Raw genomic sequence first — 144,179 nt, 5'->3', positions numbered from 1 at the left:
TTATCTGTTTATATATACACCTAGTTTGATCAATTTAAAAGATAAAAATCCATTTAAGCTTTTTGACTGGGAGTAAAGTCTAAAATGTTACAGATATTGGTTTAAGTTTGTTTTTAATAAGGCATGTTAAAGCAGTGGAGTTATTTTATTACATCATTTTAAAGATTGCCAAAAGATGTGTGACTGGTTACGGTATGGTACTTTCCACGTTAAATTATGTAAAAACTTCCAACATACGGTACGTAAAAACTTTATGTAATTTAACATGAAAAGTAACCGCTCACACATCTTTCGACAATCTTTAAAATAATTGCTGCGCTGGTTCGACTCTCGGGGTGTGCGCTTGAGCAACGTACGTTAAGGATTCCTCTTCATTCAACGGCATCTAATGGATGGAATAATTCCCAGGCAACAAGACTTCAACAATCGGAAACTTCACTCTGTCAATCTCGGTGACCGGGCTTGTGTCAGTGATTCAAAGACTCTACAAGTATGCGAAACTGCCAAGATTAAGCTCTGCAAGAAGCTTTCCCAGTCCGAGGATAACGATTCAATCAATCAATGTGTGATTCAATTTTTCTTGCCTTTAACTGCACTGCAATATATCACTTTGTAAAATTTATTTTGTATGTTATTCACTCGGAAGATGCGCAATGCACATTGTCATGATGCCCGAACGTCAGTGAAGCAATAAATCAACCAGTTTGTTGTTGCTTCTACTTTCACTAGATGAACGTTGCAACTAGTGCTAGAAGCTGGAACACATTGTTACCGAAACTGAAGCCTACTGAATCACAATAAAATGTTAAGACTGAAACTGTGGAAATGTTTAAATTAACTAGGGTGTTGCGACCGTACCACATTTTAAACTGATTGTCCTGCATTATAATGTCTGCGTTTTGTCGCTTCTACCTTTTTCTAGACCTCTGCTATGTTTGGCACATATTTTTTGTTGTATTGGTCAGAAATAATAACAAACTGAAGTGAAATTTTCGTCTGGTAACATTGTCTCTGTGACCAGGGTTGTCAGATTAGTTGTAGCCTTCCCTTCCAGATTGCATGTCAGTTTGATTCTAAATTATTCTAAATTTATTCTAGACATTTCATTTTAAGTCTAAAACAAAATACCATTAAATATGCAGTGAATGTTGTAAATATGATATAACTTACAATAAGTAGTGGTGAGAATCTTCATGTTGAAATGAAAATATCCCTACGATAAGATGATGCCAGCACATTTTTTATCAAATTTTGTAAGACTTAGCCTTTTTTCACCTCAATTTTATACCTGTGCCTGCGTGCTTGTTGAAAAAGTTTGTCAAATGGTTGGCAGTGTAAACGATGTATGCTAACAAATGAACACAGCAAGTGAAAGAGCAACTGTTTTTTTCTTTATATCATTAGAATTCTTGAAAAATGTACGTAGGGTTGCCTCCTGCTGAGAAGCCTTGCCCAGTTTTTGCCTGTTTGTGTAAGAGCTACCTTTAATAAGTTAATCGCTGTACAGTGTACATCTGCTAAAAAATATCATACCGTACATACAAATATTAGCCTACCCTAAAAGTGTTTCCAGAAAGCACTATAATCCATTATTTGAGTGTAATTTTGCAAAAATTTTCCAGGGGGCATGCCCTCGGACCCCCTAGAATACGCGTGTCTTCGAAATGTTCTTACTCCCCATGAGTTTTATTGCTTGAACCCTTCAATCCCTTGCTCAACCCACCAGGATACGCCACTGCGTAGAGCCATATTCTTCCGACAATAAACTTCACATACGCTTGGATTTTTGAACTTCTTATCTAACTTCTTCGATGCAACAAAATATGAAAATCAATAAATACCGTACCGGTACTTAACAATAACTACGGTACTGTATTCTGTAACAACCTAAAAACATAACAGATTAAAAGCAAACTTAACATACATGGAAATATAACCCAGTGTTAAGTGTGCGGAAAGTCCTGTCAGCTAACTAGGTTGCGTCACACTTCTCACAGACAGGCTTTCGCGCCAGAGAGCGTGCAATTTAGCAACAAAGTTTCAAAGAAAGAGACGGAACTAGGACAGAAAGTTACGCGCACGCGTTGCAGCTACTAAATGCAATGAAAAAAAGACAATTACCGAAACAATCTAGACTTGTCTAAACAATCCCAATTTGCTTCTAAAAATTATTCCAGATTCCAGACATTTTTTTTCTCTACTAGACAGTTCGTTTTGATTCCAGATCTGGAATCAATTATTCCAATCTGACAACCCTGTCTGTGACTTCCTCATTTCTTTTTGGATTGGGACAAACACAGGGAAATTTTTACAGGGGATTCCCCGATGTAAAAACTTACCTTTCGGTGCTGTGTTTCCATTTTTTATTGAAAATAGAAAGCAAGATACATTTTGCAACAAACACCTGGAAACGATAACTCAGTTGGTAGCGCGTGACTTCTGGAAAGAAAAGCTTCAAGATCAAGCGGCTCTGGTTCGACTCTCGGGGTGTGCACTTGAGCAACGCACATTAAGGACTGCTCTCCATTCAGCAGCACATAATGGATCAAATATTTCCCAAGCAACAAAACTTCAACAATCGAAAACTTCACTCTGTCAATCTCGGTGACCGGGCCTACGTCAGTGATTCAAAGCCTCTACAAGTATGCGAAACTGCCAGGATTAAGCTCTGCAAGAAGCTTTCCCAGTCCGAGGATGAAGATACAATCAAACATTTTACACTTTTGATGCCGATCATATAATATCATAATAACACAAAACCTACGCTGAGTTGAATTTGCCACATTATTTCAGAAGATTAGTAATAATTTAATGCTCCATTTTTTTTATAATGGAAATTGGCAAGGTAGGCCTAGCCGCCTAGCCTAACCTTACCCAAGGTTGCAATAGCAAACGACAGCAGGAAAAGCTGAATGTATATTTTGCAGTGACGTGCGGTGAGGTTCCTAGATGGTGAGGCACTAATTTTTTCAAGTCACTTTTACAATAAAATTTTTTAACAACAAAAATCGTATCATACTAATCAAAAAAATTAGCAGCATGCTTTCACAATTATTAAAAATAAAATCCATGCGCCTATCCTTTTGGACTAAAACATTTGTGACTTTGTACCCTTCTTTAGTTCTAACATTATCACTAGATATTGAAAACAAGAGACAGGGAAAGCAGAAACGGCAATTTTTAAAGCATAGCCACATAGCCACTTCTTTTTTGAGTAGCAATCTCTTTGAAAGCTGCAAGTTATTTTTTTTTGTTCAGTCGTCTGATGCAAACCTTATAAATTTAGAACCGGTCTTCCTTTATTTATGACTTCAACTTTGGATTGAAAGTTTATTTTTTAAAAATCTCTCAGATTTGACACTAAATCTTCCTCCATTTTTTAGTTAAATTTTATAAGAAACAATCCTTTAAACTGCAAGAAGTCACATGCCACGCACTATGCGGCATTCCAGCTTGACGAAAAAGGTTTCATAGCTGTGACGTCACATTTGAGGCAAGCCTCTGGGCGACTTTGCAAAAGAAAAAGGCACGCATAATGCAGTGTATGGAAGTTTTCTGATCTGAAGTGAGGCACAGCTTGGCGTTGCCTCTCCTCGCGTAATTTAACGATTTTGACCACGTGAACGCTCGATATGAATATCGCCTCAGAAACAGAAAAAATTAAAGCACAGTTTGCGTGTAGAAACGTAAAATTTGGGGGAAAGGGGGCACGACTACAGCAATTCACACAAATAAAAGCACCTAAAAACGTGCAATATTTACTACTTTTTAACAAATAATATTTATTCTGTGATAATCATATCTTTGACATAAATTTTGCTTTGCCAGATGTTGGCAGGTGAGGCACTGCCTCACCTGCCTGCACGTCCCTGATATTTTGACACCAACACATAGATAAGTGCTCCAAGAATACTGTACAGCATAACCAGCACTTGCAAAAGCAGCCAGATTGCATATGCAGCTTTGGTGTCGTTTGGAAAGTGGATTATTGCAGGTATTTGAACGTATTTCCTTTTTACACCTTCCTTTCAACCACAAAGAAAAGCTGCTTTCATTACCTTTAAACTCGAAGTTGTCACTTGAGGTTCAATGACGCATCACACCTGTTTGCCATCCAGATTATTAGGCTAAAGACTTCAGATCGACATCGCTCGGATGATTTTTTATTAACTGGGCTGCCCAGTTGGGTAAGGACTGGATTCTACGGACAAATTTAACTGGGACCCAGTCAGACAGGCTGTCTGACTGGGTCCCAGTTAATGTGGTTTAAAATATTTCCAACTTGTGACTGAGTTGTCGACATTGCTAGCTGGGGCGTCAGTAGTTCAAAGCCTACAATAGTAAGTAGCCTATACGAAACTTTTGTAATGTAGGCTAATCTAAATAACACACTGAACCTACGTCGTATTTATTTTGTCGCTGTTAGCCGATTGGAGTGCTTTCTTCAATTTATTTTTTTGTTTTATACAGTGCATCCCGTTTCGGCTTTCGTGCCCAGCAGCCTATTTCCACAAATGTAGCCTAAACGTAAAATCCCAAATTCCCTGTTTCCTAAACCCGCAAAAAGCAAAATGAATTTGGTGTAGCCTACCGTAATGCTGTAGCAACATGATAACATCGATTTAAAGGTCAGAAATGGTTAATCACATCCCACATAAAAATAAAACTCGCTAAGAACAACTAGAACTGCTCCAATTCTACTCTCAACTGCTGGCTGGTTTTGAATCTTTATTCGCGGACTGGCAAAGCCTTGATAGGTTATTCCTGGTAGTTTCGCATATAGGTTCTTGACGTAAGGCCGGTTACCGAGATTGCGATTGGCACTAACACTTCACTATAGTCCAGAATCCAGAGTTCATTGCATAACAGTTACCAGTGTTGGGTAAAAGTTGATGTGAGAGGTTCAGGTGGGATCAATTCAAAAAAGAAGTAGCCTAGCCTACAAAATTGAGCGCATTTTAGCATATTTCACCACAAACTAAAGCCTAGGGGAAGGGCGGGACCTACGAGCCAATTTTTACAAAATCTCATATAATTTTATTTTGTGTCTAAGATTGTATATCTTCCTACCTACAGTCTCCATACTTTCATAGATTTTAAGCATGTTCCAGTGGAAGCGGAAGTCCCTAGAGCGAAAAATGTAGCGTCCTCCAAAGTGGTTCATACGACCCGCAAGTGAGGGTCCTACGACCATATGTGGAGGGTCCTCTAAGCCGCTTGAAAAAGCATGCAGTATTTTCGATTTTCCATTTATTTAACAGTTTTATGTGGTGCTGTTGTCATGCTAACTTATTGCAAGAAATGTCAAATGGGAAACACTAAATGTATGCGCTCATCGGAAAATCTCTCTGTTAAGAACACAGATGATTTTGCTATCAGCACAAAATAGTCCGTGCACAAACTTTAATTCGCAATCAGCAAATTGGAGAAACATGACTGTACTTCATCACCACAAACTTGTTTAATCAAAATTGTGCACAGAAAAGTCAACAGGTATCAATTAATTTCTTTGGATCGTGTTGTTGACCCAAAACAAAGTATTTCGCAGGTCGCTCCAATAGGGGGGTTCACAGGTCACGCACCACATGACCGGTAATTTTTTGCTCCCAGCCTAAAACCTGAACTTTTAGTCTCACTCAACATAGCTAAAAACAATGCTAATTTATCGCACATTAATCACTTGTCACTGAAACCCAAGATATCACTCAAGTTAAAAAACTAGAAAACATGTTGTACGACCTCAAAAATTTACAAAATTGTGTCAAAATCAGCAATGAGGTCTCCTGTCCACAAATCAGCTCAAAACATGACGTTACTTCCTAGGAAAACCTAACAAAGCGTATTAAAGCCAATAATATGCACATTTGGAACGAAATAGTTGTATAAAAAAAATTACGGGGGGTGGTTCGCAGGTCACCCCTGTTCACAGGTCCCGCTCTTCCCCTACTATATTCAATCAGTGCAGCAAGTGAGCCAAGACAAGAAATTTCACTAACTTGCACATTTCCCTAACTTTGTTCCTAAGTAGCCTACGGTAGGTGCGGGACCCATGGGACAGATTTTTTTTATTTATTAATAACAACTCCAATATAAATGCTAGCCTACGTCTTCCATTTTTTCATAGTTTGTAGATGCAGTGACTTACGAGGTAGCCTATCGTGCAAAAACTTTTGAAATGTTATAGGCTACTGTATTTAGTCACTGAGTTATTCGAAATTTTATCAATGTTGTTGCTTGTCCTATCTTGTTGCTGGACCAATCTTGTTGCTGGACATGTCTAAAGTTGCACAAAAGAAGTACAAAAAATGATTGTAACAACTGAAATTGGTTTATTTACAGAAAAATCAATACGAAAGGCCGGGGCGAAAGGTCAAGTTTTTTTGTGAACTTTCGTAAGCAAATGCAATATCCATTGTCTATACAGACGTAACATTCACTGAGAAACGTAAAATGCCACTTAGGTGTGTTGTTATAGAAACTGGTAAGGCAAAGGATGGCAAGGATACTTTTTTTACGGTAGGTACGGTATTTTTTGGTACTATATCTTAGAAATTGGGGCAACATCCTCATTGTTTGGAAAGACAAATTTAAAGGCCAATAAGAGACCGATGGCACAACTTTTCGCGTCGGTCCCGTAATCAGCCATTTTGAGAAATATCTTCTTCTGTTCATACTGTTGACATTTGAAACTCCATTAGTATCACAAACCTTGCTTCTCACATCACTGATTTAAAACAACTAGGTTGTATTGGCAATCAGTGTTATTTCTGATATTTTCTACAGATTCTTTTTAATCTTATACGGTAGCTAAAATTTACTTTGGGGCCTAAAAATTAATAGCCTACTATTTTGCCGCCATTGTTTACACAGTTGAGTTGATCCTTTTTCTTTCACGTGTGCAACCTGAGATGCGTATTTCGTGTCCAAAATCAATATTGCCAAAATTTCTATTTGAATAAGCTGAAGATGCTATTAATACAGCGAAATCGATTCTTAACTTAATGAATCACACTAAGAGGTTAGATTGTTGTGCAAATGCCAGCACTTGATAAATGCAAAATAGCAGTATACCATCTTGCCCAAAATTATTCATTACGGGGCAAGATATCGCGCTGTCCCTTCGATCCCCGTGTCCCATCGGTCTCGCACTTCCCCTAGGCAGAAAACTCCCAATCGTGGGACAAATTTCCGATCGTTGGCGATTTTCATTAGCGTTGGGCTACATAAAGAGCCACGAAGATGTAGCCTACCTTTGCCAAAGTGCTCAAACTGCAAGCAGTGAGCTTGGCGCAATGCAACAGCAAGGTGCTTCTAGTGAAGTGCTCAGTCGGCATATGCCAAGAGCGTCCATATAATTTTTATTATATTGTGATGTCAGCTCATTGTGTAGCCTACCGTACCCTATAGCCTACAACCTGCTTGGCAAATGAACTTATTTCTCTCTGTAGCCTATAGTAAATGGTTATGGAGCTAGTTACCTGGTCTGAAATACTTTTTAAATGTGAAATGTAACCAGCAGGCAAAGTGTGAGGAAAGATTCAGCTTTTTTAGTTACTTTTTTAGGTACCGGTACGTAGAAGGAAATATGCTAATTTTTGTTAATTGAAAGTTGACGCACTGCAGCCTCTTGAAAATAAATGCTGGCAATGAAGGTCCATGTTTTGTGACTTTTTCACTTGTCGGATTTCACCTAGAAAAGTCACACTCTACCTTTCGACAATCTGTACTCGGCAACGCCTAAAAACAACAATATACATAGGTTACAGTCAATTAAATCCCAGCCCCAGCAGTTGCATAAACTTACCATAAGCTAAGTTGTTTCCGAATGATAATTTGTAGGTTGCCTCCCCCAAAAATATATTTTTCATGGACATTTCAACCTGTTTTACAGCATCAGTTGACAGACTTTTACTGTTGATTTAAGCTACGTGTAGAAGTAAGTTACTTTCAGAATAAGAAATTTTGAGTTATTTTTATCATAATATTCTGGGAAAAGTCAGCTCGCAGGGTGATTTGCTTTCGCCGACTCATTGCCGGGCTCACTGACATGTGCAATCAGGGGCTCTATCCACTTTTAGAATTCGGGGGGGGGGGGGTGGACAGTGGGCTAAAATTGTCATAGTCATTTCAACAACAACTTTCAACTCGTCTTAGTCATTCCAACCACTCCAATGAGTGGGGGGTGATCACCCCCGTGGATAAAGTCCATGTATGCAATAGTACTGAGTTACACCCTCACTACGAAATTTTGTGCTGGCTACGACCCTGCTCACAACAACAGCACCTCAACAAACGGAAACTTCACTCTCTCAATCTCAGTGGGGCCAGCGTCATAGGTTCAATGCCTTTACAAATATGTGAAACTGCCAGGATGAAGCTTTCAGGAAAGCTTTTTCAATCCGAATAGCCTATATTTCCACAAACAATTAATGCTAAAATTTCAAACCCAAATCGATTAAACTTCCAATGCCCTAACTAAACTATCTGTCTTTTGATAAAGTGCATTTCTGTAAATTGTGGTTCGACCTAATGTCTCTTACATTGTGAAATAGTCACTGTTTTTTTTTCAATAATCTTGAAAATCACAAAATTTAGGTTTGGTTTTGAATCTTTATCCTCGGACTGACAAAGCCTTGGTAGGTTATTCCGGTAGTTTCACATACTTCTAGAGCAGCGGTTCCCAAACTGAGGTCCGCGGAGTAACTGGGGTCCGTACAGCAGTTTCAGAGGGTCCGCAACGAGATTTTTTTAATGTGATTCGATAATGAAGCTTTCTCGCGTGTAATGCTTGCTTTATTATTAGTCTTTAGTTAGCGAATGTTTTATTGTTTTAAACATTATAGCTGTACTATTATGCAGTAGTCTACTAGAAAAAAAATTATTAAAAAGTTTTTAAACATTAGGTGTTATGAATCCCCTTCAAATCTAATCGTTCTTTGCAATCGTAAAATTCTTTATCGACTGTCGTTGTCGTGACGTCATCTCGCGGTCGCTTTTGAATTGTCTTTTTGAGACCGACATCGTTAGAGTCAGGACGTATTTTGCTGTCTCTTAACTAGACAGTGGTTGTTTAAATATTCGGTAATCTTTTTCATCAACCTCGTCACTCCAATTAACTATCTTACGTTGGTTATTAGTGTTTGCATCATAGGCTTGAAGCACAATTATGCCGTATTACTGAATCCGTCAACTTTGTCAACCTGGCTTCGCAAGGAAAAGAAATGAACGCTCTTCACTCCCATGAAAAGTTGACAGCTTTTAATACGAAAATAGTGCTGTAGGGTTCCAAATTGGAAAAAAAAAACTTTGTCCCTTTTCCAGAGCTTAATCAATTTTTGGATGATAACGAACTTGAAGCAAATGATGATATTATTGAAGTGATGAAACAGCACGTGTCCATTATCAGTGAAGAAATCTCACATTATTTTCTAAATTTAGGCTACAGGAATTTGACAAATTGCACCTTTTCATTTAACACCCCATTTGCACTCAAGTTTGACGATTTACCTTCAGCATCGAATGAAATTCAAGAAGGGTTTATTGATATGATTAACGATGATGGCGCAAAACTTCTTCACTGCAGTGACTTTTAGATAGAAATGGGACACTGGGACAGTCTTATCCAAATCTTTCCAAAATGGCTCTAAAAGTGCTCATTCCTTTTGTAATCACCTATGAGTGTGAGGCAGCCTTTTCCACTCTACTCAATATGAAAAACAAATACAGAAACGGATTGGATGTAGTACACGACATGAGAGATGTGCTATCCAAAACCAAACCAAAAATTGATGACTTGTTTGTTTGTTTATCTTTATCCTGCATTGCGGGAAAGCGGACTTGAGCGCTATGCATCGGTGTACGCCTTCCGACATACACCTGACCCACGCTGCAGCCGACAGCAATGTCTGTTTCCGGTTGTCTACTTTACTTATGACTTAAATTTGGTACTACCCATTACTCGAAATCGATCATTGCAGCTTAATTGCAGCAAAACAAGTGCACCCATCCCATTAAATGCTTACCGTATTTCATAGAATTTGCTTTTTCTTTAAATGGTGTGGTTTGTGCATTTTTCCTATAGCATTCTTTGATTTTTATAGGGCCGCAAAATATCAAAATAATTGCACAGGGTCCACCAGGAATTTTTTTTAGAAAAGTTTAGGAACCGCTGTTCTAGAGGCTCTTGACGCAGGGCCGGTTACCGAGATTTACAGAGTGAAGTTTTCCGATTGTTGAAGTGTTCTTGCCGGGGAATTATTCCATTCACCAGCTGCCGCTGTATGGAGAGCAGTCCTGAAGTGCGTAGCTCAAGCGCACACTCCTAGAGTCGAACCAGCGCCGCTTGATCTTGAGCCGGGCGCGTAACCACTGAGCTAACGGGGCGTAACCACTAACCACTGAGCTAACATTTAGCTCACCACTAGCCTACTATAGCTACTACTGTAGGCTACTTTATAATATACTCTTTTGTTCCATCAACTGTTTGTCTACAATAGGCCTACAGAGAAGAACCTTACCCAAGGTTGCAATAGCAAACGACAGCAGGAAAAGCTGAATGTATATTTTGACACCAACACATAGATAAGTGCTCCAAGAATACTGTACAGCATATCCAGCACTTGCAAAAAGCAGCCAGTTTGCATATGCAGCTTTGGTGTCGTTTGGAAAGTGGATTATTGCAATTTCTAAATTAAAAAAAAAATTTTTAGTCAAAGGTCCACTTTTTCATATTTTCATTACAGATAAGTAATGATTTATACTTGTCTTAAATTAGGTAGGCTATCAAAATTTATTTCGTTAATGTAATAACCGAAATAAACTCAGAACAATTAACCTTTTCTAATTATAAATTAGTAAATGTCATGATGTAGGCCTATGGTGATAAAATTATAACCGCTACAGCGGCTACACGCATTTTATTTATGTTGCCTGTTATTTTCAACACTAGCCTATAGGCTACCGGTACGATGAATATGCTTTGGTTAAGTGTTTACTTTAGTTAATAGCGTGTTTACTTTGTATCACGATAAAAACAAGAATACCAACATGGCGTAATGGCATTTATCAAAAAGGCAAAAACTGTTAACGTTTTCAATTGATGTCAAGCCTTCATTGAGTATTAGAAAGTTATTTTATGTCATTATTATGGTAAGTCATTATACATTCTATCTCTGCATTCTATATCGATAATGTTGTTCGCAGTTTACTGGTTGACAATTCTCCACAAAAGCATTGTCTGTTAAATGCGCTACAGTGAGTTAACTTATTGTTTTGCTGTAAATAGCCTACGGACCAATTGTCCTGATGCAAATGATAATAACACAGTAGGTACAGTGGAGAGTTCATCTACGTTCAAACCTGAGCTCACAGCTTGAGAAACAGCATCACTTATTCCTGCCACAAACATCAAAGCGTACATGAATCCAACACTGGTGTTCTCATCGGAAACCCATAATAAACACGTGATATACACGACCAGGTTTGCAACACAACCAACAAAAATACAAGGCTTTCTGCAAATAAATGGTTTACCTTTTTCTGGTAAAAGCATAGACTGAGTAAAAGTTATTTTCCACTACATTGTTTTTGTGGTACGGTGCATCAACAATTCAGAAAAACGTAGTTGTTTGTTTTCACCATAAGCTTTACTTCTACTGTTGCATACTACAGAGTGAATGAAAGCCACTCTTAGCAGTATTTAACCCAGCTTTAATCATTGTTAGAGGGAGGCGTGCCAGAAAAAAGCTTAAGAACCACTGATTTAGCCCTTTCACGTTCACCATTTACTGCTAGCCGCGGTAACGCAGTCGGTTTATTTTCAATTTATATTTTTTCCTTAAATTTCCTCTTTGGAAACAGATATTAATTTCAAAGCATGGGAAAAGTTTCCTTCGTGTATTACTGTACCTCCCATATTTCGCCGACGCCTTTCCAGTGGCAGTTGAAAACAATAGAAGGCTAGCACCGTAAATTGACATTGATATCCCAACCTAAACATTGGAGCATGAACGATTAAAAAAAGCATTTATTATCTTTACATAATACGTGCACCAAGCTTTAAAGATAGCTGTCATTACGTTTGAAGAAGTTTCTTTCACTAATTTAAAGTGTTGGATGCGTTGCAATGTTCTCGAATATTGCCATTGTACAACCAGATGCAGAGCTGAGATCTTTGGTTTCAATTTTGGTATGTTTACTGTAAAATTTCCAGAGAGTTTCAGCAAGTATGATCCATGGATTTTTTAGGAATAACGAAATGCGCTAGCTTATGTAAAATGATAAGCACAAATACCCTGCCAAATAAAAGATCTTTGTTTATTGAAATACTTGTACTGAGGAAAAAATAAAGTGCATTGAAAATGTTTTCACCAAGACGATTTATGATTTTATGGGACAAATACTCAAAAGCAAAGAGAATACGTTAGTCGCGACTCATGTAGATTTGATGGCTTTACGAACGACACGCGATTGTTCCAAATTTTCTGCTTTGCTTTTACTGGAAAGACTGTAAGAACTTCGAAAGAGACGTTCAGAATCGGATAAATAAAAAAACGCAAAAATTACGATTGGAATTTTCCAAGATCCTTACTCAGATTGAGAAACTTATACTTAATTCAGTTTAACTTAGCCTATACTTGAATTTAGATATCGTATTTCAACTCAATTTCAGTTTGACGAACTGCACTTGGCACTTCAAAAAGTTGTGTCTAAGGGGTCCTTATTTAATCAATGTTTATTGCAATGATCTCACCAGTGGTGGATTCAGAGGGAGGGGGTGCAATTTTACTATTAGGGCGACCGCCCACCCAATAACAAAAAATTAACTTTATTCAAGTTGAATTTGCAAAATCGCACCTTTTAAAGCTACTTGCTGGATCACACTGGCTAACTGCATTTTCCACTAGTGTGGTTTAGTATCACGCTTGAAGCAAGAAATTTTAACCTACGGCATAATCATGGTCTTCAAACAATGCTTAGCTACTTAGATTCTATTTGAATAAGCAGCTTCTGACAAAGGCTGAAGTAAAGCAAAGGATGAACAGGCTGTAAAGGTTACTTTAATAATAGTGATTCAATTTACTTGAGCTACTCCGTAGACACAGGATATGTAGGCTCGAGTAACTTCTCCTCTCAAAAATATAACGCTACTTCCCATGTGGAATTGGTACCAAGCTATGAGAAGTTGTTGAAAACGAAACGTCACTGCGAACGTTTTCTTCACATCAGCAACAGAAGATAGAATTTTCACATAAGCTTCGCTTTTTTTTGAAGGTGTCTACAAAATGCATGTTTTAAACAATAGAAATATGTAAGACCAAACTTGTTGATACGCCACCACATTATAAATAAGTCTATGCTAGCACAGCAAATGAAAATAATCCAAATAAAATCCTCTATTCTTAAAAAAAATGCATTAAACGTCATGTACGCTATTGTTGCGATTTTTTATATTGCAAGTTGTAAAACATATAAACAACTATTGAACTTCTCGGACAACAAGCGATGCATTGTTCATTTTAGAACGGAAAAGTTTTTCAAATCAAAGAAAAAAGCTGTAAGAGCCTAGATCCACAAGTCGACACTGAAAAAAGAAATTTTGTATGCCGATTGACGACTCTGGTTTTATACTTTGTTGGCATTCACTCACAACCACTTCGAAAGAAATTGTCTTGCTGACATCCAGCTTTGAATCTTTAGATTTGGCTATTTCGTTTCCATTTGTAACATAAGCAGCGTTTTCCACCCCATTTTTTTCGCATCTGTCACAAACTGTGACGTTTGGTTTCGCTTCTGTAAAAGTCAGCAAAAAAACAGTTTACCTAATATTTTTTAGCTATATTGGCTATAGGCCTATATGTATATAATGGACTACAGTAAACTGTTGGGTAGCCTAGTGTGCCGTGTGCCAATTGATTGGTTGACAGGGATGGACCTGGTCAACTCTGATGTATCGAAATGAAGATGAGGCTTGTAGAAGTTTTGAACCACTAATGCACAGTCGGTTGCGGAGTTTGACAGAGTGAAGTTTCCGCTTGTTAAAGTTTGTTGTCCGTTACTTACTCCATCCTCTCGGTGCCGCTGAATGGAGAGCAGTCTTTAAAATACGTTGGTCAAGGGAACACCCCCAGAAACCAACCAGTACCAAGGCCTATGGGAGAGGGGTACGGCGTATCCTTGAGGGCCCAGGCCTGTGATTGCTGGGGGGCCCGAAATAGTGATTTTATAGTCTACGTGCAAAAATGTTTGTTTAAACCATTCCAAACGACTAAATTCAAGCATAAAAGTTTTTATTCTTTAGTCCTGGGGGGGGGGGCGTTATGTAACAGAAGGGCCCGGAAAGGTAATTGAGTGCATTGCGCGCAAATTAGGGGCCCAAAGTGATTATTTAATGCTTTACGTGCAAAAATGTTCTGTTCAAAGCACTCTAAATTAAATCATAAAAGTTGGTTATTCTCCTGTCTGGGGGGAAGGGGCATAGTGTAGCAAAAGCAGGGTTGAGAAAAACCCGGGATTTTTTTTAAAAGTCCAACCTGCTAGGTTTTTTTTTAAGCCCGGGTGTTTTTGGGATTTTTGTGTTTCTTAAAGACTATTTGAAAAAGGTAGTTTTACGCTTATTTCACTTCAAAATGAATTTCGGAGTTAGAGCAGGAGCCGGAGTCAATACTTTCGGAGCAGGAGCGCAGCCGGAGTAAAAAAAAAGTGACTTTGTTCACCTCTGCTAGGCATGTGATGAATGCAAAAGTTAATGAAGAAAGGTTATTGGTCAGATGATTAATTCAATTATGTTTTAACAAGATGTTATGTTTGAGCCTTGGTAGAGAGCTTGGCTTGTACCAGATGCATATAACACTCAGTAACGTTAATGGATCTAACATTTTTTGCAAAACACACAAAAAAAAACAAGAAAAAACTACTAAATGTAACGTTTCGATGCCACATAGTGTCCTCATCAGGAATAATTAGGCCTATATGCTACATCTAAGAGTAATAAATCAATGAATTGGAAAATTTTACATTAAAGCTGTACAAGCGACACCTTTCAACAGCACCATCAACAACTGACACACGAATTCAATCCAGGATACACAAATTGGCGAGGGACAGATTACATGATATGCACAACACAAAGCACTAAATAATAGTTTTATTGCAGCCTGATACTATTATTGCGCACAGATGTTCAGTTCTGCAGTAAAATGTTGTATGGTGTGCAATACGTCTAAGCAAACATCACGCGTTTTGTCCAAGACAAAGGGGGCCTGGAGTGACAGGGAGGCCCGGAGTGACTCTTCGTACCCCTAGTGAAAATTTCTCTCAAAGGCCCTGACCAGTGCTGTTTGAACTTGCCGTTATTTTGTTACAGAGCCGTATGTTCATACAACGTGCTGTCGGGGCTTACAGCCTATATAAAGCCATGACTCGTCAGAATATAAAGCCATGACTCGTCAGAAGAGGCATTTTATAACAATTTGAGGAATCATCACTGTTCTAAGTTCTAACATTGACAAAGAGTAGTTTTGCAGTCAGCCTAGTACAAATCAATGATTATTATTAACAAAGTATCAGGGTTGAACAACGTAGGCCTATCAATTATTGTCCTCTGACCAGCTTAATGGCGGAGGAGTTTCGCTTTCGGCTCTAGTGCTATAGGAGTCTGAGATCGATTCCAGATCGAATCATACAAAAGACTTAAAAAAAGAAGTTTCGATTTTATTCTTTCTTGCATAACGCAATGAAAACAAGTCGGGTAATACTGTGTTGACATCGTTAATCTGATACAAAGTTAAATACGAGCCATGTCGCTAAAAGACTTTAGCAATTGTGGAGCAAAAATAAATAAAACCATAACATTATTATTACTTCACTCCTCGTCTTTTTCAGAGCAAAATCCGGACGGTTTCAACATAGCTACACAGCTCGTAAGGGTTCGATTTTAATGTAGCCAAGACTATAATATATCTCATAATGTTTTTAAATATTATTTGCAATTATTAATATTTTTTTATTCAGATGCCTTTGATTATTCAGTTCCCGTAAAAGCAGTGCTGCGTCGAAAACATTCTAATTTGATATGTTGTTGCTATTGTTATTATTGCAATGTTGTTTTACTCATTTGATTTATTATTACCAGTTCATCAATATTCATTTCTTGACCTAGACATTTAAAGAAGACAGAGCATCGTCTGTGGTTGAATTTGCAAGAAAAAGTGCATCAAAATCTGTGCAGTAGCCAGTAGCCTACATATGCTAATACATATGCTAATGTTATGAAAAAGCAGATTTGAAAGCAGTTTTGAAAGAAAAACTCATATATCTAATGTCTTGCAGCAGAACTAAAACGACTTTTGTAAATATATTCTCTGTAGAAGATATCATTTTTCAGCTTTTGTGATATATATAAAGCTAAAAAGAAAAAATACAAACTTTGCCCAAAATGTAGTTCTCATTAAGTTACTAAAAGCATGACCAACAGTTCAGGCCATGGAAACAATGGGACAAAAGACATTGGGTGTCAAAATGGTGCCCTGATAACATTTTGACAAAAGTGGTGCAATTCTTCAATTTATCTTATGAGATACGCGGTTTGTTGCTTTGCTCGCTCACCACTATTGACCCTGCTTTGTGCTTCCTCTGTGCAGGCTATCAAATATTGTGGATTCAGTCAAAAACCTATCATAAAGTTAATCTATGTTGTAGTGGGCAGGCTGGTGTAGGCTATGCAAGTATGCATCGACTACACTATAACCATAACAGCATTAAAACTAAGATGGCGGTAGCTTATTCAACTGCAATATCGTGACTTTTGATAGTTGCATTTCTGAGAGCGGAAGCACCTATATTCTCATTGACGTAGGAGAATAAAATATTTTGAAAGTGTGAAAAACATTTGCCCGAATTTTGTTTTTTCAAATTTATTTTTGAAAACGCAACGATGTACAATTTTACCAGATAACTAGACATTTTCCCCTAAATTGGCAAGTTTTTGTTGTTTTGCAACGGGAGTGCGACTACCCCCCCCCCCCCCCCTTATCTTCATCTCCTACGGTTGTCCTTATTCTTCATGCCAAAAGTGTTCAGTTAAATGCAATTCGTAGCTTTTTGAGAATCTTGTTATGAAGTTCTGAAGTGGTTCATGTTTAATAAAATCAAGTTTCATAACCTTCAAACTTTCTTTTTATAACTCGTTATGAACTGATTTAACTCTAAGTATATCTTACCTTGAAACCGAGGAGCAAAAATGAAATGTAGGAGGGTACCAAGTAAAGAGGAGCAGGCAAGCACACCCAGCAGAAGATAGAGTGTGCTTTTATTTTTGGGTTTATACTTTGAGATCTCCTTTGCCACGGAAGAAGGTTCTTGGCAGTCATTGGCTCCACATACTTGTTGTACGGACAAACGGAAACTATTAAAAAAGTTCTCATTCAACGTCTGTTACATTATGTCGTCGTTTTGTCATTGTGATAACGTCATAAAAGCAGTTCCACTTCAATGTGTAGTTAAACAATAAAGCTTCAACATCTTGGGGTTATCACCCCCTCCCCTATGCCTCTGGGCCCCACAGTGATCAGTTCAATACTGAGACTTATACAAAATAATCATAAGAAATTTTGTCACTATAAAAATTATATCCCAGTTTTTATCGAAAACAAAATTCTGTTTTGTTAGAACATGTTTTTGTTCGGAAAATCTTTCACTTTACACACTACACATTTCTGCACACTACACATTAGACGTCAGAACATAAGACTCATCTACTTCCTGCTTTTTAAGTTGGAAAACCAGAATTTTTGTGTTTTTATTGCATTATTGCGTGGGTTGTTACCTCTCAATTGTTAATGCACTATGCGCTCTTTCATAATTACACTTTAGCTTACTTTTGTGAGGATGATGTTGTTGAAAAAAGGGATAAGTTGACAAAGGCTGATATGTTTGCTTCCAATGCGCTTGATGTATCAGCTATTTCAAATATAGCATACGGGATCAGGCTTCCGAACATCTAAAATGGTCGTGTAATGTCGCAAAATAAATGGTCGGTTATTCGACATCGCGACATCGTGAATATAACCAGTTGATATGACGCGATGACGTTTGAAAGGAGATTGATTCCACGCCAATCGAAAGAATGTGGTTCTGTCTTGCCAACATTCTTAACGTAACGTTTGAAGATGGACATGAAATTAGCATCAAAACCATGGTAGCCTATAAGTTTATTTGTCAGTCCGAGGATAAAGATTCAAACCAACCAACTAGGATTGAAAAATAAAGAAATATTAGTTGGACCTTGATACATCATTATTGAACACAATCATAACTGAAAAAAAAAGTGACTCCGATAGCGATAACTTACTATCCCAGGTTAAATCCATATCTTGCGAAACATTAGCTTGAAAAGCCTTTTCTGCAATAAGATCATTTTAGCATAGTTACGACTTCTAATTATCTGCAATACAGTATGAGCGGCAAACTGTATGTCATCCATTTTAAATGCTCTAAAAAGTATCTGATAGACGAAATTTTAACAAACTTTGTCATTCTTAGACTACGAGAAGTGAAAGTCTTTGCTTTTCTAACCTGACCGGATAAAAATGCAGCAAAAAGGTATGCATTGAGGCTACTGAAGTAATATCCGAAGCTTTTCTTTCCATATTCCATGTACTTATTTGCATAATAAACTGAAAAGAATGCAGCAGATGTCCAAAACAAAGCTCTTCCAAATCCATATACAACAGAAGCTGGGATCAGAGTGTAGGAAACTAAAAAATAAAGTATGATAAAGATTTTTCTTGATCATTTGCTATAATAGGCTACTTGGTGGTAAATAGCGGTAGCTTCATCTTCAGTAAAAAGTATTTTTGCTATAACTTGGGGTCATAGATAGGGATGGACAACACAGTCAGTCACATTATCGGAGGGATCCAGGGGGGACTTTTGGACCCCCATCTGGGATGATTTTAGGGGCCTGTAACCTTTAAATAGGGGCCCGGAAAACAAACACGGTTTACTTATAGAAGTGTCTTCATTTGTGGTCCAAAGATTTCATTGGTAGCCTACTGGGCTCAAATTATCATCTTAATAACGGCTTTGAACACAGTAGTTACAGTAAATAACGTTACTCAAACAACTGAAAAACCAAAATAAAGCAAATTTAGTGTGAGGAGAAGATGGTGCTGCGTCGACAATGTTTGAAATTTTTTCAATCCTCTGTCAGCGGTATAGAGATAAATATGTGACATCTTTGTATCTCGTTGGAAACCGGAATCAACCAGTTTGGTTCAGAAATCATCCAGAAAGATTCAACATGAAATTAACTGTTTTTATTTTGTGATGTATTTTGTCCAAATCATTCTAAGCGTGTCTTTGCTTTCTTTTTCATGTATTTTCCATTCCATTAGTGATCTTTATAATGAATTCTACCGTATTGTAGCCTATGTCTAAAACGTGTCAATTTTCTACGATTTGCTACTAAGCTGAACTTTGATAATACCTCATGATTATAGTGACAAGCTATAGTATGGATAGGCCCAGGGCCCGATTAACCATGAGGCACACGAGGCACAGGCCTCAGGCCCCTTGGTTTTGGGGCTCCCAATTTTTTTTACATTAGTAGGCTACCGTAGGCGTAGGTAGTGAAAGTTGTTGTGCCAGTGTGTGCACAGCTGCTATTTTTGAGTGGCGATTTCAAATTGCGTAACGATTTTGCTGTAAAAGTTGAGCACTGCTGCTCTGCATCGAAAGCGCTTGCCAATAGGGGCCCCTAAACTTAGCTGTGCCTCGGGCTCCCGTGAGCCCTAATCAGGCCATGATAGGTCTAATGCTAGCTGGTTCAGTTGACTGAAAACAAAGCAAAAATAGGTATGCAAATGTTAATTTGTTGGAGACACAATCTTACCTGGATAAAAATTTGTCAAGGTATAAACCAACTGCGCAAAATCAGAAATTATCAAGGCTGTTCTCGCGGTGATGAACTTCATTAGAGTCGGACAGATTATCACACCAGCTATGACAATGCATGATGAAAAGACAGCAAGAGACGTAACTCCTGTAAAATAACTCCACAATAAAGTTGTGTCTAGAGTTGCTGTCAATGTAGGTCATACAAGTCAAATTCTAGTTTGCTGCGTTGTGATGTTGACTAAGAGTCATAGCAGAAGCACCCGATTACTTGTTTCTATGATAAGCTACCGTTTCTGGCACGTCAGGAATCATCAACTTTTGGTTTGAATCAGACAGTTAGTTTGATCAGATCTGATATTTGAAAATCTAAGGCTGTTAACAGCAACACACGTGCTGGGAAATGTGTTTTGATCGCATTGAAACAAAATCCTCGGCCAAGATATTAAATTTTAAACCAAGAAAACTAACATCTCGCCCAAAAATTTTGTTTTGTTTGTAAACTATTTTTATTCTTTGTGTCCTGCAACTAAAATTTAAAGTCTTAGTTTTAAGAAACGTGGTTTACCTTGCTGCAGTGGCTCCATAGCCTATAGGCTATTATCGTACCGTAGGCTACTTTTTGCTGTTGGCCCGTAAAACTCTGTGACTACTCAGAGAGTCAGGAATCAAATGCAATGGTATTGAAACTTAGCTGCTAAGCTTCTCATGACTGTGTTGGCTATCCACACAACCTGGTAGCGTATCCTAAATCATGCAGCAGTTTTATTGAGCTGTTGTAAGCAGGCCTAACTTGCAGCTTAAACGATAACTATGCTCATTGTCGTAGGAGAATAAAACATTTTCGGGGTCCAAACAAAATTTTCACAAATTTTGTCTTTGCAAATATATTTTTGAAGACGTAACAATTTACATTGTTGCCAAAATTAGCGACGTTTTTTGTAGCGGAAGTGAGACTGCCCCCATCTCCTACGGCTATGACTAAGCTATACATTCATAGAACAAAAACAAAATATTTTTTTTTAAATATGCAGTTTAAATGTTTTCTCAAAATTGAGCTTTCATACTTCGTTGGCTTACAAACTTACCCAATCCGCCTTCAATGTTGAGGCTAGGTTGCAAGTTATTCACGGTAAAATTGGTGGAAGAATTCAAAGTTACTCCTATAAAGAAAATTGCCACCGACTTGGTAACATCTTTATGACTATTAAAAGTAATCTTCTTCATGACTTAAAATCATTGAAAAACTAAATCTGAAAGACGAAACAGCGCAAAGTAATGCCTCAGTTCAATTGACATTATGAGCTTAATACCACAGGCTCCGATCTTCATAGCAACTGTCCATACAAATCTTCAATATATCAGCTAAAGTTATGTAGGCTAATAAAGTTATAGCCTATAGGCTATATGTTTATTTGTTTTGTAACATTTTTTAGTTTTTTTGTTTTCCCTTTATATCTTAAATTTTTCTGAAGGTGTTGCGACCGTGCCAAATTTTTTTCAACTCAATAACTTACTTCGATCACAAGCACGTTTTAACGTTCGCGTTTTGTCGCTTCTACCTTTTTCTTGACCTTTGCTATGTTGATGTGTATTGTTTTGATATGATGGTCAGAAATAAAAAAACAACTGAACTGAACTGATTACTTAATGTTGGAAACATGCAATCATCTTTCGTCCTAATACGTCATTTTCCATTTTTCACCAACTAGGCCTATCCTGAAATACATGAAATCACCTCACAAAGAAAACTTGAAAACTGTGCTACAAGGCGTTGGCTGAACCAATTTCTTGCACCAGTCTCTATGCAACTCAAACGAGAAATCTGCAGCTTTTTGCATATAAATCATGATTGTAAACCAAATCTGGCAGGAGCATAGTGATAAATTACGAGATGAGGCCATTAATAAAACTTAAAAAAAAAAATTGACAGAAAAAGAAAACTTGTACAGGCGGTGATAGCCCAGACAAAAAATCCGTCAGTTTCTGCATGGATTCAACGTCTGCAGACGTTGCTGTTTGAGAGGTTTCTTTGATAGAGTGTCTAACTTAAATTGGTTGGACTATGAAACATCATTGTTTTATTGAATTTAAGTTTTGCAATTTGGATGCATGGGCTTTTCTTCAAAATTTTCATAGTAGCCTACGTAGACCTCTGCTCAGTGCTCATTGCCCGGTCAACCTGAATAAAAAGCAAAGTCGAAAAAGCAATTATTTGCAAAACCATTCAAGGCCTTAAAGGGCGGGGAAACCCAAATTAACTTTTTGCGAGTTTTTTGTTTCAGCGTGATGTCATTGTGTACAACATGCGTTTTAGCAAAAAAAAATCCAAATTTTGTTGCTCTCGTCTCGCTAAGGCCGCTTTTGTTTGATACCCGTTTGCGAGGTCTCGCGCGCATCAAGCTGTGACGCTGTTCGATGTGACGTCACAAGGTACATATGGTTGTGACCAAAAGTTTAAGACCAGACTTGATTTATGACCATTTTTGCATTACTTCAAAATACTGCATCAGATATTGTTTCAGTTGCATCATCGTTATGCATCATCTTATATCTGATGCAGTATTTTGAAGTAGTGCAAAAATGGTCATAAATCAAGTCTGGTCTTAAACTTTTGGCCACAACTATATGTACCTTGTGACGTCACAGCGAACAGCACCCACAGCTTGATGCGCAACGAGACCTCGCAAACGGGTATCAAACAAAAGCGGCCTTAGCGAGACGAGGGCAACAAAATTTGGATTTTTTTTTGCTAAAACGCATGTTGTACACAATGACATCACGCTGAAACAAAAAACTCGCAAAGTTAATTTGGGTTTCCCCACTCTTTAAGTCAGTGGTTCTCAACCGGGGTGCCATTTACGTTTCGCAAGAGTACCGCAAGTTATCAGAGTAGCCTTATGAAATATACGATAAAACTCAGCGCAAGTTTAGCACTGACTTTGTTTGAAACGAACTTCATTAAATTGTACATGATATGATACGGAGCTGTAGGCTAGTTAGTTTTGTGTTTGCGAAAACTGTTTTCAAAATTATTTTGTTTTAATGCAGAAACTTTTTGGTTTGACTGTGGGTGCCGCAAACCGAAAAAGGTTGAGCCACTGCACTAAGGTTCACAACTCACTGCTATACATTGGTCAGTCCAAGTGCTTCCTGCCTGACACGATGTCGTATCTTTTTCCAGGGCGCCGTTTTGCAGGCCACAAGTAGAAATGACCTAACTGGGGAACCGCAGCGTAATCGTCGACAAACCTTTTAGTTTGGGGACTAAAATTGAACCATACAACTACTCAGTGGAGAAAGAGTGTTTGGCCATGTAAACACTGGAATTTCTAACTGGGCTCTCTAGTAACAATAAGCCTGATAAGCAGCGATTTACCTGGCGTTAGCACAAGTCTGACCTACTCACGATAGACAAGCGGGCATTGCGCTAACCATAATATGGTCGCGCAACTATCTCGGACGGTTTTCCTGCTCCAACTAGGCTTCGAGTAAGTTTCAGACATTTGCAGTGCACGTGTTGTATTTGAAAACAAAATAGCGTTTTGTATGAGGCATAGGCCGACAACAACTAGTTCGCGTCTATTCAACGCCTTGTTACGTAAGTGATGCTGGAATAATGTGATGTGAGAACGGAATACCCAGGTAACAAAGCACAATCCCAGATGGCAAAATAAATCATTTTTGCATTGAATCAACGTCCGGAGACGTGATTCCACACAGTAAAATCAGTCATTTACTTTAATTTTGCTGTCTGGAATCACATTTGATATCGATTCAAGATATGCAGACGTTAAACCAACATACCAATGATTAATTTGAAGCTTGAATTTTAAATGGAGGAATGATGGTTTTGAAAAAAACGAATTCTATGTCAAACTTCAATGTGAATATTCGTGAGAAAGTTTCCGATTAGAGACACGGGTCGCAAATTTGGTAACATTTACATTATTGAACGTCAGCAGAGCATATGTAAAATACATAAAGCATGCTTGGTGGGTATAACGCAACACCAATTTACAAACAAAAAGCGCAAAAACTTAGCAGTAGCATAACCGTGATGAGCGATTTGCTGGCTGGGGTATGAACAAAACATAATGACAAAGCAGAGTACATGGACGCTTCATTCTTCCTTACTCTTGCTTTCCGTTCTCTGTTTCGCAATGATTTTCGACATCTGAAAACAGATTTTCGAGTTATTCATAGAAAAAAAAAACGTTGAAAACGTACCAATGCTGTGCCAGGAAAGCTACATCTTACATTCAGAATCAAGAGTCGACCACGATTTGAAGGTGAAATATCGAGCTAGATAAGCATTCAGATTCCAAACAGATTTCAAAGTGGGTAGTGTGTTCTTGAATGCAGGTGAAAAGCTACAAGAAAACGGGAAATGGCATTTCAAATGTTTTACTCTCGTGTATGCCTGGATATCTCTGATGATGAATCGACCAGTATTGAAAGTGCAATTTCCATACAAATTGCATAGCTTGTAAGTGATAACTCATTAAAGTTTCTTTTTACATCACTGCTTTTTTTACTTATGAGACTAAAGACTACGGTAGCAATAATAATTTTGTTCTTGCTAGATATGTGAGTACGTTCCACGTGGCTAAAACCTGTCCAAAAGATAGAAACTTGCTCTTTTGCAAAGCACGGTAGCAACGCATTTGAAGTGAATTTGCAAAAAGTTTACAACTGGTGCTGCTTCGGAGTAGCCCACGCACACACATATCACAAAATAACAATGCTGGTTCGTGCGTAAAAACTTGACATAAAAACGCACGATTTAGTTAAGTTGTGTTGCACTATTTGTAGCCAGCAAATTAGTCCTTTTACGTTGATTCAGCGGACGTTGAATCAATGTAAAAAAGTCTTTGCTGAATGATTATTATGCATGCTAAAGCGCACCGTCATCATTGCGCGGCCTATCGTACAATTGTGTCTCAATTTCCAACAGTTCCATTCCTCCTAGGGGATCGATATCGAAGTCCGGAACCTGCAGCCGATCAGAAGCCATCAGCAAGAGCAACGCAACAAATGACGTAATGTGAACGTTGTGTTGCATCGCTTCAACAGGTAGCAAAAGCTAACGTTTGTACAACGACTGCACACAGGCCCGGATTTAGGGGGGGGCAGAGGGGGCAGTTGCCCCGGGCCCCCCGACTTTTGAAGGGCCCCCCTATGTGGAAAAAAATGTGATTTTTTTCCTTTTAGCCTTTAAAGTTTCTGCAAAATGCTGTGCATTACTGGAGTGATGCTACTGTAGACGTAGAGATGGTTTTTCGCGCCGTAGGCGCAAAAACTTTTTTTGCGCGGGGGGCCCCCCGATCTAAAAGTGCCCCGGGCCCCCCATCAGCTAAATCCGGCCCTGACTGCACAACATAATGTGGCCAATTTTTTGTTTCTTTTTGGCACCTTGAAAACTCAACTGACTGCTCAAACCAGCAGTCGAGCTTTGTGGCATGAATTTGTGGTGCGATATTGATGAGCCCACCTCATGGGCGAAACATGTGTCTGCCGCTGTCAGTTCTTGCTGCACTCCACGGCCGAAAAACGACTATTTGTTCTTTAGATTGTTGTTGAAAAGTTAGCTTTTGCTGGCTGGGTAACCGCATCATGAGGCAATACGATTGTTCGAAACAAAAAGGTTTCACTTCGATGAAAGATCCTTTATTTTGGTTTCATTTCAGTGGAAAAGCACTTTTGTAAACTCAAGATTTACCAATCATTCAGGTTTGAGTACTCAACCAAAAAACTTTTTAAAAATACTTCCGACACAAAATTCTGCATTTAGATTTCGTTGCAAATTAAATTTTTCCAAAGGATTCCGTTCACTTTCAACCAAGCAAAAAATTGCTTCAAACATCGTGCTTAGTAGCCAAAAATCGTACGAGAAAGCATGCAGTGACAAGTAACATACTAGAAGCTCTCCCACGTGAACAGCGCAAACAAAAAGATAATGTATCTCTATTCTCTAATAATCTAAGACAGAAACCAAAAGATACTTCAAACTCCTCTCAAAATGTTTGTTGGTAACTACTGTAGAACCATCAGAAACCAACCCAATCAAAATTGAGTAATGTGGCCGTTGAAATATCACACCTTCAGAACTGGAGTGACGCGACCGTTATACTGTGTTAGATTAAAGATTTAAGAAAGCCAAATTATGGGAGATTTGAAGCCCCTTTTGCATGCAGGTATTGCCACAAAATCAGTTTAGCATGCCAGCTAATTTCAATGAAGTATATTTACCAGCCAGTCAATAGGAGATTTGTTTTGTAGGCTTTCCAGAATAGTGAGCAATTGATTTTCGATGATTTTGACTTTTGTACGAGTTGACTCTACAATGGCGGTTGGAAGTTGAGAGATAGATTTCTTGTCGGCGTAACGGCTGGCCAAATCTTCAGCTGCTTTCTTTGCAATTTTAGCCTAAAGAAAGAGTTTGTGAACACGACGATAATTGAAGCTTCACTTTAAGCCATTTTGTGTAGAGAACCTACCTGGTCAAGAAGCTTATGGAGTCTAGGATAAGTTTGCAAGTAGCCAACAGCTCTTTCACAAGACTTGTTCAGTTGTCTGATAAGGCTGCGAGCTCGTACAAGAACACGTTCCTCAACTTGCTGTAACAAAAGCACATTATGTATCAACTGACAAGTTTCGTGCTACGTTACACCTGCTAGAAAAGCTCAAAGCAAAGCTATAGAACCGGGCTAAAAAATGACGAAGCAAAACCTTTGCAAATGAAGATATTACTAAGAATTGACGTGACACAGTTAAATTCTTTTTACATAACCTTTAAAGTGTATTGGCCAAAAGCTGATTTATTTCCAGGCAGAATGTTTTGCAGAGATCACAAAAAATGAAGCATCAATAAGCATTATGCATAGTTTTAAAAGATGAAACAGATATGTACCATTCTGTGACAAATGTACACAAACCTTGTTGACTGAATCTGCAGCATCCTGAAGACCGCCAATGGTAGCCATGACTCCAGTGAATACAGCATCATTTGCAGCAGAAGATATTTTTGATTGTGATGTTTTGAAAGTGTCTTGAGCATATTGAATCTGTGAAAAATTTTTAAGACCATGAACTAAGCCAGAAATAAAAATGCACAATGCTGTTGAGCCAGTTTAAATTAAATTTAGCAAAAACAGAGCTTGATCTGTACGACCATCGTCACTCATGATGACTGAAATATTAATTAAACTGAAAGAATTCATTAAACTTGTAATGTTGAACTTGCACCACATCATATGCAAAACTGCACAAAATGTGTGAAGACAAAACAATTACTTTGTTAAAATAGGTAATATATATATATATATATTGCATATATTATATATAATTTGAAAAATATCGTGAAATGAAATTGTAGCCTTACCAAATCGACAGTGAAATGTAGTTTGTTGAGAGCCTCTGTGCTTCTAACATGTAATCCTTGCCATTTTGCCATTATTCTTTTGTATGACCGATGTCTAACCTAATAGACATTGCGTCATATTTAGTGAAGTTCTCGTGATAAGCTTGTATGAACAAAACCACAGCAAGTTATTTCTTAAGACACAGAATAAAAATAAACATGGCTATTTTCTGCCAATCCAATAACTTTCACCTTATTTTTAATGTCTTGAATCCTTTCCCTGGGGTTCATCTCTTCTTCATCTGTAATATTTAGTTATCACAGCATATTAATATTTCTATAGCAATTATAACTTCTAAAGTACCGTACAATAAACTTAATCTCATAACTTATAAATCTTGAAAGTAAATAGTTGAATACCATGAAGTTATGACAATTACAGTTTGTGCTGTAATTGTACTATACATTCATTTTTTTTACACTACAGTATAATTAGAACATTGAAAACTGGTACAATAAAAATACAAAATTATGCAAAGTCAATTAAAACAACCAAAAGCATTGATTAGATGCAATAATTGGAGGATTAAAAACTAACAAAGGATTGAAAGCATGTACAACTACAATCTACGTTCTACACAAATACACAACTGTAAACCAGATAAAGTTTCCATACCAAAATTAGATTCGTCACTGGATAAATCTTCATCGTCTTCATCACTTTCATATTCTAGTTCATTTGCCTCACCAGGCAAATAGTAATCCACATACTTATCAGTTGCGTCCAAAACACTGTTTACTCGGGTGGTCAGCATATTGGTAGCTGAAGATTTTGTTTCTTCAAAAATCTAAAAATATTACAATAGATTAAATGAGGAAATCACAATTGTGTATGAGAACAATAGTGACTAAATGTGTTGTTAGTGCACATGAAAATCCAGTGCAAGTCAGCAATATACCGTACCTCTTTTGGCTCTTTGGTGATAATTGGTATTGAGTTTTCCAGCTTATCCAGTCCTTGGTTAGCATAAGAATTGACAGTTGGAGCAAACTTATTAACAACTGGACGGGAGGTTGTCAAGGCTATGTTTGCCGCTGTGGATGTCAATTTTTCAGCAGTCTACAATTAAAAAAAGTAATTAAATATTTTTAAATAATGCAAGTTATTACACAATGCAATTTCAACTATATATAAAATTTAATCCATGCAACACATAAAACATTCCATGTAAACTTCTAGCATGTTTTTATTCCTAAATGTGATTGGAGGTTGAACCAAGATTTTAACAATAAAAAAAATCTACTAACAAACCACTAAGTTTCAGTACAAATGTGCATATAAAATCTAGACTACGGTATGATATCTACCCTTGTTTTTTTTTTAAACAAAGCACTCACAGTTGATTGACAATAATTTTATTTGTCTATGTTTGAATCATAGGCTAATATTTGTGTTATCTGGCTTAGCCTATCTGATGTGATTATAATTAGAGGCTCAATTATGCTGTTAACATAAGCCAGGTTCTTCAATCTACATTTGAATCCTTTTATGACCCAAAACATTTTATAATCAAACTTACCTCCAAATAAGGTGTAACATTTGGATAGTTTTGCTTGACATTACAATAATATGCATGCATTGCATTCCAAGTTGAAGCCACAACGGGGATGTTGGCAACTCGATTCAAAGCATTTTCTTCCTAAAAGTTGTAAATTAAAAATAAGTGTAACAAAACAGTATCAAATATTTATGGTATTATTTTTCAACCATTAAACTAATAGTAGTAAGTGACATAGTTACCTTGGGTTCAGACAAACTCAATTCAATCTGAGCTGAGTCCATCATTTCTGCTTCAGACATTCCTCGTTTTGCAGTAAAAGTAAATTGAACTTAGGGTAGTACAATCTAAATACAAATAATTTGAACAATTATTACAGTGAAACAGAAGCTTACACTATGCCGAACTCAAACGTCGAAAGAACCTGAAATACCACAACCAAACACCCTCAACTCTCTTTATGAACAAAGCTAGAATAAGCAGAGTTGCCAGATAATTTGAAGGTGTGCAATCAAATAATTTTGACTGATTTTACAACATTAAATAGCTGCTTTTATTTCATTTTCTTTTAAATAAACATTTTGAAAATGAACATACGTGCATGTCATAATGTATTGCATACTGTTTTTTAATAAAAAGAAAAAAATTTAACTTTAATTTAGTCTTTTAATCTAACTTGAGAATTAACATTTTTCCGTAGGCTACTGAGTGATTTATTGATTATGTATTTTTCATAGAATTGTATATATTTGCGATAAAAAGCATAGGACTATCTTCAGCATTTTTAGCACTGTGGCTGAAAACTAAAAGCAGTTAACTTTGAAAAATGGCTCCAGCTAAAGCCATGGCTCAAACCTATTTTATCGCTAAACCGTTAAAACAAACGTTTGATCTGGCAACTTTTTTTTCAGATTCAGTCCGACAAACTCGAATAGCCGCGTGATCAACAGATTGCGTCATCAAAATCACTCGAACAGCAGTGACTGAACTTTGGACTTTGAGCCGATACGTGACTTCCAGCTTGTTTGCGAAATCTTTGCTGATTCGTGGCAATTTTTACGCTGGTGGCAAACGTGTATTTTAATTTTTTTCACTTTGATTTTTTATTTATTGTCTAACAATTCTTGGACATGTATTGCATCTGCGTTTTTGTTTTGTTACTGTATTTCTTTTCACAACATCACTTCTACATAAACTTGGCGTCGAAACAATGCAATGTACTCAACCAGAACAATCTAAATCTGCCACCGAAAAGTGTAAATCATCATTATCTGGATGGACACTATTTAGGTACAGACAGAAACATCCTCGCAATTCAAATTCGTCTCGACTACCGTAGCCTACCGGTATTTTATTTGTCTCCACTGCTTCGGCTTTATGTTTTAAGTTTAATTGTTTGAATGTTTTATGTTATCTAACGTAGAAAGTAACCACTCGCACACAGGGCCTGATTAAGGCTCACGGGGGCCCGAGGCACAGCTAAGTTTAGGGGCCCCTATCGGCAATCGCTTTCGATGCAGAGCAGCAGTGATCAACTAAAGCCTAACATAACAAGTAACTTTCCAAGTAGCAAATCTGCCCAAGACCATGAAAGCATTAGTACACTGGTCAACAGCAAATTTTAATCGAGCTCGTGATTGATTGATTCTAGAAGCACTTTTTGCGCTGATTTCAAAAACGTCTTTATTTTTTTCCTAGCACATCATGTTTTCTAGATATTCCAATTTTAAAATTTTGAAGACATGCCACATTTACAGGCAAGTAAAGCAGTTTTTTTAATCGCAAATTAAGTGTGACATCATAATAAAACAATGATAAGCCGTACAATTGATGAGCTGGAGCCTTACAATTTTACCGCTTCGTATATGAACATTGCATGAATCGATCAAGTAATAGAAGCTAACGATCGTTGATGAATTTGATGGCCCCCTGTGAACTACTTGAAGTTGATGGCCCCCTGTGCTTTTGTCATGATATTGAAGAACTTTTTCACAAATTGGGAAAAGTTCACAATCCTCATGAGTGGCGATTTTTCATCGATTCCTCGAAAAGATACCTGAAAGCTGTTCTTTTACATAACGGAAATGAGAAACCATCCGTTCCCATAGCACACTCGGTGCACCTAAAGGAATCTTATGAAAACATCGAAATTCTTCTCAATGCTATTAATTACAGGGATTATGAGAGAGAGAGAGAGAAACCTTTTATTTTGTCTGTTGCGAGAAAAGTATACGGTACAAAATATAGACAATGCAAATAAAATAGCACCATAACTAGAATCTACAACAGACAGGAAGCAGCGAAAGACTATATTAGTCATCGAGTCAGCTGCTTCCCGTGTTTTTAATGTGACAAATGTCAAACATCGGCATTACGTTGAAACCAAGATATGCGTTAAAACAGGATAAGCTTAAATTCCGTAAAAAATGAACACAAAAAGTTGTTTACTGCTGCGACAGTCAAGTGAATTCCTGTGGTTTTATTCAAATATCAAAAAGAAAATCATGCCCTACAAAAGTAGTAAGTTATGAGAAAAAAAAAATGAGTTTTATTATGAGTGGAAATTATGAGTGGAGTACTTGTGGAGATCTGAAAATGATTGGAATCTTAATGGGGATGCAAGGGGGATTTACAAAGTACTGTTGTTTCTTGTGTCTGTGGGATAGTCGCGCTACTACTGAGCACTACCAGAAAAGAGATTGGCCAACAAGAAGCTCCTACAATCCTGGAAGAGAAAGTGTCCAAAATGTCCCGCTAGTTAATCCTGACAAAATTCTTTTGCCGCCGTTACATACTGTATCAAACTCGGCTTGATGAAGAATTTTGTGAAAGCAATGGGCAAATCAAATTCAAACGGTTTTCTGTACCTCTGTAAGAAATTTCCAAAACTAGGTCATGCAAAGCTTAAAGAAGGAATATTTGTTGGTCCACAGATTCGAGAAGTTTTAAAAGAGACTGACTTTGAAAAATCACTCACTTCATCAGAATGTCAAGCATGGCAATCCTTTAAATGGTTTCCTAACTTTTTGGGAAATTTCAAGGCTGCTTCCTTCAGAGAAGGTGTTGAAAGGTTGCTCTCAACTTACAATGACATGGGCTGTCGCATGTCCCTCAAGATTCATTTTCTTCATTCCCACCTGGACTTTTTCCCTGAGAACCTTGGTGCAGTGAGTGATGAACAAGGTGAAAAGTTTCACCAAAGCATGGAAGCACGCTATCAAGGGTTCTGGAACGAAAGGATGATGGGTGATTACTGCTGGATGCTGCATCGCGATGATCCAACATGTACACCTAAACGAAAATCATATGCCAAGCGATTGTAATGCAGCAATGTCTAAGTGTCATTGCAACATTCTAAACACTATCTTTGGTATCATGCTGAGCGTTTTTTTTTTGTGTTTTTGTTTGTTGGTTATTTGATGTATGCAAGGTATTGCAGCTGATCTTGTGTAGCTTGTTTGAAGCGCACATTCAGCGTCAACCATGACTGTTTGAAATATAATACAGGGAGCTTAAAAACCTGACACTTCAGTATTGTGCTAGCTCAAGTATTTAGTAGTACCTCAGACAAGGTTTAAGAGGCATTTTTTGCACTCTAGTGTATATGCATACATATGCAACTAAATAGTGTTGAATTTGTGAAAGCAATGCACAAATCTGATACACTCTGCTCTCTGAAGCTAATCTAAATTTGAAAATTGTAGCGACAAAATCGGTATTTGAACGCATAATTGACGTTTCTGGTCAAAAATTTTCAGACCAATAACTTTAAAACCTGATGTGCTAGAGCAAAACTAGCGCCAGATTTGAAATCAGCAGCAAATTGTGGTCTAAGAAAAGTTACTCCCATTCTCGATTAAATTTTTTTTTCAAATTTTGTTAACCTGTGTAATGATAGAATATGGGTGCAACCTATTTCGTACCCTGAACACTTCGTACCCCCATTTCGTACCATGAAAAGACCAAGAAAATAATAGAACAAAGCCGGAGTCACTGATCGGAGTTTCCACAAACATTTCAAAACCGAACTATACTTTCTTTCTCTCAATGCTAGACTGCAGTTTTATTATTGTTGTTTGGCTAACTCTAACCATGTTTTCCTTCTTTTCGCTATTCGAAAATGCGTTGTTTCAATAAAAACGTGAATCCTGGGCCGTAGGCTATTGCATGACAGCCCCCATGAATGACTTTTGCTCATTGTGATTGTGACGTAGCCTACCCTAACAGGAAAGAAGCAGGACAGTGGGGTGCAATTGCATTGGAATTTTCTAGCTGTAGGCTAGTAGCATTGGTAACACAACGTAGGCTAATGACAGTGTTAAAATGTTTGCGGAAACTCCGATCAGCGACTTCGACTTTGTTCTATTATTTCTCTCGATCTTTTCAGGGTACGAAATCGAGAACGAAGTGTTCAGGGGACGAAATAGGCTGCATTCATATAATATTATGCCTCGGCGGGCATCTCAGTATATGATAGCATGAAATTCTACATTAAAAGTGAAATAACAGAAATATTGTGTAGCCTACAATGTACAACATTTAACACCAAAAATTGGGGGCCCCCAAAAGCAGGGGGCCTAAGACCTGTGCCTCGTGTGCCTCATGGTTAATCGGGCCCTGCTCGCACATCTCTTGGTTTCTATTTGAAATAATGTTTCACTTTTTGCTCTCGCCTTCAACTCCCCTGCAGTATAGAGGTTTCGTTTCTAGCACTAGTTGCAACGTTCATCTGATGAAATTGAAAGTAAAATTAACAACAAACAAAATGGTTTATTGCTTTACTGATGGTTTATTGCTTCATTTTATCAGATGAACGTTGCAACTAGTGCTAGAAACGATAATTGTCCTGATGAACACTCAAACTTTTCAATATTCAGTATAGTGGTTTGTAAATTTTTATTTTTTATGTTATTGGCTCTGAAGATGTGTAGCTTCTAGCACTAGTTGCTACGTTCATCTGATGAAATTGAAAGTAAAATTAACAACAAACAAGATGGTTTATTGCTTCACTAGAAACGATAATTGTCCTGATGAACACCCGAACTTTTCAGTATTCAGATGTGTAGCTTATTGTCATTGTGGGCGAAGCGTTAGTGAAGCAACAAAACATCTCGTAGCCTATGTGGCTGCCTGGGATACCAGACTTGATTTCTGCTTTCACTTTTGCATTCATCAGATAAACGTTGCAACTGTGGTAATTATATTTTTTTTATGTGTAAGCATGATTTTATTGAGATTGTAAATGTTAATTGGCTGTCACGCGGCGCAAGTTCGACTCTCGGGGTGTGCGCTTGAGCATTGAGCAACGTATATTCAGGACTGCTCTCCATTCAGCGGCACCAAGTGAATGGAATAATTTCCCGGCAACAACACTTCAACAATCGAAAACTTCTCTTTGCCAATCTCGGTAACCGGCCCTGCGTCAAGAGCCTCTACAAGTATGCGAAACTACCAGGATAACCAATCAAGGCTTTGTCAGTCCAAGGAATGAGGATAAAGATTCAAAACCAACCAACCTGTCTAATGAAATTCTGTCTGCCTGATGAACATTCTGACTAATTTGACGACCCAACCCTATTAGCCTAAACTATTTCCACACAATAGTTATTCGAATTATAATTTTTAGTAATCAGAAGGTGTTCGTATAATGTTGTAGGTGTATAACAAAAATGAATTTAAACATTATAGAATAAGGAAACAACAAGAGGTTACGAATTATCACATTTTAGCAGTCATTCAAACTGTAGGCTACTGTATACGTTCTAATTTTTATTTTCTCTCGTGCAGGGGCGGATCTACCGGGTGGGCCTGATCAGTGGCGTAGGAGCATATGCTGCCGCCCCTGGCTTTCGTTAAAAATGCCGCCCTAAGCAGACTGCAGTAAATTTTGAAATAGTGTCATGTTCAAGCAATCTTTTTAATAAAAATAATTACAAATAATGTGCCGCGTCTCAGAAGTTCCATATTGCTTGAAAAAGAAGCCTCACTGTCTCAGAGCCAGAACCGCCAAGTGGCTGCTACGCCACTGGGCCTGATTGGTACAAGGCCACCCAGATTGACAGCGGGCCCACCCAAAATCAGATTCATAAAAAAAACATATTAATGTTCAACACTAGAAAAACCAAGTGGCACTGAATTGTCTGTGGCATCACTATTTCACAGCATTTGCAAGAGATATTCGGTAACGCTAAGTTTTTGTATGCTGGCCCGCCGTGGCATTATTGGTGAAGGCCCACCAAGATATTTCCTAGGCCCACCCATAAATCACGTTCTGAATCCGCCACTGCAGTCTCGTGTCTCTTCTCTCCCCGCAAATGCAAACAGTTTTTATTTTCTGTTCTCTTTTTTCTGTTAATCTTTAGAAAATGACGTAGGCCTATAGGTCAAAATGGTTCACTTGTTAGTAAGAAAAACGTGTTTAGCATGATATTGGATTAATACACAAATATTGCTAGAAAAGATAGTAATCCTGATGAACACCCAAACTTTCCAACGGGCTATTCACTAAAAGCAATAATTTTAGAAACTCTTGATCCAGATTTAATTGTGCCGAAACAAGAATTCGCTTCAGCCTTAAAACTCCTTCGTTAGGCTGGAATTACTCCACATGTATTAATTTTCAAAAATTTGCATTTTTATTCTTTCCTTCTAGCTGTAACCTACATAAGCCTAAATACTTCATAATATTTAGGTTATTTATCTGACGATAAACCAACTCAGTGACCTAGTGGACATCGCCTTCAGGCTTCAGCTCTATTGCTGGTAGATCTGGGTAACTGGATTCTATTCCATGTCGAGTCATATCATTATCAAAGACTTAGGCTAAAAAAACGATACCGATTGTGTTTTTTTTGCATAACGAAGCAAGGATAGCCTACTTCGGGTGACATTGTGATGACATCGTAAAGTACAAAATTAAAAATGAGTCAACAGACCTCGACAGCAGTTGAAGAGCGACAATAAATAAACCATATCATCATTATTATTAGCCTGTTATTTTGACGACAAGTTCAGAAAGTGAGCCAAGCGCAACGTAGCCTATACTGCAGCTTGAGCAATAACAACCCTTCTTCTCACCATATTCTAGTCTGAACCAGAGCAGTGGCGTATAGCCAGCTCTATTTAATTAAGCCAGCTCTATTTAATTAAATTGGTTTATACCGGTACAACACACACTAATCCAGAAAAGTTTAAAAAACAACTGAATTTAAAACAAACAAATTTAGGACAAACTTTGAACCGATTTGATAATGGGCAGCTAACAAAGATGTTACACAATAAATATAGAATGTAAAACAATTAATTCACATGGCTTACTAATCGTTGTTTGATAAATATTGTACTGTACCGTACTGTACTTGAATTGTTTCACTGGATAATAATTTACTTTCCTCATCCCTATTCTTTCAAAGCTGAGCCTGGCGAGTCAATTGCTTGTAGGCCTAGCCCAGGGGTGGGGAACCTGCGGCCCGCGGGCCGAATGTGGCCCGCGTGACTGTTCCATGTGGCCCGCGTCAAAATTTCTTTACCCAAAATATATTGAAACAACAGCTCAAAAAAGAGTAGGCTCTGCATTCTCGGTATATTGCGAATGGCCGTCGATGAAGAAATGAAACGAAACGAAGTCGATCAGTTCATGAATAATCAGGGAAACCATGTCGTCGAACTCACTGATAGCCAATGGTTGTGTGACCTAGCGTTTATGGTTGACATTAGCGAGCACCTCTCCGAGCTCAACGTCAAGTTGCAGGGACCGAATCAGCTTTTGAACTCCTTGTTTGCAAAAGTGAAATCATTTGAAGCTAAACTACATCTGTGGAAAGTACAACTTGAAAACAATAAGATGTTCTTAATAATGATGTTCCTAATAACTTCCAACATGAAATAGTAGATCTCCAGAATGACGGTACGTTGAAAGCGATGTACCAAAACATTCCACAGCTCAACTTTTATCAAAGCTGCATAAATGCTGGTGATTTTCCAGTCATGCGGGAACATGCTTTGAAATATGTGTCTCTGTTTGGAAGCACCTACCGCTGCGAATCAGTTTTTTCTGTAAATAAAATTTCGAAATTTTTAGTGGCCCGCTTGTGTTATTTCTCATTTTATGTGGCCCGCAATACTGAAAAGGTTCCCCACCCCTGGCCTAGCCTATGCTACATACGGCAACTGCAGACTTGGATTCTTGATATGGGTTTCTTTAAATTGTTCTATCTCTGCGAATTCTTTATCAATTTCGAAAATTTTTGGACTAAAATGACCACAATTAATTTCCTTTCTTAATTTGTCTAAAATTAGCTATTCTCCAGGCCAAAGTTTTTCTTTAATCCAATTTACATAGGCCTACTTAGACCTGGAGAGCAAAATCTTTGCTGCTTACTTTGTAAAAGCGCGGGAAAAAGGATCAACAAAATAAAAAAGATTCAAGATCAAGCGGCGCTGGTTCGACTCTCGAGGTGTGCACTTGAGCAACGCATTCCATGGATGGAATAATTCCCCGGCAATAAGACTTCAATACTCGGAAGTTTCACTCTGTCAATTTCGGTAACCGCCCCTGCGTTAACCCTATTTCCTGTGGGGGGGGGGGTCGGTGGGGACTTGCTCCTTTTCAAAGCAATATCATTAAAGAACTACCCGATCCACAGCTTTAAAATTTCTTGACTTTTCCTAAAAATTATTCAAGTATTTATTCCGCTTTAAATGACGTTGCTATTGTCTATAGTTTTAGAGATATGGCATGATTTTCATAACATACTCTGATATTTTAGCTAGCTACTAGCTAGCCCTTTTGTTTTCAAATTATACGGATTAATAGGATTACTGAGCGCCGCCGTGCGTGGAACTGCGACGCAGATATCTCATGAGTTGGCTTTGTTGTAAATCATTCAACCGTAATGAGTCCGCCTTTTGTTTGCAAACTCGAGTTTTGAGTTGCTTTGATTAATCTTTTAATTACATCTGAGTTGCTTTGAAAAGCTATATATAATCCGATAAGCTATACTGAAAAAATGTAATTTTACGTTGTTTTCTATGGCGAATACATTTTGTTTCTAACTTATAACAAGAAGCAGTAGGAAAATTCTTGCCAAAACTCTGTTTATCTCATAAAACAAACAGACTGATGTGGTAAGTTTCTTGATTTCTTGTCGGAAAGCAAGGAGTGCGTTCTTGACCCGCCAATAAACTTTTCCATGTACCTGTACACTTATATTCACATGAATGTTGTGAAAATGTTTTATGAAAACGAGAGATTGATGGATATTGAAAAGAACTTGACACAGACTATCTAAACTGCTTGGCTTTTGTGGAAAAACACGCGTAGCTAAATTATTGTGCTTTGACAAGCATTGTGCATATTGTATCATCACTGAATCTTTACCTAAATGGTAATTTTGCAGTTGCTTGAGAGATTACAAAATTATTTTTTTATACGAGGATTGAAAAGTTTTCATATATCTCAGCAGAAACACTATTAGGACCAACTCAATAATTTCAAACTTTTCATTCAAATGTTGGTCTTCAAAAGCTTATTTTCACAAAACGGTGTATGCCTACATCTTTTTCTCCATAAATTTAGACGTTTGTGTCATTTGGAGCAAAGTTGTTTGTTGGGTTGAAAGAATCTGAAATCAATGCCTCGTTTGTGTAACGTATCGTAACGTAATCTATCAGTCAGCGCTTTTGTGCCTTTTTGTTTTCGAATACATTTCCGTGACAAAAGATTGGCTTTTGTAATAACGCCATCAACCATAGAGTTGTATTCTCTGACTGCATCTCAAACGCTATGCCATACTCAGCAATTTTTCTAAAGCATTGTTACACAAAATGCATATCTGACAAAAGAAGGGAAATATGTTGAATTGAATTATATTTTATACGGATCGTTTTCCTTGTCCTTGAAAAAAAGAAAGAACGATTTTTATCGTTTGGCATAAAAATATGTATATTGAGGTTCACCTTGGTTTGCATAATGAAAATCACCCCGAAGAATTGCTTGAAGTGATTTTGCAGCTATTTGATCCTTCGCGATGATATCAATTATAGTTTCTATCAGATGAAACCTGTTCAAACTATTTTTTTAAAACTATGGTTCATTCAAGAATATAATAGCTTACTTCATTTTTGCGTTTTTACTTCGATTTTTTCACAAGCAAGACTTTACACAAAACAAGTTATTTGCAACGTGAGTTGATTGACCATAGTAGCCTAAATGGACCAAAATGCTGTGGCCAAAACTTGATTACTTTTTATCAAAATGTTTGCACATTGGAAACAGCAATCATTTTGTTTCAAATCAGCATATCACTTTTTGTCATTGGTTCAACGTCTGCAGACGTCTAATCTAATATACGACAAAATTGGTTTTCTGGGTCTTCGGTTGCGAAAAACATCATTATGATGTATTGTGACGTGGTCTATCAGCCAGCAGTAGTTTATGCGTCTTTTGTTTTTGGATGTGTGTCAATTACAAAAGATGGTTTTTGCAGTAACGCCATCAACCGCAAACTGCATCTAAAATGCTATTTCAAAATTTGAAAAGAAAGAAATCTTCTAATGCGTAATAAATAACTTGACACAAAATGCATGTCCAACAAATCAGAAAAAAAATGTAGAAAACGTTATTTTGCAAATCTAGTTAACAACATGAAAAAAAAACACTTCAATCATATTGACACAAACGTGCATTTTTAAAATATCAATAACCTTCAATTTTGCCCAAGGAAAAAGTCAACACTTTAGTGATTTTTTGTTTTTTTACGACAATAGCACTCGGCCTGAAAAATAATTTTTTTCTATTTTTCGTATCGTTATGCCACGACTTTGAGTTTGTCACGCAGAACGGGAGTTCCATTTGGCAAACGACCTGTTCTATAGCCTACCAACACGATTTGACTAAACGATTATTATCACTACATTTTGTCACAACTGTTTGCAAAATTGTTTCATTCAAAGTGATTATTGTTGGTAAGTATTGAAACATTTCACTTTGGAATGCATCGTGACATAGTTTATCAGTAAGGAGTTTTAGACGCTCTTTGTTTTTGGAGTGCATGATGGCCTAAAATGGAACAAGCTCCTATCGAAGCAAGTCACTACCTTTGGATAGGTTGTTGTTCAAATACCACGTGACACCACAGGCTACCTTACTTTTCTGTATTCAACCGCTACCCAGACAGCAAATCAGACACTTTTTACATCGATTCAACGTCTTTAGACGTTGAAATAATGTTAAAAACGAATAAATAGCTTCCTGAGATGTGCTGTGAAATACAAAGTGTTTCTTGATCATGCATAACCAAATTCGACAGTGTGAATGTGAAAAAAAATTTGCTTGATTTAGTTCCAATATCAAGTAATGACAGTACGTTTGAAAAAGTGTAGACTATAAACATGTGACTCAAAAAGAACTTGAAATAGTTTTTTTGTGGTGATTTTGTCTCATTCTCTGCAAATGTTGAAACAAAGCAAATTTTTTTTACAATGCCTCCGGCAAAACAACAAGCAAACGCGAGTCGGACGCCAATTACGATTTCATTGAAGCGTGGACGACGTCTCCGCGTAAGAGATTAAAATCTACACAATGGAATTAACCCGTCACACTCAATTATAAGTTAATTACGAAGCAATTTCTCAAGTCAAATAAAAAAATATTACCAACCATCAAATTATTTGATTTTTCAAGTTGCGCTGTTGAACAAATTGCAAAAGAGTTTCGATGTTATGTTGTCAGATAAATTATCTGCACCATGTGAAAATTTGATTGATCTATCTTGCGTAGTTTTTGAGTTACACGAGCTCAAAGTGATAATGTCGAACCGACCCCCCCGTCCGCAAGTCAACTGGCCAAAATACGTCACAGGATAAAGGGTTAAAAGCCTTTACAAGTGTGCGAAACTACCAGGCATAACCTATCAAGGCTTTCTCAGTCCAAGGATAAAGATTCAAAGCCAACCAATTGACCCAAGTCATAGCCTACTTTTCAAACCTTATGTAGCCTACTCCACTTACCTATGTACTCCAGTCAACTGTGGGCCAGATACTTAGCCTATCCTCAAGTATGAATAAATTGCGTGTGGCTAATAATAATGCATTTCGAACATTGCATAAATTACCGAGGCGTGTTAGCATTAGTAGTATTCAGACGTACCATCATATTCCTACGTTTCATGCCCTATTCCGAAATCGTATATTTAATTTTGTCAACCGCTGTCAGGTCTCATCTAACAAGTGGTTAGTTGCAGTTTTTACCTCAGAGTGTTATGCTTCTTCTGACTATGCGTCTCACTATAACGTGACCATGTACGCATAAGTTTTGCTTGTATATGTAACCGTGTGTGTTTTGTGACTTGTGTTGTGTTTATGAATATGGGCCTGTCTCTTTAGTGCCTGATCGATGCAAATAAACAAATAAAAAAAAATTAAAATTGTGCATTTTCAGTTCAGTTGTTTTTTTTATTTCTGACCATCATATCAAAACAATACACGTCAACATAGCAAAGGTCAAGAAAAAGGTAGAAGCGACAAAACGCGAACGCTAAAACGTGCTTGTGATCGAAGTAAGTTATTGAGTTGAAAAAAATTTGGCACGGTCGCAACACCTTCAGAAAAATTTAAGATATGCAGGGGTTTAAAGGTTTTATTGCTGATTATTAATGTTCATTCCCCTGATGATAGCAGAACCGCTGCTGGCGTAACAAAGCTTCAATGGCAACAGACGTAACGCAATGAGTCTCAAGTTCTTTTATTCGTGAGTTCGAATTGAATTTAGATTTGGAATTTGAAAAGTTATCGTCTGAGTCTGAGTTAATTTTCAGTAATATTATGAGTCTCTGTCTGAGTCTTATAGTTATGAGTCTCTGTCTGAGTCTGAGTTAAAATTGTTTTGTGCAGAGGTATATATATAGCCTATAAACCACTTTCAGAAAAAGGGAAAGCAAACGGTTACGTAATTTAAAAATTGTCAAATTTCAACAATGTTTAAGAACTGGAGTGAACTCCTGGTGAGATTCCGTCGCAGAGGTTAACTGCGGATACAACGTTTTGTTAAAGCAGAGACGATTGAAAGCGATGACTTGCCATTAAACAGAATCACTTGAGGAAAGCTGCCGGTGAAAGGTTATTTGAGTAAAGAATGATCCATCAATATTATCTCGGTGCACAACAAGTGAGTTTTCTTAAGAAACGCAACTAGCCTAGATTTATTCTCACTTTTGGGTTCAGTGATTTTTTAAGAAACGTAAATGTTATGTGAAAATTACATTTTGTAGAGAGCTAAAAACAATGGAAATTCATTCGGGTCCCTACAGATAGAAAGGGAAAATAAAAAAAATAAAAAAATGTTACAAAACAAATAAACATATATAGGCTATAACTTTATTAGCCTACATAACTTTAGCTGATATATTGAAGATTTGTATGGACAGTTGCTATGAGGATCGGCCATGGTGCGTTATCAAGAGTGCTGATGGTCGTAAGGGGAACACGTCTTGATGCGTTTAGCTCATAGCAAAGAAAATTCAACCAAAGTCAATAAAAAAAAATTGTCAAATGATGCTGTAATAGATTGTGGAGTTTTTATTCAACATATTTCCGCGAGGGCTGGGCAGTTGCCTCTGAGCAAAAGCATTTCAGGACTGCTTTCCATTTAGCAGCACCAAGTGGGTGGAATAATTCCTTGGCAACAACATTTTTAACAATCGGAAACTTCACTATACCAATCTCGGTAACTGGCCCTACGTCAAGAGCCTCTACAAGTGTGCGAAACTGCCAGGAATAAGTTATTACAAGCGTTGTCAGTCTGAAGATAAAGATTCAAAACCAACCAGATCAGACCCCTTGCCGAAAATGCTTACAATTGTTGATTGCAGGTGAAGTTTATTAACTGGCAACTCTTTATTTAACGTCACTGGGAAAAACAACAAAACAATGAAAAATTAGAAGTCTTGTGTTGTACTGTTGTTGCGTTTGAGAGGAACAACAGAAGGTGTAATTTGTGTGAGCGAAATATTGAGTAGTAATGTTGCAATTTGTGTTTTTCTATTAATAATTTTACACTGGAATTTTATGTCTTCTGTTGTTAGGTTATTTGAGTATGTAAGAAGTAAATACCTTAGGTTATACTTAAACTCCCAAGAGCATTTTCCTGTTGTGATAACCTATCTATGCTTTCCACTGATACAAACTTCGACTTCTAGAATTCCTTTGTAGTTATTGTTGCTGTTTTAACAATAAGAACTACTGCATCAATTGTATTGTGTTAATTATTTTAATTTTATCACTTTGAATCATTTATTTTGGGCAGTGGCTATTTGACCGGCTCCGGTCTTTGAATCTGAAACACTATTTGACCGGTCATGACGTCACTACATAAGCACTTTTTTCTTTTCTCTTTCAAAGCAAAAGACGTGAAGCGCCGAAATAAGTTCTAAATTCAACACGTTTTCTTCAACTCAGTCTGTGGCGCGTAGGTTACGTCTCCGACTGCCATTCTAGAGGGGATGAGTTCGATACTATCCGGAAGCATTCTTTTTTTTCATTTTTTTTATCTAAATTTTAACCCGAAGCGCATTTTTGTGGTCAATTTTTAATTTGAGTAGCCTACAGCCCATTTTTTTATGTCTTTTCAAATGTGAGTAATAAAGTTAGAGTTTTTTTAATTTTCTGGAATTTGAGAATTTCTCTTGGTAATTTTCCGATCGTCATAAGTGACCGTGTTTGCCGAACGACCAATTACATTTTTGCTCTCAAGTTAGTTATATACAATACTTCTTTAAAAAATGGTTTTACCTTTACCATTTTTTTTAAAAGGTCACTTATGGTCGTTCGGCAAACACGGTTTGAAAAGATATAAAAAAAATGGGCTGTAGGCTACTCAAATTAAAAATTGACCACAAAAATGCGCTTCGGGTCAAAATTTAGATAAAAAAAAATGAAAAAAAAGAATGCTTCCGGATAGTATCGAACTCATCCCCTCTAGAATGGCAGTCGGAGACGTAACCTACGCGCCACAGACTGAGTTGATAAAAACGTGTTGAATTTAGAACTTATTTCGGCGCTTCACGTCTTTTGCTTTGAAAGAGAAAAAGAAAAAAGTGCTTATGCAGTGACGTCATGACCGGTCAAATAGTGTTTCAGATTCAAAGACCGGAGCCGGTCAAATAGCCACTGCCTTTATTTTGCAAGGCGTGATTGCTAGGCATTGGCCATGACTGAACAGGCAACTGTTTTATATAATTTTGATGGTGTGGAAAATAATGGAGAGATAACAATATATGAAGGTGAAACTATAACTGTCACTAACAAGAATATTGGTGATGGGTGGTGGGATGGATATGCTGAAGATGGTCGATCAGGTCTTTTCCCTGAAGCTTATGTGCAACTTTTAATGAATGGGAATCACATAACGGTATTTTTTCAGAACTTTTTGTGTTTATGATTTTATGTACAAGCTGGATTACAATTTTAGTTTGACCAAGCCAACTTTGGCATGGTGTATTGGTGTAATAGTAACTTGGGTAACTTGTAATAACTTGATGTGCTACCGGTATTAAATTCAGCTTCTATCTGTGTTACCATAGTTGTTGTTTGAACTTGCCAATTATTTAAATGGATTTGACTGCTCATTATTTGAACAAATCAGAATGTAAAATTGTTATGATTGTGCTCCGAATCGAATGACTTTATTGCTGTGTCTGGTTTTTCTTGTGTTTTTGAGGATGATTGTCTTTGCCAATAGATTGTGTGTTTATCTAGCGTTGTTAGGTGTACGACGTACGTCTATCCTTGGGTTGGCATCAGGGATATCTATAACTACGGGATTGGAAACTCTATCCAGTGCTATACATCAGTAGGGTCATCACATTACTAGGACTACAGAAAGATTAACAAAATAAAATACCGACTAAAAGATATACAAAGTTAGATTTTGCAATAGTAATACAAAATGTACACTCACATAAACTTAATTGTACATTTACGCTGCTAGAAAAAAAAAACAATGAATCCAAAAAATGAATGAATGCAACGAGTCCAGAAACAGCCTACTGTTGTTCTTTAGCATTGTGCGTACTGCAAATCGGATCAGAAGTAAATGAGGAGTGTTCAGCAATCAGTGAAATATGCTGTTGTATCATCAACTTGTTCACTGATCGATCCAGTGCGAAACCAATCCGTTTACATCATCAGAACTAAAACCAATAGTCATTCTGGAAATTTTTTAAGCAGCAAACAAAATACAACATAACTGCACTAATGGAATACAAACAAATAAACAAACCAGGCAAGCATAGACCTTACAATTTACAGGTGAATTAATGATTACACTTTTGGTTGTTCGTTTAGCCTACTACTTGCTACCCTTTGAGGTCAATTTATGTGATTATTTATCACAGCAGCGCACAAAGAAAAATGACCCTACTGGTGTATAAAATGGTTTTCAGTTCCACAGAGTTTCCAATCCCGTAGTTATAGATATCCCTGGTTGGCATATATTAGAATATTATTTAAATCATGGCTATCAGTATCTTCAATACAGGCTTTTATAATATATTGTGCAAGCTTTCAACTTGATTCAAGGCAAACTTGTTTATGCTTAATGGCAGGCTAAGTTTTAAAAGTAATCTGCTTGTCTGAGTTGTAGTTGAAAGCATAGCGCCTAACTATTTTTTTGGCCGTCGGGGCAAAAGTGTGTTTCATTAGCAGCAACATAAATTCAACAAAATGTCACGTAGATGGATGACGTAATTATGTCGTCACACCAGGGTTGTTTTTATTGCCACGCTCAGAGTTATCGCTACGTTTGACCTACCGTTGATTATTATAAACGCTGCACTCCACTGATACGCCGCTCATATTGGCAGCACCATCATAGCCTTACCCCCTACAAAAGGACATATTTAATCTAGCGGCAATGGCGCTAGAATTCAATACGTTGAAGAGAGCTTTTGCGTCTGTTTTATCAGTTTCAATCAGACCTATTGAGCATTCATGAATAGCAAATCTACATAACGCGTGCACAACGATAGCCTACTTGTTCTTCCCTGGAAATATCTGTAGTTTTGTCAGCCATAATATTGAAACATGCAGAATCATTTACCTTATCCCAGTGGCGTAGCAGGGTTCAACCTTAACTTTTTTTCGCACTGGCCAACCGGACCAGCGGCTCACCATTTGCACTGGTCCGCACGAGATCGCACTGGTCCGTCCTGTTTACTGATAAAACAAGATTGTCGTGGGAAGCACGAGGCCAACCCAGGAAAAACCACCTTAAAACGACAATAATGAATGGTGGCAATAACATGGAAATATACAATGGAAATTACAGTAACAACAATTTATCTAGGCAAGACAATCGTCAATCAATCTATTTGGGGCTCTTCTTCAATTTCTGAATCCGATGATGGGACGATCATACTCGGAATCCGATGTGTGTTTGTCTGGCCTTGTAAACACATAGCCAGTGTTGGACCTTCTTGACCTCACAGATGAATCGTTTGCCAGCCATAGATGTATGGCAGATTTGGGGTCGAAATCTTTTATTTCTACTGACTGTAGCCAGATGGTCAGAAGATCTGTTATGTGGTTGTTGTGATTACCAGAGCTCACGAGCTCACGTGTTGTTGTGATTACCCTTTTTCTTACGATTTAACAACGTCACGTGATGTTGCGATTGCTTTTTTCTTACGATGTAACACTCACGGATCACGTGTTTTGTTGTTTGAAGAGAAACGCAAACGAGAACCACGCACTCTAAACAATCAAACAACATAATACGATGATATTTTCGCACTGGACAGTCGGACCAGTGCGAAACGATTCGTACTGGTCCGTGGGGAAGTCGCACTAGACATTGGCCAGAGGACCAGTGCTAAGATCGAACCCTGCATAGCTAGGGAATGTGCCGCCCGGGGGCAGATTAAGATTTTGCCGCCCCTTCAAGAAAAGGCATGTGGAAATGAAATTTTTTAAATAGACTTAAAGTTTAATTATTGTATGTTTTGAACCAGTAGCGTAGCCAGTAATTTAGAAAGGGGGGGCTTCAAGGGCCGCGACCTCGCCAAAGACGACACCCAGCGGCGGGGAATCTGGGGGGCCTCCCCCAGAAAATAGAAAATTTTGAAAAATTACTTTGGAGTTGGTGCATTCTGAGAGCATTTTCAACAAAAATGTGGGTGTAAATCCCCTAGTATAAATATTCCTGTAAAATGGTGCTGTCCGGTGGCATGGCAAAAGGATAAGATCATGTTTTCTTGGGAATTTTTCGGTAACTTAATAAAGCTACTGTAAGTCTCTATGTTTTCTTGTTGCTAATACCTGGCTGAGATATTTGAATGTTTGGTATTGGCAAAACTCGCTCTTATAATGGAGTTTCATTTAAAATTAGCCAAACTTTGTTTTAGAGACATAGAGACTGAAAGCATCATTCTCAATATCGTGACGTCACATGCGTGCCAAAAGAGGGGTTGTAACCCCCAAACCCCTCTTCCCCTTGGCTACGCTACTGTTTCGAACGTTGCCATTCTGTTTGCTTTTATTTTCCGTGTAATTTTGCATTATCAACAACAAAAAACAAAACGTTTTGTTTGAAAGTGCCGACCCCAGACGTGCCGGCCGGGGCGGTCCGCCCCCCCTAGCTACGCCACTGCCTTATCCACAATTTATGAACAATGTCATGCGCTAGCATCTCGAGTATTTCATTCTGAATATCATGCCCAAGCCACTTGCCTCTTCTCTCTGTTATCCACGCATTTACATCGGAATTATAACGCCCAAGAGTGCCCATGGCTTGAACGATGTTTGAATTGTTTTCCACATGACCTCGTTTAGCCAACCCCTATCTACTTAAAAATATAAGCGCATCAAAAATGCTTTCTTGAGCAGCTGTTTGGAAGAAGAGCACAATCGATTTATGCTCGACGGCCCATAAGCAAACACCAAACCACATCAACGGGGTATACTTCAACCAATAATGACATTTTTCCCAATCACGTTGATATCTTCTTCCATAACGAACACCAAAACGCAGTTCAGCACCACTGGAAGGACTGGGAATGTCTAATTCTTCTTCCACAACAACATCCCATGGGCTGTCAACCACTAATGCTTCTACCTGTGCAGCTGTTATCACCTGCACATCATTGGGACTATCATCTGAAGCGCCATTTGGTACTGCTGCCTGGTTTTCTGGGTCAACAGCTCTTGAAAATTAGTTACGAAGAGACGTTTGATTAAGTTTTCCACTTGACATTGCTCCCTTTTCACTACAATATCGCAACTTATTACTGACCTGGTTTCAATTTGCTGTAAAACGCCAGTTTTCGTGATGCAGAATGCAGATGAAACAAAAGCGTTTGTGTATATTTCTGCCGTTGATGGGGTTTCTATGGCAATGGTCGTATGCAGTTTGCGTGAGTCCGTTGTTGCGTTGATTATGCCGCGTGTGCGCAATGCGGTCTGTACCAGCCTTTGTTGCGTTGGTTATCGGGCCGAGATTTATTTTCACAGTGAGTGATTTACTGCCGGGAGTTTTCACTGCCGCGACAATTCATTGCTGCGTTTTCAAAAGCGCTAAACATTGAGATAGAGTCTGTTTGCAAGCGCATAAAGCTAAACGCACGCTGCGTCAACGTAGCAAATTATTTTGTTTTTGGGTGCATTCAACATCTGATGACATTGAATCGACGCAAAATGATACATTTTTCCTATCTGGGATTGTAGCATCGGTACTCGTTGTCAGGGTTCGATCTTAACGCTAGTCCGCTAGCCAATGGCTAGTGAAAATTTGCACGGGCTAGTAGAAATGTTGCAGTACTAGTCCGATTGGCTAGTGAAAATATTCGATGAAAAGTTTTAGCACACACCGCATGCCGCATTTACTTTTTATGTTTTAAAATTGCATCATTTGCGTCTGTAGTACGAGAAGGTGTTTTTGTGCGTATTGTTGCTCTCTTGTGCGTATTGAAATCTGAAAGCCTTTACTTTAGTTAGTTTCAGTCTAAGCCAAAACACTTATCTTAATACGTCATCAGACAAGTGAAAAGTCAGTAAACTGGTCGGACTAGTGAAAAATCGTGCAGGCTAGTGAAAACGGGGAGCAACTAGTCCTGTGGGCTAGTGAAAAAAAAAGTTAAGATTGACCCCTGGTTGTAGTGATTATATATCGTGAAGCTGTTGCGGTTTGCATTTAAAAAATGTTTTCCCGCTGCCAATCGCTACGGTAGTTCATCTATTGTTTTATGTATCAATAGTTCAATACGGCATAAAAAGTTGCTTCCACTCAGAAACATGCGTGGGGGCCAGGCCCCCACGGCTTAGGTGACTATGGTTGAGAAGCATAGTCTTTGACTATATAACATCGGCCACCCCCACTAGTGGAGAACAAACCGACGATGGATTATGATATGATGATCATGATGATGATGACTTTGCGCAATTTTTCGCTACCATTTTGCCACTGGAAACGTCATTGACATGCCAAATATTAACTGGATTTTGGTAATCATGCTAAAATTTAAACTCACGAGACAAATCGGCGACACTGTTGCAAATGAAATTGTTATTATTTTCATAAAAGTAAAACAAACGTTATAGGGTAGGGCAGGCTATATCCAATTAATTTTGCGTATCATTGTATATGTATACAGCCCTCGAAATTAGCTTCTATCTACGACGGCAAAAACATTGCCGTCGCCAAATCAACAAACCTTGAATTGCGGCGGCAATTGCCGTATGCTTTAATCAAACGAAATTTCATGCACTTCATCGTGTCACACGGCGGTAGCCCAGAGTATTACGCAAGCTACTGTATTTTATGCGATGACAATGCTCTTGTGAACTGTAAAAAGTTTGCAACCTTACAAATACTGGCTTAATTGTTACGCAAAAGTTACTCTTTCATCGAATAAATGGTTCTTTGGCAGTAAAGAAAAGTAATGCTTCCGATGACATGGCATCGAGTTCATGAAAGGGCAGTTTTGCGTCTTCAAGTATTTCAGTGACGACGCGACAACCTCATCCTCCGATGATTCCGACTCTGACTAGTTCTTTATCCAACAGACTTTGTGTTGCTCGCAGTATCCTAATTGTGCCGAAAATATGTGAGTGTATACGTAAATGGAGGCAATCTTCTCGCAGGGAGCTATTGATTTGTTACCAGTACCTGATTGAGCAATTAACGTTATTTCATGATAATTCAACGTCGCTAGATGTCGAATTAATGTAAAACAAACGTAATTTCTTATTGGGCATTGTTGTTACGCATTATAACCCACCGGCAAAATTAAATCGATTTGTGCTGACTCGAACGTTGAATCAACCCAAAATTAACTTACTTCCTCCCCCCCGTGACTTATTTAACGTGAATCACCGTAACAGCGTGCGTATCGCGTTGTTTGCTTTATCGCTACTTTTGGTATTATTACATCACAACAAATCAAACAGTGCGGTCGTGATAGACTATTCGAATATTTTTTTCTCTTCTCGTTTTACATGTTTTGGTACAATTTTTTCGGTACAAATAAATTGTTTTGGTACAAATAAACGTTCACAGCAATTGCCGAGGCAATTTCAACTTTTGCCGTTTGGCCTCGTCAACGTTTTTGCAAAGTAAAAATATCCTAATTTCGAAGACTGAGTGTTCACAGCAAGTAAAATAGTCCGAGGTGAGGTCTTGGTGCGATGTTTCTGCTGATTAAACTCACGCTGCGAGTAAATCAAACAGGAAGAAATTTTGAACAATTTTTGTCCGAATTAAATGCTTATTTTGCGACGGCATTTTTATTGCCGTAGCAGAATGGCCATTATGACGTTTGCGGCGGCATTTACCACGGCAATTGCCGTGTGCCGCCGCTAATTTCGAGGACTGTGTATAACCGGTACCATACTTAACATCTTTGCTATGGCAGTGTTGCGGGTTATGCAGCAGCGCGGTGGTGTTTTCGCTGTCTGATTATTTGTTTGTCTGAGAAGGCTACCGTCTCAAGAAACATTTTTTTTGTCTCATAATGGTTTAATTGTTTTTAAAATGTTTGTTTCCATTTTTTCCAGATTATGACACAAAAATGTTAAAACTAATACAGTTCAATTATTTTTTTAAATAAAACTTACGACATGGCCATGTAACAAAAAAAGTACCGTACTAAGAGAGCTTAAAAATTAATGTGTCATCCACTTCATTCCAGATTTGTCAAATAACTTGCATGTAAATATATTAGGCCTACTGCTGAATATTTATAAAGTAATCCAAGAAATTAATTTGTTTCGCATTTGAACATCTTTCAATTGTAATGATATATACATCATAAGGTTGGAACCTCAACAAAATAAAAATATAGACCAACTCAATCAATCAAAAGTGTTTCTTTGAATGGTAGCCACCAAGGCAAGGACGAATCTTGCAAACCGCAACTTTAAGTCTTTGCAGTAGAACTTTGTGTTTTGTCGAATACCTTGTTTAGATAGTCTGCACACACACACTGGGGACACACACACACTTACTTTTGTATGTTGAAGGTTATGTAGTGAAATTTAAAACCACCCTAAAGTTGGTGTGAAGGAATGAACTATGATAATGATAGGAATGATATGGAATGATAGGAAGGAATGATAATGAACTACTGTATATATCACATTTTTTGTCACTGTATTGGTTGTCATGTTGAAAGCTTTTCCCACTCATCGTTCAAATTAGTTGTAGGCCTACATCAAACTCTTGTAATGTTAAACAACAACCTTTAAGCATTTAGCCTTGTGCAAAATATGGGCATTGGTACTAGCAATAAATTTCCGAAGACCTTTCCCTGCAAGATAAACAAATCTTCATTTCTGACAGGTAATAGCAAATGATGGAGTGTCATGTGCAAAAGTTGCGTTGATATGCTCTGCTGATCAATAGCAAGTTACAGCATAAATTTACGTTCTCACAGGCTCATCCAACATAGACCATTTTCTTAAAAACGTAGATTAACATGACTTCGCGCCCTGTGCGTAATACTCAATAAGGTAGATCTACATGAGACCGCATCAAAAGTACTAAAGACCAGGTACTTGTCGACAAAGTATGAGACAGGGATTGGTATGAGAACATAACTCATTGAATTTTTTAGAAGTCCTTTGAAAAAAATATGTCTATAAATCTTTAACTTTTCTGTTTTTCCAATGCCTTTCAGCCATAGTTTTACCAGAGATGGTTTTACAGTTTACTTTGTAGTCTAGTTGTAAAATACGAAAATAAGTTTTAACTGCATAATTTTCTACCTATTTGCAAGTTTTCTCAAACCATTTTTGAATCAGCATGCCCTCCTACAATTTAGCAGTAACTTTTGAACTGCTACTACAGAGTTGCAGTCTAGAAGTTACTGCCAGACCAGAAGTAACAAGGGCTGCCAGACATGTCTAGTGTCTACAGATGAAACAAAAGTGGAAATTTTGAAACTAAATTTGATTCACTTATTGGTCTCATGCTGATGCATTCTATTTAGTCAAGATTTAACAATGATTAAAATTGTCACTGTGACTTTTTTAAAGGTTAAAAAATTAATTTTTTGAGAAAAAAAATTGGCAACCCTTGTAACACTTGAACTGCAGTAACTTCTGGATCGCTACAATGATGTTCCAAACTGAATGTTCTTGCCTTCTATCCATTTAAAAAAAAATATAGGCTACCAACAAACTAAAAGAAGTATAATACTAGGTTTATTCATGCCCTGACAGAATATAACATCAGTTTATAACAACGTCTTTTTCTAATTTTTTGCGTGATTAAAGTTGCTATGTGTTAAATGTGAAACCTTTCACAAGACATTAGCTGGTAATGTTGCGAGACAACTTCTTTGAGATTTTTAGGCATTGCCATTGCCTTTCATATTGCACTGTCAAAAGTTTTGTATATACCTTATTTATTTCATTGCAAACCACTTCCTTTTGTAAACCACAAGTGATTAAGAACTGTTAAGCATTATGCACATGTAGTCTACAATCCAAGATAATATGTTCAATAGTAATGTATGATACAGTCATTAGCATAGTAGGCTGTTGGTAGGCCATCATACTTTGGTACAGTACATTAGATTTCAATTTATTCCAAACTCCTTGCAATGTCTGAAGTTTGTTTTGTTTCATAAACACCTCATAATCACAGTTGCCTTTTAATCACACAATGAACATGAAAACAGTGATATATGAAGGTGGCCTACTAGATAGCCTTGCAATGCAGGACAATTTGAAAACGAATGCAGTTTTTCCACCTCTTTAATGTTTTGACAAAAATCTCTGACAAAAGAAAATATTTTTTGTGGACTTATTTGCATTATTCTTACCTGAGTGAAAGCAAAAATATTTAGCAGTGTTAATCTTAATGCATTGGTCTGTTTGGTGCAAAAATAACGAAATCCAGTCTGTTGAGAAGGATCTTCCTGGCGTCAGCACTATCTGACTACTCACTATAGAACAGTTAACATTGTGATTCGCTGACCAATGACCATAGGTCGATGCAGCATCCACACTTGCCATCAATACTTTTCCAAAAACATGTGTTTGTTGGCAGTCGACACTCGACAGTGCATATCCTTGGTGATAGTTAGTGTAGTTGTTTTCTTTCCACAAAGGTAAGGATTCAATTTACCGACAAAAGTAGCAGTTGAGAACTATGTGGCATGAATTGGTGGTGTGATACTGATGAGCCCAGCCTCAAGGGCAAAACACGTGTCTATCGCTGTCACTTCTTGCTACACATGACTGCCGAGAAATCCAGTCTGTTAGATGTGGAAAAGCACTTTTTGCTGTATATGACAAATTTATTAGTTTGGTTGCCATGAGTGAGAATTTGGCTGCCGGGAAGAAACTCTGGTAGGCTGTGCTTGGTCGCCGGAAAAACAAAGGAGTTTAGAGGCCTGAGGATGTCTGTTGTTTATGTTTGTAATGTTGTAAAAAAAAGTTTTGTTTATCGTAGCATGCAAACGTGAGATACTTCCGTGTATACAGTATATGCAAATTAGTTCCTTTTTTTACTGTTAATGTTTTTTAACGTTTTGACTTTTGAATGTGGAATTTTATACCCTTCCATTTGTTCTGTTATCTATTACAGTGCTGCGTATGTGGGTATTTGGGCCATAGGGTTTTACATTCAGGTCAAAAGTGTGCTTTTTAAACTATTATGAAACAATATATACATTGTTTGATATGACAAATTGTGACATTTTTTTCATGTAGATTCAAAAGCATTTCAAGTGAAAGAATTGTTAAAGTATATAAAATACTACGGTGTGTTGGTTAATTTTAGTATTCGATGTGTTGATTTTTAGAAAGTGTAGTGGTTTTGCAACTGAATGAATGTTATGTTTTTTAATGCTAATTGTTTTGGTTGTGTTTCCAAGCTATCACCTGCAGTTTTTTTTTAAGGTTTGGTTTGGGTGACCGCTAAGTAGTTTTAAGAGACCGCAAGTGTTTTATTTAAATACCAAAAATAGCCATATTTGCTTAAGACATCGCGAGAAACAACCATTACTTTTCTACTGTAGTTGCAAGTCCAAATTTTGGGAAACCGCTGGAGAAATTTGGGGAACCGTTTCGGTCCCCCAAAACACCTTAAAAAAAACACTGATCACCTGTATTTAGTAACCCGTACCAATCTTTTACAAAATTAATAATTAAAAGTATGTTAACCTATGCTGAAAACTATAGGCCTACAATTTTGTTGCAGGTTAACCTTCACAATACCGGTATTACATTAAATCTCAGTTGGTTGTATAAAAAAGCTATTGGTCGCATTGTCATCATCATGACATTATTTGAAAGTTATCTGTGCTTTTCCATTTTCTTTGTTAAGATGCTGTTTAAACAGAATTTTAAAATTAATGTCGTCATTAAGACAAGAGACATGTATTGCATGCCGGTCATTATGAACCGACTACGAAGAATGTGATAGCTGTCAAGATAGTCCATTAATTACCTGAAACAACATCAAATCACATATGACACAGTGAAACAGGAAAAGTAACATTTAAGGAACAAACATTATGCAAGCATGTTTCAGTGTAGGGTAAATGTCTCATAGGTTACAAACAGATTGGAAAAAATCTGTAGCATCAATTTTAGGCTGCGTCAGAATTTTGGAATGGTTTTTGTTCATTTTTCTGAATCTGGATGCTTGTATAGTACTTTTCACCAACAGAAATGAACTTATTGTGATACATTACACAGTGTACGCGTGGTAATTGAAACTGAAACAACCTGTAACTGGTATTGCACAACACCAAAGAAATATAAAGTTTATGTCATGTCTCAGATGTTCATATCGATCGTGGAAACCAACCTGCCCACCTCCTTGTACTAATCTTGTCAATTGACTTAAAAGTTTTCTCCCAATTATTTCCTGCTTGGAAGGCAGTGCGAGCATGACTCTTTAAGCAAATTATAAAAGCTGTTATTGCTATTTTCGGAAATGCTGTAAGGGGAAATGCACAGAGTTTTGTATTTGGCGAAGTGAAATATCATTTAAATTGTGACCTCTGTAACGTGTAGCGATTTACATTCCTCTCAATACAGTTCAATGAACAGTGGTTCAAATATGTTCATGGTTGTCACCCATTTTTTTATTTAAGATTTAACGCATTTGCAATGCAATCTTAAGTTTTTTTTACACTATGAAGATTGTGAATTGCTGCTTTTTTTACTTTCTGCTTTAGCTGTTTGTAGTTATATGATATATTTTTTATATTTTCTTTTCAAAGAATGCGACTCCAAGATACAGTGACGTTCCTGGTGACCCGGATGTCCAGGAAACAAGTCCACCACCGGTTCAAGCGTATACCAACAATTATCTCCCCGTTAGCCCGGCAATTGACGGTAATGACGAAGCGAAACGTGATGAAGACACTTGGTCAGAAGACTGGGACGACTCTTCATCTACCACAACAGTGCAAGTAAGTTTTGTTTCGTGAATAGTCGAGTTTGATAACACAAGTGCTTACCCCGACAGAAAAATCGGTCATTTTTACATTGATTCAACGTCTACAGATTCAGGTCCGCGTTGTCGATATTATTTAATGAAATATATAACTGTCAAAAATCTTTTTAAGGTGTAATATTTGTACGCTTACATCTTGATTTTGCACTAGGTAACTTTGCACCTCAAATTTAATATTCATCATACTTGGCTTTGAATAGCTTAGCTAATAAGTACAGTATAATACATAAAGATTAATATTTAGCCAGAAAATCAACTATTTTTTCATTGATTTAACGTCAACAGAGGTTGAAAAAATGACTGATTTTCAGACTGGTTAGCTACAACATCAATATCTTTCGGGAGGAGATCTGTGCGTAGCTAGCTACCAAACATACGAGGTTTACAGAAAAAAAAAAAAACTATTATAAACCATTTGCTTGTTCAGAAAATGCCCGGGGCCTCTACCCAATATGGTAGCCTGGCCCGAGACGTGCATTCAATCAATTCTGTTGAAAGCCGATCGTCACGTGCACCTGGAAGCGTTAGCAAAAACTTCAATAGATTCTCGTCTTTTGTCAAGCATGGAGGCGAAAACTACATGCTTGGGAAGGCCGATGCACGAGTCAGACAAATTGATCAGGTTCGGTAACATTTTAATTTTTTCCTTTTTGTTTGGTTCCGCTTTGCTACAAGGGATTTTTATCACGATTTTACCGGTACATGGTATTAATAGAGGTAGCAGTGTTTTTATTTATCTACGGTATAAAAATACTCATTAAAGCGTGTTCTCCAGCCTGTCAGGAATGTCTTCCTAGTAAGGCATTTGTGTTAGTAGTAGAGATCAAACTTGTTCTTTTGCATTGTTCAGTGATTGACTGGCATGCATATGTTTTGCCTTTTTTGTTAAACATCGCTGCTCTCGTAAATATTATAGGTTAATGCTTATCTTGTGCAACAAAATTTTGATAAGCAAACAGCTACTGGTTTCATATTGTTTTGAAAGGTAATCATATTGTTCATATTGTTACTTCATACTGTTACTTCTTACTTTCTACTGTTACTTCATACTTAATATTGTTACTTCATATTGTACTTCATATTGTTTTGAAAGGTAATTGGTATTTGAAGTTATGCATTCTATTATTTTGTGTGGGAAAAAAGAAGAGAAATAAATTGCTCTGAAATGGGTTGTGAAAGGGTTGAAGCCATTGACTTACAGCAAGCCATCAATCTACAAACTACACACTACAGCATGTTAAAAACAAATTATGTAAAGCAGAAAAGTTATAGATATGCCGCAAACCTGAATGCCACCTACCAGTTAACTTCAAACTTCAGCAATTTCCTCAGCTTCTATTCGAGGAATTATCTTTACAATTGACAACCTTTCGTGCTGCTATTCTGAGACTATTGTGTTCCAATTTTAGATACAAATGCAAAATGGTCCAGAAGGTACCTGTTGGAAACCAAGTGATCATCAGTTCACTTGCACAATAGAAAATCCGAAGCAGCAGAGCAAAATGAAAGGTACGCTTGTGTTCTGTGTGTACTACTGTAGTATATACATAGTATTAAAAAAACCGCGCTACTCGCTTCCCTTAGTTTGATCATTTTTAGTTGTGCTGCTAGAAGCTACCGCTACTCTACTACCAAGCCAAAACGACCATTGTATAAAATAAAATAAACAAAAACTTAACAACCTTATAACTGCACAGCTACTGGCCTTTCGGATTTCATTTTTTAATACACTTCTTACTTTCGATCAAAAGTTCCTTTCGGTTTCATATTGCAGCAAAACTTAATGCGCAGGTTTAAAAAAGTTTGTCTGCTACAACCTGACACCCAGCGACACAGCAGTGACAGTGCAGAGGAGATACAAGCATTTCGATTGGTTGTACACGCGTCTGGTAGAAAGGTACCCGATGGTGGCTATACCCCGACTACCTGATAAACAAGCTTCTGGAAGATTTGAAGAAGATTTTATTGAAGCGCGCATGGCTCGGTTAAAGCTTTGGGTGCGTTTGTTGGCAATATATGATTATACTACTAACTGACAGTGTTAGCTTACATGAAAAACTACAAAACAAAGTTTAGTGATGTCATAATCGTTATATACTGTCCTTACTGCATGTGCGTCTTGTGTTGTCTATAAATAACTTTTCTTGACGTCACTTTTTTCAGTATCTCAAAAGCCACCTTTTGACTTTGATTGATTGATATATTGACAGGATTGATTGATGAGAAAGTAGGGTTTAAGTGTTCCTGTGAAGGATTCCTCTGCAATGTTATTATCTATGTTTATATCATTATTACACATATTTCAGCAACAAATATATAATTCTTCAGTGATGAACAACGTTAGATCGAAGAATATATATGTACATAGTGCCCTTATCTAAGAATCTGCATATTGCTAAAAAAATAAAAGCAGAGAAAAGGGAAGAGCCCAATATAAAATGAGTGAAAGGTATTCTTTCTCTTTTCCCTCTCTTCTCTACGCACTAAAAAAGAAACAAACGGGTAGAAAAAATGATTAAAAAAATCACCAAGAGTTGCTAGTTATTGACCGTCAGCAAAGAAACCTAATTATTATGTCAGAAACAAAAACACAGGCGTAAAATTAAGTTTTCTAACATCTGCTGTGCACCAAGAAAACATGATTTTCATTCATGCAATCTTTTCAGGTTTTGTACATTTGCCGGCATCCGGTCTTATCTAAATCGCAATTATTCCGCAACTTCTTAACTTTAACCGAACAAAAAGCCTGGAAGATGAGCAAACGTCAGGCTGAGAAAGATCAGCTCTCTTCCGGAAACTTTTTTCTAACTGTTGCCGTCCCACCGACCGTTCCCACCATTACCGATGCCGAGGCTTCACTAGACCATTTTAAAAAAACAACGCGAGGTAACATTTTGATCATAAATTTCGACCGTATTGTCACACGCTTTGAATGATGTTGATCAACTCAACTTATATGTTGTTTATTATCTGTTTGCTATAGCAAAATTAGTTCTACCAAATTGCTACTAAAGTTTTTTGCTGCTAAATATCCAGGTTTTTCATCTTGCAGTTTTGTTCCTTCAGTGCAACGTCACCTCAGACAGCAAATGTTAATTCAAAGTGACACTGTGTGATTGTTTAATTCAAACTCACCCCCTATCATGAGCTGTGCTCTTGCCTGCCAAGAAATCGTTTTTTTTTACATTGATTCAACGTCTGTGTATGTCAAATCAATGTAAAAAGCACATATGCTGCTTGGGATAAAGCCACACTTTTGGACTTTTTGATGATGCACTACTTGGCCATATGTTTTCATCTCAACGGCATAAACTATGGCCTCACAGAGATACGGCCTAGTTCTCTAGACTTTTAGTGTGATTCTCTAGACTGGATTTATTGTGCTAATTATCTTTCTTTTTTGGTTTAAAATCCACGTTCAACATTGGTGATATATATTAACTAAAATGGCGAGTTTGATAGCCAAAATATTACCAAACTAATCAGAAAGCTTTGTCTCAGCTATGGAAGACTCGATATCACAATATTCATCAAGCACGCAAAATTTGGCCCACAGACACGTCGGCCTGTTTAAACGGGAGTACCAATCGTTCGCTAAATCCATAACCAATTTGGCAACTTCCTTCAACTTGCACCAAACGGAAGAAAGCAAAGCCTTGACAACCGCCATAAAGCAAACAGGTGGGAAAACAAACTTGATCAGTGTAGCTTGCTTTGAATCAAGTCGTTGAGATTGTAAAGTTACCGTACAATTTGTAGGAATGCGTAATCTTATTGTGAGGGAAGTTTTCTGGGCAAACGTCACCCAAATCCTGTCAGACGCCTTGGTTGTTGTGTGACGTGTGTTGTGGTCTTCTTTCTTTAATTAATTTTTTGTGCAGTCTTTATTTCTTGTCAAATAGAAAGTGTGACAGTTAGAAATATTAGTTCAGCCGTTACGTCTTTTGTGACAGAATGGAAATATATTTGTAAGAGATTGAGAAATTTTTCACCCATTCAAAAAATCAGCCCTTTTGTACATCGGTTTAACATCTGAAGAGGTTGATCTATAGGAAGAGGCTCTATTACAAAAGGCAGTTTATAGGTTTCTTGTTCAATCATGGCTCTTTTGATTGTACAAGCAACCCGTAAACTGCCTTTTGCTACCTTGGACAGTGATAAAACTACTGCACTGGTACCAAAAAGGCCGTGACGTATAATACAGTCATGCTCAAACTGGCGTGATCGGTTCCCAAATGCCAATAGTACCCGACGCATGTCGGGCGTCTTGCCAGAACATTTTATACTGTCTGCATGATATAGCTTGCGTTGCGTTTTTTTTTGTGATCAATGGCACCGCGTTATAGACCACAGCTCTTTTTACTGGGTTTTATCAAAATGGATTTGATTTGTAAAGTGCTTGCTTTGTGTGACTACCTGAGCAGTGAGCGTGCTTAGTATGACTTTGCGTTTATGTGTCGATTTGTAATTAGCAAAGATTACCTAACGTAGTTTCTAGAGTGGGCGTCCTATTGTTCAACAATGACAATGCTTATCACAACATACCGTCTCAATAATCAATTTGTTTTATGTTTGTATGCTGCTTTTGTTGGCTGCATGGCCGATTGGTGTGAATGACGTTTGTGAGGACAACGTTTGCAAACGTTAAATCAATGTAAAAACCTCGAATTTTTGACTGGGTTTTTGACATGCTTGAAGGTGTACACAGAGACTTCTTAGTTTTTCTGTTTGATCCGATTTCTAGAACATTAGACAAGTCTTGTGATACTAACTTAAAATTCAACAGTCCTAGCCAAATTTTGGTTGTACAAATGTACATGCAGTATTGGAATGGCAGCTTTGATAGATTGTCACTCAAATTAAATCATTTTCATTGTGTCACTGTTGCACTTTAAAACATTGTGAAACGTTTCGATGAAGTCTAATTTTAGTGATTCATTGAATGCGTTGGCATGAACGCTGTCAGTTTTGATGCTGCTAGGAAGTAAATACTTGACAAGATTTACGTTTTTTCTTCTATCAATCGTTTCTATGGCTGAAGCGTACATGCACACAAGGGTGAATTAAAAGGTAATGGGATTTTTGTGCCATAAAAAATAAAAATACAATTTCTTTTTTCGCACCTTGCCTTTCTACCATATCATGTGATCTGTTTAACACCCTTTGATGCAGTTACCTTTGATTCTCGTGAAGCCTATCGTTGAGTTTGAGCTAGTCAGAAGTACTGTGCAGTTTTTGTATTTTCCTGTTTATAGATTTAGTTAACCATTGTATTTTATTCAGATGTAGTTAAGTTGTATGTATATTATTCCTGAAGAGGACATCTTGTGATGTCGAAAACGTTCGATATTTAATTGTTGCGTAGTTTTGTGTTTTTTGTAAATATAATAATCTTTAATATGTTAAACTTGATAACGTTGCTCGGCTTCGTATGCCTATGGTTCAACAAGACAAACTCTCTACCGAAGCTGTAAAAAATAAAAACACCACAAAACAAATCATACATGCACAGTTGCACACTGAACAGTACCTTAGAAGAAAACTACTTTTGAGGACAGACGTCACTATAGTCGTCGTCACAACGTCATGGAAACTTCTGGAAGCATGTTACCAATATGGATGTGCATCCAGAAGATCCAAGCCGAGAGAGCGGATGATGATGGGCCTTTTTTAATCACAGTTTTTACCTTTTGATGTGATTATGTGTTCCAGCGTGGTAAAGCTCCGGTGGTTGTTGAACATACCAACCTACTTAGGGTAGTAAATATTTTATCGTCTAGTTAAGGTATGAAGCACTGAAAAGCTATGCTGTGTACTCTTTTTGCCACTCCATAACATCTGATTGATCTAACTTAGCAAATCTTAACCTTTTCCAGGTCAAGCGTACCACCGCATAGGCGACATGTTTGCAAGCCAGCCCAAAGAAGACTTGAACGAAATGACCGACCATTTATGGCTCTATAAAGGTGTACTCGATAGCATCCCTGACGTTTGGCATGTGAGTTGACTTCTTTTTTGGGAAAACCGCTTATCATAGATTTTCCGATTAGGCTGAATAGGTAATTTGTTTCATATCGGTTCGAAGTCCGTTTTTTTATCAGTTTTGCAACTCACAAATTATTTGAAATATTAGTTGTGAAATGATGTAGACCTTGTATTTGCTCGCGTATTGGTCTTTTTATTCCTATTAAATACAAGCACTTAGCCTTGTTCATACTTAACTTAAAATATCTGATTCTTTTATTTTTAGCTATTATGTTGTTACTACAACCATCGCCAATTGTTTTAACGTTCTCAAATGAAAGTGATAACAAAAACTAACTTAAAAAAAGTCAAATTTTTCTACAAACTTTGTTTTTTCGAAAGCTGGTGTGAACACTTGTTAATGTTTTTGTATGAAAAATGAAAAGTATGTTGTTTTCATCCATTGGCAGATGTCGATTTGTTCAGATTTTTTAAGTGTTATGACGTTACAGATACAAACCGGAGCTGTGCGGAAGGTTAAGGAGTGCCAGAAATTGACGGAAGAACAGCGGATGACGGAAGCGGAGTGCGGAGAAGTGGCGGAACGAGCGGATCGCGTCGTGTGCTGCATGAGCGCGGAGATGTCTCACTTTCACAACGAACGGATTCGCAACTTTACTTTAGCACAACGAGACATGCTAAGAAAGCAAGCCGACTTCTTCGACCGGATTTCTACTGAGCTTAGAACAGCACTTGGTTATTTCGATGAAGTTTGCATTGACCAATGAAGTGAAAGCAATTTTTCAAATTTCAAGACCAAAAAGACTGAATTTTTCAGATTTTATGAAACGATATTATTCCATTTTCGTCTATTTTTCAGTTTGCTTACGCTGTTTTGGCTGAAACAAAGAAAACACATTTAAGTGTGTTGTTGATAAAATATAGCGATGGAATGATATCCCTACCGTATCTAATAAACGTTTTGCACTTTACTCATCGATGAAATATAATTTTTAAGGCAGGGGTAGGAAATTTTGTGTGGTTGGCTTGGTTTGTCTTAATTTCAATTCACTTTCACATTGATTCAACTTAATTTGCACGTTTCGACATAAATTAAACATCAATACTTGTCACATAATGTATTTCCGTCTGGCTTGTACTCAAGGTGTAGCTGACGAGAGAGAGAGAGTGAGAGATTTGACACTCTTTCTCCCTTTTTGGCAAGGACACCCTCGGATAGCTAAGTTTTAAAACTGAACCCACTGAACCCACAGAACCCACTGAACCCACATTTCTGTTTATGCCATAAACACGGTATAATATAAAAAATGCCTCAAAGCCATTTCAGCTATTGCTTCCGTTCTTCCGTATGGTCACGCATTTCTGCTCTCTGATACTGCTCTTACGCAATGACCAAGCGTCGAGGGAGCTCGTTGGCTGAAGCTACATCAAGCCATTTATTTGACGCTATCAAAGGAGTTTGTGAAAGTTGAACTTCTTCGTATTCAGGAATGCCTTCGAAATATTATCTTATTTATAAAAATACATCCTTTTTCGTTGATTTCAGCAGACGTTGAATCAATATAAAGAGACGAAGTTTGTCCGCTGGTTGAGCAACTCGATAAGTTGTAATTCGAGGAATTTATAGGTTACATATCATTTGTTTACCTTTGACCCCTGCCTTAGCCAATCAAACAGCAACGTCGTCTTCCAAACCTTTTTACCTTGTAGCGAACACTTTGTTCGCTTATGCTGTATTTTACACAAAAATCTGTTTATTCACGTTTTGTTTCCTGACTTTCAAAGTGGACCTGCATTGTGGCAATTCACACTTTTGAGATGAACCCTTTATGTTTAGATGTGTTTATTGTATAACTTTTTTGTTACCAACTCATCAGCAACCATATTGTCTGTGTGCTTGAACAAACCTATACAATACACTGACGAATGGAGTTTTGAAGAAGCATCAATTGAATATGTGGCAAACGTTTTGCAAGCATGTTGCTTTTCATAAACTCGTTGCAAAGTGGTTTCTTTTATACCATTGCGTTTCATCGTAAATTTTGTGCTCGCCTTGATCAATCGTACAGTGGTTCTGTTTCAACTGGTTATTACCAGTTAGAACCTGAAAACAACGATTTCATGCACAAACTGTTCCAAGTAGCAGCCATCGCATCAAACACAGATGCCCTTCAGTCAGGATAAATGATATATGTAGCAATATCATTCTTGAATTAGGATCCAGTTTTTCTACACACTTAGGCTTTGTAAGAGTGGCAATAGAGATTGTTTGTAACCTTTTTTTAGTTGTTATTCCATATTGCAAAATGTAGGAATGCAAAATACATACGTTTTGTGCGTTGGGTTGATAAATTCTACCGTATTTATTCCGACCAAGTAGCAAATTGAACAATTCCTCAAGACTACATGGCAACAATATAAAACAACTAATTTTACCGACAAGTTTTTGCAATCTAGGTGTTTACCAGCGCATTCATTTTATCATTTTCATTTGATAAGATTTTATATGAACAAAATGTTTCAAGTCACAATTTAACCAAAGTGGCAGGTTTCTTCGTGAACTTGACTATTATATTGTTCATAGTCACTGCACTCGGTTAACGCCAAGTATTACGTCAATATTTGCATTTATTCACCAAATGTTTCATGCTAAGTTTGTTAATCTGATTAATTCTTCCAACATAAATTTTGATCAGATTCAAAGCTTTTACCGACGACCATGAAAAGTGTAAGTGGGTTGAATGTTTGTATACTTTGGTGCAACGTGTTTTTTGCTTAAAACAATTTTTGGTGTTGAGGTCAAAGTTCATTGATCCAGGAATTTCTAGACGTCATCCATCTAGAGTTAATCATTAAAGTTTATTTCGCTTTCTCGGTCGGCTAACAGGAGCGTCAACCGTCCTTTGGGAAGTTGCCGCTTCGATGGGATTATTTGGTTTGTGATTGATATTCGATTGGGATGCAGCTGTGACCTGGTAAGATTCTTACTACCTTGCCAGAAGATGGATACTTGATCTAACTTTTCCACCCACTGACATAATCCTTGCCTAAGCAAAATCAATATTTTTAAAAACGTGTGAAAAGAAAATGCTTGATTTTAAAAATTTATTGTCTTTTCTTTTCCTTCACTCTTGAAAGTGTTTACAACTTTCCAGTTTACAACATTAATTTTAAACCGTATTTGTTTTTGAACTTATGCAACTTCAGTGTTATGTTTTGCTACGTTCCCATTTTGGTTATGTTTTTTTTAGTCGTTTTCCTTATGATATCTTACCCTTCGTTATCGCGGTTAAGCAACCCCAGACAGCAAATCAGTCGTTTTTTACGGTAGAATCAATGTAAAAACGACTGATTTGCTGTCTGGAACCATACAATCCAGCTTGTATGGTAGTAAAAGTCGACCAACTTGTGTCGCCAAGTGTCGCGATTCGCGAACCATTTGTGGAATAATTGGTGCCGGCCACATTACATACATGCGCACAAAAAATTGATTTCTGATGCAAAATAACATAACTACCTGTCTTCAATGTCGTCTACCTGAGGCAGTGTTTGACCACATGATAAAAGATCCCATGTTGTCCGATGCCTGCACGTTTTTATTGCTTGAGGCTTTGATGCAGAAAGCCTGTCCTATTACCACCCCGTATTTAGTAATGCTTTTCTGGACTGCACTGAAAGAGCAGCCAGTCTTTCGTCTCATCGTCCAAGACACCTTCTGCTCCAAACCGAACGAAACCACAAAACTGATTTTTATTTTTTTCAAAGCAGAATTTCTATTTCACTGGTACCAGTTTGAATGCATCAATCAATATACAGTAAACCAGCTCTCCTAATTTTACTTCTCTTGCAACTGCGTTTAAGAATCACTAAGTGCATTAATATTTTCATGAATACGGCAGCTGTCAGTTGTTGCTGCATCCATCTCGTGCACACAATTTTATAAAAATTATATCTCCATGTTAAGAATTGATGATAGTGCCTGAAGGTGGGCACGAAGATTGGCTTCCTTGTCTTCTCGTTCACTTATTTTAAATCTTCAACCGCCCGGCGTAAGCCTGGATACCACATAAATAACACTGGTCTACAAAAAAAGAATTTTTTTTTGCTCCATAAACTTTGAAGACTGATTTAGAGTAATTTTGGGGTGCTGAATCCGAATCTGACCTCAGATTTATCCTATCACGTAAGGTTTGTGAAATATGATAACAACAAATTGTTACTTTCGTCAAAAGTGGAAGATTTAGCGTTGCGTTTACCACCAACATATGCAGTGCTGTAACGAAAGGTTAGTGTTAGACAGGCCAAAACAGCCTAAATATGGTTACTGAACAAGCATTGTCATAGGCTTGCTTAAATCTTTGTGGTTTCATGCAAAACATTGACAGGGGAGGGGGTCAGTTACACTTATAGCCTCCCTTTTAGCTTGTTATTACTACCTTGTTAATAATGTTGCTTAAAAAACAAATTGGTATCAAAATTATAATTGGTAGGTGTATTTCAGCTACTTATGCACCACATGGCCTGGATTTCTGGATCTTGCACAATGTGTATGTGCAATAAACGCAACGTCAAATCTTCCACTTTTGACAAGAGTAACAATATGCTGTTATCATATCTCACAAACCTGACGTGATAGCATAAATCCGAGGTCAGATTCGGATTCAGCACCCCAAAATTACTCTAAATCAGTTTTCAAAGTTCATAGAGCAAAAATCGTGTAGACCAGTGTAATTGTATCTTGTGAGAAGTGATGTTCTATTTTAAAACGTTAATCAATGGCAGTAAGTAGCTGAAGCATCAACCTTGTGCATTATTTGCTGACAACAACGATGTTTCACCTGCAATAGCTCGCATTCTTTTATTTGTTTTCACTGTTTTGCTCAATTCTTATTTTTTTGTGAGACCAACAAGTTGATACCAAGACAACAAAATCCGTTATTTTGCTGTCCTGGTAGTTTCTTCATACATCCACGCAGCCTCTTTCTGGTTATGTTCGTACTCTACTATTCCATTTTATATTATCCTTGGTCAATGGCAACTTTGAAGTTACCACAGCGGTATTTGTGATGCCACCAGGAAGCTTGGAAGTTACCACTGCGGTATTTATGGTGTCGCCAAGGTGACTTTACATGTAGTAACTTATAGCCGTTAGGTATTCAGTACATTTGCGTTACCTTGGGATGGCATTCTCCTGTCCTTAGCGTTACCCTATCTCGTGTACGACTTTGTCAATTAGTCGACATTTGAATTCAGTAGATTTTCGTATTTCTTTTACGCACGCGTTTGTTTCGACAATGTTCATTGTTCATGCACCCTGGATAGCAATTAGTCTGTGACAAAGTGGCTGGTACCAGTAGCGAAGCTAGAAAGAAAATTTTTTTGGGGAAAAGAAACTGTTGGGGCGGCAAACGTCATCCAACATGAATTATTAATGGTTTTAAAACGTTGAAATAATGTTGAAACATGATTTTTGGAGAGGGAACAAGATAAAATTTTGGGTAGTACTCCCCGCATGGCCATTGGCCACGTCCCTGGCTGGTACCCCTAAAGTATTCACATTTCGTTAAAATATTTAAATTACTTAACATACTCAAAAGTTTCAAATTAGACAAAAAAAAAACGGGTTGTTTAAAACTGTTTTTCTTTCAGATTCAGAAGTTTCTCTTATTAAAATATACTCTTATGAAAGAAGTATTGCTGTAAAATATTCCCGCCTACCTTGGTTGTCCTTCAGAATCCTCTTACGCAACTTTGCGTTGCAAGATGTTTTATCCGAAACGTACCATTACACTCTTTGTGACCTATGACGTTTTTTACCGTTGCAATTACCATTTGTTGAGTGTATATAATATCTTTGAGAAACTGGCTTTGTGCTGTAGTGTTTGTGGTAGGTTTGATTAGGCTACGTGAAAAATCAATCTAGCAGTTGATGTCAATTTTAGCAACTTCAAAATCTCATCTTAGGTCGCAGTTGAGTGTCAGTTGTTTGCTGGTCGCAAAAATGCTTTATTGCTCACGGTACGAGATTGAAATACCCGGTACCGCAGGCAAGAAAGCGTTTTTAGGAACCACGTTCAGTTTGCAGCCTTTAGATGGAGCTTCTAGGGCCAAAGATCTATCCTTTCACTCCAGCTGAGTGATAGTTTCCTGGTTTCACTGAAAGATGGACAACAGCCAGTTTAATTTACGCTGCAGTGTTCCAGTCACAAGAAGTACCGTTTATCTCATCAGGGGCTGTCCATGAAAGAAGTTCTCAAAAAGATGACCCCTGTCCGCCCCGTTAGCTCAGTGGTTACGCACTCGGCTCAAGATCTCGCGGTTACGCACTCGGCTCAAGAATTCGAGAGCAACGCATTTCAGGACTGCTTTCCATTCAGCAGCACCTAGTGAATGGAATAATTCCCCGGCAACAACACTTCAACAATTGGAAAACTTCACTCTGCTAATCTCGGTAACCGGCCCTGCGTCAAGAGCCTCTATAAGTATGCGAAACTACCAGAAATAACCAATCAAGGCTTTGTCAGTCCGAGGATAAAGATTCAAAACCAACCAACCCTAAGCACTCTCATAGAAACATTTGTACCCCCTTTTTGACTTCAGACGTCTTCTATGGACAGCCCCTTTACACAACACTTGCACGGCACGTATACCTGTCGCAAAAAAATTAATGTTTTCATAAGAATCTCTGCAAAACCGACTCAACGTCTGCAGACGTTAAATCAATGTAAAAATTTGTTTTGACAGTCTTAAACCAAGGGACCGTTCACAATGGTACAACGAAGCATTGAGTTCGTGCTGCAAATTCTTCTTTTAATGTAGGAAAGATAAAAAATTCACTTCCATCATTTCAGCAATAAACAAACTCTCGTATTCTCCAGAAAAAAAGAGGCTACCGGTACTGAATGTGTTGATAATGCAGTAGCCTAGTTTGCATTTGAGTCTGCCAACCATAACTTTTTGTTTTAGTGCTTTTGCTTTATTGTGCTTAGGCCTAACTCACGGGTTGTGAATTCCGATTGAAAGCATCCGACTTTGAGTCCACAATCGTTTAGAGCAGGGGTGGGCAACCTTTTTAACACAAGGGCCAGTTAGGAAAATGCAATGCTTACAGGAGGGCCGCACATCAAATAAACACTAATGCATATTTTCAGCAATGAAGTTTATCTTATTGAAATTTTGTACAAGAATGTCATCCTCCTGCAGTGAATTCAATTCAAGCTGGATTTCTATAGGCGCAAGACTTATTTCACAGATGCAGGGGAGTGAAAAGACGGTCATATTACTTTTTAATCTTTGAAATTGTGTAAATCGAGATGAAAATAGCCTTAATTTAAATAGCCTTATTTGGGAAAAAATAGCTGGAAGAAGAGGAAGGGCCGCAAGTTGCCCATCCTTGGTTTAGAGTCTGGTAGACTCCATAATCTGGATCCACATTTTCACTAGTTGTACTCTCAAGATCAATACACAACCTTCATCTGCAGACCTTTTTTTTTTAGTGAGGCGATCAAGCTATTGGCCTGTCTACTTTCTATTTTGTCGTTTTTTTGTGTGGACAATGTTGACTTGTTGCTATCTCAAGAATAACCAGGGTCAGTAATCATTCACTAAGAATGAACTTTCATATCCTCACACTTGCTTTTAACTTTTAACCTCATAGACGAAGGAAGCTCACCTTTTTCCTAAAGCCCTGTTACGTCGTTTAATCTCGAAGACCTGCAAGTTTAAGAGCATCCTTCCAGACAAAAAAAGACGTGAATTACTGTCTTGCTGTTACAATCGCCAATTATGATACGAATAAGACATAAGAGTTTTAGCAACGCTGATGTAGCGAGGCCAAGTGATGAAGTCACTCTTTCTTTAAAAGTCTGTAACTAAGCAGATTTCCTTATAAGGAAATCGTTCATACAATAATGGCAAGTTTAATTGCATTAAAATTAACGAGAAAACAGTTTTGATCTTTTTTTTGTACAATGCACTGCAAGGAAATGCGTAGCCTACTGTTGTTTAGCTGACCAGACTTTAAAAAAAATCTATTTTTAGTCTTTTTACTATTTATTTGTTATCGGATCGCGTTGTTTTGATGCGAAAAAAAGCTGTAAAAACTTCGTCACGTATAATAACTGTGATTACATATAAAACTGTGATGAATAACAAACTGCGTTTTTTATTACTTATCTTACCAGGCATAATACTCTCTAGCAAGCTTATCATTATTTATCTTGCCACAAACCATGCACAAACTCTATTGTTTCACGGTACAATCTCTTTTCCACAAGAACAATATGTTTGTCTCCATGCACATCCCATGCCTTTTGTATCCAGCCCAAGAGATTGCCTACTAAGCATTAAACCGGCACGGAAATCCGTTTAGCAAAATCGTGTCAGTGTGAGCCAGCATTTAAGCTACAATGTAAAATTCAGTTTATTTCCGTTGGAAAATTTATTTTAAATCATCATGATCACAATTTTAACGGATCTAAAACATGGACGCCATAAAAAAATAATAATAACTTATCGTACGGTAATAATAACTTAATAATAACTTACAACAATAACTTAATTATGCTTTTATTTGCGCCCATTGCGATAACATATATAACACTGCGATCATACATGCGATATAACAGCCTAGTTGGTGTCTGTCGTCGTGGGTTCGACACCGCTCCAGAGCACGCGACTGTGTCTCGGCAGACAAGTCTAGGTTCGACAATAATAATAATAATCATGCTTTTATTTGCGCCCATTGCGATAACAAACAGTGCACTGCGATCACAGATGCGATACAACATACGACAGGAAGCAGCGAAGTGACATATAGTCTTCGAGTCAGCTGCTTCCTTTATTTTAGATGCCATTAAGTGTCTTTCGCCGAGATACAGCCACGTGCTCTGGAGTGGGGTTGAACCTACGTCCTTTGAAGTGAAAACTCTGTAGTTGGGTGTCTTTTTAACTTGGACACTTTTGAACCTAATGAAAAAAAAATAACGATTCAATTGTAATCTGAGTTCTTGTTCTAAAGCTTTTTCTCAAACATTGGCTATTGAAATGCATTTTCGAAAATTTAAATGTTCTCTTCCTGTTACAACCTTTAAACTTGGATTTTGCTAGTGGGGTCAAGTTGAAGTTAGCCTACAAATTAACATAGTCACGGACCATGACAATATGGCACAAAACTAAATTAACCTATGAGCATTTGAATAGCCTAGTTTTCTAAGCTTAATCTTGTTCTTGATGTATTGTTGCATTGACTGGAAGTTTCTCTTGGACATGCGTAAAGAATAAAGACTAATACTTTGTCTCCAGCATGATCACATGGGATGTTAGTCCGTCCCGGTAGCTCTGTTGGTTAGCGCGTGACTTTGTGGACAAAGAATCTTCAAGATCAAGCTGCACTTGTTCGACTCTCGGGGTATGTGCTTTCTAAGCAAAGCATTCTAATGACTGCTCTCCATTCAGCGGCATCTAATGGATGGAATAATTCCCCGGCAATAACATTTCAACAATCGTAAATTTCATTCTGTCAATCTCTTTAACCGGTCCTGCGTCAAAAGCCTCTACAAGTATGCGAAACTATCAGGAATAACCTATCAAGGCTTCGTCAGTCCGAGGATAAAGATTCAAAACCAACTATGCGTAGGGAAAGACTTCACTATTGCATCCTCGCAGTAACGTTAACAAGGTAATCCAGGAGTTACTTTTGCACCCAGGCCAGGGATAATTTTAGGGGCCCATAACCGTTTCAAAAGGCCCTGGAACTTAAAGAAACCACCACATATTCTTTGGAAGTAGGCTAATGCATTTTTCTTACACGTGTCTGGAAAAAGAGAAAGAAAAAACATTTATCATCGCTGCTTGTTCCTAAGTTGTTTATTTTAGGTAGTAGAGTATTAAAACCAAATTAAATTGTTCGAAGCAATCTGATTTCAAAAATAAAATTGATAACGAAATGAATTTCGTTTCGTTACATTCGAAATGAAGTTTCTTAGAGAATATTCTCGTTTCGCTCGAAAAATATCCTTCGCATTCGTTTCGTTCTTTTTTTATAACTTGGGTAGAGAGGTTATTTTTTTTCAACTATAAACAGGCATAGCTCAGCAATAATGCGACGTTTAACATTCTAACATGAAACTAAAATAAAACGAACGTTTTCGACCATAGGCCTACAAGGCCCTACATACAGTATAGTCCTTGCCAAGCCTATACAAGAAAGAATAATTATAAATTGCGTAATAAAATACTAGAGAAATACAGTATCATATCAAATATATTATTTAATCTAAACATTGAAAGATTGACGATCCTGTTCAACACACAAACTGAATGCACAGCACATCTTTTTTACACATTTACTTCTTTTTTTACTCATTAATTACATAATTTACACAACATTGATGGTTAACTGTTTTTCTGAAAACGCAGTAAACCTGTTTGTTGCCACTCGTGGTTTACAGATGAGATTCTTGTACAGCTAACAAAAATTGCTTATTTTGCTTTATTTCAACGTCACCAGATGTTGAAACAATTTAAAAACAACAATCTTTGTTCGCTGAATGTAATTCTTAAAATTCAATGCTTTTTCGTGTTTTTTTTTTTCAGTCACACGCCTTGAGGCCTTTAATCAACAAGGCTTAAAAAGAATTTTGATCTTTGAAAATTACTTTATTCAAAAATCTTGTCTAAAGACTTCACAAAAATTTGTAAATCTTAGAGCAATACGCAAACACCAGCACTTTCAATCTTTCGGCGTTTGCTATATTTTCTGAAGCTTAGAGCTTTTTGTTTGTATTCGAGTCTACCTTGAAACGAAGTTGCTTGAATACCGAAGTACAACAACGACTAAATATTTGTGTGTCGCCGTAAAACACACTTTCGTTTCGCTTTAAAAATATTTTTGTTTCGAATCACCTCAGCTAGCCTTATTCAAAATTAAAGTAACTTGCGTTCTTCTGGTGACTATTTACTAGGTTACCTCCTGATGTTAAAGATGATAACTAGCTTTTTGTATTTCCGACGTTTCGTCAGTCAGCACGACTGACTTTATCAAGGTGGCTAAAGCAGGTTAACACAACCTGTTCAGCAACGATGGCACAACACAAAAACATACTGATAAAATGAATAAAGCCACCTTGATAACCGTCCTTGATAGCCACTTTGATAAAGTCAGTCGTGCTGACTGACGAAACGTCGGAAATACAAAAAGCTAGTTATCATCTTTAACATCAGGAGGTAACCTAGTAAATAGTCACCATAAGAACGCAAGTTACTTTAATTATCAAATGCCTGGTGAACAGTCTCTCTCTGTTTTTACTTATTCAAAATATTGATTTTCACACTTATTCCTGATTAGACTCTGTGTCTTTGTATATCTTTGAAATACAATGATATTGGGTGCCCGTCCAGCCAGAATCGAACCAGCATCTTTCTGAAATACGCTCGCAGTTTGGCTGCTCGAGCAACTCCACTATTTTCACTGTGATTGTTTTCAAAAGTACCGTAATGATAATAATGTTATGGTTTCATTTATTGTCGTTCTTCAACAGCTAAGGTCTTTTAGCGACAGTACTCATTTTTAATTTTATGTCAGGTTTAAGATGCCATTACATTATTAGTTTTATTACCCGGCTTATTCTCACTACGCTGTTCAACAAAGAACACAATCGGTACCGTTTTGAAAATATCTTTGGTATAACTAGAACTGGAATGGATCTCAGTCTTACCAGCACTATAGCCGAAGGAGATAATAATAAATGTTATGGTTTCATTTATTGTCGCTCTACAATAGCTAAGAGCAGTGTTTCTCAACCCCGAGTCCGCGGACTCAAATGAGTCCGCGGAAGGGCCTGGATGAGTCCGCGAGCACAGTTGCTTTTGCTAGTAGTCGGTTCATATTGTATTACAAATAAAACGTAAAATGCTCCTATTTCACCAACTTTATCTTTGTGATGTCATAATAAATCGGCTAAAATTCTAAAACTGACTGTGTTCTACCATAGATATCTTTATGGTTCTACCGGTGAGAACCAGGGTTGCCAGATGGCCTTTTTTTAGGCCAAATTCCAGAAAACTGGCCTTTTTAAATTGCAGTTGGCCTACAAAAATTGATGCAAATAAGGCCAGAAAATCTGACCTTATTTGGCCCTTTTTATGACTGCAAATTTTGACCGGTTTAGAAAGTATTATTTTAAGGAAATTCAATTTCAATTGTAATATAAAAGTATCACTTATCATCACTTAGAGCCTGACCTATATTCGTTTTAATTTTAATTAGTGAGTAGAGACATAGGTAGAGAGTAGAGAATGTGTTAGCGGTGGACAGGGCGGTTCTATTAAGTTGAACCTGATTTCGGGACTATTGCCAAGTAGCCTAATTAGTGAAGTCTTTTAGCTTAGTCAGTACCGTACATAGTGTACCAGCAGTATAGTAAGGCGTAAGTATCTGATTCTGTGAACCATCTAAAAACTTCATAGACCTGCTGATTATAGGCTAATAATAAAAAGAACCAATTTCATCAGAAATAGTTATATTTAAATCATTTTTTTTTAACTTAAGGTACAGCCTATGCAAGTATTAAAAATGAGTAGTAAATGGAAAGCGAGGTATGACGATGGAAGAAAATATAACCAAGCATGGGAGCATACTCGTGATTGGATCAGAAAAGCAAGTGATGGCAGTGAAAATGCTTTTTGCAAATTATGCAAGGTACAAATTGCCCCTAAGATTTGCCGTTTACAAGCCCATTTTTGATTTTTTAGATTCGTGGTTTTAAACTTCTATACATCAAATAAGTTTTGATGTGAGTGAAGGCTATATTTTATATTGTTATTGCGAAATTGAATTTTATACATTCTTTAGTTGATACAAACAGTGTTTTATTTTAATAATTCTTCTGTAGTCATGTATAGCACTGAAAAGAGTTTCCAATCCTGTAGTTGTAGACATCCCTGGTAAATATACTCAATAAGACAAATTCATGCTTATTGCTTAGCTAGATGTTTCGAATAGCACTGTTCATGAATTGAAGTAATAATGGTTTCTAGTTTATCTGCTACTACAGTAATTTTTCATTAATCAAATTATGCAAACGAAGGTCATTATGCTCTGACAGTGCTAAATTATTATCTGTCATATTTGATCGTAAATGGCATTTTCAAAAAATTACCGTATTTTAATTAAATTGTTAGCATTTATTTAGCCTTAGAAGTAAATAGAAAATTTGGCCTTTTTTTGGCCTTATTCTATAATGGATTTGGCCTTACTATAGCTTGAGTATCTGGCAACCCTGGTGAGAACACAGTCAGTTTTAAATTAGATGCCTGGTGAACAGTCTCAGACAGAATTACTTAAAATGGCTAAAAGAAAACAAGTTTTTGCATATAATGATGAATACTTGAAGCTTGGATTTACTTCGATTGAGGTGAATGGCGAAGTGAGGCCGCAGTGTGTGTTGTGCTTAACAGTCTTAGCTCACAGCTCTTTAAAGGACACGAAACTTCGTCGGCATCTAGAATCAAACCATGGAAATTTTGTTAACAAATCTCTTGAAGTATTTAAAGAAAAAGAGCATCAGGTGAAGCGAAGTCGCATTGATCGCCCAACTGCTTGGGGAGGAATAGTATATTCTCACAGTCATGCAGTGCGTGCTTCTTTTGCGGTTGCATGGAAAATCGCTTGTGTAAAAGCACCTCACACAGCTGGAGAAAATTTGATTAAACCAGCATCTGTTGAAATGGCCAGGATAATGTGTGGTGATGCTGTTGCTAACAAATTGGAAATGGTTCCTTTGTCAAACGACACCATGAAGCGGCGTATCGAAGAACTCTCAAGAAATGTTTTGCAACAAACAATCGCTGCCATAAGATGCTGTGAAAGATTTAGTTTGCAACTGGATGAGACAACCAATATCGGAAGTGATGCACAGCTCATGGTGTTTGTGCGATATTTTGACACAAGTGATTTCGTTGAGCAGTTTCTGTTTTGCCTTCCACTTGCTAAAAATACCACAGGAGAAGAAATATTTAAGAAAGTGGATTACTTCTTTGAAGAACATCAGCTTGAGTGGTCTAATTGCGTGTCTGTTTGTGCTGATGGTGCTCCAGCCATGATGGGAAGTAAGAAAGGGTTCATGAGTTTTGTGAAAAAGAAAAACAATAACATTTCGGTCAGTGCCGGATTAAGGGGGGGGCGGACTGGGCTGAAGCCCAGGGCCCCCACTTGTGGGGGCCCCCACTTCAAAGAAAAAATCTACTAATTTTTTTAGTTGCACAGTTGGAGATTACTGCTTTAATTCGTATCTCAAACAAGCAAGGGCGGCTCACCCATATGTGCTGCGGTGCTGCAGCACCCCTGCCCAATCCCAGTTATTCAATTTTTCCAGGGGGGGGGGGGGGCGAAAAGGGCCATGCTCCCCAAATTTTCCAAGTTTGGATTCCAAAGTTGAGCCCTTTGTTGAAAATATAATAAAGTTTGTAGAAATTTATATCGTTTTCCAAGACATCTGGCTATTAACACCCCCAAGGACTTGTTTTAGACACACAGAAAGACACCAATAAATTTTGCAAATTGTAAATCGCGCAAAATTTACGCGATTTACGTTTCTTTGAACTATTGTAATTTGTGGAAGCAATTTCAGAATGGCTTACTTTGTTGGGTTTTTGTGTAGTTATTGAGTTTTTGTGTAGCTGAGTTTTTAGTGTTCTCTAATTTTAGCCGCAGTTTTTGCCCGTTCGTGTGTAAGAGCTATCTTTAATAAGTTAATAGCTGTTTATCTGCTAATAAATTTCATACAAATATTACCCTAAAAGTGTTTTCAGAAAGCGCTATAATCCATTATTTGAGTGTAATTTTTCAAAAATTTTCCGGGGGGGCATGCCCCCGGACCCCCCTAGAATACGCGTGCCTTCGGCACACTCTAACCCCCCCTACCACTTTTATTGCTTCAACCCACCAGGATACGCCACTGCACATCAACTGGCGATGACTTTAAATCAAACACTTTGTTGTTCTCTTCAATTCATCAAATATTTGGCCCCCCCACAATTTTTTTCTGGCTACGCTACTGGTCCACTGTTTGGGGCTCGGTGCCACAGATACATGCAACTGGGCCCGTGTCGTAGCTCCACTCCACCATTAATTTTTAGCGAAAAATGTCACTTGATAAAGGCCCCCACTTTCAGCTCAGCCCAGGGCCCCATAAACCCTTAATCCGGCCCTGATTTCGGTTGTTCATTGTCTTCTCCACAGAGAAAATTTTGCAACAAAAGAAATACAAGAAAATCTTGCCATAATTTTCAAAGAGGTTGTATCTGTGGTGAATTATATTAAATCTCGTCCTTTGAACACTCGCTTATTTCGTGCTTTGTGTGACGAAATGGGAGCGGAACTCAGTGGGCTTCTGTTCCATTCAACTGTTCGTTAGTTGTCACGAGGAAAGGTGCTTGAGAGAGTGGCTACTCTTAAAGAGGAAACCTATTTTTCGTTAATATATAGCTTGAGTCCGCGGATATATAGGCGAGCTTGAGAATAGTCCGTGGGTCAAAAAGGTTGAGAACCACTGAGCTAAGGTCTTTTAGAGACAGGACTATTTTTAATTTTATAGCTTGTTTACCATATCATCGCATTATTACCACACAATTTCTCACTGCGTTATAAGTTTACACACAATCGGTACCGTTTTTAAAGTCCGGTTTGACCCGACCTGGAATCGAACCAGTACCAAAACTGAAGGCGCAGCTGCTCGCCACTGAACTAGTTAGCCGAAGGCGATAACCATTCAGCCACTGAGCTTGTTTTTTCAAAAGTTCTTTTCACAACTAATTGTGGTTATTGAAATGCAAAATCAATGTCGCTTTATGTCTACATTTCCATCCAGGCGTGAAACTATTCACTTGTGTCCACAAAACCAAAAGATTTATCCTGCAGGCGCAAAAATTCTTAAAACGAATTATTTGATTAAAATTTGCTGTTGGAACTGATTTTGACGAAGACAACAAGACGAAATGTTCAGAAGTTCGAAAACAACCCAGATCCGTCAATTTTAAAACCTGTTTCCAAACTTTAGGCCACGGTTTGGGATAAGAGCTTTTGTTGGACACATTTTTCAGTTAAACATCAGATGAGTAGTAAGTAGATATAGACTACGGAGATAGGCAATAAATTGTTTATCGCAGACCAAATATCTTTAAGTGAAAAAACATTTTTGCTACTTCACTTAGAAATTATATTATATTTGTCATTTTATTCTATATCGTTAGCTAGGCGTAGTTAGAAAGCCAGGACCGACTGTTTGTATATTTACTACCATGCAACAGAAATAATCATACTGCGAGTAGAATGTTGCATTGTTGTTCATGGCAGTTTGAAGCTGTAGGTTTTGGCCCTCAACCTAAAAAGTTTGCCCAGCCTTCGATGAAGGCCAAGCAAACTTTTGTTTGAATAATAGTTAAATTGAATCAATGACCAATAAATTAGCAAACTATTTAATGATTCATCGGCCATGGTGAGTGATAACAATTTTTGTCCAAGACTCAAGCGACGCCGGTTCGACCCCTATTCAGAGCACGGGTCTGTGACTTGGAAAATAGTTCATGACATGCTTGAAAGTTAAATACAGAGATTGATTCTTTTGCATACTTTGCAGTCCATTTAATCGGAACGTTTTTTCACCAATAAAAAACTTAGATGTGAGAAAAAGTACTATTTAATGTTATTCGCATTTGATATTTACCTGCTAAACTTAGTTACATTTAAACTAAGCAACTAAAATACTTCAGTGTACCGAAACGAGATAATTCCATCCAAGGCCGTAGCCAGAGTCAAGCAGTTTCAATGAGAAAATTTTTTTTCCTCCCACTTCTATTAAAATCATGTTATAAACACATAAAAGCATTGTTTCAATTTTTGTATTCGGTTTATACTGTATTTTGTTACCCCCTTTGTAAATTGATAAGCCTCTCTCTGACATCACGGAGTGGCTACAGCTCTGCTTTTTAAAAAATTAGAGCATGTCTTAACTTTCTATTACAGCAATTTAAGATTGCACGTAGGCTACTGGGAGTCTACAGAAAAGGCTATATAGCTTATTATTTGCGGCAATCTGTTTGTTTGAAAAGTTCATACACATGATGACCTCTATTAGACTTGGATTGATTCTGTTGCTTGTTTACAAATCAAACTGGTAAGTTTTCTTTCGTAACTTGATACGTTTAAAAATATTGATGTATTATCAATAGGCCTACTAGGTCTAACAATAATAATATTATTAATGCTATTGCTAGCATTGATTTATTGTTACCGTACTTCACAACTACGTAGGTTTTTAAGTAAGCAATATTTAGATTTTTGCATCATTTTTATTTGCAATGCTACCATTTCGTTATCCTCTTGACTTGTCGTCACCGCTTTTGAACTCTTTGGTGTTTCCACCCTGAAAGAGAGAGAAAGAGAGAGAAAGAGAGAAAGACAGAAAGAGAGAGAAAGAAAGAAAGAGAGGAAGAGAGAGAAAGAGAGAAAGAGAGAGAGAGAAAGAGAGAGAAAGAAACAGACAGAAAGAGAGAAATAGAGAAAGAGACAGAGGGGGGGGGGGGAATAAGTTTATTTGTCAATCAGATTCTATAATAATACTGTATACAATAAAGTTACATCGCAATAACATACAGTACAATTCATACAAAATCATACATACCAACATAAGGGAACGCTTAGTGTTGATTAATTCATCGATTAGCTAGGAGCAGCGCAAGATCATTTGGCTATCTAGTCAGCTGGAATCGATGACGTTCTGCTGCAAAATTGTGGCAGCATGAGCATATTAAAAAGAAAATAAATATGTCATTACCTTAGGGGTAGGTGCACCAACAGCAGATCTTTAAGCGACATATTAACCTAACCGCTGCATTTGATAATTAATCAAGAGTCTAGTTTGCGCTGATTTGATCTGTGATTCAGTAATTGGTGATTTTAATCAGCTGATTACTGTTGGTGCATACGAAATTTGTAAAATAAGTTAGTTAATCGTTAGAACAGCTTAATCGATAAATGATGTAGGTTAGGCCTGCTGTTGGTGCATTTATATCTTCAAGTTTAAAAATTTCACTAATTTAAAAATTTTATTCATTTTTTTGTTCCAATAATATTCAATCATATTAAATTTTTTATGGCTGGAAAATTTTGTTTAAGTAGGCTATTGCATGAAAGTTTCTTTGAAAATCTATAAATTCTTCAGCAGCCAACATTCTTAATTTCAGTGCTGATCATACCATTATAGTCCCGAAAGCATTTCGAATTGACGCTTCAGAAAGCATCCTATTGAATCTACATGGATACGATCGAGCCACTGTATCTGCTTATTTGCAAGTAAGATATCATCGTCAGGGGCGCAGTCAGGGGGATACAAAGAGGCAATTTCCCTCCAAATCAAGATGTTATGGCGAAGGCCTCCACATTTCCTTCCGGGTGCTTTGTGTTGCCAGGCTTACTGACATGTGCAACTGCTTTGCCTCCCCCTCCTGAACATTTGTGCTGATTACGCCCTTGATTATTGTATTATGAAAGTTACGTGAGAAGTGACTTTATTTCCCGTTTTTGTGTTTCTTTGTAAAGTGTACTGGGAATATAGTGCATGCTATGTGGTTATGATAAGCTGTAGCGTATTATCGCTTTTTTTTCTATTTTAACCACTACTTTATCATTTATAATACTCATTTTAGTGTTTAGCCGTTAGAAATAAAAATCGTTTTGTTCGTAGAAACTATACTTTAAATAGCTCACCCTAAAGCCTGCCAGTGAACTCCGCCTCCCCATGTATACAAATTGTATAAAACTAAATTCTGTATTTTTTCCAGGATCCTATTAATCCATCGTCAAGGTTTGGCAGAATAAATGACGTGATGTTGAATGCAAATACCGCAGTACAACCTGTGATTATGAATATGAAAGTAGGTATACGTTTGTTAGGTTTATAAGGTACCTCCAGGGGTTGCACAGTAAGCTAGATAGGTTGCGGTTAAGTTTGTTGGGTCTGTATGTCTTACCTGAAATTTTCTTAATGACTTTCGAAGATGCGAGACCAGGGTGATACGTAATCACTGGACCGGAGAAATATTAATTAGATGATTGCCTCAAATTTGCTTGGTGGTTAAGAGCCCGACTCAAGTTCAGGTGCTGGTTCGACTCTCGGTGTGTACGTTTGTGCAACGCATTTCAAGACTACTCTCCATTCAGCAACACATAGTGGATAGAATAGCTCACAAACAACAACACGCGGAAACTTCATTCTGTCTCGGTAACCGGTCCTGCGTTAGTGGTTTAATGCATCTACAAGTATGCAAAACTAACAGGAATAACCTATCAAAGGCTTTGTTAGCCCGAGTATAAAGATTCAAAGCCGACCAATATGGGCTACATGGCCGTATAATCTCTTAATGGGAACTCCGTTCGCTTTACCTCGCCTTCATAAAACAAATTCTAACCTCTCGGCGATTGCATGATGTCATGGTTTTATTATCCACATTGTTTAGGTAGTGTTGTGATTTTCAAAATGTTTTTGATTAAAAGTGGTTTTAATGATATCGAAGTGTACGTTATTTTACTTTTTAGGGCACATGAAAAGTAAGTTATAGTAACTTTAAATCTTAAATTTTAGTTGGTAATCTTGCTTGTTTTAGTAAATGCAGAGATAATCAAAAGTGTTTTCTGATGTGTAATCAAAGCTTTTCTTATAAACCTAGTTAACATTTAATTGAAGACTAATTTTCATTTTTGTTGTTGTTGAAAGAATTACATTAAAATGACAACTGCTGATTAGAACACCAACTTAACAGCTAATTGTAGAGAAGGGTTTTCTGTAAATTTCATTGTGCAGATGAACTGACTGAACGGCTCACTGACAGCTCCACTGCTTTTAATTTAATTACATCGAGACTTGATAGTGAAATGAAACTTTTTAATTTTTATATAGAATCTTGTAATGAATATTGAAATGTCTGCCGTCATGTTATTTGACAGACAAATAACAACATGGTTCAACTTTACCCTCAGGTATCCAGTGACGATATTGACGTCACTCAACAAGATCTAAGGGTCTTACTTGTTATTCAAGTAACTAACAGCAACGAAAACTTTGTTAAAACACTTGGAGTTCTTGTCACCAAACAAAGTGGATATATATTTGTTACAACAGATAAACCAGTCTATAGGTGAGTAATCTAGTGTATAAAACGAGGGATGCACTCACCACTAAGGGGTGCGAGACCTGTTCTTACGGAGTGCTGGGAGTGCTGAATCATTAAGGTTAGTGATAAAACGACGTAACAAGTTGTGCTTGTTTACTTGACTTCAACAAACATTCTGAATCGTAGGCGACTATTACTTTTCAGCCATTCTAGGAGGGGCTGTGAGAACTGGTTGATTATTTCAAGGTGGTGCCAACAAAGCAAACGGTTAAGAACCACTGTAATAAATGGACTGTCTATGTTTTTTTTGCGATTTGTGGGAGTGGTGCTTAGAGAAGTTTGTCTGACGGATCCTTTTTTTCTGTTTTAAGATTACTGCCCTTCCATCGCATTTCTTCCAATGGCCCGAATCCTCACGTCATTTTAGATGATCATTGATCGTTGTTTCAGTTTTCAATTTTATGTTTGATTTTCGAACATTAAAACAAAAAATATATCGTTTACCATAACTTATAGCATAAGTCTGGAAAAAGGTAGAAGCGACAAAACGCAAACGCTAAAGCGTTCACGAGACCAAAATGATTTACTAAATATAAAGATTTAGCACGGTCACAACACCTTAAAAAATTTTGAAAAGTGAAAGAAATGTAGAAGAAGTCTCAAAAATGAGCGTCTAAGAAAAAATTTATATAAAAAAATAACAAAACAATTAAAAAAACGACAACTTCAAGGACATTGCTATATGTTAGTCGGCCGTGGTGCCTCAAGAGTATTGAAGGTCAACGTAGGAGACACTGCTCTAGAACCTGAAGTCAAATAAATTGATCTGTAACAAATATCTCGCTTAGCCTATCTACTTTTTCAGACCAGGAGAAAGTCTTTCCATTGTATTATCTACATTGGATCAATCCATGCGACAATATGGAAACTCTTTTGTGACTATCACGATAAAAGTTTGTTCAACTTGTCTTTGTTTTAATGCTTGTTTTATGATACTTCTGACTGTATTTCCTTTAATTGTAATTGGTTAAAAACAAATCTTTTATCATCAAACAACCAAAGGTTTTTTTTTGTAAGCCGAATCCTGGCAGTTTCTCACACTTGCATACTTTGGTCATACTTGATTAGCAAGAACTTGGCTGAGGGCGATACCGAATTAGCTTCTTCAGTCAGAGGCGTGCACACCCTCAGGAAGAGACAACATACTGCCTTTTTAAAAGGAAAATATAAAAACTGCCGGGTCAACGTTTGTTGATATTTTGCTCCAGGAATATTGTAATTGTATTAGAAATGTGACCAGAGACCCCGTTTTAGCTGTGACTGCTTTTGGGCATAAGCTTCTGGGCTACTATTTTGCTTGAGAATACTTGAATAAAAATACGTAGTCAACTGTGACTCAGTCATGGACTTCTGAATAGTAGAATCTGGACTGGAAACCGACTTTACGAAGTGTACAACAGTTGGCCAAAAAGTTACCAGTTCTTATTTTAGTGCTTTTTCAGTTGCTCCCCACCCCTTCTCGTACAGTACCAGCACTGTACGAGTTAGGGTTATTCGCTAAGGCAGGTTTTTGGATACCTTAGTAACTAACCCTAAACTTGGTTGTTGGCCAACTGTTGGCCAACTGTTGTACCAACTGTTTGGCCAACTGTTGTACCAACTGTTTGGCCAACTGTTGTACACTGCGTAAAGTCGGTTTCCAGTCCAGATTCTAGTATTTAGAAGTCCATGACTCAGTAGGCTAAACCTATTTTTTCAGACTTTATTTGTCACATATAAATAAAGAACAGATTTCCAACATGAGCATACACCACGCAGAACTCACTGGGACACGGAGTCGGAAAGATGGAGCGACTGCAAACATCAGAAGCAGGATTTATGGGTACATTTTTCGATCTTGACGAAAATGCAGAGTTAGGTCTTTACAAGGCAGAAGTAAAGTTTTCAAATGCTGTACGTTCTTGTGTTTTTTCTTCTATACAACATTGGTGAAATTTAATGCTTTACAAGTAGGCTAGATTGGTTTGGTTTTTGAATCTTTATCCTCGGACTGGACAAAGCCTTGATAGGTTATTCCTGGTAGTTTCGCATACTTGTAGAGACTCTTGACGCAGGGCGTGTACCGAGATTGGCTGAGTGAAGTTTTCCGGTTGTTGAAATGTTGCTGCCGGAGAATAATTTGAAAGAAAATAGTAATAGCCTACTGCTAAGAACTGTCTTGATAAAATGACAGAAAAATGCAGCTCCAACACCAGCTGAATTGTTCATTCAGTGAAGTAAAATAGTAAAGCAAAAACACATTGTTTCATTGCTTAATTAACATTTCGGGTACCAAGACATTGCGCATCCTCAGAGCAAGAAAAGTGCAATACCGAATTTTGAAAGGATATACAATACTGCAATAAAAGTATAGGAAAAAGTATATTTAAAAGTGCAGTAGCCTATACATTTTTAAAGTTGGCAAGTTTCAAGGTTTATAGCTGCAAAATTGAACCTAAAAATTAAACATCCCTGAAATCGATCTTCAACTAGAAAACTTCCAGCATGACCTAAGGAAATTTAAATTTTACTGGAAAAAAAGTTGAACTCCATTAAAAGTTTTCGAGTTCAAACTTGCAGAAACAAGAAACTGAAGAATATAAACTTGTAAATATATTTCTAAACCGAATAAAAATCGACTTTGTCTGCAGCATGAACTTCTACTGAGCAACACAAAATATACCGCAATTTATCGATGTTGAGTAGTATACAAATATGTTTTGAAGTTTGATTTATCTACAGAGCTATGAAACGTCATCGGTGACTAATTTTGCTGTAATGAATTATGGTAAGTAGTCAATTATTTACAACTTACTCAGGCATTTCAGAAATATATAAACACCCAATAAACTAATGTTTTAAAAATGTAATACAACCAATAAGTCACGCGTTTCCAAAACATTTCAGTAATATTGAAAATTATCAGTGATGTCTATTCTTGTTAGAATTACAGCTATATTAAAAGTTATCGCAAGAGTGTATTACAAAACACTTCAATTTTGTTTTGTGTGTATAATTTGGGAGTGGCCTATATTTTAGTTACTGTTGTTGGGGTAGTCATTATCATATTGTCATTCATAATAATAAATCATTTCATTACCAATGCTTTTGTTTAATTGAGACGGAACAGAATTCAGATTCTTACATCTAAAGTTAATTTTGAATGCAATTTTTATTTCTAATCCACTGATTCCTTTTCGATTAAAACTAAAAAATGTTTACCCACAGAAGCAAAACTTATCATACTATGTCTTGGATGTGCTAACAGCGGAACATTCAACGATTAAGCAGATCTACACATACATCCTGCTGTTTAACATCACCAATTACTAGTATAACGATAAACTTGACATAAACTAAGGTTCTTCTTCTTGCGTTTGAGGCCGCCATAGATCACGTTGTTACATCCAGGCGCAGCAGCCAATAGAATGTGTGTTCATCGAGCGTTGTGAGGTCCACATACAGTGTTGTACGCGTCATTGAAATAAATTGACGGCGTCAGCGTCAGCGCGAATTGCCTAAAAACTTTACGGCGTAAAGGACTGCGTAAGCTCTTAAAGAAATTGACGGCGTCAGCGCTAATTTATAGCGCTATTTTTTGCCAGCGTCTCATAAAACGGAAATTTTTCAATCAAGTTTAGGCTAACAATAGCTATAAATAAAGAGCAGGTATGTTTAGAGACTGTATTGTAATTAGCTGCTCAGCCTATTAGTTATTTCCTTGTAGAAAAACAAGTATTTCAAAACATTTGTCTGACAATCTGCTGCGTTTGGGACGCATAATGAAGTGAAAACATGCGTTCCACAGCAGCGCTGTTTGCTATTGGTGTGTTGTATTTCAAAACCAAGTTGAAAACATTTACTCGGAAAGGTATCACTGTTCCAAGTGTGCTGTGATAGTTCAGCATGTATAAATCTTTCAACGAGGTGCAATGCACCAACATCGCTCTTTTCAGGGGCATAGAGCTCTTGAAATAAAGTATCTTCAACTTCCGCGATGCCATTCATGGATTTTTCGCCTTCTGTCTCTGATCCCTCGTTCTCAATACATGTGTGATCACCATTTGGCGAACTTCTTCCGCGTGTATTCCAGGAAGCCATTCCAACCAACGCAAAAGCCGGTAATTCGGATGAGTCGCGCTGGCCAGAATACATTGTAAAACTCTTATTGTGAAACGAGATTTTCCATGAAAACAAAAAATGACGCATAGCGCTTGACGCTTAAAATCGGCAAAATAATTGACGGCGCTATCACTTCCGTCAACTGAAAAATAAATTGACGGCGCTAGCCTCAGCGTCAACAAAAAGTTGACGCCGTCAACGTACAACACTGTCCACATATCTGTGCTGGGATCTATATACAGGACAATGATATACATGACAATGATATAGTCGATATACAGGACAACTAACTGATATGCGGAAAAAGGTAATCAAAAAAACAGAAAATACCAACACACACTAAATTGATAAATTAAAATGTATTGTAGAGTTTTCGCCATACGAATGTGGCTTCATTGGTAAGATACATATCATTCTTATTGAAAAAGATTCTATATTCTGATTATTCATCAATAGAATGTTATCAGTAGGGTCCTGTGTTTACTATATTTTTAGCATCATGTCCTTCAAACCAATTACAGCAGGCTATATTAATTTTACTAGACCTGCCATTGTTCAAACTTTCGATGGATATTGCAAATCCTTTTGTCTTTCTTACCGATAAGGAGGTGGAGCTGAACGTGAAAACTTCGCACAGGTAGGCCTTCTTATTTAGACCGAAAAGTTCGACCTTAAAATCACATTTTATGATGTTTTAGTTTTTGACAGGGACAAGACTAGCTTTAGTCTTGAATGCAATAATATTAGTAGAACTTAAGTAAATGTTTTAGTCTGAAACTAGAATGTAAGTTTTTCGTTATGGGCAAAATTCATTTTATCTGAAATTTAAGCTTGTTATTATTACCAATCACGGAATTTGTTGGTTTGTTTATTTGCAGCAGTTCAATAGCATCAGTCCAAGGTTCTTTGTCAATATCTGTGACGTTGAAGAAGACGCCGTCCAGTATCCCTGAACTTGTGTTAAACATTCCAGAAAACTTCTTTCTTTCAGTAAGCTTAATTTCAACAATTTATGGATTGTAATAGGCCTACTGTATTTCGTACCAATATTTCAACTTCTTGCCCTTAGAACAGGCCCTTAGAACTGAAGAAAAAGTGTGACAAATAATAGGGTTAGGCCTGTTTAAAGAGGTTAAAGTTTTGACTGCAGCATCAATTCATTTAGAATATAAGTTATCATCATTCTCATCATCAGCCAGCCATGCCACTGCTGGCAGATGGCCTCCGCTTATGTTTCTACACCATTCTGTCTTTCGCTGTTCTCCTCCAGGTGATGACAATCGTTTAGTCAATGTCATCCTGCTGTGTCCTTTTCGGTCTTCCTCTAGTTCTTTAAGCTGGTTGTTGAAAACACCACTCACCTCTACCTCGGTTCTTATATATAATTGGGTGGGCATAATTGCTGCAGGACAGGTGGCCGAGATAAAAGAACTGGCCACCCTACTCTCCTTAGTACCGAAGGCTTAGTACAATGAAATCTTTATCTTCTCATATTCGACACTTGAATCAAGTATGGGACCACCTTTTCCTTACCTATTTCTTTTTACTTTTGTTTAAATAATCGGTTTGAAGGTATAGTTTGTCAGTCTACAACTCTACATGTCCAGGCAGTTTTGTGTGTGTAGAAATGAAGAAAAACCAGCAAGCTGATTTCTTGTTGGATGCAGATCATTATTTTTTAGCTGACGTTTGAAGCGTGAAACTGAAGAGTGTATTTTTAAAAGTGCCCAAGTCCAAAATTTCCAAAGTTGAGAAAGGACTTATATACTTTTAAAACAAAAAGATTTGCGTGTCGTGAAATTTATGACAGTTTTAAGGTAAACTTGGACACTTTTTTCGTGCTGAAATTGCAACAATATTTAGAAGAACTTTTTCTGATGTTAACTTCTATTGAGCGAAGTGTGACTGGGGTATTTTTAAAATTGGCCCTTTCTTCAATTGGCAATGGATGTGATTAAGCCTTGTCACCCAGTAAAGTATTATGGTGTGAAATGCAAATTTCACAGTAACTTGTTTAAAAACTAAATCTATTTTTCTCATTTTTTGTAATTATTGTATATTTCTTAAGTTTCTTAATGAAAAGATAAGATATGAAAGTCACATTAACAAAAAAAAACATGAAACACTTCTATAGATATTTTTAGACTAACTTCTTGATCAAAAATTGCGGTACAAACTAGCAACTGAGCCATAACAATCATGTCAAACTTTTGTTCAGGGGCGTCGTTTTGTTGGAGACATCACCGTCAGCTTTCCTTTGTCTAGAGTAAATCGTATACTAGGTGAAGGAGAATCTTTGTCCTCACTGGCTGCCGCCGAAGCCACGCTGATAATAGAAGCTTCTGTGATTGGTAAGAAGATTTTTCATTGTTTGCAAGCTGAAAAAGTTAAATTTATTTCAATTGGTTATTGCTGTATTGTATTTAAATGCCTGAAGGTGAACACGTAGATTGATTTTCTTGTCTTCCCATCATCTCAATCTTCAACCATACTACCGGACGTAAACGTGGATAGGAAAAAAATTATTTAAAACTTTTGAGTGTTCAGTATACAAATACTTAGCCAGCGACATAGTCGATTTGTGAGAGCTGGTGTACGACACTCGAAAAGGCGCCGGTTCGACACCGCCCAGGAGTGGTGTCAACACGATGATTGGCTTTCTTGCTTTGCTAACCACTTATTCAACCACTGGGCGTAAGCCTGGATACGATAAAAGACGAAAATATAAAAATACACCGTCACAAAGTTTACTTAAATTGTTTTCTATAGATTTAGACACTGGAACAATAGAATCAACAGCAAAAGAGATTCCTTTTGTTACGTCACCTTATCGCATAGTAACTGATCGCGCATCAGGGTATTTTACTCCACGTGCACAATATCGATTGCAGGTCAGGACATTCATTGTTTGAAGAAGAGTTTATAGTTGCTTCTAAAAGTGGTTGGTGGCATATGTAGTTTTCATGCCATATTATGATACTGTGCATTTAGTGTGCAATGCATGATTACTGGATTACTCTTGCACATCTGAAACCATGTTTTTCTTCCCTTGATGAACTTTGAGCAGCCAGTTATATCAGTGACGCTGCGAAGTAGAATATTGTCATATCTATCTTTTTTTCAATTAGCAAAATTAAAATGCATGTACTTAATAGTTCGTGGTTTTACTTATTGAATATATATTTTTAGGTTGATATTGTGGATGCTGTGGGACAAAGACCAAGGCCAGACGTTGCTGTCCAGATACTTGGTGAGGCTGAACTCCGATTTTGATTGATTGAGAGAATCTCTATCCTCGGATTGAGAAAGTTTCTGTGAGAGCTTAATCGCTCCTTCCCAAAATTTTATCTTGCTCCTTCTCCAAATCATGTTTCAATATTATAACAACGTTTTAAAACTATTATAATTTAGATTAGATAGCTTTTATTCCCTAACGGTTTCTTTTGTCTCCCAAATTTGTTTTTCCAGCTTTGTCACTACTAGCTTTGAACATGAATCTGGGGTGGTAAAAGGATAAACCCTCGGCCCCAGAGGCTCACACGACGACTGCCCGATTTAAAACATTCGGACTGTGGATAACTTTCAGATAAGCCACGATATTAAGAAACAATATCAGCAACGTGTCTGGAACGTCCCATAAATGTGGTCTGGCAACGTTAGATTTATAATTTCACGATCAAAGCTTTCTAGGATACTTTGTTATTTAAGTTTCCACCGTGATAAGGAATATTGGAATAGCATTGCAATTTGAATACCATGTGTTTAGGCTACATTTCGTTTTAGCACAGCTTACAGTGTGTTTGATGATTGAAAATGTCCCTTTAATTGTAAATAGAATAACAAGCCAATCAGAGTATCCACCATTATCAAGCATGTTTGTCAACATCTATCAAAACACATAAATACTTGATCTCGTTTGGTGTCAAACCGCAAATTTTTTTAGAAACGGTGAAACACTCTCGCATCTCCCAACCAATAATTTTATGAGATGTGAGCAATTCTTATTATCACGTAATCAACTTCCACTCATGTGAACTTAAGTATTAGGGCATGCGATTGCATCATGCTAATCTAATAACAACAATTATTGCAGTTTTGCAAGGTGAAGTTCGCGCCATTCTGACACGAAGCGATGAAAATGGACAAATCAATTTCTTGATAGATATGCCTGACTCAAAAGGACAGGTTGACATTAGCGAATCTAAAAACTAAAGTTTAGTTTTAACTATTTTTGTGGAGGTTTATTTTAGTCTTGGTAGGTAAGAAAACCCGCCCACACATTTATTTCAAATGCTTCATTGAATAACTTATAAGATGAGAGTGTTCATGTTCACCATGTATCCAATGTTAAAATTCCTTGTGTTTGTTAATATTATGTGACACCCTATGATCATTAGAAGTGCCACAGTCATTAGAAGTGCTATTGAAAGCTGGCTTTATGCTCTTGCTGGTGGTCGAATCGATAACCTTTTAAGCTTTGATGAAATGCTTTCATCATTTGGCCAATGAACCTGGTGAATTTATGCAGTGACTGACAATAACCTTACAGCTTGATATTGGGAGTAGGCAGTTCTCCAAGAAAACAATTCTTCCCCAGCAACTTGACAAGAGCTAATTTTTTAAAGGCCGAGTGACGAGAGGGATAGTTCAGGGACGTAGTCACAGGAGGCTTGGCTTGGGGGTAATCACACCCCAAAATTTTTCTTGAAATGTTTAAATACGATTACATTTTTTTAATGCCGTTGAAACTCATATTGAATGACGTTTGCCTCCCCTTTTTTTTCTAACTACGTCACTGAGTTAATTTGGTTGGTTGGTTTTGAATCTTTATCTTCGGACTGACAAAGCCTTGATAGGTTCTTCCTGGTAGTTTCGCATACTTGTAGAGGCTCTTGACGCAGGGCCGTTTACTGAGAATTCGAGATTAGCAGAGTGAAGTTTCCGATTGTTGAAGTGTTGTTGCCGGGGAATTATTCCATTTACTAGGTGCCACTGAATGGAAAGCAGTCCTGAAATGCGTTGCTCAAGCGCACACCCCGAGAGTCGAACCAACGCCGCGTGATCTTGAGCCGGGTGCGTAACCACTGAGCCAACGGGGCGGACGTAATTTGACGCTCGAAAGGACATATAGGTCAGTCTCCTCACAAGAGCATATGTTTGTGTATTAGCAAGATACTTGCCGTAATGACACGTTGAAAGTTGGACAGAACAATGGATTTCTTGCTGCACGTAGCCTGTGGTTAAATCAGTTTTATCACCAGGCAAAGCCTAAGCTACACATGATTTAATAAAACTTTTGTGGTCTTGAAAACGTAACCCACAAAAGTAAAGCCACCTACAAACACACCTGGGTGCAGTAAAAAGATTATATGACATCTTCTTAAATCACAAAACATTTATCTGAGTTCTTGAATATTTTTTGTTTCAAGATTTTAATGCTCACCACAGTCGATCCAGACCTGGACTCTTCGCACCAAGCATCAGCGTTTTTGCAATTGAGGGCATATCAATCTGCAAGCAACAGCTATCTACAGGTTATATAGTTTGAACTAGATTGATTGGTTTATTTTATTGTGCAACTCCGTATCTAACAACACAACAGCAAAAATGACATAGCATGCAACTGAATTATACTTTAACAAAAAATAAAGGTGCTGCTAACAGCATCTTTCAATTAAATGACAACGGGAAGCTGCGAAGTGACAGTATTCGAGTCCAACAGCCACCCTCAAGTTTGCAGCTTCTGAAGTTGCAGTTTTTTGTATCCGGTGTATCTGGTTCTGAAAGTTTTTATGTACGAAGATCACCACAAACAGTAAGATGCACTGTAGCAGCATTGCTTCAAGTATATTTAACTCAAAAAATAGTTTTGATATTGCATTTGAATCCAGTTCACCTGGATTTCGTTTTAATGCTTTATTCTATTTTGGAAAAAAATCTCTTTCATGAAGCATTTTTTTAAATTAGAGGCTGTAGGAGCTTGAATTTCGTTTGTCTAGTAATGTTTGCAACGCCGATATTACTTAGCTTAGATTTGCTGCAGGCTATAGGGTAGCCTACTATAGTAGTCCCGGCTTATTACGCCCATCTCAGAACTGGGCAATTTTTGGCTTATTAAGCGGGTAGGCCTATTAAGCGGGTAACAAATTGTAACCTATTGCAGAAATGAATGTGCGTAATGCCGGACTGTACCAAATTGGGCTTAATAAGCGGATTTACCTAGCCTATTAACCGTGAGATTAATATGCGGGGACTACTGTATTTGGATAAAAATGTGATTCCATCAACTCTATCTGCACCATTGTTCTTATGCTGCTATAGGCTATGTTACAATTATTTTAGTAAGTTTGACAACAAAACCAATGTGCAGTATGATCAGTTGCATTACCGGGGACGTGTGAGAGAGGCAATGACTGCTAAAAGGGCTCAGTTGGCCACATATTGCAAATGCTGAATTTTTGCTGCGAGAAAATATAACCTTGGTTGGTTTTGGATCTTTATCCTCGAACTGACAAAGCCTTGGTAGTTTATTCCTAGTAATTTGGCTTAGGCCTACTTGTAGAGGCTTTTGACGCAGGGCTGGTTACCTAGATTAGCAGAGTGAAGTTTTCCGGTTATTGAAGTGTTTTTGCTGGGGAATTATTCCATTCATTGTGGATAAAAATGTGAATCTGGTTACTCTAACAAGGTACTTTCGAAATTTCGATTTCTAAAGAGATAGTTTGCCATTCCGATTAGCTAAATCTCAGATCTTGATCTCTTTTTAATGTGAATGTGTGTTGTTCAGATTCAACAAAACGCAAGGTTGCAGAGGGTCGGAACAAATTCGTTGTTGACTTTCACATACAATCAAGATATCACAGAAATTCGATTTTTTGTAAGTTTCGTTTACAGACGTATAATAACTTAGTGCAGAAGGTGATCACTCAGCGAGTGTTTTTGAAAAGTAGGTTTGCTGCAATGTTTGGTTGGATAAACGACAGTTTGATTGAAAACGACAGTTTGATTGAAATAAATATATAATTATTAAATGATCTGGCTCGGTAACTTAGTAATTAAAATGTCCACTTCTGAATTGATAAACATGAGTTCGATACACTGTCACATCATATCCAAAAATAAGTTTAAAATGGCGTTGAACGTTATTTCTGCGTGACATCCCAAGAAAAAATGAAGAGGATACGAATGCACTCAGTAAGTATTCTACTGCTCTAACACTGTCTGCTTGGTGAAGTTGTGAGAGCAGCAGATACCTCCAATTTTATGTGAAACACATTATTATTATTATCTCACACAGCGCAAAAATGTTATAAACTGCTATCGCTTTGTTTGATTTCTAGGTGCTGGCCAGAGGTAGCATCGTGGCAGCTGGCACAAACAGCCCCATCCCATCAAACCGGCAAAGCACAGATTTCATTCAAATCACTCAAAAAATGGTTCCTTCGGCAAGAGTTGTTGCTTATTATTTCAAGGATGAAGAACTTGTTTCCGATTCGCTTTGGTTTGACGTGGAAGATCAATGCAAAACGGTTAGAATAGGGATTCTTAAACTTTTTAACTGCGCAGTGCGTACTCTTCCGATAAGCGAAGGCATCTACGTGTAGTGTGTAGGTTATAACCAGCACACGAAGATTGGCTTCCTTGCCTTCCCGTCCGCTTAATCTAAATCTTCAACTACCGGGTGTAAGCCCGGATACGACAAACAACAAAAACAACCAGCACTAGAGAAAGCATCACAATCCTTACTGAAAAAAAAATTATTACACACAACAAAATTATTACACACAACAAAAGTATTACACACAACAAAATTATTACACACAACAAAATTATTACACACAACAAAAGTATTACACACAACAAAATTATAACACACAACAAAATTATTACACACAACAAAATTATTACACACAACAAAAGTATTACACACAACAAAAGTATTACACACAACAAAAGTATTACACACAACAAAATTATTACACACAACAAAATTATTACACACAACAAAAGTATTACACACAACAAAATTATTACACACAACAAAATTATTACACACAACAAAATTATTACACACAACAAAAGTATTACACACAACAAAATTATTACACACAACAAAATTATTACACACAACAAAAGTATTACACACAACAAAATTATTACACACAACAAAATTATTACACACAACAAAATTATTACACACAACAAAAGTATTACACACAACAAAATTATTACACACAACAAAGTTATTACACACAACAAAAGTATTACACACAAAAGTATTACACACAACAAAAGTATTACACACAACAAAATTATTACACACAACAAAATTATTACACACAACAAAATTATTACACACAACAAAATTATTACACACAACAAAAGTATTACACACAACAAAATTATTACACACAACAAAAGTATTACACACAACAAAATTATTACACACAACAAAAGTATTACACACAACAAAATTATTACACACAACAAAGTTATTACACACAACAAAAGTATTACACACAAAAGTATTACACACAACAAAAGTATTACACACAACAAAATTATTACACACAACAAAATTATTACACACAACAAAAGTATTACACACAACAAAATTATTACACACAACAAAAGTATTACACACAACAAAATTATTACACACAACAAAATTATTACACACAACAAAAGTATTACACACAACAAAATTATTACACACAACAAAAGTATTACACACAACAAAATTATTACACACAACAAAATTATTACACACAACAAAAGTATTACACACAACAAAATTATTACACACAACAAAAGAATTACACACAACAAAATTATTACACACAACAAAATTATTACACACAACAAAAGTATTACACACAACAAAATTATTACACACAACAAAATTATTACACACAACAAAATTATTACACACAACAAAAGTATTACACACAACAAAAGTATTACACACAACAAAATTATTACACACAACAAAAGTATTACACACAACAAAAGTATTACACACAACAAAATTATTACACACAACAAAAGTATTACACACAACAAAATTATTACACACAACAAAATTATTACACACAACAAAAGTATTACACACAACAAAATTATTACACACAACAAAAGTATTACACACAACAAAATTATTACACACAACAAAAGTATTACACACAACAAAATTATTACACACAACAAAATTATTACACACAACAAAATTATTACACACAACAAAAGTATTACACACAACAAAAGTATTACACACAAAAGTATTACAGTGTTACACAAACAGAAAAAGTATATTTTAGCTATTTTAATCATTTCTTTACACATTGAAAGTAATAGATAACGTTGACGTTGCTCCACAAGTAAGATCGGGGAAGTGTTTAAAAAAGACCCGCAAATAAAGCACGCTCAAACTGAAAGCTTTGCACCAAAAATCGTTGAAGTGTCAATGCGAGAAAGTACAAGTCTCGTAGGCTACTTCACAATTCTGATTTCTGTTTCGTACGATTAGGAAAGTACGAACCTCACTTTGGCAATCTATAGGTTAGAATTCAGAAAAATACAATTTTCACTTCAAATCATTCTCTGTTCTTTCTAATTGTATACATCTGATTCTAGGACCTGACATCAAACATTCCAGAAGTTGTACCACCTTCTGTGCCCCTTGGAATAGACATTTCAGGTAAGAAACGATTCAATGCAACTCATTGTTACTTATTGTTATGAAGAGCATGGGAAACTATGGCATACCGACAGAGTAGCATTGATATAGGAACCAAGGAATAGGTTACTTTTGAATTTAAGCTCGAGATGATTTTAAGGCCCCGAAATTTGTAAAGCGACCAAAAACGATGAAAGTACTGGTTATCCTTTAGAAATGTGCCCTTTCATTTAAGCTATTTTTGTTGGCAACAACTCCTATTTTTGAGGGAAAACCTTTAAGTCTAACTAACTTTTTTCTTGATGATCTTGGTGGGCTTGGTAGTTTTGTAGATTCTCCATTCATAGATGTATTGAAGAAGTGTCTTTTGGTCCCAGGATCTCATAATTTTCAGATCCAGATTATCCTTGTAACAGCCATTATTATTATTGTAACTGTCTCCGCCACCAGTGTAGCCAAATCGTTTGGCATCCGCTGGCTTCGATCAATCTTTCAACAAGGTTGATAGGATCTCCATTCTGTTTTGTCCTTTGCGATGTTTTGCAATCGATGGAGATGTGGTGTGCTGAGTAGGGATCCCAGGCCAGCTTTTCTGATGTCAGATCTCAGCAGTTGTAATAAGTTTCCTGAAAAATTCCTGAAAAATCCTGACTGACAGGGTGAACCGCGAGAAGGTTATCGTCTTTCCCACCCCTGTAACAGCCATGTATTCCGAAATTGCTTGTTTTTTGAAGTCAGATTAATTTTTGATGTATAATGTTGAAAGCTACTGCTGTAAAGCCATTCATTTTGCTTCTGACTATCTAAGCTGTTGCAATAAATAAGTAGCGTATAACACAAAGATGGAAAGCGTAAAGGTAATGGTGACTAAACGTGACATTTTCAAGTGCTGCTATCAACGTCGTTCATACTGCGGCGGCAAACATCGCACCCATTAATGTTCTGAACTGTTTTCAAACTTTAAAGGGTCAAGAAACGGAGTCGTTGGCCTACAAGGCTTCAATGGAGCGCTCAATGTGTTTTCCGACGGAAGTCGGTTATCTAGAAAAGACATGTTTAACAAAATGGCGAGCTACGACCAAGGCTGTAGAAAAGATGGACGTGACGGGCTAGAAGTGTTTTGGGTAAAGTTTTTAAGCTGACAACTGAAAATGAGTGCCTCGTCAGCTCGGTGATTACGCGCCCGACTCAATATCAAGCGGCGCTGGTTCGGCGCTCGGGGTGTGCGCTTCAGCAACTCATTTCAGGACTGCTCACCATTTAGTGGCATCTATTGGATGGAATAATATTCTAGCAACAATACTCCAACAATCGGAAAAACTTTAGGCTACTCTGTCAATTTCGATAACTGGCCCTGCGTCAAAAGCCGCTACAAGTATGCGAAACTTCCATGAATTACCTATCAAGGATTTGTCAGTCCGAAGATAACGATTTAAAACCAAACCGATCTACGTGTGCTTACATTTATGATTTTTGCCATTACGTTTACGATATAGCTTATAGTGGTTCAATGCTAATTCTTATTTCTACGAGCAATCATAGCCAAAGCTGCAGTTTTGCCATTTTTGGACAAATAACTCCTTACCTTAATAATCCATGACTAATATTTGATGATCTAATAATAAGACCTATGTATGAAAATTCAAAGAAAATGAAGGAGTGTAGGCCTACCAGAAAACATCTATAAGATTGGCCCATGATGCAAGAGAAGGATCCACAGAGGATACAAACTGATGTGCATAATATCAACAAGTGAAGAAAAAGATATCTGTAACCTCTCAAGTACATGTAGCTTCACACAAAGTAAAAATTTTAAAAATGTCTTTTTAGACATTGTCTTTTTAAAAGTGTTCTTTTTAAAAGCATAAAAAAAAGTCAATAAGTCATATAATTTTGACTTTGTGTGGATCTACATGCACTTGAGGGGTCGGGGGTCACTGATGTTTTTTTCTTCACTATGCATAAAACTTAGAAGTTGGAAATTAAAGCGAATGAGAACGCAACAAAGCCATCTTTATGTCCACTTCCAAGCATTTCGTTGGGTGCCTTGCTGGAAACACATCCATGATCGGCGTCAAATAGGTGTCGAGAAATGTTCCTAGCACTGGGTCATGCAAAATACACTGCAGTAATGAAGAAACTAACGTCATAAAACAACATTTAAAACAACAACTTGGTGAAATAAGGTTTCTTTTATGCTTCTGTAGTTTGCTATTATTCCAGAACGCTGGCGTGACCATGAGCAGTAAAGAGAACCGTCAGCTATTCGTGGATTCCTTACAGTGCGATAGCCTTGTTGAGTTGCGAACAAGAAGCAAACGGCAAACCATGACAGGTGAAAAGGAGCGGAATGAGTGGTTTGGCTAAAGTTGACTTTGCAAATTTATTAAATTTTGTAAAACAACAGAGTATATAGTTTATTTCTGACACTCAAAGAATCGAGATCTTACAAAACAATTTCAGATCAAACGTATGGATTTTCATTTAACTTTATCTAAATTAAAACAAGCTATAATATCTCACAAGTTTATTGCTTGAGCTGGCATGTATTTTTATATGTTAAACACTTTTGATACAAACAATTAACGAATTTGTTATACAGTATAAGATAAAAGAAAGTTGATTGAAAAATCAATGGATACTTGTACTTGTAAAGGATACATACCTAGAAAGCGAAAGCCGAATCGTTCATTTTTACATTGATTCAACATCTAGAATCAATGTAAAAATGAAGGATTTTGCTGTTTGGGAATTAGAAATTGGAAGATTTTACCTTATTGTAAGCCTACTTTTATTAAACTTAGTAAAATTTGAACTTTTTCAATGTGGATAAGATGTCGAGCTATTGGTTCTAATAACGTTAAATTGAAGCGCACCAATACAAATAGCTCTTATCGAAAACGAGTGCCCAGCTAATAAATTATGCTCTATTTACGTTGATTAAACGTAAGCAGACGTTGAATCAATGCAAAAAGACCGATTTTGCTGACTTGGGCAAGGATGAGATAGTTGTAGGGAAAATTGCAGCATCTATTTTCTCCAGTGTTGCTATCCCACGTAAAGATAAATTTCTTACAGAAGACAGCCATGAGGACTGCTTGGCATACTTCACATCGACATCGGTTTTTTCAAATAAGTCATTTGCACAGTGGTTGAATCAATTCGTTAAAGAAAAAGATGTTATCTCATCAGCATGTAAAAGACAATTCTTTGATACATACAAGAAAGCATACCCTAACCTCAGGTAAGCTATACTGTATATGTTGATAATTTTCATATCACATGTCCAGGGCCGGATTTACCAATAGGCTAGGCAGGCTGAAGCCTAGGGTCTCAACGTCCAGGGGCCTCAAAATTCGATTTCAAAGTTTGTAATTCTTTTAAAAACTTGACAAGTTTAAACCCTACCTAAAGTACCTATTTAAATCAAGCTTTTCAGAGTAGAAAATTCTATGCACAAGTTGCAAACAGTCATTATAACGTCTTTACTCGTTTGCATCATAATAAAGGCAATTATTGCGCGCTTTCTGCTGAAAGCTTTTATGTTAAAGTGCCGCAGTCTTCTCTGCAAAAAACAGTATGAAATAATCTAATGGTTTTCCTTGAGAATCTAATTGTTTTTTTTTAAGTTTGAGAGTAGCAGCATCAACTTTCCTTCTGTTGTTAACGAAGAAGATTTAGATGATTTGCAAGAAGAATAGGGAGCTTTGCCTCAAGCGTGCAATGCTCTGCATGATAGTGATAACCTTAGCCCACCAGAGTTTTGGCTAAAACTGAAAATGGACAACCAAGGTTTAAAACTTTTAAAGGAAGCGTATCCGGAAGATGTTGACCCGAGTCCCGAAACTTACTGATGAACTTCTATGTGCAAGAAAAAAATTAACACTGCCTTTCAATATGTGGAAGCAATATTAAGACTGTTTCTAAGCTTAATGGTCACTAACTGCTCAGGAGAGAGATCTTTCTCAAGGCTCAAAAGCATCAAAAATAAACAGAGATCGACAATGTCTCAAGTTGCATGATTTTGCTTTGACGAAAGCTAGAAAAAAAATTAGTAGCCTAGTCTTACTCTATTTGATGGCTGTAACTATTTCTTATGTCCTCGTAAACAATGGCGTAGCCGGAGGGGCGGAAGGTTGGGGGTTTTAACCCCCTTTGGCACGCGTGTGACGTCACGATATTGAGAATGATGCTTTCAGTCTCTTTATGTCTCTAAAACAAAGCTTGCCTAACTTTAAAAGAAACTGCATTAAAACAGCCAGTTTTGCCAATACCAAACATTCAAATATCTCAGCCAGAAATTAGCAACAAGAAAGCATAGAGACTTAGCTTTATTTCCGAAAAATGCCGAAGAAAACATTATCTTATTCTTTTGCTATGCCACCGGACGGTATCATTTTACAGGAATATTCATACCCACATTTTTGTTGAAAATGCTCTCAGAATGCACCAAATTCAAAGTAATTTTTCAAAATTTTCTGGGGGAGGCCCCCCAGAACCCCGCTGCTGAGTGTCGTTTTAGGCGAATACGCCGTCAACCCCCCCCCCCCCCCCTTTCAAAATTCCTGGCTACGCTACTGCTCGTAAATAAACTTTACAATTATTGCAACGGTTGTTTGATCAGAGAAATTAAAATTAAAAGCAAAACTGCCTTAACTAAATTTTTATTATTTTAATTAAAAATTTGCACCCATGAATGTGGAAAATGAAAAGAACGAAGAGTTTAATGCACTCATATTTTTAACATTAAGCAATGACATGTGATGTTGTTTAGAGAGAATTTTTGAGCTCAAAAATAGGGAGGGGCCTCACAAATGGAATAGCCTAGGGCCTCTCATGGTCTAAATCCTGCCCTGCACATGTCATTGCCATACACTTAATGTGGCCTACTAAGTATAAACATAAATACTAAACTCGTAGAACATGTTTTGGAATAATGCTATTCAATCTAATTACTGTAAGTTGTTATCACTCATCTGTCTATGGTGTTCCAGAATTACTTCTCTCCCAAAGCCGCACACTTCTGTTACATTTGTCCCGGCACCTGGGATAGAGTGATTTATTTCAACATTGTCTCAACAGCAAGCAGAAACCATGATACCGGCCGTGAAAATATTGCAATGACGTTTTAAAATCATTATAATTCATATCGAATGACGTTTCCACAGAGTTGCTTTTGTCCCCATTACAATTTTTTTTCTGTGTACGTCACTGACTTAGCCTATGTTATTGGTTCAAAGTCTATACCCAAAACTGATAGAATTGGCTAAAGCTTCGTAAAATGTGCAACTCAATAGGCTGCTGGTTGCTACACGAGAAATAAAATAATAGATAAATGAACTGATTTTTGTCTCGTTCAGTTAGTGACGGCACTGAATTCTGAGTTGAGAAAGGAAACATAAGCTAATGAAAGTATTAAATTGTGACAATTTTATATATTTGGGACTATGTAAAACTCAAGAAAAACTTTTGCCTAAAATCAAAGCTTGGTAAACAAGCAGATTATCTAAAATTCGTGCTGAAGTTGGAATTCTGTGATTTTCTGCTTTAATGGTAAACAATAAACAGACTTTGAAAGCCTCTCATTTACTTGCTCCAACAGCAAGATTATAATTTAGGCTTTTAAAGTATATACAAAATATTTTGCAATGGGCTACATGAAGCCTCAAACAGGCTCGTTGTATTTTTAACTCAGATTGAATACATTGTCATCAACGGTCATTCAAAAACGAGAAAAAAAAGTGACAACCCGACGGTTCAGAAGAACTCCTGCAATGAGGGGAGCAGCAGTTAGAACCAACTTTGAAGAGCAAGTGTTCGGCACAATACTCAACTTGTAAGTACACGAGTAAGAGATTCCAGTGTTGCTTTGTTAATTTTGGTAACATAGCTTATTTAACATTAGCGAATCTTTTCAAATAATATTGCGTTTGACAGACTTAAGTCACTTCTGTGCTTCCACAAAGCAATGTTAAACATTAATTCACAATTAGTAAAACTACGATAGAGTTCTTTGCAACACAGCTGGAAATACAATAGCATTGTTTGGAGTACGAAAGTCAGCGTGACATTCGAATACTTTACGAGCAGAGAAACTTCAAAATCAAGCAACGCTGGTTTGACTCTCGGGGTGTGCGCTTAAGCAACGCATTTCAATGACTGCTCTCCATTAAGCAGCAGCCAGTGGGTGAAATAATTCCCTGGCAACAACACTTCAACAATCAAAAACTTTACTCTGTCAATCTAGGTGACCGGGCCTGCGTCAGTTGTTCAAAACCTCTATAAGTAGGCTATGGGAAACTGCCAGGATTAAGCTCTCAAAGAAGCTTTTTCAGTCCGAGGATAAAGAGTCTCATAATCAATTACAACTATACGGTATTCATTTTGCAGAGTAATTTGAACAGCACATAAATATCGAGCAATATGCGTCAATTTCTGCATTTGCTCAGGTAGATCTAATTTCCGTATAAAAATTGAATCTAAATATCTAAAATTAAATATCTCACTTATTGAAGCGTGCACTGCTCCTACCCGCGAAAAATGTAACCTATCAGTCCAAGTCAGGCCAGCGGTTGTTTGATGGCCCTGATACTAACTTTACTGATGGTGAACTTGCCACAAGATTGACTCAAAAAATCACTTTTTTGTCTTTTGCTTTCTAAATACTTTACTCACTACTAGCCAATTTTGAAGTCTCATTAAAATAGACAAAATTAACGTAACCCAGTCAAAAAATCAACTTTATTTCAGATTGCAGACGTTAAATCAATGTAAAAAAAGTTTGTATCCCGGCCGGTTTTTGATTTTGCATGCCAATGGCGTTATTTTACTTCTTGTAGGCGATAGATTGTTACTCACAACTGTTGCTGTTTTTATCAGAAACGAGGAAGGGAGAACTGTTTATAATGTCAGGGCTCCCGATTCCATTGCCACGTTTCAGATCGAATCTCTAAGCTCCGAAAACGAAGAAGGTACCGCGAAATTTGTTTTGTGTATTTTTGGCCTTTTGATTCACATAAATATAAAATGGAGTTAACTTGTATTGTTACGTTGTTTTTACATTTAAATTAATGAAAAAGCTTTGGTAGAGAGTTTGCTTTGTTAAACCATAAACAAACAAAACGAAGTAACTTTAGCGGGTTTAACATGTTTTATTACAAAGAGATATAACATAGTTAAAAAATCAACTCAAACGTTTTCGACCCTACCTGTGTCCTCGTCAGGAATTATTTAAATCTGCAATATACATAAAATAAAAATTATAAGATAAATCTGACTATGCACTATAACTGTAACGACATTCAGGACTGAAAAGCACAAACTGAACAAGTGATACAAGAATGATGACGAGTAAATTATACGCCGGGAAACAGATCACATGAGGTGTAGAGTACAGGCATGATTGTAAAGTGCAGGCATGTGACAAACAATTAGAACACGCACAAAAGGAACGATAAGCCACAGGCAAATTCTACGCCGTAGACTTGCGGCGTAGACTTTTTGTTTGCGCTAACGCTTGCGGCCACCATTTTTTTGGATAGTTTGCGCTTGAGGCTGCGCTGTAAAGTTTTCGCGGTTTTTTAGCGCATAGCGTCAACGCATACTTTTTAATGTCTTAGCTGTTGTTTGCATTTTTTTTTATCAAATTTTCCAAATTTTGAATAAGTTGAAAGAATGTTTTCAATGGGCAAAGACATATTGAAACCAAAACGCAGCAAAACGTCAGATGAACACTTTCGGATGCTTGTGTTTCTTCGTGGAAATTCAAAATAAAACTTGTTTGTTTCGAGTGGTTTATACCGTGTGAATGTTTGGCACCTAGCAAACAAAATTAGTTAACGCTAGTGTATGCGCTAACGCTGACGCCGCTAACTTTTTTTACAAGTTGCGTTGACGCATACAGCGTATGGTTTTTCGAACGTTTGCGTTTAAGCTGACCGCGTCAATATTTTTTGTATGCGCATACATCACTGGCCACAGGCAAATGACTGCCGGTTGAGATACGGATTATTACGTTTGATTCTTAAGGCTTCCATGATCTTAGTCTGAAATTCAGATCTGTCTCGAGAGTCGATTTTAAATTGGTCGACCGAGACATTGTCAGTGCATGTTTCACAAGAGGCGATGTGCCCTTTAATTGCACTTTTGGCTGTTATGTTTGGGTTTAAGTACTCCTCTGCCCTTGTCAACAAATGTCTGGTTGACACACCAATGTATGTCTGGTTTGCTTCACGCAAACAACTACACTTGTACACAACATTCAAAGAAAGAGCAAAGGGGTATACGACTTCAGTTGAAAATATTGGTGCACTTTAAATGTTTTATATAGCCTACCGGTTCAGAATGAATGTCACATGAAAATTTCTTTTTTATACGTTTGGCTAGATTTTTTGCAAAACTTGTTGAATGTTTTATATACAGTTATAAGGTTTTGTTTTATATATAATATTTTATATCATTTTTTCAAGAAAGTCTTAAACACCTTCATGGCTGATAAACCAAACGACACGCCTGCAGAAGTAGATTTCAGTTATTTTATTAGTAGTGGAAGGTCTAGTTAGTTGAGCCAGAAATCGATGTTTTTGCAATAAAAATTTAACCACGAACTTTACCAAAAATCCGAATCCATCATGATAAATTTCAGTCTTTTGCGGTTCTTGTGAGCATGTTGTGTTTGCGACTGACTCCGATTCATATCATTTTTCGGCATTTTGCAATTTACATTCAGCCGGCTCAAATGATACCATAATTTTCACGATTGAGCCACCCATTGTTCACGGTTGATCCACCATTATTTCACTTCCAAAAGATATCTCAAAAGAGAGCTTTATGCAAAGCTAATATAGAAATTGTTCAACATTAGGTGGTGTAAAACACGAAAAAAAATATTTTGTTTACAGATGGTTTCTGCATAGAAAATTCCGTTGAAGTTCGGGTCCACAAGGATGTATTTATAAAAATACTTCCACCATACACTCTTCAAAGACTTAAAGAGACAACTATCAAAATTGCTGTATTTAATGACTGTCCCCCTGACTCCATTTCGGTAAATAGTTTAGGCTACAACGGTTAGATTAATTAAATATTTCTAGAACTATTTAGCTTCAAACAACTGTAGGTGATGTAGATCCGTTTACAAAAATCTTAAAGCCACAATGAAAAAATTTATGTACCGTACTGTAAGTAATGCATTTCACACACTTGATGTTTGGCGCTTTTTTATGCTTCAGTATCAAATACCACAAGAATAGGTACGTAACTTTTTCGGTCGGTTTTGTATAATAAGATTTAGTGAGAAGTAGGCAAATGCAGCTGTAGTGTTATGACATGAATGGGCAAAGTTGTATTGAAGATATTTGATACTGAAGATAAAAGCTTTTAGCCATTGACGCAGGGCCGGTTACCAAGATTGACAGAGTGAAGTTTACGATTGTTGAAGTGCTGTTGCCGGAGAATTATTCCATTCACTAGATGCTGCTGAATAGAGAGCAGTCCTGAAATGCGTTGCTCATGCACATACCACGAGAACTGAACCAGCGCCACTTGATCTTGAGTCGGGAGTTTCATCACTGAGTTAACGGGGCTGACAAAAGGTCTAGTATGCTACAAGGTCTGACGGTTGAATGGAATCACTACTTCTTTCTAGGTGGCTTGCTACTAAATTGTTTCAAGAATCGTTTTTGACCAGCAATTTGCGTTTAAAGCCTTAACTAGTGTCTGAACAAGGATCACGAAATTCTGACTTTACAGTCCATGATCTGACGTAGGCTATACTGAGTCGGCATACTGTCTGGTAGTTACAAAACAATTATACTGTTTTTTTAGGTGGATCTTGAGGTCCGGTTAGAAAAGAATATTTTGTGCTCTCGCTACTCGTCAGGTTTGGAACTAGGCTGCATCTAATCGAAGCATATGTTTTTTTCTAAACACTAAAGTAATACTGCTTTATTATTAATATTATAAAAGAGTGCTCAATGCTAAGCAAAAAAAACAAGCAGAGCGTATTAGCTCTCATCAAATGCAGTTAGGCTACTATTTATTAAAGACCTTAACAGGCTGTTTCACTCTTATTTGGATCATCAGAAGGTTCTCATTCAAATAGAATCTATTTTAGAACATATTGTATTTGAATAAAAACGTTCTGATGATTCCAATAAGGATGAAACAGCCTATTAAGGTTTTTAGTGAATAGCAACTGCATTGGATGTTTTATATGTTTTATTTTGTATTAAGACTTTGCTCTTTGGTGAGATTTGATTCAAAGTAAACGTTTCAAAATGTTTTGCTTCTATTTTTTTTTGACAACATCGTGTACAATCGCAAGTAGCGTAGCAAAGCGGTGATACATATGAACAGAAGAAGTGCACCACAAACAGAAAGAAGTAACTCCACAACCTTTCAAGTGTTATGATGACTGGATATCGAAAAAAGGCAATCTTCTTATCAAGTATTTATCAAGTCTTTTCTCATGACCCACTCCGTGCTTTTGTTCGGAGTTACATCGACAATTGTTTGAGTTCTGGCCAAGCATTGCCACTTCTTTTAGCGTATGCCAAGTTCCAGTAAAGTTCATTTTTTCTTTGGACAGTGTACCAAACTAGGTTTTTTGTTACTGTTTTAGCCTATACAACTACATATGGCATTGACGGACTTTTACGTCGTTTTTTTTTCGTTCTTTTAAACAGGTCAGTGGACAAAGTTAGCCACAGTATCCATAGAGACGAATCGTGCGCGAGTAACATCACTGCCTGTTCTTCCATTGAGAATACCCCGGGACGGCACAACATCCATGGATGTTCGTGCGATAACAAACAGTGGACAGATTATAGATTCGGTGTTCAGACCATTTGCTGTAAAGGTATACCTGTGTAGCAGCATAGCTTATGGACAGCGCACATTTTTTTGTTGTACTTGTAGGAGTAAAGCTGAGTTATGTGACACGTTGAAGTACTGTTTCACTTCGTCACCACAAGAATCAAGCGCGTTGATTGAGTTTTTTTCTTTTTTAAATGAACTTAATGAAGTATAATAAATAAGATAAATACAGTAAATGCAAAGGTGAGTCCCATACTTGAATCCAAGCATCGGTGGATGAGAAGATAAGGTTCTCATTGTACTAAGCCCTCGGCACTAAGGAGTGTAGGGTGGCCAGTTCCTTTCTCTCCGCCACCTTTCCTTCAGCAACTGCGCACACCCAATTTATTACACCCTGGGTAGAGGTGAGCGGTGTTTGTCAACAACCAGCATAAGCGGAGAGTCGAACCAGGATTGCATGATTGGAAAGCGAGCGCCTTATCCGATGCGCCATTCCTCCGCCATAAATACAGTAGGCTATAATAAATAAGAGAAATACAATATAATAAATAAGATAAATATAATTATAAATTACTCTTTGCAATAGAATGTTACCTTGCATTTTCTGGCATGGACTTTTTTGATAAATACATTTTGAACCAATTTCGTGATGTTTTGAGCAAAGACGTTACTTTTTTAAACCATAAACAAACATAACTATAAGCAACAACACTATATTTAACATATATTTAAGATGCAACTCATATTATATGATTGTTTAGTATTTCTTTTAAAATATTTTTTATAGTATTGAAAAGGGCTGTATGACTAGCCGAAAACGTTAGCTTATTGTTTTTTGTTTTTATAATGTTACATATAGTTTTGTTGCCTAGTAATGTTTGTTTTTAAACAAAGGTTATCGAAACAAATTTAGCTCACGAAAAGACATTAGGCGTCAATTGACTCACGTGGTTTATGGAAATTGATCTGCAATTTAAACAAGTTTACGCATTCTAAGTCAATCGATGAACTTAGTCCTGCAAGGCAATCGGAATTCTCGGTTCTTTTTAGGGATTGTTAAATTTCACTGATGACACTTGAATCTTATGAATGCTGGTATGTGGTCTGCAAGATTATAATAGTGGGATGGCGCAGCGGACAAGGCTTTCCAATAATGCAAACCTGGTATGACTCCCGGCTTAAGCTAAGCTGGTTGTTAAAAACATCTCTCACCTTCATCCAAAGTAATAAATAGAGTGGGCAAATTTTTTGAAGGAAAGACGGGCGGGAGAAAGGAACTGGCCACGTTAGTTTCATTAGGAAAATAAATCAATAGCTTTTTTTCCTTGGTCTTGGTTTATAGTACCAGATCACCTTTTTCAGTTGGTTTTTCCCTGTTTTGATTAGTTTCATTAGTGCAGAAGGCTTTGTATGATGAGTATGTTTCCGTTTCCCAGGCTTAGTAACTGAGTATGGGACCTTTACCTTCTCTTATGCAATTGATAATGTAAAGTTACTTGTAAGCAATCTTGAAGTACCGTACATCATCAATGAGTACGTCTGTAGGCTTTATCTGCAAGTTGCAGCTGGTAACGTGACCTTGTGAATGCAAAAGTTTAAGTTTTGGATTCAGAATGCATCTCACCATGCCTTATCAGTGACTTGTCATTGCTTACTCAGTCATACATTGAAAAATTTAGCACCACTCAGGCATATACCATGCAGTACAATCATAAATAAATAGCAAGCTTACTCTCCATAATATTTGACCAACATGTTTATATCAACTTATAGGTTATTTAGATTACTGAAGTGCTTAAAGTGTCAGCCTATGATGCTCGTTAGACTACATAGGCATATACTTCTTCAAATTGACTGCAAACGTACATAAAAAATGAGGATGCTTAACAGTTGTGTGCTTACAATGAACACAACTCATTTGGTATGATCTTTCATATTACGCTATCTGCCGTAATATTTGACCTAGTCCTTTAATAATATTGCTCTACATCTCCAGGCTTCAGGAACTACCCAATTCTCCTCGGATACTTATTCATTCAATGTTGATCAAGGAAGAAAAAGTACTTTCGCTATTCCATTACGTTTTCCTGAGAGAGTTATATCAAGCACTCGCAAGTGTTATGTAATCGCACAAGGTGGGTGGCAAATACATAACAGCGTAACTACATTGGGTGAGGCAAAAAATTTATAACACTTGAGAAAACACTCCTCGTGGAATATTAATTTCAGCATTGCCCTTTATAAATTGGTGCAGAAATGTGCTAAGCTGTGTTGAAAATAGTTGAAAGTCCCAATAAAATTGCAATCAAAACATGACGTCAAATAGATGAAAAACTTTTCCGTAGAAAAAATGTCTTGCAATGCAAAAATTTTCATATTTTTTGAAAATTTTTACTACCGGTAGACTACCTGTATTAAATTTACAAAGTCTCAAGGGTGAGCTTATATATGTGTGATGTTGAAGCAATGCTAAATAACAGAGAGGGGAAGGGAAAAAATTAAGAGAAGATGTAGGTTATTATAACGTAATCTAATACATATTAATCTTCTATTGCATGATAATCTATCTTTGATGTAGGTCTAGTGCAAAGCGAAAACAATGTAGTGAAGCCACTCAGCTACCGACTAAATGACTTGGAATCATTTTTCAAGTATGTATATTACAGTAAATTATTACTAATATGGATTTTTTTTATCTTATCAGCAAAGAAACAATAGGCCTGCTTCACCTGAACTTTTTACGGTGGACACTGTGTTTCATGTTCCTTTTTCTTTATTGTCACAAATATAGCATCAACTAATTATTTGGTATAAAGCGTGGCCAATGATTCCGTTTACGATTGCCCAACTCGTATTCTTTACATATGTTGTTTTTTTGTTTTTTGCAAATGTGTGCATTTCTAAAGTGAAGCGCAGAAATTCCTGGCTTTAAGGGCTTGGCATTTTTCCAAAACGAGACGGATAACTGACAAGAATTACAACCTTTGTATTGAAAGCATGTGATCCCATTTTAGTAACGTTTATCTTTTTATAATAAGCCTTTGGTTGTGCTCCTAGTCAGGTGTGGGTGATATCCTATCATTTGGCAGTGACCTCAGGAATATCTTAACAGTGAACAAACATATTCTTGAGTCAGGTAGTTTGTGAATGCAACCCAGCGAAAACAGGTTTTGTAGCAATGCTCATGGCCGTTGAGAACTTGATAGAAAACTTTTAGCCCAATACGAATGAGATCCATCGGCCTCAAATTAATTTCTGAAAAAACGCACAATCATCTCCGGCCCAGATCCGAAAGCATCTTCCGGATCCCCTTGTCAACGTTACTGGCAATACCTATCCACATGCCAAATGTTATTTTAATTAAGGATGGCTACCACATCGATGTTGACGAATAAGCCATCGATGACTAGCTGTTGTTCTAACACTTAGTTTTAAAGGGTATATGGTCTTCGAAATTATTTTTTGTGTGCCGATTTACTTATTCTGTAAGCAATCCCAATTGGGCCAAGACATAAATTACATGGGCACATAGGCGTCGAAATAGGGTGGGCCGAGTGGACGGCGCCCACCCTGTTTTCATGACACTTATAAAGTGTTCGTTACAATTATTTCCGTTTTTGTTAAACGCTGAATTATCCAACCAACTGCAGCGCAACTTCTTGTTTAACGCTATGTCTCTCGCTAAGTATCCGACAGAACAAAGCAATTCCGCAACAACGCTGCGTTTAAAAAAGGCGTTTGGGCACGATTTGATATCAAGCCAATACGCTGTAAAACCGCCGAACTCATCTCTCTCTCTCTTGGGACGTCGCACGTTGAAAACCTGTCTAGAGCCGAAAGCCAAGACAATTAGAATCCGCGTGGCCTAGCCTTTTGTGTAATCGAAATTACACGAAAGTAGTAATCGAAATTGGTGATCGAAATTGCGCTGACAAGTGTGTCTGTACTTGAAACGCTAAATCGGATGCGCGCATTTACCGCACTCCTCTCTTCAAAAAGGACATGTCGTACGTTTCCTCTATTAACATATTGAATATCGTTGCGGTTAGAAACAAAAATCAGCATCTGTAAACCATTTTCGGTACTCAATGCATTGTTGCTACGGCAACTACCACTCGCTGGAAATTCCTGGTGAGAGAAAGCCACGTTTGATCTTTTCTCCGAATGGTCTCACTTTCGTTACGTCACAATCACAACCAAACTTCAGTTCCGGGTCAGCGTAAGGGAATATGAATATGACATCATAATGAACATGACAATAAAATAACCGATACAAACTAAAGACGTACTGAAACAATCGCTTTTTACAAATCTTTCCTCACAAACTTGTTGCTGGGTATAAATTGGGGTACCGCGCGATGTTGTCATTTCATTATTGAAAAGTTAAACATGAAGCAAAGTCAAACATCTATTCGTGCATTCTTAAAACCAGCTTCCAAAAGGCGTCGAGATGATAACGCTGAAGAAGCCACGTCCAGCACGAATGAACGTAGAGATGACATTGATAAAGAAAACAGTGCTATTAAAACGTAATTGCTGCAGCGACGCTAAACGTAGTCTTTGTGAGAAAGACTAACCATTACGAATTTGCGAACATACACATTCAATGAAATCTGTTTGAAAACTCTCGCCCATCCAGAATTCCTCTCTTTTAAGAAAAAATCGACGCCTATGCATGGGCACATGGGCTTGTGAGTGAATTGAGTGGGGTTTTGATGGGCTTAGGATGGGGTCACACTAATAAAGTTTCTGCTGTTTGTTTTAATCAATTGACCTTCTTGCTTTCAAACTATAACTTACTTTTAGTTTTGCCATTTAAAACGGGAAAAAAGTCATAATAATCAATGTGAGTTGAATGTGGGCAGCCCATTTGTACACTTATGCAAACATGAAAGTTAGACGGGATACCAAAATTATTCCAAACAATGCGTAGTTTTATGTAACAGGAACTGTGTTTTTACAATATACAATAAGAACTGTTTTTTTTTTTAATAACTGTAAGTTTTTATGAAAACCACAGAGTAATTTTGGCTGTCCACAAAAGTTTGATCCATGAAACAAATTAGATCTTGGACCCACATATTACCCACTACCCAGTTGCGACCTAACTGTCGATGCTTGCTGAGTATACAACACAAACTGACAAAAATATGTAAATTGCTTTTCTTCTTTTCAAGGCAACCGATTGGTATTGGATACGCCAGTGCACAAATTTCCGGAGTAAATATCTATGTACATGACTATTTGGTATCGCAAGGAAAATTACTTCCCAACACTCCTGCTTACGTTGATTCTGTGAGGAGAATTACAGACGGTAAGCATTCACAACTTCTAGAAAACTCAGCTTAGAACGAGGGACTTAATTATTATGAAAAAAAGAGAATTTCGACACTTTAAACCCTGATTAACTTTAAAAGGTCGTCAATATTACTGCATTCAAAATTTTTTTTTACTTAATTATTAGGTTGCATATGAAATAACCTTTTTTTTTTAAAACTACGGTTTAATATGACAATAGGAGGAGAGAAGTTCAAAAGCAGTCGACCTCAAAAGTGACTAATATATTTTGCTAGTACAGAGTACAGAGCAACGTTGAAGCTATAATTTTTTTCAAAAGTGTAATGAATTTGGGTGTTTTTATTTTTTGCGAGCACGTGACTCACGTGACCAAGTGCCTTGCTCTTCATCGGATCCGCTACTGCCTTGATAGATACACAGCAGGTTATAGCCTATGTGAAATTCATATGTATTAAGGGTATGACTGCAATTGCTTTATTGTAATCAATTTATTTTATGGCTAAAGGCATAGGCTACTTTTAACCAACTTACACTTTTGACCACCATTTTGATTGAGTGTTCTCGAGACCCGGTAGCAACCTGTTTGTGACCCGGTACTGGATCGCGACCCGGTTGTAGGGAACCCTTGGGTTAATTGACGTCTGTGAGTTGACATCAAGATCTCGTGTTGATCTGAAAGAGAGAACCGGCGCATTGTGACGTAATAATGAACATGACGTAGTGGCAACTCGTGATGTTGTTACAATGCAGCAGAAATGATCAAAGAGGTCTAAAGGTTGTTGGTGTCCTAATTCGGCTTCTAATTATTAGACGTATTAGAACGTATTGCGTATCAGAATCTAATACGTTCGGGAGCTCAAGCGTGCCGACGGAACGAAGGGGTTTCCACACTAATTAACAGTTTTCTCTGCGGACCCGCGCAAACTGATCCACGGACCGGTACCAGTGCGCGGACGGGGGTTGGAAACCACTGGTTTAACTTATACTATATTTATGTATTTAACGTTAACAAGACATAAGCTACTATCCACTAGCCTCAAAAAATTTAAACACATTTGTTTGTAGGTTACAATAGACTGCTTCAAGGACGAAGACGACAATTTGTTGAAAATGGTTCTCCGAGTCTCTGGTAGGATTAAAATAAATCTACCTCATATAACCTATTCTTCAACATATTTACTCTATAGTAGGGTGTCTTTAAACATTACTTCTACTTTAGCTTGTAATAGGGGTGTTCTACACAAAAATATTTTGTTTCTTCATTTCTCAGTTTCCAATAGCAACGTCACAGGAACAATAGATATCATTGAACAATATTGTGCTGGATATCTATTTTAAAATGTTATAACATCATGTAAAAATCAACAAATCAATTCTGTGCAGGTTGAATGCTTTCATAGTCAAAGTGTTTTCGAAAGCAAAAACGTTTATTCCAACTATTCAAACTTCTGCATTATGCGAAGCTGTTGTTTGGATTTTAAATCAACAAGTTGAGAACGAATTCTTTCAAGAATTGAATCCAGTATTTCATCAACAGTTTAAGGTAACAGAATTAAGGTTAGATTTACCAACATCATTCACCGATTAATATGATCGGAAGATTAAGTAGCTTTAATCGCGGTCATTTTTTTTCTTTGTATAACAAGATTAGTCAACTAGTTACCGTAAAATTGCCGATTACTGATCGACCGATAAGCTTAAACGCAATCTGATTCTCGATTAACTAATCAAACGATTAGCTTAGTCGGTCGTTTAGAAGATCCACTGTTTGTGCACTTAACCGTTAGTGCGCAATAAATCGAGGAAGAATATGAACTTTTAATGTTTTTCTAGGGTACAGTACCTGTAAGGTACCTCATAATTTTTAGAAAGTAAAGTTAGAATCGCCTTGTACCAGCATAGCTGAACACCATGTGCACACTGCAGCCACTGCTCAGAAAGTTATTTTTTTAAACTTTTTATTTTACAATACAAGAACTATAAACACTCGAGCACACGGGAAAATTAATGTGTTTGTTCTGACATTAACTCGAAAAATCTCCAAAGGAACCCAGCAGTGACTGGAAGCACCATATCAACCTTTAGAAGAAGCTTCCTCAGTTGGTATAAGTCTTTTTGTAAGTTTTTGAAGCATTTGCATTTAGAAAGTAATCAATGAATTAACTTGAATTATTTCTCAAACAAGATACCTGGTTCGGATAGCGAAAATTTAATCTTCACAACACACATTCTCATTTTCCTTTTGGAAGCCCAAGCCAACTCAACGTGTTCAGCTCAAGTCAATCAACGAGTGCAAGTGGTTACAAGTAATGGCATCGCACACTTGGTTTCTAACAAAGACAGCAAACTGTTCACTGAAAATCGTCACGCCATAGCCATGCTTTCCTATCTATTGAATTTATATGACGAGGCCTCACCAATTACAAGAGAAGTATTTGTCAGGTAGTCGTTTAAAAGTTTTGGTTCACCAGTTAAATATTATTATCGCCCTGAGATTGTTTAGCTTTTTTTTATACATGTCCCAGTTGGCTCGGTTGGTTAAGCGCTTGACTTTACGAATGAAAAACAGGGTTAGCAGAGCTGGTTCAACTCTCAGTGCGTGCGCTCAAACAACGTACGGTATATCAAGAACTGCTCTCCATTCAGTGGCAACAAGTGAATGGAATAACTTACAAAAACAACACTTTAACAATCGGAAACGTCACTTTATCAATCTCGGTGACCGGGCTTGCGTCAGTAGTCCAAGCTTGAACAGCATGTAAACTGCCAAAATTGAGCTCCCACAAAATCTTTCTCAGTCCGAAGATAAAGATTCTCACAAGCAAACGTCAAAGTGCGATGATTGGAACTAAAATAAGTTAGGCTACTACATCCGCTACAACCACAACAAAATAGAAAAAAAACAAAACAATAAGTTCATGTAACTCATTTTATCTCTTTCTATTTTCAAATCCAATATAATCTAGTGCCACCTTGGTAAATTTCACTGTTGGAATAAATGTTAAGAAATGTTGAAATTGTTTTTTATGGGTTGCGTCAAGAAGACAGGATTCGTGCCAATAATGAATGCAATCTTAGGATGTTTTCCTCCACACAATGGTCACCGTTCCAGATAATGTGGCCAAGACGGGACTTATGTTGGTGAAGGTCTGCACCAAACAGGCCACCGATCTGTTAAAGATCCCCAGATGAACTGATTGGATGGAAAGAAACTCCATTCAAAATACTATCTTATTTTCGAGAACACAAAAATTTTAAAGGGGCCCCCAGCAGCTTTTATTCAGTGTACATTAAATTGACCTAAAGTTGTTTCATTTCAAATACTACATATGAGACTTATATTAGAGACGATTAGAGACGATATGAGACTTTATTTTGTTTCGTACAAGGCAAGATGTGGCTTGTGTTTTATCAAACGCTGTACAGACTGCTAATCAACTAAGCTGTTTTTCTGTGCTAAATGCTGATTTGAAATAATTCAATAGGCCTTTTCGCTATTCCTGAATGTGACTGTTCAGATTGCTGGAAACAGAAATGGCAAGCAAAAAACCTTATTGGGAGGCTCGTTCGTTAAGTTACACATCAGGAAGAAGTTACCACAACTATTGGTACAATGTGCAGAGAGATATTGCCAACGTTGAAACCAGAGCTTATGCTCTGCTTGTCCTGATAGCTAGACTGCACACACCTGAAGGTTCGACTCCTTTTCTTCTTGCCTGCCAGTCATTTACATTTTATTTGATTACATTGCAGTACGATTTTGATAAAACAACCTAATTTGATGCAACAACAATAATATTGATCTATTTAAATGATTGTTGTTGCTTAGTCCAACTCAGTGTCTTTATTACGGTTAAATTTCTGCAGCGTTTGTTCATAGCCAATTTGTAATAAACAAATCAATAATGGCAGTTTGTTAATTTGATTTTAAATTATAAAACGTTTACAGTATCACTCATGCAATATACAAAATTCTATAGCACGTTTTTGCACCACGTTTTTAGTGAAATTAGATGGAGATTTAACTTTCAAACATAACAAGCATATAACACAATAGCATAGGCAGGGGCTGTCGTGATCTCGCAATCCCTTTAAGTTGACGGTATCACGAAAATTGTATTACTGTAATCGTAGTAATAATCGTATTATTATTATTGATTTTTCGTGGTAACTATTGTAGCCTACAATACGCTAATACACTCGTGTTAAACAATTTCAATAACAATGCAGTGTTTATTTGAAACTTGCACATAAACTTTTTTTCATCTGTTGACTGAAAAAGACTTAATGAAAGCTCAATATCTTTGCAGTTCCTTACACTTGTAGAGGTTTTAAAATACTAATTTAGGCGTTGTCAGCAGTCACCACCTAGACTAGCTGAATGTTTCACTTGTAGATCTAGTTATTCTGTACCTAGCTTGCTGTTTGAAATTGTTATTACTTGTTTAGTGCCTCGCAATCCCTTCGCTTTTGCTCGCGATCTTGCATCTTGGTTGATTCGTCACCACAATGAAGGAGGCAAGCTTGCTGCTCCAGAGGAAACAATGGTCACTATGCAAGCTCTCACAGCTTATAGAAATAAGATCGGCGTACTGGTACTGAAATATAAATAAGCTTCGATTTAACGTTTAGAGAGTGGTAGTGTTTGGTATCTTTTTATAAATGTACGCCGACATAGACGAAAGCATGATAAGAAACATCCGAAAAAAGCACGATCTATATTATATAGTCATTCACTGCATTATATTGAAACAAAATACATGTTCAACGTAATTTGAAAAGTAAAAATCTGTCGTAAGTGATTAGTATTAATTTGTTGAAGTAATTGCGTAGGTATACAGCAGTAAAACATTGCTAGAAGTTTCATGTATTAAACTATAATTGTCTTCTTTACCAACTATTGGTTATATCGTCAGTTTACAAGTGTAGTCCGGTGATATTTTACCTTTTACAGTACAATAACTAAACCAAAATTATCTCAGGTGATGGATACGTCATCATTGAACCTTACTGTCACAATAAGCACAGCATTGAGAAGACCAGGTCCAGTATTGAAAATCAACGAATTCAATGCTAGATCGCAAATTAGGACAGAGTTAACTCCTGATGTCATAGATGAGGAATCGTTTACAGCTGTTGTTTCAGGTACGATACTTGTAATTTGAAATTAGTAGCTAAAATAAAACAATTTATGGGCTCATGTATGTAGTGTCTGTGTATTTACATAATCTGTATTGGAAACCCGTAACGTGCTAGTATATAAATGACTCGTGTCTCGCTGTTTGGATTCTTTGTTCCGCCACGCAAATACAAGTGCTATGTTAAATCTGAACTATCAAGTTGTGTAAAGCAGGCTAGGCAGACACAACAATTCTGGCGACGAGGATAGTAGGATAATACTCAGAAAAGAATGGAGATACCTACGTTTGATTTACAACCTTTTGACTGTGAAAGTCCTGGAGCAAGCACGCGATGGACCAGATGGAAACGAGCTTTTGAGTTGTATGCTGAAGGAAAAAATGTCACGAATGCTTCTAGAAAGCGAGCTCTGCTGCTGCATTGTGCTGGAATGGCGGTGCAGGACATTTTCTTTACCTTTGAAGGGGAATTGACCAGCTATGAAGCTGCTGTTCAAGCACTAACTAATTATTTTACGCCGTTAAACAATGTCCCGTTTGAACGCCATGTATTTAGATCTCTATTTCAAAAAGAGGAAGAAAGTGTAGAACAATTTATCACTCGATTAAAACAAAAAGCAGAAACGTGCAGTTTTGAAGACATGGATGATGAAATTCGTGATCAAGTCGTGGAAAAATGTAGATCGGATGCGTTACGACGCCGACTCTTAGAAAAAGGAAGTGACTTGAATCTAAAAACGTTAAGAGAATTGGCCTTGGCATTCGAAGTGTCAGAAATTCAATCAAGATCATACAGTCAGGAAGTCAACAAAATCTCGACGTTTAAATCAGTTAAGAAAAGCTATCAATCTCGATTCCGATGTTACCGATGCGGAAGGGAAGGTCACAAAAGCAGCGACAGGAATTGTCCAGCGCAAGGAAAAGAATGCAGAAAATGCAATAAAATGGGTCATTTTGCAAGCTGCTGCAGAACAAAATCTGTTGGAACCAGCCACGTGGAAAAGAACCCGACGAATGGAAGCAACAGGACGAACCGAAAAAATAACATCAGACAAGTAAAACGAAATGCTGATGGTGAGTTGGACTATATCTTTAATGTATGTAGTTACAATACTGGAAAAGTTTCGGTAAATGTTGGTGGAATCAATATTTCAATGATTATCGACTCGGGAGCTACATGTAATGTAATTGATCGTGCACTGTGGGAAGATTTAAAAAAACAGCGCATTAAGTGCAAAAGCCATCTTTCTGACAAAACAATCTACGCTTATGGAAGTGATGCACCTTTGAAAATAGCAGGAATTTTCACTGCAGACGTTGAAACAACAAAAAAGCACTGAAAAATGTCGAATTTGTAGTGATCGAAGGAAAAGGGCAACCGCTGCTAGGATTGAAAACAGCCACAGAGTTACAAATAATTAAATTTGATTCTGAACTAAATGCTGTAACTAAAAGTCCTTCGTTTTTGAATAAATATCAGTCATGTTTCGATGGTGTGGGAAAATTAAAAGACTTTCAATTAACAATACCTGTTGATAAAAATGTAAAGCCTGTGTGTCAACCTGTAAGACGAATACCATTTAACCTTCGGGACAAGTTAGCAGAAAAATTAAAACAGTTGGAAGACCTTGACATCATCGAAAAAGTTGAAGAACCGTCAACTTGGGTTTCACCTGCAATGATCGTGCCCAAGCAAAATGGAGACATTCGTTTGTGTGTCGATATGCGCCAAGCTAACAAAGCTGTCAGAAGAGAACGTCACCCGATGCCTACCATTGAAGAAGTGCTGCATGACATGAACCAAAGCAAGGTATTCACTAAACTAGATGTCAAATGGGCGTATCACCAAATTGAATTACAACCTAGTTCTAGAAATATTACTACATTTGTGACGCATGAAGGATTATATCGATACAAGAGACTGATGTTTGGAGTTAGTTGTGCTCCGGAGATGTACCAACGAGTAATGCAACAAACGCTACAAGGTTGTACAGGAGTCAAGAATATCCTTGATGACATTATCGTGTACGGGTCGACTCAAGAGGAGCATGACCGAAGACTCGAGAAGGTACTTGAAAGAATTCGAGATAGTGGGTTCACGCTGAACAAAGAAAAGTGCGAATTCAACAAAGACAAACTTGTATTTATGGGACATGTGCTGTCGTCTAAAGGAATTGACCCGGAAGAGGCAAAAGTTGAAGCTGTTAAGGAAGCAAGAGCACCAGAAAACGCTGCTGAAGTAAAAAGTTTTTTAGGACTGGTGAATTATAATGCTAGATTTATACCTGATTTAGCCACGGTGTCGGAACCGCTTCGTATGTTAACTCGTAAAAGTGTTGATTTTCATTGGGGTAAAGCTCAACAGCAATCTTTTGAAAAGCTAAAATCTTTATTGTGCAATTGTGTAACTTTGGGTTATTATGACAAACATGCTAAAACTCAAGTAATTGCTGATGCTAGTCCTTATGGTTTAGCTGGAGTGCTGGTGCAAAACCAAAATGGAAAAAATTATGTTATTAGTTATGCTAGCCGTACTTTAAACGAAATTGAACGTAAATATTCGCAAACTGAAAAAGAAGCTTTAGCTATTGTGTGGGCATGCGAAAGATTTCACGTTTATTTGTATGGGAGCAGTTTTGATTTATTAACAGATCATAAACCGTTAAAATTCATTTTCACTCCCCGCTCCAAGCCGAATGCTAGAATGGAACGCTGGATTTTAAGATTAATGCCTTATCAGTATGAAGTGAAGTATATCCCAGGGAGGCAAAACATTGCCGATTGCTTATCTCGCTTATTTTCTTCAAAAGCGCTGTGCAAACACGTTGATGACACGCATGAGTACGTGAAATTTGTAGCAAAAGAAGCGACGCCTATTGCCATGAGCACACGTGACATCGAGCGTGCAACAAACGCTGATTTTGAGTTGCGCAATGTCATGGATTGCATTCTTTCGAACGACTGGTGTGAACTTGAATGTAAATCTTATCTAACAGTTCGAAGTGAATTAGCTGTCATTGGCCGTCTTCTATTACGAGGTACACGTATTGTGATTCCAAAAACATTGAGACAACATGTTCTTACGTTAGCTCACGAGGGCCATCCTGGTATCGTTGTCATGAAGAGACGTCTTCGTACTAAAGTATGGTGGCCTGGCATAGACAAAGATGCCGATCGTTTTTGTAAAAAATTGTTTTGGGTGTCAACTTGTTTCAAAACCTGTATCCCCTGAACCCATGAAACGTACCGAATTGCCGGAAGGACCCTGGCAAGATCTTGCTATTGATTTAATGGGACCTCTGCCTTCTGGTGATTATGTTTTTGTTGTGATCGATTATTTTAGTCGTTACTTTGAAATTGATGTTATGAAAACAGTTACTAGTGAAAAAGTGATTGGAAGTTTAAAGAAAATGTTTGCAACGCATGCTTTACCTTGTTCAATAACTTCTGATAATGGTCCGCAATTTATTAGCAACGAATTTCATTCATTTTTGAGCGAATGTGGAATATTGCATCGTAGAGTGACTCCATTGTGGCCTCAAGCCAACGGAGAAGTTGAAATTCAAAATCGCTCATTGCTTAAACGCATTAAAATTGCACAAGCTGAAGGAAAAAACTGGAAAAATGAATTGTATTCGTATTTACTTATGTATCGCTCTACACCACACTCAACGACTGGAGTTAGTCCAGCCGAATTGTTGTTCAAACGAAAATTGCGTACTAAGTTACCATGCATTGATCGTTCTTATGACCATGATTCTAAATCTGTTCGGGACAGAGATTCAGAAATGAAGGAAAAGGGAAAGTTATATGCTGATCTTAGACGTGGTGCAGTTCAAGCTGATATTAAACCTGGTGACACTGTACTATTGAAACAACATGGCCGTGATAAACTTTCTACTACCTTTCGTAAAGATCCGTTTATTGTCACAGAGAAACATGGTAATTGTGTGATTGTTGAAAATGATGACGCAAAGTATAAAAGAAACGTAACCCATGTTAAGAAATTTCATGATTCAAACAATGACCTAACCACTGATGTGTCTTCGAGACATAATGTCTCGACTGAGGCTTTCACTGATTCAACTGATGTAATACCTGAACAAAATGTTTCGCCTGATAACCTTACTGACGCTGTTATTCTAACCAGGCCGCACCGCAACATCAAACCACCGCAACGGTTTAAAGACTTTGTTATGTAATTTACTGTGTTGTGTTTAGCCAGAACTGTTAAGTTTAATTCTTGATCAAATTCACCTGACCTTACACCTGACCATTCACCTGACTATTCACCTGACTATTCACCTGACCATTCACCTGACCATTCACCTGACTATTCACCTGACCATTCGCTTGATCCTTTCCTTCACTTTTATGTTAACCTAAATTTTTACTTGAACTTTTTGGCCTGAAGTCATTTGACAAATTTAGTGAAAAAATACAGAAAAATTTCAGGGACCATGTTGCTGCTGCTTGTCTTAAAACGTCAATGAACTATACATGAAAGCGATAGCCTAAATTAATTTTTAGGACGATGAAAATATCTTAAAATCATAAAAATTCAACTTTTACTCACTTTTCAGGCAAAGGTGCAGGTGTTTTGACTTACACTTGTTCGTACCAAACAGCAGAAGATCCATCAGAGAACTGCCATTTCAATATTGAGCATGAAATACGAATTCTTAACCAACAAGCAGCAACAAATGAAAATGCTCTGTTGAGGATGACATTCACTGTAAGGTTTTATTAAGATAAAGCTCTTATGTCAAATTTTCCAAATTTGGTTGATACACCATAGATTGACACATTCTTTTGCGACGAATTTGTATATTGAAAGGTCTCACTTACTGCATTAGGTGATAAGCTGAGGGCACACAAGAAGATGGTCCATTGTTTGGGGCTTGGTGCCACAAGGTACACGTAACTGAGCCCGTGATGTAGCCCTGCTTTACCATTACAGATTTAGTACGGCCAACACCGGTTCGGAGTCGATTCAATTTTGTCCACTTTGCTCAAGGGGCGTTTACTGCTGGAGGGAGTGACTCTAATGGTGCTTTATTTCCGTGTATGATGGGTCATTTTAGAATTCTTGTTTTTATTGCTTAAAGCAGTGCTTCTTAAACTTTTTTAGTTTTGTTCACCCCTAGCATCCATGGCGCCCTATTATAGCTCGCCGTGCTAGCATCTATCTCCAGATTTCATTCACCCTTGTCTCATGATATGATAAAACTATCTCGTCTATAATAAGCTTATAACAAAATATTTTTATTTGATATTCTTAAAAAAATATTGAAATTTATAAAAAAAACAATTAGTTTTGATTAAAAAATGAAAAACTTAGAATTGATTTTGTTTTTGAAAATCCTCACCTGTTCACTGAACAGGTTGAACACCCGGAATATCCGCCCTGCTCGCAAGCTATCATCCATTTCTGACGGTTCACCCTTATGCACCCCTTTTGGTTGGTTCACCCCTGCAAAAATTTTATTCACCCTGGGGTGAACCATTCACCTGTTTAAGAAGCACTGGCTTAAAGCGTTGTATTTTTTTGCGAATATGCTCACAAGATGAAAGATGATCACGATATCCGATTGTTTTGGCGCTTAACCTTTTGTGGTCCAAGTAGATCCCTGGGATGAAAAATAAAATTATGTAATATGGTCCAACGTCACCCCTGGGATGATGTCTACATATTGCTGATCAACAATTAAGGTCCAAGTATCTCCGTGGGGTGCTTTTGAAAGTTGAGAAATTAAAAAAAAAAATTTGGACCTCATCAACGGATCAAAAGCGAAAAAAAAATTTGGACCTCAAAAAGTTAACCTATCAGCGTGATACCACTGGTAAGATTTTACTCTATTAGCGGCGTAAAAACGCAATAATTCTATTAGAAAGATACAAATACGTGCAATTTTAATGCTCTTCAGTAAAACAGCGTCTGTTTAAAGTGAATTAGAAATAGCCTCTTTATTCTTGTAAGTGCCGAAAGCTTAGAATAATAAGAACTATGTTTTCTCCTCCCCTAATGCTTGAAACTAAGCACGGGAACCACCTTTATAGGCTATATATGACAATCACTTAGCTTCAATCTGGTATCTAACCACAAACGCTGTAAGTTAGGCTTGTCGAAATGATTCCAAAAAAAAATAGAAGTTTTGCATTGAGAATAAAAATATGATCTTGATACATTTGCCTTCAATTTTTTTAATATTTACAACTTTTTTGAAAATTTTGATAAAACAATTCAAAAATGTTTTAAAACTCGTTGATTGGTTTTGAATCTTTATCCTCGGACTAACAAATCCTTGATAGGTTTCGAATACTTGTAGTAGCTTTTGACGCAGGGCCGGTTACCGAGATTGACAGAGTGAAGTTTTCCGATTGTTGAAGTGTTGTTGTCGGGGAGCTATTCAATCCGTTAGGTGTCGCTGAATGGAGAGCATTCCTTACAGTATATGCGTTGCTCAAGCGCACACCCTGAAAGTCAAACCAGCGCCGCATGATATTGAGTCGGGCGCTTAACCACTGAGCTAACTTGACTAATTAAGATTTTGATTTGATTTTGTCGGTGTTTAATAACTTTTTAGATGCATCTATCCGTAGCATCAGGTGAATCTCCAACAGAGGTTGCTGTGGTTGCAATTGGCTTGCTGTCTGGTTTCGCTGTTAACGAGCAAAGTTTGATCAGAGCTCTCAGTCAATTATCTGTCGATGGTCAAGGTAAGTGGTAGAGCGACATGAATCCAGGCCTGATATGTTTCTGATGCCAGAAATGTTGAAATGTATCAGGTAGCCTATATATTTAAGGCAGTCAATTCTAAAATTACATTGATTTAGCTAAACTGGCTCCTCTTTTTTGCTAGGCCTGTTGATGTTTTTATATTTTGGCACCATAGCCATTTTTATATTTTGGCTCCCTGCCATCTTCAAGCACAGTGGCCTATCGTTGTGTTTTGAAATTTTAACCAGCGGAAAATGATCTCAATTTAAGAGTTGAACTAACCCAGTCAGCAAAAGTTGCTCTTTTTACATCAAAAAACGTTAAAATTTTGAAATTTTTTAGATTACGTCTGAACACGTTAAAACGATGCAAATGGGCCACTTTTGCTGCTGGTTGGGAAAACATTGAAGCTAAAACGATTTTTGTTTCAGTAAATCGGTTCGAGATGCCGGGCACGGGTATCATTATCTACCTACAGCGAATTACATCCTCACCACTGACACTATCTTTTGAAATGACCCAAACCGTTGCAGACGCGCAACCGATTCCGGGCAGAATCACGGTTTTTGACTACTATGAACCAATGGTATGAAGTCTTAGGCTAAACCAAGAATTCTCAACCAGGAGTAAAATTCCTCCCATAGGAGTGAATTTAATTTATCAAGAGGGGTAAATTTAATAAAAAAGAAAATACAGACTACATGATAATACATTTGTTGTTTTCTTCGCTTCCTCCTTTCACATTTGACTCCAAAGATGATATTTACAATTTAATTTGACTCTTTTGGCACCTTACACCCAGAATTGTTGCAAGATGATTAACCAGCTTCTTTTAGCAGCGGTGCTGCAAACCAAACCAATATACAAGCCCCAAGCCTACGTCACTTATTCTCAACACAGTGTATCAGCATTGCTTTTAAAAATCCATTGATGCGGAATTACCAGGTTTGAAAGAAATGCTGCTTCTGAAAAACCAGCGATGATATTTTTAAATCACTATCCTATTCGTTCGCAAATTCAAAAATTATTCATTTACCGGGAATCTGCAAAGCTATCAAGCTCGATAAGAAGGCTTGTAAATTGTTAAATTATAAAATATTTTCATACGTAGGCTACCTAGGGGCGGATTAGCAAGGCAAATCAGTCCTATTTTTTTGTTTAATAAAAACAGTCTTGTTGTTAACCCGGTCTTTGTGTTTAATAAGTACAAATGAAAATCTTCAGCTCTTTTAGATTGTAAAAGTTCATAGGCCATATGCCAGTTAAAAATGATCATATCTCTGCAGAAAAGATCTTCATCTCTTATTAAGAACAGTACAGCTAGTCTCCTGACCATGACCCATAATTAAGTGGCCTATCTGGAAAGCTAACATATTTCCGATGGGCTATTCCTCTCTGCTTGACCTACATGTTATTTTTCGACCGTTTAGTTCCATCACCTGTGCCATAAGTTATCATAAGATATTTGTAACCTTTCAGTTGCTTTTATTTTATCCTTCAAAGCAAAATGAGAAGGCTGTTTTTGTCTATATTTTGCAGAGGTCTCGCAAATGTACAGTAGAATCGACCCAATGCCAACATTAAGACATGCTTGAGACCGAAACAAATTAATAAGATTGTAGCTCCTGTAAGCTTTCCGTATATCGTTTTACGTTCTCTGACTCATGGCCATGTCTGACCTTAATTCCAATGTTCATTGTTGTTCTGGAGTCTATACCCTTGAGGCTCTTCATAGGTCATTTCTGCGTTTCCTCGTGGCGTCTTCATTTTTTTATCATCCTTGGGATTGGAATGCTACAGAGTGCTTGGTTGCATTCTTGCAATCGGGACATCGATACATATACGTAATTTTGCGTCCTTTTTACGTTGCACATTTTGTTATATTCCACATTGCAATCAATGTACGTGTCGTGACTACATGCTCCGGGCGCCACATCTTTAATCAAGACGTTTTTTTTAAATCTAAAGCAACCCGCGCGTAGTCTTAGACCACCAGTCATCCTTGGGTGTAGATATAATTTATATTATTACTGTTTCCGGTAGTCTGAAGTTTGGTTCCTAGTGTGGACTGTTCATGGCTTAATTTTGGTGTCAGACCGGTCAGCCTCTTTTTACGTTCTGGTGGTGACGATTGGTTCCTTATTACTGCAATATTGATTGACTGATTGATTGATTTACATTTATTTTGTTGCGAGTATAAATACATATATTCAGCAAAGTCATATAAAACAAACGATAACGTAGAATGTATGGATACTGCAACGGGTGGCTGCGAAGTGACCTGGAAGGTCTTCTAGTCGAGCAGCCACCCTCAACAAAGGAAAAGGTAACAAATTAAACATAAAAGAAGCAGTCAAAGAAGCGAGGCAAAATAATTTAAAACATAAGTTTACAGTATAGTTGCTTGAATGAAAACAAAATGCATCATCTAATAAGATATCTGTATAGTCCTGAAACCATCATCATTAGTAATACGATAGTAGTAATTTTTATAAAGATTTTTAAAGGAGTTAGACTGATATATAAGAAATATAGGCCTCTTTCTTTAGTAATCCCCATCACTACTGTGCTTGGGATGTCGCTGTCATGCTTACAGCTATGTATAATCGGGTTACTTCTCACTACGCCGCTACAAGATAGTTTCAAGTTAAACAACTTGACACGGTTGCAACATTTTCAGAAAAAATTTAAGAATGAAAAATAATCTTCGTTGCTGTAGCCTATTTAAAATGAACTGTTACCTATTTCTGTAGATAAGCTGTGATGTACCATACTCTCTGCCTTCCCAAGGCTCTATGCTTAGAACTTCTCAATGCGACGTTGCGAGTGGGGATAACTCCTTGTGTGAATGCGCAGAAGGTGACTGCGCAACATGCAGGTGGGTGTTTTTTACAATAAATTGGCTACGTCACCAGAAGCATAGAAGGGAAAACTTTATTGTGTATTTAATAGGCTACATGGCAGGAAGTGGTAGATAATCGCACCAAGTGCTTTCTTCTTAAACTTCCACTCAAACTTTATTTATCTTGTCAACCGATAATGAAACGAAATGCATTGTGATTTGATCAATTTAAAACCAGATTTTGACAACGAGATATTAAACAATTGATATTGACAAACAGTAGCGTAGCCAGGAATTTTGAAAGGGGGGGGGGGGGGGTTTCGCCTAAGACGACACCCAGCGGCGGGGGGTCTTGGGGGCCTCCCCCAGAAAATTTTGAAAAATTACATTGAATTTGGTGCATTTTGAGAGCATTTTCAACAAGAATGTGGGTATGAATATTCCTGTAAAATGGTGCTGTCCGGTGGCATAGCAAAAGCATTAGATCATGTTTTTTTCGGAAATAAAGCTAAGTCTCTATGTTTTCTTGTTGCTACTTCCAGGCTGAGATATTTCAGTGTTTGGTATTGGCAAAACTCGCTCTTTTAATGCAGATTTGTTTAAAATTAGGCAAATTTTTTTTAGACTGAAAGCATCATTTTCAAAATCGTGACGTCACACGCGTGCCAAAGGGGGGGTTGTAACCCCCTAAGCCCTCCCTAGCTACGCCACTATTGACAAACATAATCCATTTTTACGTGCTGTATGTTTATAGAACCAGAGATGACCAGGTTTCAGCAACTTTGTGCTTACGAAGGGGACCTTCATGCGACACTTGCGATGAAAATCGTAGCTGCCAAAACATGTTTGCCAGAGCCTGCAGAAGGTGAAATTATTAAGAATTTTTTATGTTGTAGTTTACTGTAATGTTTGGGCGCCTGACATTAACCATCAGGATATTCTTTGTCTCCAAAAAAAGCATTGCTTTTGACAGTTTGTAGCCGATTTATTTGGACCGTTTTAAATCTATTTATCTTTATCGACATCTGCTTCAATTGCATCATGCTCTTTAAATCTTCATCTCTGTAGAGGTGATTTGGATAACCACACGTTTTATTTTGGTGCCTCTACGTTCAACCTTCAAAATGAATAAAAGTAGCCTAACATGTTATTTTTTTTTTGCTATTGTAGGCCTATATAATGCAACATATGTTTAACGAAATGTGGAGCTATATTGATATAAACTTGATTGCTTGAAATCGTGGCCTGCTGACTTCAATTGCATCGCGGTTCACTTCAAAAACAATGCCACACTTTGCCGGTTTCTGTTCGAAATTTGATTCTGTCACTGCAAGCGTATGCAATAATATATTTTTCATCTTACAATTTCCTTTGTTTCTGTATAATGAAAATTTTCTGCAAGAACAGAAAGCGAAACTCTCTTAAAAAGTATAGGCTTTAGAGCAGGGGTTCTTAACCAGGGGTGCACGCACCACTAAGGGGTGCGAGACCTGTGCCTAGGCGGTGCGGGGATGCTGAATTATCAAAGTTTGTTATAATATGACATAAGAAGCAAAGTTGTTTTACCAGGTTTCAACAAAAATTTCGAACTGTAGGCGACTATTGCTTTTCAACCAATCCCAGGAGGGGGTGCGAGAACTGGTTGGTAATTTCAAGGTGGTGCCAACAAGGCAAAAGGTTAAGAACCGTTGCTTTAGAGACTAAGGGTGGTCCTTTTTGTAAAAGATTTTGTTTTGTATTGCAGCAATTATGCTTACGTGGTAAACATCACCACTGTGCACAATTCGAACCCAAGAGAAATTTTTATAAATTTCGAAGGAGAAATAATGGAATTACTAAAGTTTGGTGAGCAACTAACAACTTATAGGCTATGTCTATGCATGCTATATGGAATACACATTTTAAATGTTTTTAATTACGGTAGGCTACCATACCCAAAGTTTTTAAACAAGAAAAAAGTGTAGGTTATACCAGATATAATAAAAATGCTTGTTTTCATATAGCGCTGTATCCATCGCAGAATGTGTTGCTCCTCAGCGCTTTACAAAGCAGACAGTGTCAATACAGCTATAGAGGCACAGCTGAGTGGGCTACATTATTACCCGAATCCATTCCATTGTTCAGTGCCAAGCAGGAATTAGCTTCAGTACCATTTAAAAAAAAGTCTTTGGTATGTCCCGACAGGGTATCGAACCCATGCCAAGATATCAGCAAAAAGTAACGACTTTTAGTCTCTTTATACTGCATAGGCTATTTTATTTGCCATACTTCAACAGGTGATGACTTAAACGCTGAGCGCGGTCGTCAGCTAAGGTTCACAATGAGAAGAGATTGTTATTTGAGTTGCAAGGATGATGCTTTGGTAGAATCGAGAGAATCGGTAAGTATCTTATAGCTTACGACATTTTAATTAACAAACATCGTTTAAGTTACGAAAATAAAACAAACCTAAACCCTTCTGAGATTACTTTCAGCCTTAATCAATAATAAAAATTTGTCAAATGCTGCTGTAGCTAACAGAGTAGGAAATTACTATTCAATTTTTTTTGGATGGAGGCAACTGGCTCCCAGCGGCTGCGCTCTAGCCATTCAGGCGAACACTCAAACCAGAGTTAGACCGTTTCGGCAATTTTTAAAACCCTTAAAGCGTCAGTCAATTCGGTGTCATTTTATGCAGTATTTGCCATATGCTTTCTAGTCAAAAATTTAATTAAGCAAATCAGTAAAGTAGCCTAACCCTCAATAGGTCTAGGCTACTATGAAGTTTTGAAAAAAATGTAAGCGAAAAGGTCGAACTTGATAACCGTTGGATTGAAGCAGGAGTTTCTTTCACAAAACTAAAACTTGAGTTTTGGCAAAATCTTAACCCTGATCCAATCCAACCCCAACAATGTCTTGGCTCGTTTCAGGGAAGCAGCTATATCACACCAGGTCGAATTTTCCTTATAATAGGCTCTGCACCAGAAGCATTCTTAAACCGCAACGGCAGAAGAGAGTAAGTGAAAGTCTACATTTATTTATTACCGGTCAGCTAAAAGTATGCAAACATTTTTATCACAGCAAGATTATTCTAGAGCTCAGTCTACTTGATTGAATCTTTAATTCTTTTATCCTCGGACTGGGAAAGCTTAATCCTGGCAGTTTCACATACTTATAGAGGCTTCAACCAATGACGCAGGCCCGGTCACCGAGATCGACAGAGTGAAGTTTCCGATTGCTGAAGTCTTGCTGCCGGGGAATTATTCCATTCATTACTTTTGTCTCGCCGCTTTGGTACGGTATTTTGATCGTCAAAAATAAAAACCTTTCGAAACATTAATAAATCCCCTACTCAGAATTAGTCTACCAGCTGGATTTGCCCCCGGTGTGGTGACTACTCCACAACCAACCTATCATCAGAAGCCAGATAAGTGATTATCTAAACAATAATACATTTCAGATATAGCTACCGATTAGATGAAGCTGCTACCTTGGAACGGTTTATCCCGCCTAGGACATGCGAAAGGTATCATGAAAGAAATGCGCGCTACAGAGGAAACTGCAACAATGCTAGGACCCCAAGCAGGCGAGAAAGATGTGAAAGAACAAAAAAGCTCATAGGAGTTTGCAGTAACCATGCAAATCTTCGAGAGCGATTACAGGAGGGATGCGACTAAAAGATGTCGACGGTGGTTTGAGTTGTGCTTTAGTCTGCTTTCATGAAAAACAAAATGCGTCTTTGAAAGAGGTGAAAATGGTAGCATTCTGTGCTAGATGTTTATTTGTTCACCCAGCTAGAATTGTTTTTTTTTTTACGTTGAATCAATGTTATAAGTGGTCTTTACAGCTGGGTCTAACACTCCTATTGGCTGTTTTCGAATCGTATCTTAGATTGCAAATCAGTGCTTTTTACATGACTCATTTTCTATCTAAAATGAGCTGTGAATATCACTTGCCTAAATAGTAAATACGGTACGCTATGTTATGTCCAATAATAAATTCGTATCAAAAGTGTATTGCTTGAATTTAAAAAAACTGGAGGAGGCTTGCTTCAAAATGTGTTGAAAAATAAGATCAAGATTTGGCTTAACGCCTCTGCAAGTAGGCTATGAAGCGCCAATTTTAATGAACATTTTCTTGGATAAAAGTGAACATAACAAAGAATCGCATGATAGAGCTTTAGTACAGATACAACAAAGTATCGCATGATTTATGACATAAAACGATAAAACATCAAATACAACATAAAAACAACTGGGCAGTGCAGAGAGGTTACGGATCATCATCGGAGGATGCAAGAGTCTCTTCCACGCGCGTTTCGTGGACCATCTGCTGAAATGGGATCAGATTCCCATCCTCGCCAACACACATGGGTTGGATCACTTCATTTCTGAAAAAAAAACGTGATAATTCACGAAGTAAGCAGCTTAATCCACGGCTTACTCTTTTTCACTTTTTAAGTATACATCAAACATGCTACAACATCGGCCTCTCTCTACGAAAAGTGGTAAACAAATTGAAAAAGGGAGGTGTGTGTATAAAAAGCATTAAATAATGATTGTAACACCAATGACCTCGGCAACACCCCAGCCAGCACACAGTTGCAGTTATCTAAGAATCTTTGCTAGCTGGGACAAGGCCTAAAGCCTAAATTACGCCACAACGGGAGACCTCCAGCACCAAGAAAGTTAATGCTTAACACGTAAATCTGATAAGATCATATAAAGTAACTTACGTCGAGAGTTTTGCAATATCATTGGCAAGTCGGACGGCTAGGTATTCCTTCTGCTCATCGCTCATTCCCTCCATAATGTTGACCCGGGGTGGGGGGATGTGACCAGTGACGGGGTTAATCCTTCAAACAAATAAGTCGCTTTGTTCGAATAACGTCATCAATGTTTTGTCGGGTATGGGATGGAGCAGACTCGCTTTTTGATTTCGGGACGCTGGTGATGTATTTTATCATAAAAGAAACTTTTTTGTCGTCTGCCTGGAGTCGAAGATTTAGATTAAGTGGGCGGGTAGACAAGTAAGCCAATCTTTGTGTCCACCTTCAGGCATGCCTTTAAGTGTCCTGCCAAAGATACAACCGCATGCTCTTGAGCGGTGTCGAACCGTCGCCCTTTCGAACGTCGTTCCAGGGTTCCTTTCACCACTCGACTATGCAGCGGACACAAAAAGAAATGAAAAATAAACAAGGGAAAATTTCGAAGGGAAAACCCCCGAACAAGGGGTAGTCACATCACCAGCGACACAATATGTAACCTTGTCGGGCTAGCCGATGCTTCTGTAGAACGTTTTGGTTACGATTTAATGCTGAGAAGGTTTATCCTAAATCCTTTTGAGACATGTGTGTGACACCACCATAATTTAACCATTAATAATAACAACGCTATTCGTTGCGAACAGTTTGCGTCGACCTTGAGGATCTTCGGAATAGAATGCGCGGTGGATGCGACCACTCATTGACGACAACACTCTGTGCTGGATGTTCACTGATTTACCGTGATGTCACACACGCCTCAACGTTTTCTTGCCCTTCTACAGCTTTTACCTATCTACAGGTTGGCTGCCATGAAGAATGAAGATCCTAGACAAAGAATTTCTAATCCCATGCGGACACTGGAATGGACATGTAGGGAAAGCTGCGGCAGGCTATGAGGAAGTACACGGCGGGCGTGCTTATGGAACACGCAACACACAGGGTGAAAGAATTCTTGAGTTTGTCACTGCTCACAGTCTGGCAGTTTGCAATTCGTGGTTCAGGAAGAGGGACAGTCATCTAATTACCTATGAGTCTGGTGGAGCTAAAACACAGGTGGACTACATTCTTGTGAGGAGAAAGGACCTGAAGCGAGTGAAGGACATAAAAGTGATCCCAAGGGAAGAATGTGCCTCCCAGCATCACCTTCTCTGATATGTGACTTATCAGTCGTCATTCCGCACTCAACGAGGCACAAATTTAAGCCCAGGCTGAGAACTTGGAAATTGAAGAACCCAAAGGCTCAACAGGAATTTCATTACGCCTTCCTAGAAGAACTTGATGACACACATCCCAAAACCATGAAGGAGAGTTGGCGCAAACTGAAGAAGGGACTCATTAATGCCGCAAGCAGAGTATGTGGCGAATCTAAGAAGCAGCAATGGCACAGACAAACATGGTGGTGGAATGCCGACGTCAACATATCAGTCGCAGAGAAAAGGCAATGTTTCAAACAGTGGAAAAAAGGAGGCAAGAAACAAGACTACATTGAAACTAAAAGTATAACCAAACAAATCATACATCGTCCGCCGCCAATGTGTGAGACCGGACTGGAGGCTTCCAGCTCTACCAAGCCTGCCCCCGTTACCCGTAATATCATCGCCATTGGACTTTGTTTCGGTCCTGGTCCAAATTGAGACAAAGGCCATTCGCTTGTGTGGTTGTTTAAGGTGGTCGTGACTACGCGAGGGCTACGCACACACTCTTGGCCAGCTCCATGTCCACTGCGGTCCAATAAGATCGAAACGTGCAGATTCAGGGGAACCGGTTGCAACGGGCTGCCGGGTGCTCTGTTCATTGAGGCCCGCCTTACAGGATGCCTGCCCGTCAGACACTGCCCTCTTCCACCAAAAAGAGATTGCCGTTGGGGACTTTTAACGTGTGTCTATTAGCCCCAAGAGTTGCTAGGGATTAGCCTAGTTTTCAGCCTGGATTCACCTCTACACCACGTTGAGGCATCTCCATAAGATGGGGGCTGAACAAAGTCAGCTCCCTAGACACTCCGATTTCGTAGAGGCCAAACAAACCATAACATACATAGAAGCCAAACAAATCATACATAGAGCAAAAGAATCAGCATTTAAGGAAAAATTAAACGACTAAGATCTTAAAAGCGACCAACTCTTCCGCTTGGCTAAGCAGATGAAAAAAGAAAATGAAGATGTCACGGGTGAGAAATGCATAAGGGATGATGACGGTAACCTCTCTCTTGATGACCAGAGTAAGAAGTTAGCTTGGAAGCAACATTACGAAAAGCTGCTCAATGAAGAATTCTCTTGGAACCGCAACAACCTAACCTCGGAACCTTCTGTTCAAGGTCCACCCATATACATTACCAAAGACATGATCATTAAGGCACTCAAAAAGATGAAAACTGGAAAGGCAGCTGGCCCATCTGGCATCACAGCTGAAATGCTCAAAGCATCCGGCGACACTGGCATCCAACTCACCACGGATCTGGCCAATGATATCATCAGAGAGGGTGAAGTACCGGAAGATTGGGAGGAGAGCATCATCATCAACTGTTATAAAGGCAAAGGAAATGCCCAACAAAGAGGTAACTACAGAGGTTTGAAGCTATTAGACCAGGTGATGAAGGTGATTGAAAGGGTTGCTGACAACATCATCAGAGACACAGTCTCCATTGACGAGATGTTGTCCGGTTTCATGCCAGGACGAGGCACTACCGACGCCACCTTCATCGTCCGACAACTGCAGGAGAAATTTCACGGTGCAAACAAGAAACTCTACTTTGCTTTTATCAATCTGGAGAAGGCTTTCGATCGGGTCCCAAGGGAGGTTCTTTGGTGGTCCATGAGGAAGCTTGGAGTGAATGAGTGGATTGTCAGACTCGTTCAGAGTATGTACAAGCGAACTAAATGCAAAGTACGTGTAGGAGACAGTCACAGTGACGACTTCGAAGTCAAAGTCGGTTTGCATCAGGGGTCTGTCCTCAGCCCTGTGCTTTTCATTATGTCATGTGACTTCCGCACGGGTTGTCCTTGGGAACTCCTCTATGTTGACGACCTGATCATCATCTCTGAATGCCTAAACGAGCTCGTGGAAAGGTTGAAGATATGGAAGGACGGCTTGGCTGCCAAAGGCGTAAAGGTCAACACGGCCAAAACTAAGATCATGATCAGCGGAAAGGAGTTGCATCGACCGAAAGACTCAGGACGCTACCCTTGTGCTGTGTGTAGGGTCGGTGTGGGCACAAACTCCATCCAATGCAACACTTGCCTCCTCTGGGTTCACAAAAAGTGCAGTGGCCTAAGAGGAGGTCTGAAACCCGACCCATCCTTCAAGTGTAAAAGATGTGCAGGAGAAGCCCGGCCCATAGAGGGTAGAACTATCACTGACATCCAAACAGATGATGGAAAGTTTTAGGTGACATGCTCAGTGCAGGTGGAGGTACCGTCCTCAGCTCCACTACTAGAGTGAAGACAGCCTGGGCTAAATTCAAACAACTACTGCCCATACTCACCAACAAAGATATCCCCCTTTCTAGTAAAGGCAGGGTCTACAACAGCTGTGTCAGGAGTGTGATGTTGTTTTCGAGTGAATGCTGGGCTGTGACAAAAGAGGTACTGGGGAGAATCAAACGAAATGACAACGCAATGATACCGTGGATCTGCAACATCAGACCGCAAGAGATCCAGTACACCAGCTCAGACACACTACTCGCCAGGCTGGGCTTGCGAAAGATTGAAGATGTCCTCCGATTCAACCGTTTCCGCTGGTTTGGACATGTTGAAACGAGCAGCGGTTGGATAAATCAATGCCGAGATGTGCCAGTTGCTAGTACAAAGAAGCCAGGAAGTCCCAGGAAGACATGGAGTGATACCGTAAACGATGACAGGAAGCGGTGGCAGATGACCAACACTAGCCCCCTAGATCGTGATGAATGGAGACTGAGGATGTGCCTTGCCAGACCACGTCCTACCCTGATTCTAGAAAATGAGACGTAAAACAGGAAAAAGAAAGGAGAAGAAGACAGCCCTTTTTGGAATTCAATTTTACAATTCAACACAATGTTGAAAGAAGCAGCTAGTTGTTGTCAGGTGATGAGCCAACACGCAGGTCAAGTTCTTGTCCGTTTTACCAACGTAAAAATATGATGAGTTTGCATTAGCAACGTACTCTTCTGAAACTTCTTTGTATTCCTCAGTGTCACTGTCTGAATCGGTGTCAGAATACACGGTCTCTCCCTGTCCGCCCGACAGCAGACCACGCAAGGCCAACAATCCAGCCGCATTGCCGTAACCGGTGTACTTCACAAACCTGTCGACTGTCAAAATAATCTTTTTAATGATAAATAATAATATATATATGATAACTGCAGACAGTGCACACCGTTTCGGCCTTCTCAACGCAGTGGGTACACTGGTATGGCCATGGAGATATAATACGGTCGAAAACAAAAAAGTTGTAAGTGCATTTTTACACTTTGGAGTAAAAGGCTAAAAAAACAATTTTTTTCTTTTTTAAATTTCGTTAATGCTTTTACTTTTGAGCATTAATACCTGTAACGAAAGTAGTAAAATAGTAGTAGATAGCCCTAAGTACATAGGTTTTGAAAATGAATTTCTCAAAATGTCACTTGCGACTTTCTCCCATTTGTGGTACCTAAGTTCCAAAAATGATACTACTGCCAACCTTGCCAAAGTGCTCAAACTAAGTGGTAAATATAAGTTTGGTCATTTAATTTTAGGCACTTGGCTTCATTTAACGAGTTCACCACCTTTACCATGTAGAATCAGCGATCTACTTGGCGTCAGCACAAGGCTGAGTACTCACTATTGAACAGCGAGCATTGCGTTTCACTGACTATACCGGTGTAGCCTCCAGGCCCTCCACGCTGGTCATAAAGACTTTTCCAGTCTTGTGCTGGCGCCAGGTACTGTAGATCGCTTCATCTGCATAGTAATATCTCGAGCGGAAATGTTTTCCAAACTCCAGTGTATTTTAGTGTCACACATTTTTTCGTAAAAAAAATGTAGCATGTTTAAATCTTGAGGCACTACAAACCAGTTCTATGCCAAAGTTTTAGCCTTTAAACAACGTAAGAGTTAATAATTGCTGCAGATTTTTCCAATTCGAAGATAAATACTTATGAAACTTAAGTTAAGTGACAAATACAGTCCGCAAAACAGCCAAGAAAAGCCCAAAGATTTACAATTTTACATGATTCGCACACATACACCAAACATCCGGTTAAACTTTGGCAAGTCGCATAAGATGGATCAGACTGGAGCACCTTTGCGCATCAAGGTCTGCATCACCAAAAGAGTTTTGAAATGAATGAACAATGAACCTTTCTCCTTGCAAAGCACAAATAAGAAGTCAGCGGCTCCATGCTTTAGGTCTGTGTTGTTGTGAGTGAAGAGTTTGATCAATTTGTTTCCGACTTGATCTCCTTCTTCCGGTCGATGCTTGAAGTCCTTCCGGGGAGGAAGGATCTCCTGGATGAAAAGTAGTTTCCAGGATTACGTCCAAAAGTTGAATGTTTGGGAAAGCAAGGAAGTGAATATTCGTATCCACCTTCGATCATGCCAGGCTTTGCTAACTGGACACATTAGAACACTTGGGACACTTACCGTTTTCACAAAGACCCGGATGTCTCTGGACAGTCGACAAAGCTGGCTCAACAACGCCAGTAGTGGATGAAGAACGTCTATGGCAAGAACCTCCTAAAAATAAATTTCCTCAATGAAGTTTTAAATGAATCAATTGAGTTTCAAACTTGTATGAGTTTCAAATTAAGTCGAATCGGCTTGATCGCCTCATTTTTTACCAGTTTCAAAATATGTTTTTCTCATAATTTTCCGCAGGTACAATTGCTTCTTCGGACCAATGTTCTTTGGTCCTCATGTCGTCTGATCAGCGAGATTGATTGTAATGTAAATTTAAAAATGTTGCGACTTACATTCAGCACACGGTGGCGAAGAATGTCCAATAGAGTTATCACAGGTTTTATGTTCTTGGCTGAAGTTAGTTTGTTTTCCACACTTTTCTCTGTTGCAGAAATGTCATCTTTTCTGACACCAATAAATTTGTCCACATTGAAGCACGCAGGGGGAACGCTGTACACGGCATTGCCAGCACTGCTGCAATTACCAAATAAACAAGTTCAACATACTCTCATAGGAACAGCAAACACCATTGCTTCAAAACTGTTACAACAAAATTCATGGCATAGAGTGATTTAAATTAAAGGCAAAGATGTTGAAAAAATACTAAAGAATCGTCAGAAAACAAACTATGTAATAATTTCTTTTTTCTCTACAGTCTAAAGCAGTGGTTCTTAACCTGGGCGCTACCGCCCCCTAGTGGGCGCTGTTAACTTTTAGAGGGGCGGAAATATTCAGGGGGCGTTATAGGGGGCGCTACATTCAGAAGGTGTAACGATATTTTTCTCACTGCAAATTTGCTTTAGTAGTTCTGCTGGGGGTACGAGAATCCACCGAGGATGAGGAGCTATATACAGTATAGAGATTGTGTTTAACAAGGGAAGTAGTGATTCTCTCTCAGAGCATTCTATGTTGGCCTATACAGCACAATGCACAACACCATCCGACAAGCGTGGACGTCGGATGGTGTTGTGCATGGCCTTTGTTGTTGATAATGGGCATTGTTTCCCTTTCCTTGTAGTAAGTAAATGGCATTTTGTGGTCAGCTTTTGGCAGGGACAGCGGGCAGGCAGTGCAAGCAAACCATAAGGACTGGTCATAATAATAGTCATTCAATAATGGTTATTAGTGTAACTCTTACTAACTACTAAAAAATCAGCAGAGATGTGCCTTAAGACTTTTAAGTTAAGAGCCTTAAGGCACATCTGTGCTGATTTTTTAGTATTAAAACTAACATCGGCTTAAACTAGTTTTTTCTTACTAACTAATAACTAATTACTACTGGCTGTAGGCTAGCCTTACAGTCTTGGAAGAAAATGTCATTAGTAGGCTACAGCCCTTATGTTATAGTGGGCGCCAGACTATGGAAATCTCTGAAAAGGGGCGCTGGGGAAAAAAAGGTTAAGAACCACTGGTCTAAACCATCGATTCAAAACATTTGGCTAGGCTAACCTAATGCCTAGCCAAATGTTTTGAAGGTTTTGACTGTAGACAAAAAAAAACTATTAATTTGTTTTCTTAGTGATTGCTTCTGTATTAGGTAGATCGCCCGTTTGAGGAAGTGCCTTAGTACCAGATCGCCTTTCCAGTTAGTTTTTTTAACTTTTGACTAAAGAATCATAAATTCAAAAGAAATCCAGAAACTATAATTCTGTTTTAGAGATAACTGTGCAATGTGCATCTGTTTTGAAGATGAATTGATATAGTACACATTTGTTGAGTAGAAATTTATTTAAACTGAGCTCAAAGTTCGCATGTGAAAACACAACAGACAAGCCAAAAAATCAAACGAAAAACATTGGTCAGTTTCGAACTATCAGAACATTTAGATTCTAGAAGCACAACGAAAGGTGCAAGTCACAAAACTCGAAGGTCATCAGCTATGACATGCATATTGGTACTGTGAACGACTGTGGGGTCGTAAAAACCGCGACGTGGGCAGAGTCAGAAGCAATCCTAACAATTGTAGAGTTTTTGTCGTAGTAGAGTATATCGGACATCGGTTCGTATTCCATCAGCTTGTTAAAGAGACTGCCTGTGAAAGGAAAAGCAGCGTGGTGATGGCTTACCAATGCAATGTTTCCGCCAGCGAGGCTTCAGCTGACTTGCTTAGCAAAATGACGGCACACAATTGAAGAGTTTGATCCAGTTCTTCTAGTTCTTGCTGCAAAACAAGGTATCAAGATAACTTTAACAAATGACTGGTTTTATAGTTCGTTAAGTATTATTATTCTTGTTTTGTATTGCTTTGTGGGAGCAAGTCTTTTAGGCGCAGACAGTTAGGCGCCGGTCAAATAGGCGCGCACACTGTGGCGTCTGGATATTTAGGTGCGGAACACTGTGGTGCCCGTTTATTTAGGTGCTATTTCTAGTAAAGTCTGCAGATTGTATCAGCTTGGCAGGTAGGGCAATGCTTTTCACACAAACTGTTGTATTGCACAGAAAAATATGTTATGGCTTCCGTGAGTGAAGCTGCTTAAACCGGCAATGCATTTCAAACAAAAGTTATATTGAACAGAAAAATATACTGTTTTTTAATGCGCGTGTTTGGCATTTATTTGAACTGTTAGTCCAGGTTTGAGTCGGCAAAAGCTATACCAATAAATTATTCAAGTTTCCGAACATGATTGAGTTCACTTTTAGTGAGTCAAATAATAACTACACTAAACCTCAGTAAAAATATACCGTATCCTATATTCAAGCGGGTGATAGGCTTGAGTGAAGAGTAACTTAGTTTTCCGTGAAAACCCCGACTAGGTTTAATAACGAGCAAAGTCGCACCATTATGTTTGCAACTTGTAGCCTGGGTTCTTATGCCCCATAGAAATGTATTCATGTAGTAGAGCGTTGTCTCATACCTCACCACACGACCAATCCATCCCGAGTAGAAGTGATTGCAAAAGATAACATTTTAAGTAAGGTTCCATCTGGCTGCAACCTGTGTTCAGGATGCATAGCAAATGTCCTGTGGAGATATGCTAATATCAAGAGTAGTAGAACGTTGTCTCGCACCTCATCTCCACACTCGCATTAACAAAACAACATATTTTTCTTTTCAATATAACATTTTGTGTGAAAAGTATTGCCCTACCTGCCAAGCTGACACAATTTGCAGACTTTACTAGAAATAGCACCTAAATGAACGGGCGCCACAGTGCTCCGCACCTAAATATCCAGACGCCACAGTGTGCGCGCCTGTTTGACCGGCGCCTAAAAGACGTGGACCCTGTTTTGTGTCTTTTTCGTAACTTTTAGGACATTTATTTCTGTATATACAAGCTTGCGGACTGAACCTTTTTCATAAAAACTCGTTATTTAGAGAAAGAGTTAAAAGACAACTGCTAGATCAGGAATACAAACAGCAACTACCTGACTATGAATCTTGCTTCTGCGTAGGTCCATGTTCAAATTGAATACGACTTTCAATATCTCAAGACACATGTTGGTGTCAGGTTCAGACATTGCTTCTACGGGCCTGGAATACAAAATTGTAATAGTGAATGATCATAAAGGTGATTGATCAAGAACGAGGAAAAAGTATCCTTTTGATAGGTGTCAAACACACAACAATAGTGGATAAAAAAAATAAAAAAACGACTTGGCCGCACGTTTTGTTATACTGTACAAGCAAATTGATCTTCACCCAAGTCAGTTTAATTCTACTGTAAATGGCTAAAAACCTATCTGAAATTGCAACACGCATCAATAAGGCATTCCCAAAACGTTTATCACCAAACATTAAAATCGACATACCGCAAATTTTTAACCATTTAGAACTAAACTGACTTGGGTGAAAATCAATTTATATTTAGTGAATAAATTTTTATTGATTAAAATTAGAAAAAACAACATCATACAAAGTTATCACCGTTATAACAACAGAAAGAGAGGTTTGTTATATATCATACTTGAGCTCTGACGTCAATGAGTCTTGATATGAACGCAAGATATGGAGAAGGAAATCCAAAATTATTTTCCTTGCTGAAAATTCCTCGTTCAACTTTGTTCTTCCATCGTTACTTAATGCAGAAATTAAAAATACAAGCCGCAATGCAAGTGTGTTTTGATCAGGAGATCTTGTTTGATGCTGTTGAAGGTGATTGGTGATGGCTTTGATGAAGTCAGTGTTGCTGCAAAGCCGCTAAACAATACATGATGATGATTATGTGCCTGATCTGATATAGACGTTGGCGATCATGGTATTCCAAACTTCTCTGTCATATGCCATTCGTATAAAATCGTTTAGGCAACTGAAACCACTGTGTGCTATCTTACTGCAAAGAAAATTATGGTCAGCCAAACAACATATATATTTTGTTTTAGCACAAATTTATGAAATAGTGATACGGTACTCCACTTTTCTGGCCACATTAGAAGGGTTAAATCTAACACTTTTTTCACGCCTTATTGCAGGCTTTCAACAAGAAATCTTACACTGCTTTAAAACTAACTTTACTATCCCATATAACGCATGGAAAGTGCAAGATTCTGTCAACTAGAAAGCCATGTGGCCAGTCAAGCGGTCACAAGCTCAGAATCTTAGCAAAAAGAAAAGCTTAATGGCACAACAGCAACAGTTTTATGCAATGAATGTGTACAGTACAGTACTTTGACTACATATGATGCAATTTAACTTTATATTGCATGAACGTTGTAAATCTCAAAATCATTGTCAGTTGTTTATTTCCAACCCAAATAAATATTAAACACTTGAGATATTTAAAAATCACTCAAATTTTTTTTAGAAAACCAATATAAAATACATGCAAAAAAAACGGAGTTGTCTGCATTTACCTATTAAAAGACAAATGGATATACATACAGCAGCAATATATATATATAAGAGAAAACAACAGAAGCAAATATATACAGAAGTTGAAAAATTTATCAATTGCAGTGGACAACACCTTCTTCAGTGCATTGGCAGCATTTCTTGAAAATATATATTGAAACTGAATCAATATAAAGCCAGTCGGATTTTGCACTGGAAACACTTTTTCCTATATCTTTAACCATTAACCACATAAACCATGGATATACACCAACTGTACATCTCACATGTCATAAAAAGCATAAAAAAATCTACAGTATTTTTAAACACCACAAAAACCAAACTGACCTCTTTATCCCGAGTAAGATAAATGATGTTGCACAAGCATCTACATGCATTTAATTCAATGTCTGGAGATGCGTTTTCTTGCAATATTTCTAAAAATATTATCCACAATCAACAGGCTACAATTATATACAACTTTAAAATACATTATCGTGAGGTATAAAAGGGGATAGTTAAGAACGCTTTTTTCCATTGTCTTTATACTATTTCCTATCGTTGTATAAATGTTTTCCAGTAACAACAGTTTTTATTTATCATAACAAAGAACAGCAACAGAAACTTTAAAATCATTGCTGCTGAATAACTTATTACAAAATAGTTTACTGCAATTTTAACTGGAAACTAGTAAGCTAGAAGTGTGGCCGCATGCTCAGCAAGTGCTAATAATAAACCACCTAACTTCAGTGCTACCAATGATGAGGATAAGAACTGTTCTGATAAGGAATCCTGGGAAGTGGTGACCATGTTAACAGTCAACCTCCTTTTATTTATTTTTTCATTGCAATGCAAGAAAAGATGATTAATATGGCACTTCAAATCTTGCACTCTGTTATAAATAAAACACAATTAAAAAGAAAACACAAAAAACAATGAAATATTTACAGGTTTATGGTTTAAACGTAGAACACAAATACAGCTGTTGCAATTTGCATTTACCTTGTGTGCTTAATTTGGCAAATGATTGTAGATTCTTAACAAACAAGGGATGTGCCATGTGTTTAACAACAACATTTTTGTCTCTGGACATATAACGAAGAACCGCTAAAGCAGCATTCGTATAGAAAAGGTCCGGGTATTGGTTAAGTTTCTGAATTAATAAATCTGCAATCTTCTGCAAATCAAAGGAAGAGATAAAAGTTAAGTAAAACATTCATAATGTGCAGTGAACGCATATGAAACACATTTGTAAAGTAAAATAACCAAGTGCAACACTTTACTAGAATAAAAGTAGAAGTTGATGTTTCAACACCTTTCTTCTCAAATCTCAATGATACAATGATTACAACCAATTGTAGGATCAAGACTAGGTACACAAGGATCTTTATGAACACATTTGTCAATTAGCCTATCATACAAAGATCGTTAAGCTAGAATTTATCAAAGAACAATTGAATGTATCACTTTAGTTTGTATAGTTTTTGTAACCAGTAAGATTACAGCTACATACAATGCTACATAATTATTTCATGTGTATACAGTGATACACAGTTGCAGCACAAATTAATATTTGAATGAAATGTCTCACTTGTCTGCTATTGGATTTTTCTGGAGGAAGGCCAGTAGCGAGCTGTGAAAATAGCAAGAAAATACATCTATAGGCTATTTAACAAAATCAAATAGTAATTCCAACAAAATACATCTAACTGCTAGTGCTAGCTCTCCAATCACAGAGTATTTAACTTGATTGATGACTTAATTAACAAAAAAATACAACCAAAATACTAAAACACACCACATTGTTTCATTTTAATAGAGTAAAGTATACATAAAATAAGGATGTTTTTAAAAAAAGAATGTTGTTATCATAAAACAGCTTCGAAGCCAGAAAGCTATAAAACAAACGATAATGCAGGAAACACTTCCACAACACCTACATTAATTAAAAAGAAACAGGCATTCTTTTTAGGCTAAATTAGCCAGCCATTGAAGAATTAGCCTGTATATCTATAGGTATGACACATTATATGATTATAGTTAAATATTATTATACAAACTTTAATTCCACAAAACAAAAAACATTACCTTTTGACAATACGTTTCCAATACATTACTTAAGCTTTGGGACTCATCTCCAGTTGACAAAACATGAATAACTAAATTATCAATATCATCCATTGCCTGAAAGAATCTTCGCTTATATAAATGTTTATTGTAAAGTTTACATCTACAATTGTAGAGTGAAATGCATACCGGTATCCCATAAATACGCTCTGTTGATTCTCCATGCATTTTTAATAATAAAATACTGAATTGATAACCTACTTGATGAAGAATCGCTAGCCTGCTGTTTCTTAGTCAGATCTCCTAGTCCTATCCTTCATAGAACTCAATATATGGGTCAGATGCATCAATTTTGTACCCTGTAGTCTCCAGAACGCATTTTTGCAGT

The 144,179-nt window shown here is 37.5% G+C and overlaps 6 protein-coding genes across 9 annotated transcripts; 3 read left to right on the top strand and 3 right to left on the bottom strand.

Moving 5' to 3' along the window:
* Nucleotides 1–6,312: 6,312 nt before the first annotated feature.
* Nucleotides 6,313–21,137, bottom strand: LOC145765216 (protein unc-93 homolog A-like). The gene is made up of 11 exons (XM_082577000.1): nucleotides 20,982–21,137; nucleotides 19,892–20,041; nucleotides 18,574–18,755; nucleotides 17,877–17,998; nucleotides 17,220–17,404; nucleotides 13,649–13,791; nucleotides 13,082–13,276; nucleotides 11,908–11,990; nucleotides 11,359–11,513; nucleotides 10,518–10,685; nucleotides 6,313–7,737 (listed from the first exon to the last, which is right to left on the bottom strand). The coding sequence occupies exons 1-11, from the start codon at nucleotides 21,118–21,120 to the stop codon at nucleotides 7,700–7,702; spliced, it is 1,560 nt and encodes a 519-aa protein (XP_082433126.1). The 5' UTR covers nucleotides 21,121–21,137; the 3' UTR covers nucleotides 6,313–7,699.
* Nucleotides 21,138–23,398: 2,261 nt separating this feature from the next.
* Nucleotides 23,399–29,213, bottom strand: LOC145765024 (perilipin-2-like). Of its 2 annotated transcripts, XM_082576756.1 has the most exons (11): nucleotides 29,058–29,213; nucleotides 28,837–28,956; nucleotides 28,221–28,376; nucleotides 27,933–28,104; nucleotides 27,509–27,558; nucleotides 27,278–27,376; nucleotides 26,832–26,960; nucleotides 26,394–26,513; nucleotides 26,146–26,322; nucleotides 24,802–24,889; nucleotides 23,399–24,070 (listed from the first exon to the last, which is right to left on the bottom strand). In XM_082576756.1, the coding sequence occupies exons 1-11, from the start codon at nucleotides 29,115–29,117 to the stop codon at nucleotides 24,027–24,029; spliced, it is 1,215 nt and encodes a 404-aa protein (XP_082432882.1). In that variant the 5' UTR covers nucleotides 29,118–29,213; the 3' UTR covers nucleotides 23,399–24,026. The 2 variants fall into 2 exon arrangements, with proteins under 2 accessions (XP_082432882.1, XP_082432883.1); XM_082576757.1 differs by lacking the exon at nucleotides 24,802–24,889.
* Nucleotides 29,214–43,954: 14,741 nt separating this feature from the next.
* On the top strand, nucleotides 43,955–67,623 carry LOC145764821 (sorting nexin-33-like). Its single transcript, XM_082576499.1, has 9 exons — nucleotides 43,955–44,221; nucleotides 55,542–55,733; nucleotides 56,205–56,399; nucleotides 57,187–57,286; nucleotides 57,569–57,774; nucleotides 58,444–58,663; nucleotides 59,279–59,458; nucleotides 61,654–61,775; nucleotides 62,254–67,623. The coding sequence occupies exons 1-9, from the start codon at nucleotides 44,021–44,023 to the stop codon at nucleotides 62,527–62,529; spliced, it is 1,692 nt and encodes a 563-aa protein (XP_082432625.1). The 5' UTR covers nucleotides 43,955–44,020; the 3' UTR covers nucleotides 62,530–67,623.
* A 7,485-nt stretch (nucleotides 67,624–75,108) lies between these two features.
* On the top strand, nucleotides 75,109–77,837 carry LOC145788304 (zinc finger BED domain-containing protein 5-like). The gene is made up of 2 exons (XM_082600085.1): nucleotides 75,109–75,871; nucleotides 77,821–77,837. Exons 1-2 carry the CDS (start codon nucleotides 75,109–75,111, stop codon nucleotides 77,835–77,837), a joined length of 780 nt encoding a protein of 259 aa, XP_082456211.1.
* A 1,000-nt stretch (nucleotides 77,838–78,837) lies between these two features.
* LOC145764879 (complement C3-like) lies at nucleotides 78,838–130,583 on the top strand. 3 transcript variants are annotated; one of them, XM_082576568.1, is made up of 43 exons: nucleotides 78,838–78,936; nucleotides 80,006–80,114; nucleotides 80,603–80,695; nucleotides 81,798–81,955; nucleotides 82,797–82,884; nucleotides 83,750–83,884; nucleotides 84,713–84,758; nucleotides 86,636–86,729; nucleotides 86,971–87,082; nucleotides 88,311–88,443; nucleotides 88,862–88,983; nucleotides 89,282–89,342; nucleotides 90,186–90,277; nucleotides 91,522–91,626; nucleotides 92,880–92,969; nucleotides 93,433–93,621; nucleotides 95,726–95,789; nucleotides 96,735–96,892; nucleotides 97,992–98,103; nucleotides 98,847–99,012; nucleotides 101,464–101,604; nucleotides 102,648–102,739; nucleotides 104,669–104,814; nucleotides 105,594–105,648; nucleotides 106,454–106,626; nucleotides 108,580–108,718; nucleotides 109,162–109,234; nucleotides 111,761–111,897; nucleotides 112,947–113,010; nucleotides 113,265–113,424; nucleotides 114,067–114,323; nucleotides 115,400–115,575; nucleotides 116,331–116,476; nucleotides 116,864–117,026; nucleotides 121,603–121,754; nucleotides 123,607–123,739; nucleotides 124,172–124,326; nucleotides 126,494–126,618; nucleotides 127,337–127,447; nucleotides 128,327–128,427; nucleotides 128,859–128,962; nucleotides 129,492–129,577; nucleotides 130,022–130,583. In XM_082576568.1, the coding sequence occupies exons 1-43, from the start codon at nucleotides 78,881–78,883 to the stop codon at nucleotides 130,236–130,238; spliced, it is 5,289 nt and encodes a 1,762-aa protein (XP_082432694.1). In that variant the 5' UTR covers nucleotides 78,838–78,880; the 3' UTR covers nucleotides 130,239–130,583. The 3 variants fall into 3 exon arrangements, 2 of the variants coding, with proteins under 2 accessions (XP_082432694.1, XP_082432695.1); XR_014288532.1 differs by lacking the exons at nucleotides 124,172–124,326; nucleotides 126,494–126,618; nucleotides 127,337–127,447; ... (2 more) ...; nucleotides 129,492–129,577; nucleotides 130,022–130,583 and adding an exon at nucleotides 121,980–122,084 and having other exon boundaries at nucleotides 123,607–123,623; XM_082576569.1 differs by lacking the exons at nucleotides 126,494–126,618; nucleotides 127,337–127,447; nucleotides 128,327–128,427; ... (1 more) ...; nucleotides 129,492–129,577; nucleotides 130,022–130,583 and having other exon boundaries at nucleotides 123,623–123,739; nucleotides 124,172–124,311.
* A 142-nt stretch (nucleotides 130,584–130,725) lies between these two features.
* LOC145764880 (chaperone Ric-8A-like) lies at nucleotides 130,726–143,913 on the bottom strand. Its single transcript, XM_082576571.1, has 13 exons — nucleotides 143,813–143,913; nucleotides 143,316–143,357; nucleotides 142,727–142,901; nucleotides 142,073–142,161; nucleotides 140,862–141,094; nucleotides 140,323–140,428; nucleotides 139,023–139,117; nucleotides 137,250–137,430; nucleotides 136,921–137,013; nucleotides 136,638–136,785; nucleotides 135,464–135,611; nucleotides 131,297–131,416; nucleotides 130,726–130,951 (listed from the first exon to the last, which is right to left on the bottom strand). Exons 1-13 carry the CDS (start codon nucleotides 143,903–143,905, stop codon nucleotides 130,834–130,836), a joined length of 1,641 nt encoding a protein of 546 aa, XP_082432697.1. The 5' UTR covers nucleotides 143,906–143,913; the 3' UTR covers nucleotides 130,726–130,833.
* Between the last annotated feature and the right edge of the window lie 266 nt (nucleotides 143,914–144,179).

Source organism: Aplidium turbinatum, chromosome 2 (genome assembly GCF_918807975.1).
Source record: "Aplidium turbinatum chromosome 2, kaAplTurb1.1, whole genome shotgun sequence".
Classification (NCBI taxonomy): Eukaryota; Metazoa; Chordata; class Ascidiacea; order Aplousobranchia; family Polyclinidae; genus Aplidium; species Aplidium turbinatum.
This window is presented reverse-complemented; position numbering and strand designations above follow the sequence as displayed.

Excerpts from the sequence above, each read along its gene's own strand:
- LOC145765216 (XM_082577000.1), bottom strand. The coding sequence starts at position 21,120 with ATGAAGAAGATTACTTTTAATAGTCATAAAGATGTTACCAAGTCGGTG. Across the intron at positions 18,756-19,891 it reads CTTGACAAATTTTTATCCAG|TTTCCTACACTCTGATCCCA; the intron begins GTAAGATTGTGT and ends TTTATTTTTTAG. Across the intron at positions 17,999-18,573 it reads CTGCATTTTTATCCGGTCAG|ATGTTCGGAAGCCTGATCCC; the intron begins GTTAGAAAAGCA and ends CGACCATTTTAG.
- LOC145765024 (XM_082576756.1), bottom strand. The coding sequence starts at position 29,117 with ATGTCTGAAGCAGAAATGATGGACTCAGCTCAGATTGAATTGAGTTTG. Across the intron at positions 28,105-28,220 it reads TCACCAAAGAGCCAAAAGAG|ATTTTTGAAGAAACAAAATC; the intron begins GTACGGTATATT and ends TAATATTTTTAG. Across the intron at positions 26,514-26,831 it reads CTGCAGATTCAGTCAACAAG|CAAGTTGAGGAACGTGTTCT; the intron begins GTTTGTGTACAT and ends CTTTTGTTACAG.
- LOC145764821 (XM_082576499.1), top strand. The coding sequence starts at position 44,021 with ATGACTGAACAGGCAACTGTTTTATATAATTTTGATGGTGTGGAAAAT. Across the intron at positions 55,734-56,204 it reads CATCTACCACAACAGTGCAA|AAAATGCCCGGGGCCTCTAC; the intron begins GTAAGTTTTGTT and ends TTGCTTGTTCAG. Across the intron at positions 57,287-57,568 it reads GCAGCAGAGCAAAATGAAAG|GTTTAAAAAAGTTTGTCTGC; the intron begins GTACGCTTGTGT and ends CTTAATGCGCAG.
- LOC145788304 (XM_082600085.1), top strand. The coding sequence starts at position 75,109 with ATGGCTAAAAGAAAACAAGTTTTTGCATATAATGATGAATACTTGAAG.
- LOC145764879 (XM_082576568.1), top strand. The coding sequence starts at position 78,881 with ATGATGACCTCTATTAGACTTGGATTGATTCTGTTGCTTGTTTACAAA. Across the intron at positions 80,115-80,602 it reads CTGTATCTGCTTATTTGCAA|GATCCTATTAATCCATCGTC; the intron begins GTAAGATATCAT and ends TATTTTTTCCAG. Across the intron at positions 95,790-96,734 it reads CCTTGGAATAGACATTTCAG|GGTCAAGAAACGGAGTCGTT; the intron begins GTAAGAAACGAT and ends CAAACTTTAAAG.
- LOC145764880 (XM_082576571.1), bottom strand. The coding sequence starts at position 143,905 with ATGGATGATATTGATAATTTAGTTATTCATGTTTTGTCAACTGGAGAT. Across the intron at positions 141,095-142,072 it reads ATCTTACTCGGGATAAAGAG|CGGCTTTGCAGCAACACTGA; the intron begins GTCAGTTTGGTT and ends TGTATTGTTTAG. Across the intron at positions 137,014-137,249 it reads TTCGCCACCGTGTGCTGAAT|GAGGTTCTTGCCATAGACGT; the intron begins GTAAGTCGCAAC and ends ATTTATTTTTAG.